The 135,317-nt window shown below is 57.3% G+C and overlaps 10 protein-coding genes and 1 long non-coding RNA gene across 22 annotated transcripts in view; 7 read left to right on the top strand and 4 right to left on the bottom strand.

Moving 5' to 3' along the window:
* SLC48A1 (solute carrier family 48 member 1) overlaps nucleotides 1-6,677 on the top strand; it is a 7,219-nt gene extending 542 nt beyond the window's left edge. Inside the window, exons 2-3 of the mRNA XM_058861270.1 lie at nucleotides 4,302-4,469; nucleotides 5,779-6,677. Coding sequence (XP_058717253.1) covers nucleotides 4,302-4,469; nucleotides 5,779-5,915 — 305 coding nt within the window. The 3' untranslated portion in view covers nucleotides 5,916-6,677. The remainder of the gene's footprint in view (nucleotides 1-4,301; nucleotides 4,470-5,778) is intronic.
* LOC131590888 (uncharacterized) lies at nucleotides 6,060-11,371 on the bottom strand. Of its 2 annotated transcripts, XM_058861269.1 has the most exons (3): nucleotides 11,328-11,371; nucleotides 10,653-10,779; nucleotides 6,060-10,621 (listed from the first exon to the last, which is right to left on the bottom strand). In XM_058861269.1, exon 3 carries the CDS (start codon nucleotides 8,716-8,718, stop codon nucleotides 7,378-7,380), a length of 1,341 nt encoding a protein of 446 aa, XP_058717252.1. In that variant the 5' UTR covers nucleotides 8,719-10,621; nucleotides 10,653-10,779; nucleotides 11,328-11,371; the 3' UTR covers nucleotides 6,060-7,377. The 2 variants fall into 2 exon arrangements, with proteins under 2 accessions (XP_058717252.1, XP_058717251.1); XM_058861268.1 differs by lacking the exon at nucleotides 11,328-11,371 and having other exon boundaries at nucleotides 10,653-10,844.
* A 2,462-nt stretch (nucleotides 11,372-13,833) lies between these two features.
* Nucleotides 13,834-20,178, top strand: LOC131590935 (twist-related protein 2-like). The gene is made up of 2 exons (XM_058861352.1): nucleotides 13,834-15,084; nucleotides 19,035-20,178. Exon 1 carries the CDS (start codon nucleotides 14,606-14,608, stop codon nucleotides 15,077-15,079), a length of 474 nt encoding a protein of 157 aa, XP_058717335.1. The 5' UTR covers nucleotides 13,834-14,605; the 3' UTR covers nucleotides 15,080-15,084; nucleotides 19,035-20,178.
* Nucleotides 20,179-21,840: 1,662 nt separating this feature from the next.
* HDAC7 (histone deacetylase 7) lies at nucleotides 21,841-89,370 on the bottom strand. Of its 3 annotated transcripts, none has more exons than XM_058861341.1 (25): nucleotides 89,194-89,370; nucleotides 40,479-40,669; nucleotides 39,134-39,224; nucleotides 38,106-38,217; nucleotides 37,902-38,017; nucleotides 37,172-37,294; nucleotides 35,290-35,399; nucleotides 34,453-34,569; nucleotides 33,470-33,668; nucleotides 33,186-33,394; nucleotides 32,280-32,489; nucleotides 31,434-31,638; nucleotides 30,915-31,048; nucleotides 29,609-29,729; nucleotides 29,461-29,510; nucleotides 27,761-27,868; nucleotides 26,484-26,539; nucleotides 26,260-26,347; nucleotides 25,914-26,033; nucleotides 25,072-25,169; nucleotides 24,163-24,281; nucleotides 23,894-24,027; nucleotides 23,105-23,189; nucleotides 22,190-22,328; nucleotides 21,841-21,978 (listed from the first exon to the last, which is right to left on the bottom strand). In XM_058861341.1, exons 1-25 carry the CDS (start codon nucleotides 89,210-89,212, stop codon nucleotides 21,933-21,935), a joined length of 3,000 nt encoding a protein of 999 aa, XP_058717324.1. In that variant the 5' UTR covers nucleotides 89,213-89,370; the 3' UTR covers nucleotides 21,841-21,932. The 3 variants fall into 3 exon arrangements, with proteins under 3 accessions (XP_058717324.1, XP_058717327.1, XP_058717323.1); XM_058861344.1 differs by lacking the exon at nucleotides 89,194-89,370 and adding an exon at nucleotides 71,972-72,097; XM_058861340.1 differs by lacking the exon at nucleotides 89,194-89,370 and adding an exon at nucleotides 64,381-64,776.
* Nucleotides 35,679-37,155, top strand: LOC131590937 (uncharacterized). Of its 2 annotated transcripts, none has more exons than XR_009280220.1 (3): nucleotides 35,679-36,259; nucleotides 36,520-36,987; nucleotides 37,110-37,155. It is a non-coding gene; the product is annotated as an uncharacterized LOC131590937 (long non-coding RNA). The 2 variants fall into 2 exon arrangements; XR_009280221.1 differs by lacking the exon at nucleotides 37,110-37,155 and having other exon boundaries at nucleotides 36,520-36,585; nucleotides 36,697-37,067.
* Nucleotides 42,165-43,510, top strand: LOC131590933 (uncharacterized). Of its 4 annotated transcripts, none has more exons than XM_058861346.1 (3): nucleotides 42,165-42,749; nucleotides 42,889-43,113; nucleotides 43,172-43,510. In XM_058861346.1, exons 1-3 carry the CDS (start codon nucleotides 42,165-42,167, stop codon nucleotides 43,508-43,510), a joined length of 1,149 nt encoding a protein of 382 aa, XP_058717329.1. The 4 variants fall into 4 exon arrangements, with proteins under 4 accessions (XP_058717329.1, XP_058717331.1, XP_058717328.1 ...); XM_058861348.1 differs by having other exon boundaries at nucleotides 42,165-42,868; nucleotides 42,928-43,113; nucleotides 43,172-43,287; XM_058861345.1 differs by having other exon boundaries at nucleotides 42,165-42,868; nucleotides 42,928-43,510.
* LOC131590934 (DBF4-type zinc finger-containing protein 2 homolog) lies at nucleotides 59,369-60,669 on the top strand. Of its 3 annotated transcripts, XM_058861349.1 has the most exons (3): nucleotides 59,369-59,490; nucleotides 59,525-59,666; nucleotides 59,773-60,669. In XM_058861349.1, the coding sequence occupies exons 1-3, from the start codon at nucleotides 59,369-59,371 to the stop codon at nucleotides 60,667-60,669; spliced, it is 1,161 nt and encodes a 386-aa protein (XP_058717332.1). The 3 variants fall into 3 exon arrangements, with proteins under 3 accessions (XP_058717332.1, XP_058717333.1, XP_058717334.1); XM_058861350.1 differs by having other exon boundaries at nucleotides 59,525-60,380; XM_058861351.1 differs by having other exon boundaries at nucleotides 59,369-59,666; nucleotides 59,773-60,380.
* Nucleotides 89,371-89,664: 294 nt separating the features above from the next.
* LOC131590951 (uncharacterized) lies at nucleotides 89,665-94,854 on the bottom strand. Of its 2 annotated transcripts, XM_058861375.1 has the most exons (3): nucleotides 94,608-94,854; nucleotides 92,796-92,934; nucleotides 89,665-91,230 (listed from the first exon to the last, which is right to left on the bottom strand). In XM_058861375.1, the coding sequence occupies exon 3, from the start codon at nucleotides 91,114-91,116 to the stop codon at nucleotides 90,193-90,195; it is 924 nt and encodes a 307-aa protein (XP_058717358.1). In that variant the 5' UTR covers nucleotides 91,117-91,230; nucleotides 92,796-92,934; nucleotides 94,608-94,854; the 3' UTR covers nucleotides 89,665-90,192. The 2 variants fall into 2 exon arrangements, with proteins under 2 accessions (XP_058717358.1, XP_058717359.1); XM_058861376.1 differs by lacking the exon at nucleotides 94,608-94,854 and having other exon boundaries at nucleotides 92,796-93,527.
* Nucleotides 94,855-104,189: 9,335 nt separating this feature from the next.
* Nucleotides 104,190-107,175, top strand: LOC131590948 (interferon-induced protein with tetratricopeptide repeats 1-like). 2 transcript variants are annotated; one of them, XM_058861372.1, is made up of 2 exons: nucleotides 104,190-104,343; nucleotides 105,195-107,175. In XM_058861372.1, the coding sequence occupies exons 1-2, from the start codon at nucleotides 104,273-104,275 to the stop codon at nucleotides 106,561-106,563; spliced, it is 1,440 nt and encodes a 479-aa protein (XP_058717355.1). In that variant the 5' UTR covers nucleotides 104,190-104,272; the 3' UTR covers nucleotides 106,564-107,175. The 2 variants fall into 2 exon arrangements, with proteins under 2 accessions (XP_058717355.1, XP_058717354.1); XM_058861371.1 differs by having other exon boundaries at nucleotides 104,220-104,343; nucleotides 105,192-107,175.
* Nucleotides 107,176-108,141: 966 nt separating this feature from the next.
* RACGAP1 (Rac GTPase activating protein 1) lies at nucleotides 108,142-116,759 on the bottom strand. The gene is made up of 17 exons (XM_058861367.1): nucleotides 116,615-116,759; nucleotides 115,396-115,484; nucleotides 114,659-114,861; nucleotides 114,203-114,339; nucleotides 113,933-114,002; nucleotides 113,668-113,721; nucleotides 112,850-112,927; nucleotides 112,614-112,731; nucleotides 112,324-112,454; nucleotides 111,737-111,901; nucleotides 110,909-111,004; nucleotides 110,514-110,712; nucleotides 110,155-110,260; nucleotides 109,766-109,898; nucleotides 109,545-109,680; nucleotides 109,215-109,323; nucleotides 108,142-108,856 (listed from the first exon to the last, which is right to left on the bottom strand). The coding sequence occupies exons 2-17, from the start codon at nucleotides 115,478-115,480 to the stop codon at nucleotides 108,781-108,783; spliced, it is 1,896 nt and encodes a 631-aa protein (XP_058717350.1). The 5' UTR covers nucleotides 115,481-115,484; nucleotides 116,615-116,759; the 3' UTR covers nucleotides 108,142-108,780.
* Nucleotides 116,760-123,093: 6,334 nt separating this feature from the next.
* Nucleotides 123,094-135,317, top strand: part of ASIC1 (acid sensing ion channel subunit 1) — a 24,919-nt gene continuing 12,695 nt past the window's right edge. The window contains exons 1-4 of the mRNA XM_058861369.1: nucleotides 123,094-123,231; nucleotides 130,588-130,723; nucleotides 131,139-131,533; nucleotides 132,408-132,603. Coding sequence (XP_058717352.1) covers nucleotides 131,169-131,533; nucleotides 132,408-132,603 — 561 coding nt within the window. The 5' untranslated portion in view covers nucleotides 123,094-123,231; nucleotides 130,588-130,723; nucleotides 131,139-131,168. The remainder of the gene's footprint in view (nucleotides 123,232-130,587; nucleotides 130,724-131,138; nucleotides 131,534-132,407; nucleotides 132,604-135,317) is intronic.

Here is a 135,317-nt window from a genome sequence, read left to right as displayed (position 1 = left end):
ATCGGGGTGAGGAGGAGATCGGGGTGAGGAGGAGATCGGAGGGGATTGGGGTGAGGAGGGGATCGGGGCCGGGGTCGTGAGGGCTGAGGGGGATCGGGATGAGGAGGAGATCGGGGTGAGGGCTGAGGGGGATCGGGGTGAGGAGGAGATCGGGGTGAGGGCTGAGGGGGATCGGAGGGGATCGGGGTGAGGAGGAGATCGGGGTGAGGAGGGGATCGGAGGGGATCGGGGATCGGAGGAGATCGGGGTGAGGAGGAGATCGGGGCCGGGGGCGTGAAGGGCTGAGGGGGATCGGGGTGAGGAGGAGATCGGGGTGAGGAGGGGATCGGGGCCGGGGTCGTGAGGGCTGAGGGGGATCGGGGATCGGAGGGGATCGGGGATCGGAGGGGATCGGAGGGGATCAGGGTGAGGAGGGGATCGGGGTGAGGAGGAGATCGGGGTGAGGAGGGGATCGGAGGGGATCGGGGTGAGGAGGGGATCGGGGCCGGGGCGTGAGGGGGCTGAGCCTGAGGGGGGGAATCAGGGCAGCGATGGGGGCGAGGAGCCCCTTCCTCAACCCTGAGGGGGCTGTGAGGGGAGATCGAGGAGCCCTGAGGGGACTTTGAGGGCTGAGGGGGGATCGAGGAGCCCTGAGGGGACTTTAAGGGGGAATGAAGAGCCCTGAGGGGGCTTTGAGGGGGAATGAAGAGCCCTGAGGGGTCTTTGATGTCTGAGGGGGGATCGAGGAGCCCTGAGGGGGCTGTGAGGAGAGATAGAGGAGCCCCCTCCTCACTCTGAGGGGGTTGTGAGGGGTGAGAGGTGAATGAGGAGCCCCCTCCTCACTCTGAGGGGGCTGTGAGGGGTGAGAGGGGATCAAGGAGCCCTGAGGGGGCTTTGAGGGGGATCGAGAAGCCCCCTCCTCACTCTGAGGGGGATCAAGGAGCCCTGAGGGGGCTTTGAGGGGGATCGAGAAGCCCCTTCCTCACTCTGAGGGGTGAGAGTTGAATGAGGAGCCCCCTCCTCACTCTGAGGGGGTTGTGAGGGGTGAGAGGTGAATGAGGAGCCCCCTCCTCACTCTGAGGGGGCTGTGAGGGGTGAGGGGGATCAAGGAGCCCTGAGGGGGCTTTGAGGGGGATCGAGAAGCCCCTTCCTCACTCTGAGGGGGATCAAGGAGCCCTGAGGGGGCTTTGAGGGGGATCAAGAAGCCCCTTCCTCACTCTGAGGGGGATCAAGGAGCCCTGAGGGGGCTTTGAGAGGGATCAAGAAGCCCCTTCCTCACTCTGAGGGGGTTGTGAGGGGGGATCGAGGAGCCCCTGCTCCATGGCTGAGGGGGTTGTGAGTGTGAGGGGGGATCGAGGAGCCCCCTCCTCACTCTGAGGGGGATCAAGGAGCCCCCTCCTCACTCTGAGTGGGATCGAGGAGCTCCTTCCTCACTCTGAGTGGGATCGAGGAGCCCCCTCCTCACTCTGAGGGGGTTGTGAGGGTGAGGGGGGATCGAGGAGCCCCCTCCTCACTCTGAGTGGGATCGAGGAGCCCCCTCCTCACTCTGAGTGGGATCGAGGAGCCCCCTCCTCACTCTGAGGGATTTGTGAGCCTTGAGAAGGGAGGGAGGGCAATGGTGGGGCCGAGGAGCCCCTTCCCCAGGGCTGAGGGGAGGTTTGGGGGGAGAGGCAAAGTTTGGCAAACACAGAAATGGCAAAATTCCGGTTGGCAAAGCTCCTGCTCCTGTTGGAGTGGGGATTTCATCTCCTTCCAGCTGATGCTGCAGCTGGAGTGGATAAAAGGGGATTGTTTAGCTGGAAAAGAACTGGAGGCTTTGTAAACACACAATAAAAAAAAAATGTCTTGGAGTTGGTCACCATTTCCTGGGACTTTGCAGGGAGTTTTTAATGTTACTTTTAATTTTTACCCTCATTTTCTTTGCCATCACCACCCGTTTGGAGCTGGATTCGGGATGCTCCTTGCAGGAATGCTGGAGTCAGGGGACTCCTGGCAGTTTTTGTGTTTGTTTGGGTTTTTTTTTTTGCCCTCTGCTGCAGATTTGTTGTTTTTCCCCGGGATCTCCATGTGGGACAAATGGCCCTGCCGTGAGCTGAGCTCATTCCCAACAAAACTCTGTTTTCCCTGGGATTGAAGGATCCCTCCAGGAGGAGCATGAGGCTGACAAAACCTTGTGTTTGTCCCAGATTTTGTTTGGATGTTTGCAGGGAGGGAAAGTTTGTATCCAAATATTATCCAAATATTTGGGTCTGAAGAGGGGAGGGAATCGATCCCCAGGTTCCAGCCTTGCTTTGAACTTCTGGGATTTATTTCAACTCATTCCAAGGGAGGTTTTTGTTTTACCCAGGAATTGATCTTGTTTTTGTTTGGGTCAGGGTTTGGGATCAGGGTTTGGATGGGGTTTGGGATCAGGATTTGGATTGGGATTGGATCATGGTTTGGACAGAGTTTGGATCAGAATTGGATCAGGGTTTGGATTGGGATTGGATCAGGATTTGGATGGGGTTTGGGTCAGGGTTTGGGATCAGGATTTGGATGGGGTTTGGGTCAGAATTGGGTCAGGGTTTGGATTGGGATTGGATCAGGATTTGGATGGGGTTTGGGTCAGGGTTTAGGATCAGGATTTGGATGGGGTTTGGGATCAGGGTTTGGATGGGGTTTGGGTCAGGGTTTGGGATCAGGATTTGGATGGGGTTTGGGTCAGGGTTTGGGATCAGGATTTGGATGGGGTTTGGGTCAGGGTTTGGGATCAGGGTTTGGACTGGGATTGGATCAGGGCTTGGCTCAGGGTCAGGGGAACTCGAGGCACCCAAGTGCTGCTCTCCCCACGCAGAGCTCGGGGCAGCAGCAGCGATTTTGGGCTGGGAACACCAAACCTTGACTCAGCACTCAGGGCAGTTCTGCTGAGTCACTGGGGAGCAGCTTTTTGCTGACTCCAAACCCCAAGTTCCCCATTTCTGTCAGAAATGTGGGTTGGAAGCGCTGGAGCCCAGGCCAGCAGGAAGTGAGGGAGGTGGATTTTGGAGAAGTTGAGGGCTCAGCTCTGTCACCAGACCCTGAGACAGCATTTGGGGTGCGATGACTCCGCAGTTGTGACCACGGGATCTTCCCAAATCCCCGTCCCCAAATCCCTCCCACCAGCCTGGGGACCCCCAGCACGGGGGGATTGGACATGGAGTGTCCATGGGGGACCCAGGGTGGGAATCCAACCTGTCCTGAGCAGGGAATGTGGGCAGGGGGGGCAGCAGGTCCTGGCAGCCATGGGGATGGGTTGGGCAGGAGGGGCTGAGGGGTGTTCTGATGTCCCTGCTGTCACCTGGACAGGTGTCCTGCTGTTCCCAGGTGTTCCAGGGGGGTTGAGCTGTGTTTTACCTGTCTGTGGGTGCTGTTCTGATGTCCCTGCTGTCACCTGGACAGGTCCCCTGCTGTTCCCAGGTGTTTTGGGAGGGTTGAGCTGTGCTTTACTCTCCTTGGGTGCTGTTCTGATGTCCCTGCTGTCACCTGGACAGGTGTCCTGCTGTTCCCAGGTGTTCCCAGGTGTTCCCAGGTGTTCCCAGGTGTTCCCAGGTGTTCCCAGGTGTTCCAGGGGGGTTGAGCTGTGTTTTACCTGTCCTTGGGTGCTGTTCTGACATCCCTGCTGTCACCTGGACAGGTGTGCTGCTGTTCCCAGGTGTTTTGGGAGGGTTGAGCTGTGTTTTACCTGTCCGTGGGTGCTGTTCTGACATCCCTGCTGTCACCTGGGCAGGTGTCCTGCTGTTCCCAGGTGTTCCAGGGGGGTTGAGCTGTGTTTTACCTGTCCTTGGGTGCTGTTCTGACATCCCTGCTGTCACCTGGGCAGGTCCCCTGCTGTTCCCAGGTGTTCCAGGGGGGTTGAGCTGTGTTTTACCTGTCCTTGGGTGCTGTTCTGACATCCCTGCTGTCACCTGGGCAGGTCCCCTGCTGTTCCCAGGTGTTTTGGGAGGGTTGAGCTGTGTTTTACCTGTCCGTGGGTGCTGTTCTGACATCCCTGCTGTCACCTGGACAGGTGTCCTGGTGTTCCCAGGTGTTCCCAGGTGTTCCAGGGGGGTTGAGCTGTGTTTTACCTGTCCTTGGGTGCTGTTCTGATGTCCCTGCTGTCACCTGGACAGGTGTCCTGCTGTTCCCAGGTGTTCCCAGGTGTTTTGGGAGGGTTGAGCTGTGTTTTACCTGTCCGTGGGTGCTGTTCTGACATCCCTGCTGTCACCTGGACAGGTCCCCTGCTGTTCCCAGGTGTTTTGGGAGGGTTGAGCTGTGCTTTACTCTCCTTGGGTGCTGTTCTGATGTCCCTGCTGTCACCTGGACAGGTGTGCTGGCGCTCTGGGCCCTAATCACGCATGTGATGTACCTGCAGGATTACTGGAGGACCTGGTTAAAAGGGCTGAGGTTCTTCCTCTCCGTCGGGATCCTCTTCTCCGCCCTCTCCGGGCTGGGCTTCTGCGCCTTCCTGGCCCTGGCCATCACCCAGCACCAGTGTGAGTACTGGGAGGGACTGGGAGTGCCGGGGGGAGCTTGGGGACAGAGCAGGGCTGGGGGTGCCACCTCCTCTTCTGGTGACAGCCTGAGGGGATGTCACCTCATTTCCCTGCCCTGCTGTGGCATCAAAAAAAAAACCCTGGAATTGCCTCATTTCCATGACAAAGCCCCCAAAAAACCCTGGGAATTTCCTCATTTCCATGACAATGGTCGCATCCATCCCTCCTGGAGCAGCTCCAAGCCCAAACCTCGGCCCTGACTCAGCATTCCCGGCTCCAAACCCCTGAACATTCCCTAAGGAAGGGCTCCAAATCCCTCCCGCGATTTCCTTGGCCCCACACCAAAGGGAGAACGTCTGGGGGTTGTTTTTTTGGAGGTTTTTTGTTGGCTGAGAAGCCCCACGGGGTTGTCCTGGTGGTGGTGGAGAAGCTGTTGTGGGGTCACAACCCCAAAAACACCCCTTGGCTCAGCCTAAAGAAACTCCCCGTGGAGTTTTCCTGGTGCAAAGGGATGAAAAACCACGTGGGAAATCCTGGAAAATACAGATATGAAAGGAAAATCAAATATTTGCCACCCCCTCCTTTCTTGGAAACGGGAGGAAAAACTGGGGAGAAAATTGGGGTTTTTTTTAGGGGAAGTCCTAATTTGGGGCAAGGTAGAACCCCTGCACAAGGCAATGATTTTAGAGATGTGGAATGACTGGAATTTACCAGGAAAATGTTGTTTTGTGCATTCCTCAAAGGAGTTATCTTCATTTTTGGCGACCCCCAGGCAGCTCAAGCTGGGATTGTTTTCCCCCACCAGGTTCTGGAAGTGTCCCTCAAATTTGGTGACAAAGCAAATGTCACCAGATGTTGACAGTGAATGTGACACCACCGAGGTGCCCTCAAAAAGCAGAGCCAGCCCCCTGGGAAGGGGCAGTTTTGGGATAAATAAAGAGGAAATTGGCAGATTTCTCCCAAAAGAGGCTGTTCCTGGCATTCCCTGAGCCCCACCTGCACAGGGGATCAGTAAATATTAATAAATATTAAATATTGATCCCAGCAGGAAAGGAAAGCACCTCTAGAAGGAGGAATTGTGTTTTTTCCTCTTTTTCCCTGGGATGTGAAGTTCTGGAAGAGGATGGAGAGAGGGGTGAGGAACAGGGATGATTTCCTTGAGCCACATCCAGCAATTCCCACAAATCCCTGAGCGACTTTGGGCAAACCACCCCATCCCAGTGGGAGCACAGCCTCCCTCAGGGGTCGTGCAGAGCTCCCAAGGGCTGGAATTCCCACCAAATCCCTGTTTTTTTTATTTCCCTGGCAGCCCTGACTGACCCCAAGAGTTATTACCTGTCGTGTGTGTGGAGCTTCATGGCGCTGAAGTGGGCGCTGCTGCTGAGCCTCTACTCGCACCGGTACCGCGCCGAGTTCGCCGACATCAGCATCCTCAGCGACTTCTGAGCTTGCTGGGAAAGGTGTGGGGCAGGGAGGAGAGGCCTGGGCACGGAGCAGGAGCTGCCTGGCTGTCTGTCTGTCCTCAGAGAGGGTTTTTCCTGCTGGATTTTCCTCGCCCCGTCGCTCTGGGGAGAAGGGAGGGGGTGGCGGTCGCCGTTTTTGTCGCTGTGCTGCTCCACGTGTCGCCCTCTCTGCTCCTTTGTCCCCTGGGATGAGCCTCCCAGGAGCTCCCAGCCAGGTCTCTCCAGGGATTTGGGGTTTATCTGGGAGCGGAGGAGCACAGCTCATCCCAAAGCTCCCGGGGTTGGGAATGCTGCTCCCCCGGGCTGGTTTTTAAAAGGATTGGGATCCCGTGTTTAACCATAAATGCCGTATTTAACGCTTTGAAGTTGCAGCAGCGGGTGTGTGGGGAAAAGGTGTGTGGGGGAAAGGGATTCAGAGCCAAAGCCTGACCTGCCTGAACCTCAGGGAGAGGAAAAAATTGGGGAAAAAAAATGTTTTTGTGGAAGCAGGAGGAGAGGGGAGGGGATGGGGGTGGCTCAGGTGACCCCAGGGATTGAGGAGCACCTTTGGGGTGAGGCTGTGACCTGCTGGAGTCCCTAAACCTGGAATTCCCACCGCACATCCCAGCTTTTTTAAAGGATCCTGTGTGTAAATATTCCCTCTGTTTTTACGTGGATTCGCCCTGGTTTGCAGCTGGGGGGTGCCGGGGTGGGTGCCACCCTCGCTGTCACCCTGTGCCACCACAAATACAGCCCTCCCTCACCAGCCTGGCTGCTCTGCAATTCCCTGGGGAGCTTTTGGGGTGAGTGGGATCGTTTAACTCCTCCCTTCCTCATCCACCGGGAGTCTGAGGTGGCTTTTCCCCCCTCACAAATCCCTTGGGATTCGGGGATTTCAGCCCAAAGGGATTTCTGGGGAAGTGGTGGTTTTTTCCCTGGAAGCAAGCGAGGGGCAGAGGGGCTTCAGGGGGGCTTTGGAGTCAGCCCTGAGCGAAATTCCCATTCCCAGCCCCATCCCAATCCCTGACCGTGGGGTGGGGACACTTTGGGGACACTTTGGGGACACTTTGGGGACACTTTGGGGACAGCGCCGGCTGCAGGGCCAGCAGGAGCCACCAGAGGGCGGCGCTGGCACAGCCCGGGCTGGGGGGGGGACGCGAGCGGGACCCCAAAGCCACCTGGAACACCCCAAAACCGGGGACATCCCCCAAAACAGGGACATCCCCCAAAACAGGGATCACCGAGGAACTCAGCGTGGCCCTACAGGGACGAGCCGAGTCCCTACAAAGCCCTGGGGTGAGGTCTCGCTCCAAGGGAAAGATCCCAGCTGGAATTCCTGGTGGGAACAGGACAGGACAGAGGTCCTGGTGGCTCCAAAGACTTCCCAGGACACTCCAATCCATCCCCTCACCCTGACCCCCCACATCTCCCACAAAGTCCCAGCCACCCTGTCCTAATTTCTGGCTTCACCAGCTTTTCCCAGCCCCGTTTTTCATGGAATCACCCGTTTTTCCCTTCGCAGCATTCCTTACTCCCTGCTGCTGGGCAGCCTGGGGAATCTTCAGGAACTGGGGAGCCTCTGCTGGGTTTTGGGGGTTATTTAGGCTCCTGGAGGGCCCCCGTGGCTCTGGGACCCACTGAGGGGGGGTCTCAGCACTTCCTGAGGGTCCAGCAGTGGCCCCATCCCACTTTTCCTGCCCTTGGAGGGATTCAAAGCACACGAAGGAAAACCACAGATTTTTCACATTTTCCCAATCTGCTCTCAAGATGTGGCGAGGGCGGAAGCGGCGCCTCAAAGGCTCCGGATGAGCCTGGTGGGGCTGGGGACCCCTCCAGGTGGCTTTGGGTGGGGGGAAGGAGGTGCTGGGGACACTGTCCTCGTGTGCAGGGACACAAATCCTGGCTGGATGTCCCTTACAGGGACACAGATCCCGGCTGGATGTCCCCAACAGGGACACAGATCCTGGCTGGATGTCCCCAACAGGGACACAGATCTTGGCTGGATGTCCCCAGTAGGGACACAGATCCCAGCTGGATGTCCCCAACAGGGACACAGATCCTGGCTGGATGTCCCCAACAGGGACACAGATCTTGGCTGGATGTCCCCAGTAGGGACACAGATCCTGGCTGGATGTCCCCAACAGGGACACAGATCCTGGCTGGATGTCCCCAACAGGGACACAGATCGCGGCTGGATGTCCCCAACAGGGACACAAATCCTGGCTGGATGTCCCCAACAGGGACACAGATCCTGGCTGGATGTCCCCAACAGGGACACAGATCCCAGCTGGATGTCCCCAACAGGGACACAGATCCTGGCTGGATGTCCCCAACAGGGACACAAATCCTGGCTGGATGTCCCCAACAGGGACACAGATCCTGGCTGGATGTCCCCAACAGGGACACAGATCCCAGCTGGATGTCCCCAACAGGGACACAGATCCTGGCTGGATGTCCCCAACAGGGACACAGATCCTGGCTGGATGTCCCCAACAGGGACACAGATCCTGGCTGGATGTCCCCAACAGGGACACAGATCCCAGCTGGATGTCCCCAGCAGGGACACAGATCCCAGCTGGATGTCCCCAACAGGGACACAGATCCCAGCTGGATGTCCCCAACAGGGACACAGATCCCAGCTGGATGTCCCCAACAGGGACAGAGATCCTGGCTGGATGTCCCCAACAGGGACACAGATCCTGGCTGGATGTCCCCAACAGGGACACAGATCCTGGCTGGATGTCCCTTACAGGGACACAAATCCTGGCTGGATGTCCCCAACAGGGACACAGATCCCAGTTCCCCATGGAATTCTTCTCCTGGGAATGGGGTCTAGGGAAGTGCCACAGCCAGGAACAAGGAGTGTGTCCCTTCCAGGACACGGGGATGTCACCACACGTGGTGTCCCTGCTCCCTGGACACGCTGCTGGCTCAGCCTGGATTTTCCCTTTGTTCCCTGGCTGGGAAAAACCAGAAAATTCCCCAAATCCCACCTCACTCTCGGCGTCCTGAGGGTCTGGAAGGGAGGGAGAGGGGTGAGGAAGAGTCCTCGAGGAAGAGCTTGGGGTGGCCTGGCTCCCAGGGGCCGTGTCCAGCTGGGAGGGCGCCGGACACACGGACACGAGCCCAGTCCTGCTGCCATTCCCGAGGGAATCCTCGTGCTCCAGCCAGGCTTTGGGTGAGAATCAGCTCTGGGATTTAAAGATCTCCAAAGGAGCAGTTCTGGTGTCGGGATGAACTCACCGGAGCTGGGGGAGCTGGGACGGAGCCAGGGGCTGGGAGAGGGGGGAGAACATCACACACAGAACTGGGAATGGTTATTTTTAGGACAATTCTCAGCTTGGAGAGCAACCAAGGGAATAAAACATTTCAATATGGGCCCAGTGCTTAACGAGGAGGCTGAAAATCCCCAGGCTGGGATATCTGGGAAGAGCCTTCGGGATGGGGTTTGTGGAGAGCCCGAAGGGGCCAAGCACAGCTCGGCTGAGGGGTCACTGGGGGGTCCCCACCCTTCCTCTGCTCCTTCCCACCAAATTCCCATTGCTTCCCTTCCTCCTCAGCTGGGAATGGGAGAGAAGGACGTGGGGAAGGGGCTGGAAAGGCTGGAATAACAACCAGGGGGAAGGAGCAGCCCCCCACCCTCCTCCTGCCTGTCCCTCGTGGTGCCTCTGCCTCACTTTTGAGTGGTTTTTACCCCTTTTTTAGGCCAATAAATCCCGACCAAATTCATCCCCTCCAGCCCTCGGGAGATCCCAAATTCCACGAGACCCCCGTGGTCCTGGAAAAACCCTTTTATTCCTGGTGCTGGAGGAGATGAGGAGCTGGAGGATTCCCCTTCCCTGATGGAGAGGGATCAACCCTTTGGAAAACCGGGAGAGGAGGAGCCCCGGGCTGCTCTTGGCTCCATCCCTTCCTCCTCCACCTTTTCATAAACCCCAAAAATCCCAACTCCACATTCTGCAGCCCCAAAAATCCTCGGGAGCTTTGAGCCGATTCCTGACCCACATAAAACCCAACAATTGGAGAGAAACCCAACCCCCCCCCGCCCGCTCCGTGGAGATCAAACGCCTTTTAATCGGAATAGAATTTCCTGGGACAAAATGAGGAAAATGTGTCGCTCGCATCCGCCCGGCAGCCGCTCCCCCGCCCCGGGCTCATCCTCAAGGAGCTTTTCCTTCCCCATCCCACTGCTCCTCATCCTCATCCTCATCCCCTCCCAGCCCACGGAGCATCCTCGGGGAGCGCGGAGCCCCGGGAATCTGCTCTGTGTCCCTCTGGAAAGGCGGCTCAGGAAATGCAGCTCCTCAGCTCCGGGAACTCGTTCCAGCCGCCGAGGGAGAATTTTCCTTTCATCTCCGGCCAGGAGTTGAGCCGGGCCTTTCGTCTCTCCCCAGGCGCGGCTTTGAAGGCTCCGGGGGTGTCCCAGATGTGCTGTGGGGCTGGGGGTGGCTCTGTGAGAGCGGGGTCCTTCCCTGGGGGGCAGCTGAGGGGCTCCTGACAGGGACCCCCACCCTGGGTGAGGGGCTGGGGACACCCAGGTTTGGGGACACTCAGGTTTGGGGACACCCAGGTTTGGGTACACCCCGGTCTGGGGACACCCAGGTTTGGGGACACCCCGGTCTGGGGACACACAGGTTTGGGGACACTCAGGTTTGGGGACACCCGGGTTTGGGGACACCCAGGTTTGGGGACACCCAGCCTTTGGGGACACTCAGGTTTGGGGACACCCCGGTCTGGGAACACACAGGTTTGGGGACACCCAGGTTTGGGGACACCCAGAGGTCAGGGACACCCTGGTTTGGGGACACCCAGGCCTTGGGGACACTCATGGGTGGTGGCTCTGGGAACCCCCAGGAACCCCCAGGAACCTCCAGGGACCCCCAGGGACCCCCAGGAACCCCCAGGAACCCCCAGAGACCTCCAGGGACCCCCAGGAACCTCCAGGAACCCTCAGAAACCCCCAGAGACCCCCAGGAACCCCCAGGAACCTCCAGGAACCCCCAGGAACCCCAGAAACCCCCAGGAACGCCCAGGAACCCCCAGAAACCCCCAGAGACCTCCAGGAACCCCCAGGGACCCCCAGGAACCCCCAGGGACCCCCAGGGACCCCCAGGAACCCCCAGGAACCCCAGGAACCTCCAGGAACCCCCAGGAACCTCCAGGAACCCTCAGAAACCTCCAGGAACCCCCAGGAACCCCCAGAGACCTCCAGGAACCCTCAGAGACCTCCAGGGACCCCCAGAAACCCCCAGAGACCTTCAGGGACCCCCAGGAACCCCCAGGGACCCCCAGGAACCCTCAGAAACCCCCAGGGACCCCCAGGGACCCCCAGGGACCTCCAGGAACCCCCAGGAACCCCCAGGAACCCCCAGGAACCTCCAGGAACCCCCAGGAACCCCCAGGAACCTCCAGGAACACCCAGAAACCCCCAGGGACCCCCAGGGACCCCCAGGAACCAACAGAGACCTCCAGGGACCCCCAGGGACCCCCAGAAACCCGCAGGGACCCCAGGAACCCCCAGGAACCCCCAGGGACCCTCAGAAACTCCCAGGAACCCCCAGAAACCCTCTAGAGACCTCCAGGAACCCCAGGAACCTCCAGAGACTTCCAGGGACCCCCAGGGACCCCCAGGAACCTCCAGGAACCCCAGGGACCCCCAGGGACCCTCAGAAACCCCCAGGAACCTCCAGGAACACCCAGAGACCTCCAGGGACCCCCAGGAACCCCAGAAACCCCCAGGAACCCCCAGGAACCCCCAGGAACCTCCAGGAACCCTCAGAAACCCCCAGGAACCTCCAGGAACCCCAGGAACCCCCAGAAACCCCCAGGGACCCCCAGGAACCCCAGGAACCCCCAGGGACCCCCAGAAACCCCCAGGGACCCCCAGGAACCCAGGAACCCCCAGGAACCTCCAGGAACCCTCAGAAACCCCCAGGAACCTCCAGGAACCCCCAGGACCCCCAGAAACCCCCAGACCTCAGCGGGCAGCGCATTTTCGCCTCCATCTCCGCGTTCTGACAGATCCCAGCGCGTTTCCAGGAGCGTGAGGTCACCGGGCGGGGGGATAAAGGATCTCATGGCCATCCATCAGCCCAGCATCAAAGCATCCCGCGGCTTTCCCCTTCCCAGCCCGATCCCCCAGCCCCAAATTCCCCGCGGTTGCCGCGGAAACTCACGCGGCGCGGATGCTCCGCGATTTTTTGGGCTCCCCGCAGCTGTTTCCACTCGAGGCCGCTGTAACTGGAAAAACCTGCGGGTCCCAAGGCGCTTCCCGGCCTCCAGGGCCAGCGGTTATCCCGGTTCCTTTTCATGTTCCTCATTATCAGCGTTATCCTCATTTTTTAATGATTTTTTTTGTTTTGTGGGGTTTTTTTCCTCTCACTCGCGATGAAACGGGGATTATTTTTGTCCTCCGGAACAAAGAAAAGGAGTTGGGGGGTGAAAAATAAATCTCAAAACAAAGCAGAATGAAACAAAACCCTCTGAGGGCACCAAAATCCTCCCAGCAGTGCCAAGGCCACCCCTGACCATGTCCCCAAGTGCCACCTCCACTTTTAAATCCCCCCAGGGATGGGGACTCCACCCTTTCCCAGGAGGAATTTTCCCAATATCCAATTTAAACCTTTGGTGGCAGCGCTCGAGGATTGTCCCCTGGGAGGAGATTCCCCCAAAATCCCCCCAAAATCCTCCTGGGGGGTGATGGAGGTGAGGGGACGTGTCCAGAGGAGCCAAAAATTGCTGGGAATCGGGAATTCAAATCTCCCATCCGCTGAGTTCTCCCTCAGTCGAGTGAGCCGGGCTTGGCTGAGTTGTTTATTTTCTTCAAGACTTGAAATTTTCCCCGATGTGTCAAAAGCAGCACCAGAAAAACAAAACCCCCAGCGGAGCTGGAGGAGTTATTGAAACCACTTTGGTGCCTCGTGACCTTTCCATGAGAAGTTTGGATGAACATCCTCCCGAAAAAAACACTCACTGAAAGAACAAATTGAAATATTTGAGGGAAAAAAACCACAAACCCTCCAAATGTAGGGGAAAAAGAAAAAAAAAAATAAATCCCCTTGGGGTGTGGGGCTGCTCCTTCCTGCACTTCAAAGCTCATTGTGTTCCTCCCTTTGCTCCGGGATCCCAAACCCTTCTCCTGGCGAAATTCAATTCAATTTTATTTTCTTTTAAAAGGAAAACAATAAAAAAAAAATAAAAGAAAATATTTAATTAAGGAATAAAGGCCAGGCACAGCCCGAGCTGGAGCTGGTGGCAGCTCCCCAGCTCTCGGCAGCGCTGCTGGAGCCGAGGGATCCGGATCCGACCCCGATCCCGTCCTCATGGGGGATTCTCAGCCCCAGAGAGAACAGAGCTCCGGCTCTTCCCCTTCCTCATCCTCTTCCTTTTCCGATTCCTTTTCCGATTCCTTTTCCCCTTCCCCGTCCACCCAGGAGCTGCTGGATTCGCTTGGCAGGAATTGGGTGATGGGTGAGGGTGATGGGGGCGTTGTGGGATGCCGGGAACGGAGGCAGGGATGGACGGACAGACGGACGGATGGATCCATGGATCCATGGAGGGATGGATGGATCCATGGAGAGATGAATCCATGGATTGGATGGGTGGATCCATGGATGGATGGATGGATGATGGATGGATGGATGGATGATGGATGGATGATGGATGGATGGATGATGGATGGATGATGGATGGATGGATGGATGGATGGATGGATGGATGATGGATGGATGATGGATGGATGATGGATGGATGGATGGATGGATGGATGGATGGATGATGGATGGATGATGGATGATGGATGGATGATGGATGGATGGATGGATGATGGATGGATGGATGGATGATGGATGGATGATGGATGATGGATGGATGATGGATGGATGGATGATGGATGGATCCATGGATGGATGGATCCATGGATGGATGGATGGATGAATCCATGGATGGGTAGATGGATGGACAGACAGCCTGGCAGATGGATGATGGATCCATGGATGATGGATCCATGGATGGATGGACAGATGATGGATGGATGGACAGACGGCCTGGCAGATGGACAAATGGACTCAAGCTCATTTGGACTGAAGCCTTTCCTCAAGAGCCCTATGAATACCCATCTCCCTTTGGTTGCTTCTCCCACTGGATTTTGGGAGTTCCTGACTCAACCATTGCCACCCCTGGAGCTCCAAATCCCCACCCGGGTCCCTCCCAGCCGAGCATCTCCTCAAACACGCCTGGAGATTTCTTCACGGGGGTCAACCACCTTGAAGAATAATTTTTTAAAAAGCCCCAGAACCCCCCCAAAACCAACCCCGAGCTCCACGGCCGGGGCTCCCTTGGCACCGGCAACGTCCCCCGACATGCGGGCGGCAGCCGGAGCATCTGTGCCGGAGGGCTCGGGGTGGCGGTGGGGAGGGAGAGAGAGGAAATCTGGAACCCATAAGCTCCAGAGCCTCTGGCGTTCCCCTGCATTGGTCTGCGCCTGGTCCGCCCCCGCCCCGCTCGCCCTATCAGCAGGAGCCGTTCCCGAAGTCATCCCGGCGCCCTCCTCTCCTGGCCCAAAGGAAAAAGCCAAAGGAGCTCCTTGGAGAGCTCCGCGGGGCTTGGGGCGCCCGGGCAGCCCCGAGGGCGAATGCTCCGGGCCGCCCTTCGGGAGCCACCGGCGGCTCCTCCGCTACCCGGCCGGCCGAGGAGATGAAGGAGGAAAACCTCTCCCCGGAGTCCCCCGAGGGCAGCGCGGCCACCAGCGAGGACGAAGCCGAGAGGCTGCCCAGGAAAAGCGGCCGCAAGCGCGGGCAGGGCCCCGGAGGAGCCCCCTCGCCGCAGGGCAAGCGCAGCCGGCGCAGCCCGGCCCCGCAGCCCCCCGAGGATGCCCAAGCCCAGCGAGTGATCGCCAACGTGCGGGAGCGCCAGCGCACCCAGTCCCTCAACGACGCCTTCGCCGAGCTGCGCAAAATCATCCCCACGCTGCCCTCGGACAAGCTGAGCAAGATCCAGACGCTGAAGTTGGCCGCTCGCTACATCGATTTCCTGTGCCAGGTGCTGCAGAGCGACGAGCTGGACCACAAGGTCGCCACCAGCTGCAACTTCCTGGCCCACGAGAGGCTCAGCTACGCCTTCTCCGTGTGGAGGATGGAGGGAGCCTGGTCCATGTCGGCGTCTCACTGAGCTGGGTACGTGTGGCTGTGTCATCTCCTTCGTGTCACCTCCCTGTCACCTCCCTGTCACCTCCTCCCTGTCGCCTCCTCCGTGTCACCTCCCTGTCACCTCCCTGTCACCTCCCTGCCACCGCCGTGTCCCGGCTCCATCCCGCCCCTCCTGGCCCTCCAGGGATCAAGGATTTCTCATCCCTGCGGGAGGAGGTGGCGGTTCCCGAGCTGTCCTGGAGCTGACTCGGCAGGGGCGGGGAGGGTTTAAAAGGGGTTTGTAAAAATCTGGTTTATTCCCAGAAATCTGGTTTATTCCCAGAAATCTGATTTATTCCCAGAAATCTGATTTATTCACAGAAATCTGATTTATTCCCAGAAATCTGATTTATTCACAGAAATCTGATTTATTCCCAGAAATCTGATTTATTCCCAGAAATCTGATTTATTCCCAGAAATCTGGTTTATTCCCAAAAATCTGGTTTATTCCCCAAAATCTGATTTATTCCCAGAAATCTGGTTTATTCCCAGAAATCTGGTTTATTCCTAAAAATCTGATTTATTCCCCAAAATCTGATTTATTCCCCAAAATCTGGTTTATTCCCAGAAATCTGGTTTATTCCCAAAAATCTGATTTATTCCCAAAGCCCTGGCCTTGCTGGAGCTGCCGAGGTGTCAAACCCGCCCTGTCCGGGGGTGGCCTCGTGTCCTCCAGCGCTGTTCCTCTCCCAGAGCTCTGCAGCACCGTGGGATCCGTGATCCCGAGGGATCCACGGGAATCCTGCGCTGCGTGGGGAAATCTGAAGGGCTCAGCTCCATCCAGCAGCACCCGAGCGTCCCTCGGGATGCCGAGAGGGGAATAATCTGATTTTCAGAGCTTTAGGGCCGGGAGGAATCGGGAATGGGAGGAGTGGGGTTGACGAGGCGCTGGCACTTCCCGCAGAGCAGGAGCAGAAGGTTCCAGAGGACGTTCCCAAGCCAGGAACTCCCCTCAAGGGAACTCGGCTCCCGAGAGGCCCCAGGGCTCCTCCTGGCTCTCCTCGGACACCGAACATCCCCAAATTCGAGGTCGTGGAGGTGCCAGGGAACATCTCCCAGGGGATTTCGATTAAGGATGGGCCGCTTTACAACTCCCTTTCCCAGCCAGATCCCTCCCAACCAGCAGGAAATCTGACACCTCGCTAAATTCGTGTGGAAATATCAATTCTGGGGGCAGACCCTGTTGTTTCAGACATTAAATCCTGTCCTCGCCGGGAGCTGCCCTTCCTTGGGTGACACCGGGGTCACCTCCCCTCGGGGCCGGCCAGAGGAGGAGCGAGTGGCTCCTTGTCCCCACTTTGGGATGCTCAAAATCCTCCAGGATCAGTCGGGATGTTGAACCCCCCCGTGCCCCCCCGGGACCCCTCACCCTCTTCTGGGCACCCCCTTTAGGGTTTGACCGTTTGGGGTTGGATTCTCCAGTTTTGGGGCTGTTGTGGGGGCGCTCCCCAAAGACAGGCGCGGCTTCATCCCGAATTTTGCAAAGCCTGACTAAAATCCCTTTTCCCTGGGGAGGTGGGGGAGGCTGAGCCCCCTCCCCAGCACCCCCAGACCCATTTTTGCTCCATTTGTGGAACCCGACTGCCAGGGCTGTTTATTTAATCCGAGTTCTTGGCAGGAGCTGCTCTCCCGTGATAAACGGAGGGATTAAAACCCCTCCAGTCGCTTTGGAGAGCTCCCGTGAGCGCAGCGGGATCATCATTCCCCTTAAAACCGATCCCGATCCAACTGGGGAGGGAATCACCCACCCCAGGTCACCCTGCAGCGTTTTTGGGTCCCGGAGAACAATCCCAGCAGGGCAGGGATGGAGAGGGACGGGGAAATCTCCCGGAAAAAACCCAAAATCAGGGAAGAGCCTCCAGGGAAGCCGTGCCGGGCTGGGGAAAGCTCCTTCTCCCTCCCAGGAGGGAACGAACCCGGCGCTCGCAACGGGGCTGGGATTTCCTAATGGAAAGCAGCCCCTGGATAGTGGAACTCGGCCGATTAAATATCAAAGGGGGCTGGAATAGCTGGATGTGCCCTTGTTAACCAGGACACATCAGCCGGGGAAAGAGGGATGGAGCCCTCAGGCAACAGAAATCACGTTTGAAGTCCCCCCCAGCTTTTCTCGGCTGAGTCTTGAGTGCATTAAAATGGTTTCTTTCCCTGCTGGAGGAGAAAATGAGGCTGGAAACTGGAAGTGCCGGGGGGAGAGGCTGAGCGCCGATGTTCCTCGCCCTTCATTTGTCTCCCTGGATTTATCGCCTCTCCTGGATTTATCGCCTCTCTCGCGTTGCCCTCTCTTAATTGTCTCTCCTGAAAGACCTTGGATAAATCTTCCCTTTGGGGACTGTTGCTCTCGCCTGGAATCGGCTTTGTCTGGCGGCTGCTTCATTTGCTTTTATTTATAAACACCTCTCGCTGCTCCGGGGCACTGGGGGAGCTCGGGAACAGCTCCCATCCCTATTCCCTGTTCCCTATTTATTTCCCTGCTCGGGAAATCCATCTCAAGCTGCTTTAAAATCTCCCAGATCCTTCTGCAGGCCGGCAGGAAAGCAGGGATCCGTTCCCACCCCAAATCAATCCCTTCAAAGTGGATCCAGCCCCTGGTGAAACCGCCCAGGGTGGTTCGGGACCCCCGGTTTGGGGTTGGGGTCTCGGGAGAGGCGAGGAGCTGCCGAAATCCCGGGAAATCTGTTTCTCCCTGATTGGGATTTTCTCCTGGAACTGAGTAGGTTTGGAGGCCAGAGGGTTCCCCAAAATCTGCTGCTGTTTTCGCTCGGGAAGGAGGGGGAGATGTTGGAGGAGCCGCCCCGGTGAGGGATGTGGGAGATTCCCTGAAATCCCGGGATGCTCGCAGGGAATTGTCACAGGCGCCACCAGAGCCGCTGGATTCATTTTTCCAGCAAAAAAACCCCACATTTTCATTAAAAACGGGAAAAAAAACCCACCCAGGGGGACCGAGCTGCTCCCCATGGCAGGATCCCCGCACTGCTCGGGATTAATTAAAATTAATCCGGACATAAAATCACGGATCCGGCCCTCGGGAATGTGGAAATATCTCCGGGTTTATGGCCCCTGCAAGGAAGCGGAGCTCGCTGGAGCTGCCTCGGCCTCGGGAATTCCTCTGGAGCCGCTTTTTCATCCCGGGAGCTGCGGGGGAACGCCCGGCATTGATTCCCGGGGTGGACAAAGGCGAGGAAGCCGAAGGGCGAGGAGGGGCTTGGGGAGCTCCGGGAGCTTCTCCATCCCAAATCCCGCAGGGTCCGGAGGCTCCCGCAGCCCTGGAATCGCCCGGTGAGGGATTTTTGGGATCAGACCTCGCTGGGATCAGGGAGCTGATCCATTTTTCCAAGGGATGGGTTGAGATGATCCCGCCTGGCCGTGACTCCGGAATTTTGGCCGCCTGTTGTCCTTGAGCCCCTGGATGTGCCCGTTCCCCATCCCAAGGGCTCAGCCAGGGACACAGAAGCTTTTGGGGGATTTTAATCTCCCGTTCTCCATTCCCTGGCGTTACCTCAGCCCTTCCCGGGGCTGAATTCCTGGAGGATTTGATTTATCCCTCCCCAGGCTCCTCTCCAGAGAGGGAAAGGTCTCGGTGAGGAGGAAACAAAGCGGGAGGGGACGGAATAAACCTGGAATAAGCCCTGAGGGTGCCGGGATCCCGCGGGGATCCATCCCCTCGTGCCCCAGGAACCGGAGCCGTTCCCATTCCCTGCTCCATCCACCCTCCCTGGCTCCGGGAGCGCTCCCAGGGGGCTCTCCCAGATCAGTTCTGTGTGAAAAAATGGGATTTCGGTGCTTTTCATTCCCGGGCTCAGCCGTGGGGACGTTTCCCGGCACATCCCTCGCGGCTCTGGGGAAATTTGGGAACGCGAAGCTGCGGAGGGAGCGGCTCTTCCAGGATTTGCCGGATTTCGGGAAGCCGAGCCCAAGCTGACCCCGCTGTGTCCCCCCAGGTCTCCGCCTCGATGGAAGCAGCTCCAACACCCAAAACCCCACAGGAACCACCCTGGAGAGAAGAGGGAACGATCCCCAAACCCCCGGCAGCCCCGGGGATCCCAAAAACTTTAGGGATGAGCCCGAGGGAGCCGCAGCAGGAGCTGCTTTGAGTCTCTTCGGATGCTGCCGGAGGAACTCGGGGCTGGGATTTGTTGTGGGCTCGCAGGTAAGGAACGATCCCAGATTCCTGGAGCCTCCTGGAGCGGGCAGGACAATTCCTCTGGAATGAGGGGAAGGGGAAGGAGCCCCCCCTGCGCTTTTATCCCGCTCCGAAGGCTCTGCCGGGACCTTCCCACGGATTCCCATGGATGAACACACGGGGGGGATTTGGGGGCTGCTGACCCCCACGGATTTCCCTCAAAAACTCCCTGCTGGAACCACCCGAATCCTTGGAATTTATCAGCAATCCAGGCTGGAGACAGAGCTGGCGGGAATGGGGGAATTTTGGGGCTGTTTTGGGAACTCTGGGGGGGTTTGGGCTCTTTTTGGGGGCACTGAAAGGACGATGGGGGTGCCCAAAACCACCCCAATAAAGCCCAGGGGGAATTTTCCAAGCTTCAATCCTCGTGTTTCCTACGGAAGCTGCCGGCTCCCCTCGGCTGGGCCGCTTTTATTGCAATCAGGCAAAACAAAATCAGAGTTTTTTGCCTGTTATGGCACAAAAAAAGGGGGCAAAATCCTTTCCAGGGAGGCCTGAACCCCCAAATATTCCACGGGAGAGGAGTTCAGTTGTGATCAGATTTGGGGAACACCGGAGAATCCACGGAGGAGCCACAGGAAAGCCCAGAGCGACCTTTTCTACCCAATTCCCAATTTTTTCAGGCAGTGGGAGTGGATTCCCTGCTCCGGGGAGTGGATTGCAGCCTTCAAAAAAAAAAAATCTGGGGATGCTTAAAAAAAAAAATTCAAAACTCCCTTAAAAACGGGGCTGTGATTCCTTTGTTCCACACAGGAAGGATTTTACAGCTGAGAAACAAAATCGGCTTCAGAAGTTTAAAATCTTCATTCAAAAAATAATAAATTGTGCTTGAAAAATAAAGGGGAAAAACCTGAGGAGTGAGACTCCGGCTTCCAACCAATCTTTTTTTTTTTAAAAAAGGTGAAATATATTTAAAAAAAAAATATTTTCAAGTATTTTGGTGCATCTTGTTTTATGAAAAAAAAAAAAACCAACAAAACCTGTATTTTTAAATGAGAAAAAAACACCTTAAAATGAGAAAAAAGCCTTAAAATGAACAAAATGTCATCCTAATGATCCTCCTGATCCCCTTTTTTGGGAGGAAAAGCCCCCAAAAAATCCGCGAATGGCAAATTCCTGGTAAAATCCAGCAGGATGGATCCATCCCTCCCTGGGACCCCCACCCTGGGCCACACGAAGGGTTTTGATTCCTCCAGAGGCTTTTTGGGTTTTTTTTGCTCTTTAAATTTCTCCTTTCTTTTTGTTTCCATTTTGGGATTTTTTTTTTTTTTTTTGGGATTTTTTTTTTTTACAAAATCTCCTCCCGCAGCCGGAGCCGCCCCCACCCCCCCAGCTCAGCCAGGGCTGTGTCCCCTCTGTCCCCAAACCCCCTCCCCAGCTCAGAGCCCGATCCTCGTGTGGAAAACCCTCGGGAAAAGCTCTGGGGAACGGGAAAAGGCAAATCCGGATGGATTTTGGAGCCCTCGGAGGCTCAGGGGAGGGACCGGGGGGGCTTTGGGCATCCCCGGGCCGGGGAGGGGGCTCAGGGGGCGCGGCCGGAGCGGATCGGTCCCGGAATTCCAGCGGGAATTGCCCCGGGAAGAGGAGCCGGGGTCACATCAGCGCCCGCAGGGTCCGTAGTGCAAATCAGAGCCGGGGGCAGCGCTCGGTGCTCGGGGGGAGCCCCGGGGCACGGCCCGAGCTCCGGCCTCGCCGGGAATGCTCCGAATCCTCCTCGGGATGCTCCAAATCTTCCTCGGGATGCTCCAAACCCTCCTCGGGATGCTCCGAGCTTTCCTTGGGATGCTCCAAACCTTCCTTGGGGTGCTTCAAACCTTCCTCGGGATGCTCCGAGCTTTCCTCGGGATGCTCCAAACCCTCCTCGGGATGCTCCAAACCTTCCTCGGGATGCTCCCAAACTTCCTCGGGACGCTCCGAGCTTTCTTTGGGATGCTTTGAGCTTTCCTCAGGGTGCTCCGAACCTTCCTCGGGATGCTCCAAACCTTCCTTGGGGCTGCTCCGAGCTTTCCTTGGGACACTCTGAACCCTCCTCGGGCTGCTCCGAGCTTTCCCCGGGCTGCTCCGAGCTTTCCTTGGGATGCTCCGAGCTTTCCCCGGGCTGCTCCGAGCTTTCCTTGGGCTGCTCCGAGCTTTCCCCGGGCTGCTCCGAGCTTTCCTTGGGATGCTCCGAGCTTTCCCCGGGCTGCTCCGAGCTTTCCCCGGGCTGCTCCGAGCTTTCCCCGGGATGCTCCGAGCTTTCCCCGGGCTGTTCCGAGCTTTCCCTGGGATGCTCCGAGCCCCGCCGTGCCCAGCGAGCTCCCGGCCCCGTCCCTGCCGCTCCGTCCCTGTGTCCCAGCCGGGCGAGGGGAGCCAGGGAACCCTTGGAGAGCTCGTGGAGGTCCCGTCCCCGCCGAGCGAACCCCGGGATTCTCCTCCCCGGCACGGGGGAGGCTCTGGGAGCCGCCCCCGGGGTGCTCCGAGCGTCCATCCCAATGTCCGGCCCTTCCCGGGATCGGGGGGTCTGTCCCGCAGCGCTGGGGGGGCTTCACCCCCTTCACCAGGGGTCCCGAAATCGGGGAGGGGGTGGGGGGGAGGCTGCGGGCTCGGTCCCGTCCCTCTGGGTGCGGGAATGTCCCTTCCAGGAGTCCAGGGGGACAAACGGGAGCCGGGGGGGCTGTCACTGGTTCATGGGCTCCTCCTGCTCCATCGGCTCCTCCTGCGCCCTGCGGGGGGAACGCGACACTGAGGAGATCGCGGTGACAGTGACAGTGACAGGAGGGAGGGGACAGCAGCGGACACCCCCCAGGCAGGAGGATTTGCTCCGGTTTCCACTCGGGAAGAGCCCAGCACGGAGCCCCCGCTGGTCCCAGAAGCTCACCCGGGGTCTGGGGACACGGCCCTGCCCCGCTGCCACCCCCACCCCGGGAATGTCACCTCTTCTCCACCATCACGGCCACCGAGAGCGACGCCAGGGCCGTGACCGTCTCCACCTCATCGGCCTCGTGGTGCTGAGCCTCGAGGAAGGAGCAGCTCAGCTTGGAGGCGAAGCGCTGCACGGCCACCCAGTATTTACCTGCGGGAGGGGACAGAGGGGCTGCGGGACACCGGGACGGGGTGGCCCGGGGTGGGGGTGACCCAGGACAAGGGTGACTCAGGACAGGAGTGACCCAGGACAGAGGTGACTCAGGACAGGAGTGACCCAGGACAGAGGTGACCCAGGATGGGGAGAGCCTGGGACAGAGGTGACCCAGGACAGAGGTGACCCAGGACAGGGGTGACCCAGGACAGGGGTGACCCAGGACAGGGGTGATCCAGGACAGGGCTGACCCAGGACAGGGGTGGCTCAGGACAGGGAGAGCCTGGGACAGAGGTGACCCAGGACAGGGGTGACCCAGGATGGGGAGAGCCTGGGACAGAGGTGACCCAGGACAGGGGTGATCCAGGACAGGGGTGGCTCAGGACAGGGAGAGCCTGGGACAGGGGTGGCCCAGGACAGAGGTGACCCAGGACAGAGGTGGCTCAGGACAGAGGTGGCTCAGGACAGAGGTGGCCCAGGACAGAGGTAACACAGGACGGGGGTGACCCAGGACAGGGGTGACCCAGGACAGGGGTGACCCAGGATGGGGGTGACCCAGGATGGGGGTGACCCAGGACAGAGGTGGCCCAGGACAGAGGTGGCTCAGGACAGAGGTGGCCCAGGTTTCTGGACTCCCTTGCAGTAAATGCACACTTGAGGCACCCCCTCCTGTGAGGAAGAGGAGGAGGAGGAGGATGATGGGGACCCCCCGGGATCTTTGTTGCCCGGTGAGGACCTTCCAGGTGCCCCAGGCCCCGTTCCCAGTCACTCACTCTGCACCTGGATCACGGCTTCCAGCGAGCGCACAGCGTTGGCGTTGGGCTTCTGCCTCACGCTCTCCTCCGGGAGCGGCTCCGGCTGCGGGGGACACGGGGGGGACACGGGGGGTGGCACCAGGGGACATGGGGGGGACACAGGGGGGTGGCACCAGGGAACACAGGGGGGTCACAGGGGCGTGGTGGCACCAGGGGACACTGGGGGTCACAGGGGACCATGTCTGGGCTGGATTGGTGGCATTGGGGGTCACTGGGGGTCACAGGGGGTCACTGGGGGACACTGGGGGGGGGTCACTGGGGGTCACAGGGGGGGTCACAGGGGGCCATGCCCAAGCTGGGGTGGTGGCACTGGGGGTCACAGGGGGTCACTGGGGGACACTGGGGGGGTCACTGGAGGCCGTGCCCAGGCTGGGGTGGTGGCACTGGGGGTCACAGGGGGTCACTGGGGGTCACAGGGGGACACTGGGGTGGTGGCACTGGGGGGTCACAGGGGGTCACAGGGGGTCACTGGGGGACACTGGGGTGGTGGCACTGGGGGTCACAGGGGGTCACTGGGGGACACTGGGGTGGTGGCACTGGGGGTCACAGGGGGTCACTGGGGGACACTGGGGTGGTGGCACTGGGGGTCACAGGGGGTCACTGGGGGACACTGGGGTGGTGGCACTGGGGGTCACAGGGGGACACTGGGGGACACTGGGGTGGTGGCACTGGGGGTCACTGGGGGACACTGGGGGACACTGGGGTGGTGGCACTGGGGGTCAGTGCCAGCCCAGGCCTGGCTCTCACCTCGTGGCCCAGCAGGGCGGACACGCAGGCCTCGGACGCGTCACAAATGGCCGTGAGGTCGTGGCCCCCCTCCAGCGCCAGCACCACGGCCCCCCCGGCCAGGCTCATCAGCTGCTTGGTCATGTAGCCAAAACCTGCGGGACAACGCCAGGAACGTCACCTCCCCCTGCCCAAACCCAACCCCAAAACCTCCAGGGGCTCCCCCAGGAGTGGCCACCCCTCCCTGGGGGTCCCCAAGGTGGGGACCCCTCCCCTGGCCACCTCCTTACACTTGGCAGAGACTTTGTAGCCACCCAGGGGGGGTGGGTGGCCCTCGGCCGCGTCGAAGCCGGCTGAGACCAGCACCACATCGGGGCTGAACTCCTGGGCAATCGGCATCACCACGGTCCTGGGGGAAAACGGGGTGGGGAGAGGGGTGAGCCCCAAAATGGGGAAAAGGGGGTGGGGAGAGGGGTGAGCCCCAAAATGGGGAAAACGGGGTGGGGAGAGGGGTGAGCCCCAAAATGGGGAGAAGGGGGTGGGGAGAGGGGTCACCCCCAAAATGGGGAAAAGGGGGTGGGGAGAGGGGTCACCCCCAAAATGGGGAAAAGGGGGTGAGGAGAGGGGTGAGCCCCAAAATGGGGAAAAGGGGGTGAGGAGAGGGGTGAGCCCCAAATGGGGAAAAGGGGGTGAGGAGAGGGGTCACCCCCAGGTGGGGAAAAGGGGGTGGGGAGAGGGGTCACCCCCAAACAGGGAAAACGGGGTGGGGAGAGGGGTGAGCCCCAAAATGGGGAAAACGGGGTGGGGAGAGGGGTCACCCCCAAAATGGGGAAAAGGGGGTGGGGAGAGGGGTCACCCCCAAAATGGGGAAAAGGAGGTGAGGAGAGGGGTCACCCCCCAGGTGGGGGAAAACGGGGTGGGGAGAGGGGTGAGCCCCAAAACGGGGAAATTGGGGTGGGGAGAGGGGTCACCCCCTCATGGGGAAAAGGGGGTGGGGACAGGGGTCACCCCCAAAATGGGGAAAATGGGGTGGGGAGAGGGGTCACCCCCTCATGGGGAAAACGGGGTGAGGAGAGGGGTGAGCCCCAGGTGGGGAAAAGGGGGTGAGGAGAGGGGTCACCCCCTCATGGGGAAAAGGGGGTGAGGACAGGGGTCACCCCCCAGAGCACAGGACAGGGGCAGGGACGTGGGGACGGTACCTGAAGGCTGCCAGGTACTCAGGGTCCCCCATGGGGGGGTCGAGCCCCCCAGCCCAGGCCACGTTGACGTTGAAGCCTTCGCCGGGGCCAGCGCCCACCTGGGAGGGAGCAAGGACGGGGTGAGGCCGGGATGGGTCCCCAGGGATGTCAGGAAGGGTCCCCAGGGATGTCAGGAAGGGTCCCCAGGGATGTCAGGAAGGGTCCCCAGGGATGTCGGGATGGGTCCCCAGGGATGTCAGGAAGGGTCCCCAGGGATGTCAGGAAGGGCCGGGCTCCAGCACTGCCAGGACTGGGGGAGGCAGGTGGGGGTCCCAGCCCCCTGTCCTGGGCCACAGGAGGGTGTTTGGGGGTCCCAGTCCCCTGTCCTGGGCCATGGGAAGGTGTTTGGGGGTCCCAGTCCCCTGTCCTGGGCCATGGGAAGGTGTTTGGGGGTCCCAGTCCCCTGTCCTGGGCCATGGGAAGGTGTTTGGGGGTCCCAGCCCCTGTCCTGGGCCACAGGAGGGTCTATGGGGGTCCCAGCCCCTGTCCTGGGCCATGGGAAGGTGTTTGGGGGTCCCAGCTCCTTCTCCTGTGCCATGGGAAGGTGTTTGGGGGTCCCAATCCCCTCTCCTGGGCCATGGGAGGATCTTTGGGGGTCCCAATCCCCTCTCCTGCGCCACAGGAGAAGCAGTTTGGGGGTCCTGCCCCCCCTGCCCGGTGCCACAGCGGGGTCAGGAGCGGTGGAATTTTCCTGCCGGGAATCCTGCTGGGATCCGCAGGGTGAGGGGTGGGAAAGGAGCCCCCCAGGGCACCGCCCCTGCCCAGCCCCGCCCTGTCCCGCTGTCCCCTTTGTCCCCTCTCACCTCATCAGCGGCTCCGCTGCCCGGGAAGAAATTCCCGTCGTCGTGGCGGTGCAGGGAGATGTAGAGAACCTCGGGGTCCCGGTAGAAAATCTGCTGGGTCCCGTTGCCGTGGTGAACATCCTGCGGGGAGGGAATTGGGAGAGGATTTTGGCAGCTGTGGGGTGACCCCAGAACCTCAGGGAGCCCCCAAAGCAGCCGGGTCTGGGTCCCCCAGCCCAGGAGCTGCTCCCACTCCTCCATCCTGACAGCACCAGGGGGTTCCAGCCACGATCCTGCAGGAGCTGGAGCAGGAATCGCCCCTGGGGATGTTCTGGGGATGTTCTGGGGATGTTCTGGGGGGACTCACCCAGTCCACGATGAGGATCTTGCTGAGCTTCCCCTTCTGCTGCAGCTGCCGGGCCGCGATGGCCACGGAGTTAAAGAAGCAGAATCCCCTGGAAAAGGGGTGGGAGTCACCTCTGGGGCCTTTCCTGGTGGAATCACCCCCGGGGGGCTCCCAGGGGATTGATCTGGGGGTGCTTCGGAGCCACGGAGCTGCTCCTGGAGCTGCTTTTTGGGGAGGGGGCTTACATGGCTGTGGAAGGGTCCGCGTGGTGTCCGGGCGGCCGCACCACGGCAAAACCGTTCTGGGGACAGAGCAGAGTCCAGGGGTCAGAGCTGCCACCCCCAGGGTCACACACACCCCCCCATGGCCCCAGAGTCACAGCCTGGGACCCCCAGAAATGGGGTGACATCACCCTGGGACCCCAGAAATGGGGTGACATCACCCTGGGACCCCAGAAATGGGGTGACATCACCCTGGGACCCCCAGAAATGGGGTGACATCACCCTGGGACCCCCAGAAATGGGGTGACATCACCCTGGGACCCCCAGAAATGGGGTGACATCACCCTGGGACCCCCAGAAATCGGGTGACATCACCCTGTGACCCCCAGCCATGGGGAGACATCACTCTGGGACCCCCAGCAATGGGGTGACACCGCCTTTGGACTCCCAGAAATGGGGAGACACCACCCTGGGACCCCCAGAAGTGGGGTGAAACCACCCTGGGACCCCCAGAAATGGGGTGACACCACCCTGGGACCCCCAGAAATGGGGTGACATCACCCTGGGACCCCCAGAAATGGGGTGACACAACCCTGGGACCCCCAGAAATGGGGAGACACCACCCTGGGACTCCCAGAAATGGGGTGACACCACCCTGGGACCCCCAGAAATGGGGTGACACCACCTTGGGACCCCCAGAAATGGGGTGAAACCACCCTGTGACCCCCAGAAATGGGGTGACACCACCCTGGGACCCCCAGAAATGGGGTGACATCACCCTGGGACCCCCAGCAATAGGGAGACACCACACTGGGACTCCCAGAAATGGGGGGACATCACCCTGGGACCCCCAGAAATGGGGGGACACAGCCCTGGGACCCCAGAAATGGGGTGACATCACCCTGGGACCCCCAGCAATAGGGAGACACCACACTGGGAGCCCCAGAAATGGGGTGACATCACCCTGGGACCCCCAGAAATGGGGTGACACCACACTGGGAGCCCCAGAAATGGGGTGACATCACCCTGGGACCTCCAGCTGTGGGGGGACACAGCCCTGGGAACCCCAGAAATGAGGTGACATCACTCTGGGACCCCCAGCCATGGGGTGACACAACCCTGGGACCCTCAGCCGTGGGGGGACACCACCCTGGGACCCCCAGAAATGGGGTGACACCACCCTGGGACCCCCAGAAATGGGGTGACACCACCCTGGGACCCCCAGAAATGGGGTGACATCACCCTGGGACCCCCAGAAATGGGGTGACACCACCCTGGGCCCCCCCAAGGCCACCAGCTACCTTCAGCTCCCTGGTGGCCACCTTGAAGGCCAGCTCGGTGACACTGCCAGCGGCCCAGCGGGCAGCGTTGGACGAGTGCAGCTCGTTCCAGATGGTGTCACTGTCCACCTGGAGAGGGGACATCGGTCAGGGGGTCCCACAGCAGGGGACATCTCGGTGACAGCAGCCACGTGGTGTCCTGTGCCACCCCACATCCTCCTCCTGCCCAGCTCCCCCTCTCTTTTACCTTCTTTATCTTATTTTTAGTGTTTAACCAAACATCTTGGTTTGATCAGCACCGCCTCAAGAGCCGGGGAAACTCAAAAAGTCTCTTCTGATCGGGGCCAGGTGTGAGCTCCCCGAGCCCAGAGGGGAACAGAGCAGGGAAAGGAGGCAGAGCAGGGAAAGCAGAGCTGGTGCCCAGCACGGGGGGCAAGGAGAGGAGCAGAACCAGAAGAGGCAGCAGGAAGGCACCGAGGGAGCCCCTTCCTGAAAGAGAGACAGGACAGGGACAGGGAGAGGGAGAGGAGGAGAGGAGGAAGGCAGTGAATGCAGAGAAACCAGGAGGGAAAGCTGGGGATGGAGAGGACTGGAGAGAAGGGACGAGCTGATGTCCCCGTGTCACTGCTGCCCTCCCTCCTGGTGCCCCTGGGAACGCCTCGGGGGGCTCTGGATCGAGGATCCCCTTCCAGGGAGGGGTGTTCAGACCTTCCCAAGGACCAGGAGCTGCTCTGGTCCAACACTGACATCAAACAGCCCCAGCTGGGCAGCCCAGGGGCTTCGGGAGCTGCCCTGAGGGGCCAAAAAGGAGCAGCCCAAAATCCAGGACAGGGATGGAGCAGTGACCCCAAATCCCGGGACAGGGATGGAGCAGTGACCCCAAATCCCGGGACAGGGATGGAGCAGTGACCTCAAAATCCCGGGACAGGAATGGAGCAGTGACCCCAAATCCCAGCACAGGGATGGAGCAGTGACCCCACACCCCCAAATCCAGAACAAGGATGGAGCAGTGACCCCAAATCCCGGGACAGGGATGGAGCAGTGACCCCAAATCCCAGCACAGGGATGGAGCAGTGACCCCACTCCCCAAAATCCAGGACAGGGAAGGAGCAGTGACCCCAAATCCAGGACAGGGATGGAGCAGTGACCCCAAAATCCCGGGACAGGGATGGAGCAGTGACCCCAAATCCCGGGACAGGGATGGAGCAGTGACCCCATTCCCCAAAATCCAGGACAGGGATGGAGCAGTGACCCCAAATCCAGGACAGGGATGGAGCAGTGACCCCAAATCCAGGACAGGGATGGAGCAGTGACCCCACACCCCCAAATCCAGAACAAGGATGGAGCAGTGACCCCAAATCCCAGCACAGGGATGGAGCAGTGACCCCAAATCCAGGACAGGGATGGAGCAGTGACCCCACACCCCCAAATCCCAGCACAGGGATGGAGCAGTGACCCCAAATCCCGGGACAGGGATGGAGCAGTGACCCCAAATCCAGGACAGGGATGGAGCAGTGACCCCACACCCCCAAATCCCAGCACAGGGATGGAGCAGTGACCCCAAATCCCGGGACAGGGATGGAGCAGTGACCCACACCCCCAAATCCAGGACAGGGATGGAGCAGTAACCCCAAATCCAGGACAGGGATGGAGCAGTGACCCCAAATCCAGGACAGGGATGGAGAAGTGACCCCACACCCCCAAATCCCGGGAGCACTCACCCCCACCCCTCCACAGGGCAGCATCACAAACGTCCTCTGGGACAAGATCCCTGCGGAGAGAGGGGACAGGGAGGAGCTCAGGGCTGGGAGAACAGGACTGGGGAGGGGAGCAGCTCCAGGGGAGCTGCTGGAGCCCCCCAGGACCCACCTGCCAGCTTCCCATTGTCCAGTTTGAGGCGGTTGAGGGGGTTGGTGCCGTAGAGGAGGACGTGGCGCTCGCTGTGGACGCACTGCAGCTCCTCCAGGGTGGCCTTGCGGCCCCGCAGGCACTGGGGGGACACGGCTGTGACCGGGGGGGACACGCAGGGGACCCCCCCGTGGTGTCCCCAGCTCAGGATCCGCCGGGTTGGGAATTTGAGCGGCCCCAAGGCAGGGTTTTAGCAGGCGGGACCTGAGCTGGAGGAACTGCAGGGTTTGGAGGGATCAGCCCCTCCCTGTGCCCAGCTGGGTTCCAGCAGAGCCCGAATGCCCGGGGGGATGGACAGAGCTGGATGGGCCGACCCAGAAAATGGGGATGAACACCGGGAGGAGGGGTGGAGGCAGCAGGGATGGGTGAGGGTGGGATCAGGAGGGACAGAATGGGATCAGGAGGGGTGGAATGGGATCAGGAGGGGTGGAATGGGATCAGGAGGGGTGGAATGGGATCAGGAGAGATGGGGTTGGATCAGGAGGGATGGAATGGGATGCAGAGGGATGGAATGGGATGCAGAGGGATGGAATGGGATGCAGAGGGATGGAATGGGATGCAGAGGGATGGAATGGGATCAGGAGGAGGGATGGGGTGGGATCAGGAGGGGTGGAATGGGATCAGGAGGGATGGGGTGGGATCAGGAGGGATGGAATGGGATCAGGAGGGATGGAATGGGATCAGGAGGGATGGAATGGGATCAGGAGGGATGGAATGGGATCAGGATGGACAGAATGGGATCAGGAGGGATGGGATGGGATCAGTAGGGATGGAATGGGATGCAGAGGGATGGAATGGGATCAGGAGGGACAGAATGGGATGCAGAGGGATGGAATGGGATCAGGATGGATGGAATGGGATGCAGGGGGATGGAATGGGATCAGGAGGGACAAAATGGGATGCAGAGGGATGGAATGGGATCAGGAGGGACAGAATTGGATGCAGAGGGATGGAATGGGATGCAGAGGGATGGAATGGGATGCAGAGGGATGGAATGGGATCAGGAGGGATGGAATGGGATCAGGAGGGATGGAATGGGATCAGGAGGGATGGAATGGGATCAGGAGGGATGGAATGGGATCAGGAGGGATGGAATGGGATCAGGAGGGATGGAATGGGATCAGGAGGGATGGAATGGGATGCAGGATGGACAGAATGGGATGCAGAGGGATGGAATGGGATGCAGAGGGATGGGATGGGATGCAGAGGGATGGAATGGGATGCAGGATGGATGGAATGGGATGCAGAGGGACAGAGCTGGGCTCACCTCACAGCGGCTGCGCAGGCCCCGCTCCTGCAGCCGGGACCAGATGCTCTGGATCCTCCCGGCGTGCTCGGGGTGGTTGCTGTTGTCTCCACAGGAGCATTGGTGCTTCAGCATCACCGAGTCGTAAACCAGCCCTGCCAGGCACCGCCAGAGCTGCTCCCTCAGCTCCTCTGGGGGCTCCAAGACCCCAAACATTGACCCAAATCCCCCTCAAACCGCAGGAGGTTCTGCCCAAACCGTGGAGATTCTGCCCCAAACCGGGGACATTCTACCCCAAATCCCCAGGGCCTCTCTTCCAAACCTGCTGGAAGCCCATCCTGCCTTCCATTCCCAGCAGAGGTGGCCCAGGAATGATCCAGGTGAGCAAACCCCACCTGGAAAAGCCACCTGAGAGAAGGAGAAGGGGCTCCCCCAGCTCTCTCCCGGCGCTCCCAAAGATCCGGGGATGGCCAGGACGGACGTGGAGCTGCCCCAGGACATCCCCACGTCCCCTCCCGTCCCAGGCAGGTGTGGCTGTACCTGTGGTGAAGTGTGGCTGGGGCTCCTGCACGGGCAGGGCCAGAGCTTTGGTGTCCTGGGCAGGGAGGGACGCGCTGGCCGTGGCCGGGGACGATTGGGCCCTGGACAGGGGTCGGTGGCCGGGGGGCACCACGGGGGGGTCGGCCAAGGGCTGGCGCTTGAGGAGCTGCTGCTGCACCCGCTGGAACGAGTCCCACAGCAGGGCCTGGGGACACGGGACAGCGTCAGGGGCTGGGCCAGCGGCCCCAGCTCGGGGGACAGGGGACACAGCCCTGATCGGTGTGGCCAGAGCTGGATCCAGAGGCTGCTCCGGGCTCGGAAACGGGACAGGCAGGACAGGACAGGGGGACACGGCAGGACAGGACATGGGGACACGGCAGGACAGGGAGACACAGCAGGACAGGGGGACACGGCAGGACAGGACAGGGGGACAAAGCAGGACAGGACAGGGGGACACGGCAGGACAAGACAGGGGGACACAGCAGGACAGGACAGGGGGACAAGGCAGGACACGGCAGGACAGGACAGGGGGACAGGGGGACAAGGCAGGACAGGACAGGGGGACAGGGGGACAAGGCAGGACAGGACAGGGGGACACGGCAGGACAGGACAGACAGGAGTGTCCCAGCATCTGCTGCTCCCTGCCGGCTCAGCCCCGCAGTGACAGCAGCGATGCGACAGAGCCGGCAATTTGGGGACAAAGCCCGGCAATTCGGGGACAAAGCCCGGCAATTCGGGGACAAAGCCCGGCTGTGCTGACACCAGGGGTGGCCGCAGCTCTGTCCCTGTCCCTGCCAGCTCCAGACGCTGTCCCCGTGTCCCCAACTCTGCCCTTCCCTCCCGTACCTGCTGCAGGACCAGCTCCTCCTGGGGCTGCCCCATCTTCTGCGTCCTCTCGGGCTCCTTCCCGCTGCTGCCGGGCCGGGGGGGCTCCAGCCGTGCCCTGCCGGGGTCCCCGCCCTCGGCCGCGGCCTCCGGGAGCGTCCCCTCGGCCTCCATGTCCTCGGAGGACGGGATCTGCCGCAGCCGGGGCTTCTCGCTGGACTTGGCCATGCGCTGCAGCCAAGGGGACAGTGCCAGGGGGAGGTGACACGGGGGGCGAGGAGGGGACGGGACATCTCGGGAGGGAGCGGGGAAGCTGAGCCGTGACCACTGCGGGTCTGCTGTCACCGCGGCTGGGTCACCCGGGAGCCGCGAGGTCACCCCCCGGTGCCACGGTCACCCCCCGGTGCCACCCCCATGGCCCGGGCGGGGTCTCACCTTGCCCAGGTGCCACCCCCATGGCCCGGGCAGGGTCTCACCTTGCCCAGGTGTCACCCCCATTGCTCGGGCGGGGTCTCACCTTGCCCAGGTGCCACCCCCATGGCCCGGGCAGGGTCTCACCTTGCCCAGGTGTCACCCCCATTGCCCGGACCGGGTCTCACCTTGCCCAGGTGTCACCCCCATTGCTCGGGCGGGGTCTCACCTTGCCCAGGTGCCACCCCCTTTACCCGGGCCGGGTCTCACCTTGCCCAGGTGCCACCCCCTTTACCCGGGCAGGGTCTCACCTTGCCCAGGTGCCACCCCCATTGCTCGGGCGGGGTCTCACCTTGCCCAGGTGCCACCCCCATGGCCCGGGCCGGGTCTCACCTTGCCCCGGTGCCACCCCCTTTACCCGGGCAGGGTCTCACCTTGCCCAGGTGCCACCCCCATGGCCCGGACCGGGTCTCACCTTGCCCAGGTGCCACCCCCATGGCCCGGGCCGGGTCTCACCTTGCCCAGGTGCGTTTGCTGCTTGAGCCTCTCGAGGAAATGCGCGTGGTGCTGCTGGAACAGCAGGTGCTGCTGCACGGCCTTGGGGCTGGGTGGCAGCGGCTCCGAGCGGGTCCTGCCCAGCGGTTTGTGGTGGCCGGGCAGGGACAGGCGCTCGGCCGGGATCAGCGAGGGGGCGAAGGAGAAGGGGACGGTCCCCAAGCCCGGCACTGGGAAGGAGAGCAGCGACAGGTGAGGGGTGGCAGAGGTGACATCGTCCCCAGGTCCCCGAGCCCGACACTCACCGGCCACCAGCGGAGCGTGGCTGACCGAGGGCTCGAGGATGATGACGGGCTGCAGCCGGGGGGACAGGGGGCCACCGGGCTCGTGCTGCTCCAGGCTGGCCGGGATGAAGACGGGCGAGTGCGTGCCCGGGAGCACCGGCCCGTTGAGCACCGGCACGCGGTGAGCCAGGCTGGGCAGCGCCCGGCGCTCGGCATCGCCCTGCGGGGACAGGGACGGCGTCGGGCACGGCCAGGAGGCACCGGGAGGGGAACGGGATTGTCGGAACCGGGCGGCACCGGGAGGGGAACGGGACCGTCCGAACCGGGAGGCACCGGGAGGGGAACGGGATCATCCGAACCGGGCGGCACCGGGAGGGGAACGGGATCATCCGAACCGGGCGGCACCGGGAGGGGAACGGGATCACCCGAACCGGGAGGCACCGGGAGGGGAAAGGGATCACCCGAACCGGGAGGCACCGGGAGGGGAACGGGATCACCCGAACCGGGAGGCACCGGGAGGGGAACGGGATCATCCGAACCGGGCGGCACCGGGATCATCCGAACCGGGCGGCACCGGGAGGGGAACGGGATCGTCCGAACCGGGAGGGGAGCGGGACAGTCCGAATCGGGAGGGGAACGGGATCACCCGAACCGGGTGGCACCGGGAGGGGAACGGGATTGTCCGAACCGGGTGGCACCGGGAGGGGAACGGGATCGTCCGAACCGGGAGGGGAGCGGGACCGTCCGAACCGGGTGGCACCGGGAGGGGAACGGGATCGTCCGAACCGGGAGGGGAGCGGGACCGTCCGAACCGGGTGGCACCGGGAGGGGAACGGGATCACCCGAACCGGGCGGCACCGGGAGCGGAGCGGGACCGTCCGAACCGGGAGGCACCGGGAACCCCGAACCCAAAGGAAAGCCCCGAACCCAAAGGAAAGCCCCGAACCCAAAGGAAAGCCCCGAACCCAAAGGAAGCCCCACGGGGGTAGAACCCGGGCACGTACCCTGGCACCGGCGGTGGCCGGCAGCCCCAGGGTGATGGCCGGCAGGGAGGCCGCGCTCTGCAGGGCAAACTGGGCCAGTGAACTCTCCTGCATCAGCAGCCGCTGCGCCAGGGGTGTCTGCAGCGAACAGGAGCCATCAGCGCCCTGCTCCCCCCGCCAGGGACAGCGGGGACAGCCCTGGGGACACCCATGGGGCAGGACAGCAATGGCAGAGACGGGAAATGCACCCTGAAGGAGGGTGGGTGTCGGAGGAGTGCTGGGTTGGGAAGAGCATCCCTGAGCAGAGAATCCCAGGGACATCCAGGGACATCCCAGGGCATGCAAGGACATCCCAGAGCATCCCAGGGGCATCCAGTGGCATCCCAGGGCATCCAGGGACATCTCAGGGGCATCCAGGGACATCCTGGGGCATCCCGGGACATCCCAGAGCATCCAGGGGCATCCAGGGGCATCCAGAGACATCCCAGAGCATCCCAGGGGCATCCAGGGGCATCCTGGGGCATCCAGGGGCATCCAGGGACATCCAGGGACATCCTGGGGCATCCCGGGACATCCCAGGGGCATCCAGGGACATCCAGGGACATCCAGGGACATCCAGAGACATCCCAGAGCATCCCAGGGGGATCCAGTGGCATCCAGGGACATCCCAGAGCATCCAGGGGCATCCCAGGGGCATCCAGTGGCATCCAGGGGCATCCAGGGACATCCAGGGGCATCCAGGGACATCCCAGCTTGCAGGGAGAGCAGGGAAGGGCATCTCCAAGCAGGGGATTTGGAGCTGGGGTCGTGTCCCTCCCCCTGAGCCCAGAGGGACCCCCAGAGCCCCCCAGGTGTCACCTCATGGGCCGCTCCCGGGGCCGCGGGCAGCGCTGGGTGCTCGGCGGGCAGGCTGTCGTTGGGAGAGCTGCAGCCGGACACGGGGGTGCTGCTGCTGCTGGGGGACGAGTCTGGGAGGGGACAGACACGGCCTGAGGGCACGGCCACCCTGCCCAGGCCACCCTGACCCCCTGCCCAGCCCACCCTGACCCCCTGCCCAGCCCACCCTGACCCCCTGCCCTGCCCAGCCCCTCCCTGCCCCCTGCCCAGCCCACCCTGACCCCCTGCCCAGCCCACCCTGACCCCCTGCCCAGCCCCTCCCTGCCACCCTGCCCTGCCCAGCCCACCCTGACCCCCTGCCCAGCCCACCCTGACCCCCTGCCCAGCCCCTCCCTGCCCCCCAAGCGCTGCCCCCCACCCGTCTGGGGCCGAATCCACGCTGGGAACCCCGAGCAGCCCCCCCAGGTCCATCCTTGGCCCCAAAATCAGCAGGAGGAGCTGCCCCAACACCTGGTGGGTCACCCAGCCCACAGCAGCACCTCCAGGAGGACACAGGAGCCCCGGGGAACACCGGGAGGTGACACAGGGACCCCGGGCACACAGAGGTGACACAGGGACCCCGGGCACACAGAGGTGACACAGGAACCCCGGGCACAGCAGGAGGTGACACAGGGACCTCAGGCACACAGAGGTGACACAGGAACCCCGGGCACAGCAGGAGGTGACACAGGGACCCCGGGAGCAGCAGGAGGTGACACAGGGACCCCGGGCACAGCAGGAGGTGACACAGGGACCCCGGGCACACCACACAGAGGTGACACAGGAACCCCGGGCACACAGAGGTGACACAGGAACCCAGGGCACAGAAGGAGGTGACACAGGAACCCCGGGCACAGCACACAGAGGTGACACAGGGACCCCGGGCACAGAGGTGACACAGGGACCCCGGGCACAGCAGGAGGTGACACAGGAACCCCGGGCACAGCAGGAGGTGACACAGGGACCCCGGGCACACGGAGGTGACACAGGGACCCCGGGCACACAGAGGTGACACAGGGACCCCGGGCACAGCAGGAGGTGACACAGGGACCCCGGGCACACAGAGGTGACACAGGGACCCCGGGCACACGGGGGTGACACAGGAACCCCGGGCACAGCACACAGAGGTGACACAGGAACCCCGGAGCAGCAGGAGGTGACACAGGAACCCCGGGCACACAGAGGTGACACAGGGACCCCGGGCACACAGAGGTGACACAGGGACCCCGGGCACAGCACACAGAGGTGACACAGGGACCCCAGGCACAGCACACAGAGGTGACACAGGAGCCCGGGGAACAGAGGTGACACAGGGACCCCGGGCGCACAGAGGTGACACAGGAACCCCGGGCACACAGAGGTGACACAGGAACCCCGGAGCAGCAGGAGGTGACACAGGGACCCCGGGCACACAGAGGTGACACAGGGACCCCGGGCACACAGAGGTGACACAGGAACCCCGGGCACAGCAGGAGGTGACACAGGGACCCGGGAGCAGCAGGAGGTGACACAGGGACCCCGGGCACACAGAGGTGACACAGGAACCCCGGGCACAGCAGGAGGTGACACAGGGACCCCGGGAGCAGCAGGAGGTGACACAGGGACCCCGGGAGCAGCAGGAGGTGACACAGGGACCCCGGGCACACAGAGGTGACACAGGAACCCCGGGCACAGCAGGAGGTGACACAGGGACCCCGGGAGCAGCAGGAGGTGACACAGGGACCCCGGGCACAGCACACAGAGGTGACACAGGGACCCCGGGCACACGGAGGTGACACAGGAACCCCAGGGCACAGCAGGAGGTGACACAGGGACCCCGGGCACAGCACACAGAGGTGACACAGGGACCCCGGTCCCTCCTCACCGATGGCCTCGGGCGGGCGCCTCTTCAGCGAGGGGGGAGCGCTCTCCTTGCGGGTCAGGGGGTTCTTGCGCCGGTCCAGGCACTTCCTGGGCTTGCACCGAACCTTCAGGTTGGGCTCGGACGCTGCCGGGGACAGGGGTGAGCCCTGGAGCCACCTGAACGGGCTCCGTGGGGCCAGGGACAGTCCCGAGGTCTTGGGGGACACCAGGACAGTCCCGAGGTCTTGGGGGACACGGGGACAGTCCCGAGGTCTTGGGGGACATGGGGACATTCCCAACATCTTGAGGGACATGGGGACATTCCTGACATCTTGGGGGACATTCCCAATGTTTTGAGGGACACGGGGACATTCCTGACATCTTGAGGAACATGAGGACACTCCTGACATCTTGAAGGACACGGGGACATTCCCAGTGTTTTGAGGGACATGGGGACATTCCTGACATCTTGGGGGACATTCCCAATCTCGAGTGACACAAGGACATTCCCAGTGTTTTGAAGGACATGAGGACATTCCCAGTGTTTTGAGGGACATGGGGACATTCCCGACCTCTTGAGGGACACGGGGACATTCCCAGTCTCTTGAGGACACGGGGACACTCCTGACATCTTGAAGGACACAGGGGCATTCCCAATGTTTCGAGGGACACGAGGATATTCCCAATGTTTTGAGGGACACAGGGACATTCCCAATGTTTTGAGGGACACGAGGACATTCCCGAGCCCTCACCGGTTTTCCGCAGCGGGAAATGCTCGGGGGGATCGAGTGAAGCGCTGCCCACGGGGGACAGGAAGGTGCTGAGCATGGCAGGGGAGGGACCCTCGGGCTCCAGAGGCTCCAGAGACCTGCGGGGAGAATCCAGAGCTCCTTCCCAGCTGCCCGGCAGGGGCAGGGGCAGGTCCTGCCCGGGGCCAGGAGGTTCCAGGGCTTTACCTGTAGGGCAGGGCAGCAGCGGGGGCGTTGCTGGTCCTCTCCAGAGCCGCCTGCTGCTTCTTCAGGATGACCTCGGCCAACTTCTGCTTCACCACCGTGCTGGCCACGGCACCTGCGTGGTGACCACGGTGACCCCACGGGGCTCGGAGCCGCTCCCAAGGGTCCCTGAGGCCGCAATCGCCACCCCAAAGGCTCCAGGAGTGACCCCGGGACCCCCGGGAGGCAGAGCCGGGTCTGTCCCCATCCCATTCCCGATCTGTCCCAGCAGGAACGCCCCGCGCTTACAGCTCCGGCATTCGGCACCTCCCAGCGCCAGCCAATTAAGAAATTAATATTTAATTAGGTGCGATGTGGAGCCCAGCGCGTCCCAAAATTGGGAGCGAGCCCCCGGCAGCTCCTCCAGAGGGCGCCGGGACACCGCGGCTGGGAGGGGGCTGCAAACCCAGCCCGGGGGTCCCAGGGGGGTCGGGAGGGGGCTGCAAACCCAGCCCGGGGGTCCCAGAGGGGGTCTGTCACCTCAGTGAGGTCCATAACCCAGCCCGGGGGTCCCAGGGGGGTCGGGAGGGGGCTGCAAACCCAGCCCGGGGGTCCCACGGGGGTCGGGAGGGGGCTGCAAACCCAGCCCGAGGGTCCCAGGGGGGTCTGGTGGGTGGGTGGGGGCTGAAAACTCAACCCGGGGGTCTGTAACCCATCCTGGGGGTCCCAGGGGGGTCGGGTGGGTGCGTGGGGGCTGCAAACCCATCCTGGGGGTCTGTAACCCATCCTGGGGGTCCCAGCGGGGTCTGGTGGGTGGTTGGGGGCTGCAAACCCATCCTGGGGGTCTGTAACCCATCCCGGGGGTCCCAGAGGGATCTGTCACCTCACTGGGGTCCATAACCCATCCCGGGGGTCCCAGCAGGGTCTGCAGCCCAGCTCTGCTGATGCTCCCCCACCCCTTTCCCCCACGGGAAGGCAGAGCTCGGTCTGGGGAAGGGAAGAGCCCCCCGAAATCCCCTCTGGTCCCCCCCCTGGGCACAGGGAGCTCTTACTCCTCTTGCTCTTGTCCTTGTTGAGGATCTGCCGCAGCTCCTGCTCCTGCTGGCCCGGCTCAGCCTCGCGGTGCGGGGACTCCATGGCCACCTGTGGGACAAGGACGTGGGCACGGGACCCCCCAGACCCACCCCAGCCACCCCCAGACCCACCCCAGACACTCCCAGACACCCCCAGACCCACCCCAGACACCCCCAGACACCCCCAGACACCCCCAGACCCACCCCAGACACCCCCAGACACCCCCAGACCCACCCGAGACACCCCCAGACCCACCCCAGACACCCCCAGACACTCCCAGCCACCCCCAGACCCACCCCAGCCACCCTCAGACCCACCCCAGACACCCCCAGACACCCCCAGACCCACCCTAGGCCCACCCCAGCCACCCCCAGCCACCCCCAGACCCACCCCGGCCCCACCCGAGCCACCCCCGGCCACCCCCAGCCCCACCCCGGGGGACAGAGCACGCTGGGGACAGTCGCTGGTGTCACCCTGGCTGGCAGAAATGTGTGAGGTTGTTCCATCACAGCCAACCGGAGGCGTTTTGGTCATTTTTGCTCATTGTAAAACCCCAAACCTGTCTGTTCCCACCCGCTCAGGGTGCTCGGACACATCCGAATTGCGAAATAAAAATCTTTGTTGAGTGCAATGAGCGGGAGAAAATAAACAAAAATCTGGGATACTGGGAAATCCCAGCTGATTTGGAATTGATTCATGCCCTGAGCGGTGCTGGGGACAATCTCGGTGGGTCACAACTCCCTGGGCACCTCCTCCCTCTGAAGCCATCCCCCGCTAAATCCCGCCGCTTTCTTGTGACAATCAAATCCGGCAGCGAATTCCTGCTCGGGGCAGGAAACTGGAGCTTCCCAAAACACAAAAAAAAACCCTCCCAGAAAAAGCCAAACGGCTCCGGCCGTGCCCCCGGGGCAGAGCAGCAGCGGTGGCCGAGGAGGGGCAGCTCCGGGCCCGCAGGGATCCCCGCTCCGCACACGGAGGAGGAGGAGGAGGGACGGAATGGGATCAGGAGGGACATCCTGGCCTTGGCAGGAGCGGGATTTGGCCTGGAATTCAGACAAAGCCTCCCCAAGCTCCCTCCCTGCGTCACAGAGGTCCCTGGGAACCCCTCCAGATGTTCCAGCTCAGGGAAAAGCAGGAATTCACCTGGGAATGTCATTTTGGCGTTGGCATTTCCAACCTTTTTTTCCCTCTGAATCCCTGCCTAGAGATGGGAACTCAAATCCAGCCCTGACTGAGGGCAAAATTCACCTTCCCGAGTGCCCGAGCCTGCCCCAAACCGTGCCAAAAGTGGGGTGTGGGGGTCCCCCCTGCCCCGTGCCCTACTCGGACGTGCTGCTGGGCGAGCTGCTCCACTTGCTGCTGGTGCAGGCTGGCCAGGAAGAGCTGGTGCTGCAGCTGCTGCTGCTTCAGGGCCAGCAGAGCCGTGTCCTGGGGCTTCACCACGCGCTGCCCGATCCTCAGGTCCATGGGGACGGCCTGGGGCACCCGCGGGGAGGTGCAGGGGGTCACGGCAGCTGTGGGGACACGAAGGGACACGGTTGAGGCATGGGAAGGGATCTGGTGACACGGCAAGGAGATGTCCCTGACACCGAGAGGGGTTTGCCACGGAATTTCTGCCTGCAGAGGGTCCCCCATGGGCTGGGAAAGGAGATTCCTGTGAATCGCAGTCCTCTGGAGAGGCTCCGGGGGGCTGCAGGTGCCTCTCTCTGACACCAGGGTGGAGAAAAGTTCTGGAGTGAAAATGTTCCCTGCACAAGCTCCCCGAGGGGTTGTCTCAGGGGTTTCCCTGAGGCTGTCCCTTCCCGGGAAAAAAGGGATGGGAAGGGCTTGGGAAGGGGAAAAAGGGGTGGGAAAGGCTTGGGAGGGGAGGGGGAAAGGGATGGGAAAGGCTAGAGGGGGGCAAAAAGGGGTGGGAAAGTCTTAGGGGGGCAAAAAGGGGTGGGAAGGGCTTGAGGGGGGAGGAAAAGGGATGGGAAGGGCTTGAGGGGGGAGGAAAAGGGATGAGAAAGGCTTGGGAGGGGAGGGGGAAAGGGATGGGAAAGGCTTGAGGGGGGCAAAAAGGGGTGGGAAAGTCTTAGGGGGGCAAAAGGGGGTGGGAAGGGCTTGAGGGGGGAGGAAAAGGGATGGGAAGGGCTTGGGAGGAGGGGGAAAGGGGTGGGAAAGGCTTGGGAGGAGGGGGAAAGGGATGGGAAGGGCTTAGGGGGGGCAAAAAGGGATGGGAAGGGCTTGGGAGGGAAGGGAAAGGGATGGGAAGGGTTTGGAAGGAGGGGGAATGGGATGGGAAGGGTTTAGGGAGGGCAAAAAGGGATGGGAAGGGCTTGGGAGAGGAGGGGGAATGGGATGGGAAGGGTTTAGGGGGGGGAGGGAAAGGGATGGGAAGGGTTTGGGAGGGGAGGGAAAGGGATGGGAAGGGTTTGGGAGGAGGGGAATGGGATGGGAAGGGTTTGGGAGAGGAGGGGGAATGGGATGGGAAGGGCTTGGGGCAGCCCAGGTGAAGCAGGGGCTGCTCCAGACACCCCCGGGAGGGGTTTGGGGCCGCAGCCGGAGGCGCAGAGCCCGGAGGGAAGCACTGGCGGGGTCTCTGGGAATCTCTCCCTCCATCATTTGTTTCAGTCTCTCTAAAAACAAACTGCGAGGCGGCGGAAGCGGAGCAGGGAGGGATCGGGGGGTGCTGGGGGAGAGCGAGGCCGGGCAGCGGCCAGAAAAACAAATCCTCAGCACCGGAGCCAGGAAAAAGCCCTGGAGCATCCCCAGGGCCAAGAGGAGCCAGGGAAGAAGAGGCTGCGTGGTCCCAGCTCCTGCCACGGCCCCCAGCTCTGCCCACCCCGCTCTGGGGGTGTCGGGGAGGATTTCCAGAGAGGATTTCCAGAGAGGATTTCCAGAGAGGATTTCCAGAGAGGATTTCCAGAGAGGATTTCCAGAGAGGATTTCCAGAGAGGATTTCCAGGATGAGAAAAGGCACCCCAGGAGAGGAGCCTGGCCTGGGGTGACACTGGTGTCCCAGCCCCGATGCTCCTGGCCAGGCTGAGGCCACCAAACTCAGGGCGCTTTTCCAGAGCTTGGAAACACAAAACATCCCACGGCCACCAAACTCAGGGCGCTTTTCCAGAGCTTGGAAACACAAAACATCCCACGGCCGGTGCCAGGGCGGTGCGGGACGAGGTGGCACCGGGAGAGAAAGCCGGGCTCGGGGCAGGAGCCACTGGCACCACACCGGGACCCTCGGGGATGCTCCACGAGCCTCAGCTCCAGACCCCCCTCCCAAAGCCCCTCCTGCCCCCGGGAGCTGTTTGTGACCTCCCTCTGCAGCTTGGATTCATTTGGGGTTTGCTGCCGGGCCCTGGGCCAGGAGTTTCAGTGAACAACCCCCTCCTGCCTGATCCAGGGGCTGGCAGCCAAGCCAGAGGCTCCTCCCTTTCCCCCCACCCCAAAAAAGCCAAAAGTAAAACCCCAGCACGGGGGGCGTTGTCCCTGTCCCTGTCCCTGTCCCTGTCCCCAACCCAGCCCAGGTCCTGCTGGTGCCCAGTGGACCCTCAGAAGCCACCAGGACACGTGGCTGGGACTGGGATCACCAGTTTGGGACTGGGATCACCAGTTTGGGACTGGGATCACCAGCCTGGGACTGGGATGCAGAATCTGGGACTGGGATCAGAGTTTGGGATCAGGATAAAGAATCTGGGGCTGGGATTACCAGTTTGGGACTGGGATCACCAGTTTGGGACTGGGATGAGAGTTTGGGACTGGGATGCAGAATATGGGACTGGGATCACAGTTTGGGACTGGGATCACAGTTTGGGATCAGGATGCAGAACTGGGATCAGGATGCAGAATATGGGACTGGGTTCACAGTTTGGGACTGGGTTCACAGTTTGGGATCAGGATGCAGAACCTGGGACCGGGATGCAGAATCTGGGACTGGGATGAGAGTTTGGGATCAGGATGCAGAATCTGGGACTGGGTTCACAGTTTGGGATCAGGATGCAGAACCTGGGACTGGGTTCACAGTTTGGGATCAGGATGCAGAACCTGGGACTGGGATCAGAGTTTGGTACCAGGAGAGCCGTGGGCCAGTAGCCCACGGCACACTCCATCCCTGGGCCAGCAGCCCCAGATCCAGCCCGTGGATCCTCCATGGGAAGGGGAGTTTGTGCCACGGAGTTTCCCTGCAGTGCCCTGGGAAAGCTGGGCCGGGGATGAATGAGGGCTCTGTGCTGCAGCCCCAGCACGAGTTACCAGCATTTTCCAGGCTACCGGCATGGAACGGAGCAGGGAACGCGGCCGGGAGCTGGGACAGACACGGAGGGACAGCCCAGGGCAGGGTGGGGAGCCCCGCTTGGCACCTCCCAGACTCCTGAGGAGTTTTGGGACAGGTGACAGCGAATTCCCCAGGCTGGGGGTGGCAGTGCTGGGCTGGTGTCACTCGGGACACGCAGCTCCCAGCCAGGATCCCGGAAAAGAAGAAAAAAAACCAAAACCCCAGCACAGAAATCTTTGCTTTGGCATTTCCTGATTGTTTTTAAAGAGGCAAATCAGCCGTCAGCAGAGCTGGGCTTATATAAGAGGGAAACAAAGCGGGAGGCAAACAAAGCAGGGCAGGAAGATTATTGAGGAGCAAACCAGTGGCATCCCAGCTCTGCTGTTCTGAGCATCCCTGCCTCTATCCCTGCTTGTTTCCCTGCCTATATCCCTGTTTTTCTTTGCCTTTATTCCTGTTTTTCCCTGCTTGTTTCCCTGTCTATCCCTGACTATATCCCTGCTTGTTTCCCTGCTTGTTTCCCTGCTTGTTTCCCTGCCTATATCCCTGTTTTTCCTTGCCTGTATCCCTGCTTGTATTCCTGTTTTTCCCTGCTTGTTTCCCTATCTATATCCCTGTTTTTCTTTGCCTGTATTCCTGTTTTTCTCTGCTTGTTTCCCTGTCTATATCCCTGTTTTTCTTTGCCTGTATCCCTGCTTGTTTCCCTGTCTATATTCCTGGTTTTCCCTGATTGTTTCTCTGTCTATCCCTGCCTGTATCCCTGTCCTCATCCCTGTCTATATCCCTGTTTTTCCCTGCCTGTATCCCTGTTTTTCCTTGCTTGTATCCCTGCCTGTATCCCTGTTTTTCCCTGCTGTTTCCCTATCTATCCCTGTCTGTATCCTTGTTTTTCCCTGTCTATATTCCTGTTTTTCCTTTCCTGTATCCCTGCCTGCATCCCTCTTTTTCCCTGCCTGTATCCCTGTTTTTCCCTGCTTGCATTCCTGTTTCTCCCTGTCTATATCCCTGTTTTTCCCTGCCTGTATCCCTGTTTTTCCCTGCCTGCATCCCTCTTTTTCCCTGCCTGTATCCCTGTTTTTCCCTGCCTGCATCCCTGTCCTCATCCCTGTCCTCATCCCCGCGGTGGAGCAGCACTTCAATCCAGATTGGGGTTTTTTTTTCCCCCCATCTCTTTTATAAAATCGTTTCCCATCTTGGGCTGATGGGCTGCGAAAGGTTCAGAGTTCAGGCGGGTTGAAGAATGCGGCTGATTAAAAACATTCCTCCCTAAAAAAAAAAAAGGGAAAAGTTCTTCTCCAGGGAGCGGGAATGAGCTGGAGGGAGCTCGCTCAAATTAAAAACACTTAAATTAGAAACCACACCAAAAGGACGACGTTGAAAGAACGCGGAGATCACAAAGGGAGAACTGGAGAAATAGGAAATCCCGGAGCTGGGGGACCTCGTTTAACCCCGCCGGGCCCCGGGGAGCTTTAATCGGGGACCAAACGCTGCTCCACAGAAGGATGAGAGAAAAATCCCCAAAGCCACCCAGCCCCAGCTTTTGGGGGACACTGGGGACCCCCAGAGGTGCCCACGCATCCCTTTGTCCCTGACCTCCTTCTGCTCGTGTGTCCCCGAGGGGTCTCCTGGCGGGATCCCACAAAATCCAAATATTTGGGGTATTTTGGTCCTTCCTTTCCTTAGAACAAAGCTCTGGAGGTGGGAGCTCCGGGGGTGGGAATCCGGGAATGGGAATCCGGGGATGGGAATCCGGGGATGGGAACTCCGGGGATGGGAATTCCGGGGATGGGAATTCTGGGGATGGGAACTCCGGGGATGCAGGGATGGGAGCTCCGGGGGTGGGAATCCAGGGATGGGAATTCCGGGGATGGGAGCTCCGGGGATGGGAATTCTGGGGATGGGAATCCGGGGATGGGAATTCTGGGGATGGGAATCCGGGGATGGGAACTCCGGGAATGGGAACTCCGGGAATGGGAACTCCGGGAATGGGAACTCCGGGAATGGGAACTCCAGGGAAAGCAGCTCCAGGGATGGGAACTCCAGGGATGGGAATTCCAGGGATGGGAATTCCGGGGATGGGAATTCCGGGGATGGGAATTCCGGGGATGGGAATTCCGGGGATGGGAATTCCGGGGATGGGAATTCCAGGGAAAGCAGCTCCAGGGATGGGAACTCTGGGGATGGGAGCTCCAGGGATGGGAATTTTGGGGATGGGAACTCTGGGGATGGGAACTCTGGGGATGGGAACTCTGGGGATGGGAATTCCGGGGATGGGAATTCCAGGGATGGGAATTCCGGGGATGGGAATTCCGGGAATGGGAACTTCGGGAATGGGAACTCTGGGAATGGGAATTCCAGGGAAAGCAGCTCCAGGGAAAGCAGCTCCAGGGAAAGCCCTGCAGAGCCTCAGCTGTCCCCACATGGAGAGAGCGCCGGCCACGTCCCGCAGGAGCCGTAAGAGAGCAGCTGATGCTCAGGGAAGATGTAATATTTGTAATGTTTGTCATGTTTGGAGCAGCCGGGTGCCAAGTTCTGATAACTCTTTCTGGAGCTCTGGGAGTTTCAGGGGCTTTATGCCTCAGCCAGATGTGGGTGGATCCCTCCCCTCCCCACCAGACACCAAATTCCTGCTCCAAAACGAGACAGGGCTGATGCTGCTCCAAGAAAAGCCCCCCTGAGAGTTTTTCCGCCAGGGTAAACCCAAATTTTTCTGCTCTGATTCTTGCAAACTTCCTTCTGCAGAAAGTTTCCAGAAAAATAAAATAAAAATTTTGAGACAGACGATGATTAAAGTTTGGCAAAGTCACCGGAGCAGCACAAAACCCTTCCCACAACCAAAGGCACGAACCGGGATTCAGCCACACACCCGAACACGCCGTGCACCTGTGAGCACAGCAGCTATTGACGCATTCCAAGCACAAAAAATGGGAATATTCCCTGTTGGAGCCTGGGAACGAGCTCCACATCAGGCCTGGGGAGGCAGAGCAGGGCGAGATGCTTCCCCTGATTGCTCTCCCTGCTTATTTGCAGCTCGTGACCTTTGAGTCAGACATTTCATAGCCCTGCCTGGAATTTTCTCCCCACAAATGCGCACATTTCGTTTATAAACTCGTGGCTCTGGGACCCAACAACCTTCAGGGCCAGCCCAGAGTCCAGGGACAGGGAGGAAACACCTTTTGGATGTGCTGCTGGTTTGAACACTCCCTGTCCCAGTGAGAATCCCGGTTCTTAGGGGACCACGCTGCTCCCACGGAGAGGACGGGGCAGGATTCCATCTCCAACAGGCACAGGGAACTCCTCAGGGCTAAATCAGACACTCCTGGAGGTGACCCAGGTCTGTGTTTCAAGGCAGCTTTTCCACACGCTCTCAGATCCGTGTTTAAATCAGATTTTTAAATTTTAGATGGAATTTTGCCTCCGGGTGGATCCCAAGGTAACCCCACATCCACTGAGCTACCCCAAAGCCCCAAACCTTAACACAAACTTCACCTCAGGCACTGCCCAAAGCACCGAACAACTTCTTTCCTGCTCCTTCCTGCTCCCAGAGGAGCTCCCTGGATGCTGCTCCTCTCCCAGGGATGAGCTTTGAAATCCTCCGGAGCATCCCAGCCCTGAACGCGCCGAGGCAAAACCCCGCAGCAAAAAAAACCTTCGGCCCTAAATTTGGAGCTCTCAGGGACACCCAGGTATTAAAACCACAAGAAATTCCGGGCAGGGGCAGGAGGGAGCTGCATCCCGGGTCCCAAAAGATGCGGTTTGAGCGTGGGCAGCAGCAGCAGGGATGAGGAAGGGATCAGAGGTGAAAGGAATGATGAGTTTGTCTTTACAAACAAGCTGTGGGTCAGCTCATAAGGTGCAGCTCTCAGTGAGAGACAACAGAAACAATGGGATGGATTCCAGTAGAAGATCAAAGAGGCACTGAAAGAACACCATGAATTGCATAAAAATTAAGAATTAAGAAGGGATTATGCATTGGGGGTGGGGGGAAAGGTACCCCAGGTATCAGGAATTCCGGGAAGTCTGTACCTGTCAAGTACCTCAGCCTGTGGGGAAAGAGAGAAGGGACAAGTGGACAGGAATTAGGATAAAAAGGAGGCTGCGCCCTCCAAAAATTTGAGAGACCCCAGGGGAATGCCCCATGGCCTCTCCCTTTATTCGAATAAAGAAAAAAAGGACTCCTCTGTCTCCTTTTTGGACATAAACCTCTGGTGTTTGTGGATTAATTTTCCTGATGGAGGGTTCATCTCCTGCAGCCGCAGCCGGGCTTTGGGAGCTGGGGACCGGCGAGTGGCTCCATCCCCACCACAGCCCTGGAAGGTTCTGGCAATCATTTCCTGCAGCCTCCCACCTCCGTGGGTCACCCGGGCCGAAAAGCGGCGGGAGAGGAGGAGGAGGAGGAGGAGGAGGAGGAGGGAGAGGTATCCCCAGGAAACCTCGCAACAACCGCGGCTTCCTGAGGAACACCGGGAAAGCCGCGACCGCAGGGCTCTGCTGAAGGGCAGCCAAGCCTCGCCCTCCTCAGAGCGCTGCAGGCAGCCTCAAATCACAGAAACCCGCAAGATTTGGGGAAAATTTTTCCTTTCCCGAATGAGAAATGTCCCCCTGAGCCGCAGGATCCCTCCCCTCACCTGCTCCCCCAGCCCGGCAGGGATGTGCCGGCTCCTCCCGGCTTTGGGGAGCCCCGAATATCGCCCAGTCCCTGCAGAGAGACAAATCTGCCCCTCCTGATGCTCCTGCAGGGATTTTAAAATCCAGGAAAATTTAAAAATCCAATGCTGCTGCTCCCCGGCACCGCCCGGCTCCTCTCCTTGAGGGGCTGCTGGGTGAAAAAAGCTCGGACGGCGCCCGGAGCAGGCAGGGATGGATCGGGACACAAGGCAGGCAAATCCCGCGGCTCTGGCAGAGCTGGAACCCCCCCTGTGCCCTTCAGCATCCTCATCTTCCTCTCCGGGCTCCCTGCAAGGGGCACCAGCCCGGCCCAAAGCTCGGCATCACCCTCGGGCCAGCTGGGATCGCTTTTGGCTCCCTGTTCTCCCTCAGGACGGGTCCAGCCGAGCCCCGGCGGCTCCGGGAAGCGCTCCCGGGAAGCCGTGGATGCTCCTCGGGGCTCCGCTGACATCAGCACGGGAGGATGCGGCCAAGGGAAGCAGGAGGAGAGAGATCAAACGATTGCAGAACTTCTCTCCTCGGTTACCCAAGCGCAGGAGAACGCTCCCAACCGGTTTTTGGACGGAGAGCTCGGCGGATCCTCCCCGGGGCATCCCCCGGGAGCTGCTCCGGTACCCGGCTGGAGCCCGGAGCCCGGATTTATTCTTTTAATTGCTGCGTGCAAGAGCCCAGCTTGAGTCACAACCCCCCGGGGAAGGCTCAGCGCTGCCCGAAGCGGCTTCGTGCTTGATCTGGAAGCGCTGAGACAAAAAAATAAAAAGCTGGAATCACTCAATACCCACTGCCGGCAAGTGGCTGCTCAAGACGATCTGCCCGTTAATTCGAGCGTCCCTGAGAGCCGCGGGGAAGGAAATCCCTCTGGCAAACCCTGCTCGAGGTCCAGGGATGGGTTGGAGAGCAGAAAAGAAAATTTAAGGAAAAAAACCCCGAGGCCCAGGATGAGCAGAAGGAGCTGGGAGAAGCACGGGCAGCTCCACGGGCACAGAGGGAAAGAGGCACAAACTCAATTCCCTGTGAAGTTCACCCCAAAACTGCCCCGTGCCGACCCTCGGGTGCCTGAGGAGCCACCCAGGAGCTCCCCAGGGCAGACCTGGGGCCCAGGGTGAGAGTTATTTCTGTCACAGAGAGGAAGCCGCAGCAATTTCAGTTTCCTGCACAAACACATTTCGGGTGTCCTTCCCCACCGGCCCGGCTGCCTCCCCTCCCTGGCTGCTCGGGAAGGAGCTGGGAGAGCTCAGGGTTGGCACCAGCGAAGCTGGGAAAGGTGCAGGTGTCAAAGCCTCGATGAAGAGGAGGATGAAACCCGCCTGGAGCCGAGGAGCCGCACCTTGGGGACAGCTGGGACAAACCTGGCTCGGTGGGGAGATGCTGGGGAGATCCCCACGCTGCTGGAGCCAGGGAATTCCAGCCGGGATGGAGAAGCTGGGGAGATCCCCACGCTGCTGGAGCCAGGGAATTCCAGCCGGGATGGAGAAGCTGGGGAGATCCCCACGCTGCTGGAGCCAGGGAATTCCAGCCGGGATGGAGAAGCTGGGGAGATCCCCACGCTGCTGGAGCCAGGGAATTCCAGCCGGGATGGAGAAGCTACAGGGAAGGCAGCAGGGAGGATTTGTGGTGTGAAGAAATGGCAGGAGCACCCCGAGTCTGGGAGAAGCCGAGGAGGAAGCCGAGGCTCCGGCAGGGACGGAGGGTGCAGCTGGGTGTGTGAGAGCTCCACACGCGTGGAACAACGCTGCCCTGGGGGTTTAACCCAGAAACAGGAGCTGCTGCTGCTGCTGAGCCGCTCAGAAATGGGGGAAAAGGAAAAAGAATCAGCAGAGAAACTCCTGGAGAGCTCAGCGCAGCAGGAATAACCTGGACACCGCGGAATCGGTGCTGATGGTGGGGATTGAGCCCTCAGAACCTCCCAGGATCAGAGCTGGTGTCAGCCCAGCAGAGCCCCTGACACATCCAGGCCCTCAGAGCTCATTTGGCACCCAAAAAACCGGGCACACACCCGGAGCCAGCCCACGGACCCCGCTCTGGATGGGGGAGATGCTCCAGGTGCCCCTCACACAAACCTGTCTGTCCCAGGTTCCTGTGCCTGCAGGGACCCTCCCCACCCTCCTGGGACACTCACCCAGGGGTGGCATCGTGTCCCTGAGCTCCTCGGGGTCCCCGTGCCCACCGAGGCCGTGGGAAGAGCAGCCCCGGAGCTCCGGGAGCTCCCAGATCCCCGATCCCAGGCGTGGCCGCCACCACACCCTTGAAGTTCTCACGGGCAAATGGGAGCCTTGGCAAAGCCCTCGCTGGCAGCCAGCCTCATCAGGCTCATTAAGTGCAATTAAACCAGAGCGGGCATCCCTCCCGCCCCCGCCCCTCTGGGGGATATTTTGCTTTTAGACAAAATAAACAAGGAGGTTTTGCGTGGGCTCGGGCAGGTGCTGGCAGCGGGCAGCAGCAGGTGGAAACGCTGAGGTCTCCCGGGGGTGAATCAGCATCCAGCCACAATTCCAGCCCTGCTCCTGCTCCCATTCCACCCTCCTCGGCCTGCAGGAGAGCACCAGACCCTCTCCCCTTTGCAAACAGGAACGTGGAATGGGATAAACTGGAAGGAAGCTGCCCAATCCTGCCGCTCTCACTGGGATTTTAAAAATGTGGGGAAAAGCTTCCACCCCAAGCTGAAGTGGAATTTTACGGCAGCAGCTCCTCCAGCATCAGCTCAAAGCTGGTTACAGAACCTCTGCTCAAAGCTGGGAGAAGGGAGAGCACGGCAGAACTGCCCAATCCTCTCCTCCTTCCACACCAAACCTCCTCCCATGGGGACCCCAGGCAGGGCCAAGCCCCCCACAAGAGCAGGACACACCTCGGGGAAGGTTTAAAGCACAGGAGGTCACCCCAAACCCCAGGGGCTGTCACCAGGCCACAGAGATCATCCAGGATTTTCCCTGATGGCCACCAAGCCGCTGCTCCATCGCCCTGGCACTGCTGGAAACCTCCTGTCAGAAATCTGGGAAATCTCGGCGATCCTGGAAGGTTTGAAGGGACCGGCCCTGACCCTGGGATTTGTCAGAAAGCTCCAGAGAGGGGTAGGAAGGGAATCCTGGGGGTGTGATGGGGATCACACACTGCTGGAGGAGGATAAAACAGCTCCACTCCATCCCCATCCACTCCAGGATGAAGGAAAAAAACCCAAAAGGGATCCTTAAAGCTTTTTCTGTTCCCCCATGGGAAAAGCAGCTGGAGCTGCGCCAGGGCAGAGCCGGTGCCAGCGCATGCGAGAGCTGGGCTTGGACTGTCACGGCTGTCCCAGGATGATCCCGGCTCAGCGGGGATCCAGACCAGTCAGGGGTGGGCATTTCCCAGTCTGACTCCCAGGGAAAACTGGGAGAAGTCAGATTGGGAAAGCTCTGCCACTCACAGCAACCCCCGGAGATGCGTCAGGACGGGAGAGGTGCGGCCGCGCCCCCACCGAGAGCTTTGCTTCAGATATTTGGGGTTTGCTGCTGCTAAAGGGATTTAGCCAGAACAAATTAAGATCATTTCCCTGTCTTAATTAATTCTGCTTTCACTTCCTGGCACGTGGGAGCTCGGCCTCCTCCTCCTCCTCCACAGCAGCAGTGAGGAGCCTCAACTCTGCCCAGCCACAGCAGCAGGAGCTGTGTGAAAACACAGGAGGGACTTTGCAGCGTTCCTTTGTCACCACCCCAGCCCTGTCCACACTAAAAACATCCCCAAAAGCCAGAGGCCACTTTTGTGGCCGTATTTCTGCATCACACAGCGAGGGGAGACCTTCCCCTTCCCTCCTCGCCGCGCACACGTCCAGGGGAGCTTCAAGGAGCAGCGATTTCACCTCTTGCACAACAAATCCCCTCCTCTCACTGCCCTCCCCGAATCCCTTTGAGGCAAAAAGGAAGAAGGCTGGAGACATCCTTCCTCTGCCTCGGACAATGCGATGGAAATAGCCCGGGAGGAGCAGGAGCCGCACACGGTCCCGGCTTCCGCCCATTGTCCGGCCATTGTCCGGCCTGGGCTGCTTCACCCCACCAGGGCAGAGCCAGAAGCACCTCTTGGCCCCAAAGGAGCGGCCCCAAACCCAAATCTGCTGCCCCATCCCGGGCCCAGGCTCCACCTTCACCCATCAGCTCAGGCCAGGTTCCATCCGAAATCCGCCGGCTGCTGTGGGCACACCGCGGTCACCGCTTGGCCTGGGCAAGCAGGGACTTCAGAAAGACCACGAAATCCACCCCAAAATCCAGCACAAAATCCACCACGAAATTCAGCACAAAATCCACCACAAAATCCACCCCAAAATCCAGCACAAAATCCAGCACAAAATCCACCACAAAATTCACCACAAAATCCAGCACAAAATCCACCCCAAAATCCACCACAAAATCCACCACAAAATCCAGCACAAAATCCAGCACGAAATCCAGCACAAAACCCAGCACAAAATCCACCTCAAAATCCACCACAAAATCCACCCCAAAATCCACCACAAAATCCACCACAAAATCCAGCACAAAATCCACCACAAAATCCACCTCAAAATCCACCACAAAATCCAGCACAAAATCCACCACAAAATCCACCCCAAAATCCACCACAAAATCCACCACAAAATCCAGCACAAAATCCACCCCAAAATCCACCACAAAATCCACCACAAAATTCAGCACAAAATCCAGCACAAAATCCACCTCAAAATCCAGCAGAAAATCCAGCACAAAATCCACCACAAAATCCACCAGGAAGGACTGGCAGGATTTTCCACCGCAGAGAAAAGCCCAGAACACCCAGAGGGCAGAAGATGCTTCCTCAGGACCCAACCCTGAGGGTGAAACGAAGCCCCCAGGGAGAGGGTTCCACCCTAAATCCCGATTTTCTCCTCCAGATGGGAGGTGCAGGAGTTCAGCTGCTCCAGCTCACGTCAGCAGCTGGAAAACCCTGCGAGGACCCACGCAAGCCGAGGCCGCTGCTGACGGCAGCCGAGCAGGGCAGGGTGGCAGGAGCAGAACCAAAGCCACGAATCAGCCCCCAAATTTGGGGTTGCCGCTCAAGTCGCTGCCGGTTTTGGTATTCACCTCCCATTTCTCAGGGTTTTGGGAGGGCAAGTTATTGCTTGCAGCCCTTCTGCACCATCTAGGTGGTGACAGAAGCTGTTTTGCTTTAAAAACACCCCAAAACCATACATATTTTAAAAGTCTGAGATGTTTTTAGGGCTGGGATTTCAGGAGTGGCAACACCTGGATGAGCAGCACGGAGCCGGCAACGCGCCGGAGCCGCACTTTGGGAGGGAGGGAAACGGGAGGAAGAGGAGGATGGATGATGTCGCTTGTCCCTGCTCCTGTCACCAGCCCCAGAGCCCCCTCTGGGGCAGGGGAACCATCCCAGCACATCCTGACCCCTCTTTACCACCCAAAAATTGGGGCCAGGCCCTGTCCGAGCTGCTGGCGGCTCCCGGGGCCGGGGCTGCTCCGCTCCCAGAACATTCCCAAGTGCATTTCTGCCCTGCCGAGGGGTTAAAAATAGAAACCATCAGTATTATTGTCCTGCAAGCAAAAATAGAAAGATCACATCCTCCCTGCTGGAAAGCCAAGGCAGCAGGGACCTCTCTGAACGCAGGCACAAGGGAGAGCTCTATTTCGGGAGCGGGGAACTTGGGAAGTTAGAATCCTGAAAATTGTGATGTTGACGCACTGCAGCATTAAACATCCATGGAAAACTGGCCTTCCCCCTCCTCTCCTGGCTTCCCTGGGGTTCTGTTCAGGTTTTCAGGCTCGAGGAGGGTGCTCAGGCTTGCACGACACTCCCAGCGAGGAACGCGCTGCCCCAGCGCTGCCCTCGCAGATGGGAACGGCCCCGATCCAGTCTGGGAGTGGTCTTGTCACCACCGTCCCCACTTCACATTTCCCAGCTCCCAAGGAAGCAGGAAAACCCCATCCCTGCTCTGATTCCCAAAGCTCCGAGCAGCTGGCACATTCCTGCTCCAAAGCAGCTCCCAGGGTTCCCCCTAAAGGGAAGAGTCAGCGCTGATCCCGGAGCAGGAGATGCCCTGAGCCTCCTTGACCCATTCCCTGCTCCCATCCTCTTTCCCTGCTCCCATCCCCTTTCCCTGTTCCCATCCCCTTTCCCTGCTCCCATCCCCTTTCCCTGCTCCCATCCCCTTTCCTTTCTCCCATCCCAATCCCCTATTCCCATTCCCTTTCCCTGCTCCCATCCCCTTTCCATGTTCCCATCCCCTTTCTCTGCTCCCATCCTCATCCCCCGTTCCCATCCCCTTTCTCTATTCCCATCCCCTTTCCCTGTTCCCATCCCCTTTCCCTGTTCCCATCCCCATTCCCTGTTCCCATCCCCATCCCCCGTTCCCATCCCCTTTCCCTGTTCCCATCCCCTTTCCCTGTTCCCATCCCCTTTCCCTGTTCCCATCCCCTTTCCCTGCTCCCATCCCCTTTCCCTGCTCCCATCCCCTTTCCCTGCTCCCATCCCCTTTCTCTGCTCCCATCCTCATCCCCTGTTCCCATCCCCTTTCCCTGTTCCCATTCCCTTTCCTTTCTCCCATCCCAATCCCCCGTTCCCATCCCCTTTCCCTGCTCCCATCTCCTTTCCCTGCTCCCATCCCCTTTCCCTGCTCCCATCCCCTTTCCCTGCTGGCTCCAGAGGGAGGGGGAGCCTCAGCCTGAACCTCGTTTTTGGAAAGGGAAGATTCCTACACGAGCCCGGCCTTTCCCTGAGTGTTTGTGCTCAACGCACGGGGCCGCTCCCACCCGGCTCCAGATCCAACCTTTTTCCTCAGCAAATCCCCCGGGAGAGGAGAGGAATGCGGCAGGGTCACATCCAGCTGCTCCCGGGAATCCTGGCTCTTGCAAAGGAGGGGAAAATCCACGGGCGAGGCGATTTCTGTCCCTGGGGATGGCTCTGAAGCACCGGGACCCCGGACCCCAAACCGAGCCGAGCCCCAGCACCCCAGGGACCCTGGACCCCAAACCGAGCAGAGCCACAGCACCCCAGGGACCCTGGACCCCAAACCGAGCCGAGCCACAGCACCCCAACGACCGTGGATCCCAAACCAAACCGAGCCCCAGCACCCCAAGGACCCCTCCCAAACCAAACCGAGCCCCAGCACCCCAAGGACCCCTCCCAAACCAAACCGAGCCCCAGCACCCCAGGGACCCCGGACCCCAAATCAAACCGAGCCCCAGCACTGACCCCACAGCACCCCAAGGACCCCTCCCAAACCAAACCTGCTCCTTCCAGCCCCGGGCTGGAGCAGCCTGGGAGGAGCTGGGGTGGAGAGGTCACTCCATCATCCCCAACATCTCCCCCTGTCCCCGCTGAGGCCGTCAATCCCCCCAGGATGGAGGGAACGCACAGATCATTCCTCACTGCACCCCTCCCCTCCTCCCCAAAACAAAACCACCCAGAAACAGAAGGGAACTGGTCAGGAAAATCCCGGCAGTAACTCCACAACAATTCCAGGCAGTCCCATTCCCTGGAGGAGGCTGCTCTGGGCTCTCCCCCCTCCAGCAGAGCCCCTCGGTGATCCCGGGCCAGGTGCCCTGGGCCAGCCCCCGGGGCCATTCCCTCATTTCATTCCGTGCACATCCCAGCTGGCATTTCCACCCCCAGCCAGTGCCAGATTTCTCTCTGCTGAGCCAATGCACTTGGAAATACATGACGACTTCAGCAGATTAATTGGAAACACAGCCTGGGTGTTGCAATCCCAGGAATGACTCCAATTTCAGGAACAAATGTTTTCATAGAATCACAGAATCAGAGAATGTTCTGAGCGGGAAGGGACCCACAAGGATCATCCAGTGCAAGCCCTGGCCCTGCACTGACAGCCCAACAATCCCACCCTGAGCATCCCTGGCAGCACCGTCCAAATGCCCCTCGAGAATCTTCACCATTTCTCCATCCCAAAACTGGGACAGACTCCACTCACACCTGGGATTATTCTCCTAATGTGGTGTGTTCCAATTAAAAGCCTTCTCAAGAAGATTTAAGACACACCACGGAAGAGGCAAGAGGAATTTCAGTTTGCTCTGTAAATCTCCTCGTAAAACCTCGCTGGTTTTCAGCATCCCAGAGCTCCTCTCAGCCCCTCCACCAAACCAGACCCAAACTCTTCCCCCAAGATCCTGAAAACCCAGCAGGGCTGGGAGAGGGATGATGATGGAGGAGGCTTCCCTGGATGGAAATCATTCCTGTGCTCCCACATTTCCCACTCCTAGCAGCAAAACCTCTCCCCTTGCAGGGCTTTCAGCATCTGTCGGCCCTTTCTCCGCTCATCCCCGTCTGCTGCCAACCTCTGCAGCCTCTGCAACCCTTCACAGGTTGAACCTGATGGTCCTGGAGGTCTTTTTTTGACCTTAACAATTCTCCCCTTGCTGCCAGAACTGAAAAGCCCTTTGGTGGTGTCCAGAGCTGTGCAGAGGTGATGAGGGAAGGGGAAAAGCTCTTCTGTGCACCCCCAGAGCCTGGCAGGGAGCTCTGCTTTGGCATCCCACTGCCAGGGCTCCCAAATCCCAACAAAATCCATGTGGGATGTGGAAGGGACCTGTGGCTGCTGCTGGAGGGAAAACGGGGCTGGCTCAGCTCCGAGAGCACCCAGGGGTTGGTGACACTAAAGAGGGGGGTCTGGGGGGGCTCTGGGGGGCTCTGAGGGGCTCTGGAGGGGCTCTGGGGGGTCTGGGGGGCTCTGAGGGGCTCTGGAGGGGCTCTGGGGGGGCTCTGAGGGGCTCTGGAGGGGCTCTGGCTGTTTCTTCACACCCCTGTGGCTGCTGCTGGAGGGAAAACGAGGAGCTGGGAGCTGGCTCGGCTCTGAGAGCACCCAGGGGTTGGTGACACCAAAGAGGGGGGTCTGGGGGAGCTCTGGGGGGCTCTGAGGGGCTCTGGAGGGGCTCTGAGAGGCTCTGGGGGGTTCTGGGAGGGCTCTGGGGGGTCTGGGGGAGCTCTAGAGGGGCTCTGGGGGGGCTCTGGCTGTTTCTTCACACCCCTGTGGCTGCTGTGGAGGGAAAACGGGGAGCTGGGAGCTGGCTCGGCTCTGAGAGCACCCAGGGGTTGGTGACACTAAAGAGGGGGGTCTGGAGGGGCTCTGGGGGGCTCTGAGGGGCTCTGGAGGGGCTCTGAGGGGCTCTGGGGGGCTCTGGGGGGTCTGGGGGGGCTCTGAGAGGGGCTCTGGCTGTTTCTTCACACCCCTGTGGCTGCTGCTGGAGGGAAAACGAGGAGCTGGGAGCTGGCTCGGCTCCGAGAGCACCCAGGGGTTGGTGACACCAAAGAGGGGGCTCTGGAGGGGCTCTGGGGGGCTCTGGGGGGTCTGGGGGGGCTCTAGAGGGGCTCTGGGGGGGCTCTGGCTGTTTCTTCACACCCCTGTGGCTGCTGCAGACCCAGTGCCTGGGTGAATTCCTGTTTTGGCAGAGGTGGAGGGGTGTGGAGCGAGGAGCAGGCGAGCGCAGCCCCTGCCTCGCAGGCCCCCGTGGAGGCCACGATTCCAGAGAGATAAAACACATCTGAATCTTCCCAATCTTCCCAGAGAAATCAGCTCCCACAGGCCTGGCTCCCGGAGCTCCTCTCCCAGCTGTTTGGCCGCCCCTCTCAGCCCAGCCCTGCCAGAGCTGGAGCCCGAGCCAGGAGCAGCAGAGGCTGCACAAACCCTCCCCAGAGCCTCCCCTGCCCCACTCCAGGCTTAAATCCATCGACCCAGCCCCAAACCCAATTCCCTTCTCAGCCTTTCTTTCCTGCACGAAATCCACAATTCCCAGCCAGACCTTTGGGGTGTGATTCCTCCTCCCTGCCATGAAGTCAACCTAAGTCAGAGCGTTCCTGCCATGAATTTGGATATTCTGACAAAATAAAAACCACCAGGTTTTGCCATGAGACGTCGCTTTTGGGAGTTTTGCTCATCTGGAGAACTTTCTTTGGGGTGTGCCCATCCCCATGACCGGGAGATCCACGGGTTGATGCTGAGCACATCCAAAAAATGCCCAGCATGGGGATGGGAACCTCTGCTCTGTGCGGGGCTGTCGGGGTCAGGTCAGCAGCAAAGCTCCGGCCAAACCTCATCTCTCATTCCCAGGGTCAGGAATGTGCAAGAGCTGCTGTGAGGGAATGACCACAGAAGCCACGTGGACGGAGGGAACGCGGCGGGGTTTTGCAAGGATCTTCTTCCAGCCTCCCCCTGCAAGGCAGGAGATGCAGGAGGAGCAGGGAGGACAAATGGCTTCGTGCAGATCCAGCCCACGCCCCAGCTCCAAGCAGCCTGAGCCTACAAATCCTTCTGCAAGTTTCTCTGTCCCACCTCCAGATGTGCCAGCACCCCGTCCTACACCCTGCACCCCTCCCAGGCACGCCCTGCACCCTCTCAGCTCCCCTGGCACCGCGTCCCAGACACGTCCCTGCGGGGCTGGGCTGCTTCTCCCCCCAGCCCAGCCCCATCCCTCCTCATCCTCAGCAGCAGAGCTGATCCAGCTGGGACAGAACCTCCACCCAGGCACGGTTGCCGTGACTAAACCAGCCAGACACCCCGAGGATCCAGCCCTGAGCGAGGTCCCACCGAGGCAGGGACAACACAAACCCTCCCAGTTCCCTGCTCCTGACGGGGCTTTCAAGGCTTCGTCATCGGCACCGATGCAGATCCACACCTCAGAGCACAAACAAGGAGGCGGCCAAGGAACCCTCAGGAACTGCAAAGGAGACTCGTGGAGCCCTGGCCAGGCCCGGAGCCGACTGCAGATGTTTCTCCAGGGGCTCCCCGTGCTGGGATTTGACACGAGCGCCGCTCAGATGTGGCGTCACCGCGATCGTTCACGCAGGAGGGACGAGGCCAACGCACAAACCACAGCTCAACCCCTGCCTCCGACACGTCCTGCTCTGCTCCAGCCCCCAAAAGAGCCGGGGCCTCGAGTGTCCTCTGCCCAGCCAGCCTGGGCTTCACCCTCACATCTCCTTTTTGCAGATTTGAGCCTTTTTCGGTCGCTGCCCTTTCCGAAGTGGGGAGCACAGTGCTGACACTGCACTAAGAGCATCAAAGAGTCACGAGTCCTTACTCCCACCTGAACTCCCATTTCCTTACTCCCACCTGAACTCCCATTTCCTTACTCCCACCTGAACTCCCATTTCCTTACTCCCACCTGAACTCCCATTTCCTTACTCCCACCTGACGCTTTTGGGCACCACCCCAAGCGCAGACTCAGCAGAGGTTCAGTTCTGCTGTGGTTCTGGAGGGCTCCAGCACTGCCTGGGCAGGAGCAGCATCACCTCTCTCCTGACAGAACGGCTCCTGGAATGCTCTCCTCGGAGCAGGAGGATGCTCCAGGCACTGGAGAGCTGCACTCCCTCCCTGAGCAGGTGCTCTGTGTCCCTACAGGAGCTCCATGTCCCCACAGGAGTCCCATGTCCCTACAGGAGCTCTGTGTCCCTACAGGAGCTGTGTCCCTCCAGGAGCTCCATGTCCCTACAGAAGCTGTGTCCCTACAGGAGCTGTGTCCCCACAGGAGCTGTGTCCCCACAGGAGCTCCATGTCCCTCCAGGAGCTCCATGTCCCCACAGGAGCTGTGTCCCCACAGGAGCTGTGTCCCTCCAGGAGCTGTGTCCCTACAAAAGCTGTGTCCCCACAGGAGCTCCATGTCCCTACAGGAACTCTGTGTCCCCACAGGAGCTCCATGTCCCCACAGGAGCTGTGTCCCCACAGGCGCTGTGTCCCCACAGGAGCTGTGTCCCTACAGGAGCTCCATGTCCCCACAGGAGCTGTGTCCCCACAGGAGCTCCATGTCCCCACAGGAGCTCTGTGTCCCTACAGGAGCTGTGTCCCTACAGGAGCTCTGTGTCCCTACAGGAGCTCCATGTCCCTCCAGGAGCTCCATGTCCCTCCAGGAGCTCCATGTCCCTCCAGGAGCTCTGTGTCCCTACAGGAGCTCCATGTCCCCACAGGAGCTCCATGTCCCCACAGGAGCTCCGTGTCCCTCCAGGAGCTATGTCCCTCCAGGAGCTCCATGTCCCCACAGGAGCTCCATGTCCCTCCAGGAGCTCCATGTCCCTCCAGGAGCTGTGTCCCTCCAGGAGCTCCATGTCCCCACAGGAGCTCCATATCCCCACAGGAGCTCCGTGTCCCTCCAGGTGCCCAGCTGGGACATTTTCCAGGCTGGCAGTTTGTCCCCAGGCCGTGTCAGCTCACCACCTTCTCTCCAGGGAGGGAGGGCTGCGTGGCTCCTGCACCCATGGAGTTTTCTCGAGGGACCTGCGCCTTCCTCCGAGGGCAGAGCTCACCTCACCGTGCTGCCCTGTTCACAGGGGACAGGTCACTCAGCTCTGCCATCTAACGTGGCCAGAGCCTCCAGAGAAACCTCCCAGCCCATCCATGCCCCCGAGCAGGTCCCTGCTGCAGGCCCAGGCCACCACCGCTCCTGGGAAGGGAATGAGCTGCTCCCACAGCACCAGAGCATCTGCACATCTCCACCGTGCCAGGGTCCAGCTCTCCCAGACCCCCACGTTCCCAACCACTCAGTGCCCTCCCAGAAGGAGCCGTGCCCGTGGCACAGGGGGATTGAGCCCCCAGCCCCCTCTCAGCACCTCGGGACATTTCCTTTTCTCACAACATCAGGACACTGAGTCAGGGCCAGGCTCCCCCAGCCTGTCCCCACCATCCCAGGGCAGCTCCTCCTGCCCAAACCAGCTCCAGCTCCCCCTGGGCTCAGGTCTGGACCTGCCCAGATGAGGGCACGGGGAAACTCCTGGTCTGGCAGAGCTCCCGGGAGAGCAGAGCTCGTGTGCTCACGGCCTCCAGCCCTCGACGCCCGCGAGCTCAGCTCTGTGGGAAACCTCGGCTTTGGAAAGGCTGCGTGATGCAACTCGGGAGACTTTTGTCATCCCTGGCTGTTTCCAAAGGGATGAGGTGGAGGAACCAGGCTGGTTTGGGATCTGACCCTCCATGCTTTGAGCCCACCTCCCTTCCTCTCCCTCCCCCACGGCCCTGTGCTCACACGGTTCCTGCAATTCCTGGCCCGAGGCTTCGAGGCTTCCGCCACCATCTGGGATCCATTTAGGGGAGCTGATGTTTTTCACAGGGCTGTAATCTAAACTTTGGGATTGAGTTTACATCTCGCATACCAGCGTCTCACCGCCGGGCCTGGCTACGCACCGGGGGCTGCCGGCTGCCAGCCCTGTGCCGGCGGCTCCGGATACCTGGGAGCGGTGCAGGGATCCCAGATCAGGGATCCTGGATCCACAAACCACCTCTGGATCCAGGCAGGAGCTGCCCCTGCCAGTGGGAACCAGCTCAGCTTCCCCAGGGGAGGCTGAGATGGGAGACAAAGCCCGGCACCGGCGTTATCCATCTCCAGCAGCAGGAAATTCCCCAGCCCTGGAGATGCGAGCACAGCAGGGAGAAGCAATTTGGGAGCAGGGATGTGGAGCAGCAGCTCCAGCCCTGCTTGTTCTCCAAGCCCAGGGTGACAGCCCCACCCCTGAGCCAGCTCTCGGGTGACAACCAGCACCCCCAAACCCCCCTCCAGCCCCCCACTCATCCTCCCAGCCTTCCTCCACCCTCCTCGCCGGCTGCAAGGTGGGCAGAGCCGCAGGCAGCGTCCAGAGGCAGCCAAGGTGGCTCGATCCCAGCAATCCACGAGGCTCAGCCAAACCCCAAAAATAATGTTTTCATACTTTGACTTTTCAGGCAGGATTTAGTCATTTGTGGACACGAGGCCTTGGCTGCCTCTGCTCACCTACCCCAGCCCGCGGCTGTTTACGGCGGCAGAGCCTTGGAAGGAGAGGGAAGATTTGTGGTTTAATCCAGGTGAATTATTATTTCTGCTTGCTTTATAGAGCCTGCAGCTGGTGGGGAAGAAGGGATTCAGCATCCCTGCACAGCCAGGGATGGACCCACCACAGGAGATGAGGCATCACAACACGGCCCAGCCCCACAGCTCCACAAGCGCTGCCTGGACAAACCCAGCAGGACTTTTTGCCCCGTCCACCTAATGGATAATTAAAAAATGAGTTAAGGGCAGAGAAGCCAAGCCCTGGCTGGGCACAGTCGTGGTAAAAAGGCAGAGCTCAGTGGCTGAGCTGCTCTGGGAAAAGCAGGTTCCACCCCAGCCTGGTGGGGCTGTGCAGGGCCTGTTTGCTCAGCTCAGCACGGGGCACTCGGAGCTGCCAGGGAGAAGAGGAGGGGTGATGATGGAACCCTCCAGGAACCCTCCACAATCCAACAGGAGCTCTGATCAACTCCTCAGCTTGGTGTCAGATCCAAACTTCCCAGGCACGAGCCCAAGGCTTTATCTGCCATCCCTCCTACACTTGTTAGTGAACCAACTTATCTGCAAATTCTGCCTCTTAAACCAGCAAAAACTCTCAAACCACAGCTCCTGAGTGTCCCACAGCCTGGGGGATGCCAGGAGCTCATCCCCACACACCCTGTCTGCCTCCAAAGCTCATCCACCATGAGGATCCCATCACCATATGGACCCCACCACAATGAGGATCTCACCACAGCCAGGATCCCAGCAGGATGTGGATCCCAGCAGGATGTGGATCCCAGCAGGATGTGGATCCCAGCAGGATGTGGATCCCACCAGGATGTGGATCCCATCAGGATGTGGATCCCATCAGGATGTGGATCCCACCATGACCAGGATCTCACCAGGATGTGGATCCCACCATGACCAGGATCCCACCACGATGTGGACCCCACCATGACCAGGATCCCACCACGATGAGGATCCCACCAGGATGTGGATCCCACCACGATGAGGATCCCACCATGACCAGGATCCCACCATGACCAGGATCCCACCACGATGAGGATCCCACCACCACGAGCATCCCACCAGGATGTGGCTCCCACCACGACACTTCTGCATTCTCACCCAGCCACCAAACCACCCCAAGCCCCCGTGAGGCTGAAGCAGGACGGAGAAGGAGCCATTCCAGAGCGGAGCTTCGTAACCAAGCGTGGAACAGAGCTCAGAGACACAGGACAGATCCACTGGGGGATCAGCAGCACAAACCCATCGAGGCTGGCTGCTGGCAGGAGGAGCTCTCCGAGGAGCTCTCCGAGGAGCCTCAGTGCCCTGCAGGCAGAAGTTGCACAGCTGTCCCGACTGGGAACGACAGATAAAGCTCAAATGATTCATTCAGAGCAAACCTTTATTTGCTCTCCCTTACCCAGAGCAGCCAGCAGCTGCTAATGCTGAACTGGGCCGGCTCCCAAGCGCAGACAAAGGCCTGCAAAAATGGGTTTAAGGAGGAACTGACTGTTCAAAAAAGCAATCCTAGAAGAGGGAGTTAGAAAGAGGGAGTGCAAGCGCGGCGCAGGAGGAAGAGGAAGCCAGAGAGCACCTAAAAATAAATTTTAAAAAAAGCAGCGAGGCACAGGACAAAGGCCTCGCGCGCACGTGACCGTTCCCCGCAGCGTAGGCAGGATGCGAGCTCAGAACACAACACTCCCTCCCCAGCAACCCCACGTACAGAGCCCCAACCACCTCCCAGCTCAGCCAAAGCCACCAGCAGCACCTTTCCCACCCAGGATGGGCTTTTTCCCCCGTGCCAGAAATCCCCCTGTGCCATAAATCCCCCAGGTGTAGGATGCTGGCTGTGCCCTAAGCTGGGCATGACCCACTGTGGGGTGGAAATACGCCTAACCCAGCAAGGCTGGAGTCAGAATAGCTTGAAAATGTTAAAGGAATTGCAAAGAAGTCTGGGAAATTATGTTCCTCCCAAGAAGAACCCTCAAAAATAGCCAAAGTCCTGTGGAAGCACCACCCAGGGGTTCTCCTGCATCCCCCCCGGGCAATGCCGTCACCAGATCTGAGCAGAGCTGGTGGGTACCCTGTGAGTTTGGTCTGAAACAGTCGGAAAATGCAGCTGACAAAGGAGCCTGTCCTGTGTCTGCTGCTGGGACTGGCGCTGTCACTGCCTTCCTGGGGCTGTGAGGCTGCAGAAGAACCCGAGCTGGGACCCTCCTGCAGGACATCAACCCTCAGCCCTGATGGTGGCTGTGCCCAACAACCCTCGGTGTCCTGAACGTGCCCTGGTGGTGGCCATCCCCATCAACCCTTGGTGTCCTGAGCCTGCCCTGATGGTGGCCATCCCCATCAACCCTCAGCCCCACTGGTGGCCATCCCCATCAACCCCCAGTGTCCCGAGCCCACCGGACCCCGATGTGAGCCCCACCCCAGGCCCAGGAGCAGACCCAGCTCTCCCTCTCCCCGCACATCCTGAAGGATGTTCCCTGTTCCTTTCCCACAGCCCAGCCAGGGCTCAGAGCCGTGTGGGGAAGGAACAAATCCCCAGCGATGGATTTGATGGATCCCCAGCACTTACAGGACGGGCTGAACATCACCAGCGTGGTGGAGATCTCCAACCCCGGAGCAGCGCCCTGAGAACATCCAGCGAGTTCCGCTCCCGGAAAGCCGCGGCTCCGCATCCCACGTTCACTTCTGCTTCATCCCTGCTGCCCACCCGACCCTGGGCGCAGCAGGGAGAGCATCTGAGCCGTGCTGAGCTGGGTCAGACACAACCAAAGCCACGGAGAAGCCTCTCAGAATTGACTCATCCCGTCCCGGAGCGGCTCCGGCAGCGTTTATTTCATCCCCGCACAGGCAGGATCTGTCAGAGCCCGCGGCTGTGAGGCTGCAGAGCCGGGCTGTGCCCACAGCGTCCCCTCAGAGCCACCCTGGGCTGGCAGCAGGAGCCTTGCATGGCACTCGCTGCTGGTCCTCACGCCGCGGTCCCTGAGCTCATGACTGAGAAACGCCGGCGAGCCAAGAATAGAGACCTTGAAGTGAAACCTCCCGGGATTGGCAGCTATTTCGGGCGCGCTCAGCCGCCGGGGCTGCGTGACATAAGAGGATATAAAAGAGGAAACTCTGCACAACAACTCTCACCTCAGTGAAAGACACCCGGGCTGCAGCAGGTAGGGCTGCTGTGAGCGCTTTTGGGGTGAAGGCGATGCTGGGACAGCCCCCGAGGTCACCCCCGTCCTCCTCGTCCCAAAGCACGGCGTGTCTGCAGCACCGGGACCCCAAAAAGTGCCCCGAGCATCCCCAGGGCTGAGCCCACCGGGAAGTGCAGAGTTGCAGCCCGGCGTGGCCACGGCTTCTCCGTGCTGGGATGTGGCCAAACCCCAGCACAAAGCACCTCCAGTGCTGCCCACGTCGAGCTGAGCCTGCTGCCACAGGTTCAGCCTGCCCAGGCACCTCCGTGGAGCAGGAATTGCAGAGATCCCGCCGTGGCCAAAGGAGCCTCAAAGGGAGCCGACAGAACCCAGGCAAGCAGAGCACCCCCAAAGCCCAAATCCCAAATCCCAAATTCCAAATCCCAAATCCCAAATCCCAAATCCCAAATCCCAAATTCCAAAGCCCAAAGCCCAAATCCCAAAGCCCAAATCCCAAATCCCAAATCCCAAATTCCAAAGCCCAAATCTCAGATCCCAAAGCCCAAATCTCAAAGTCCAAAGCCCAAATCCCAAATTCCAAAGCCCAAAGCCCAAAGCCCAAAGTCCAAAGCCCAAATCCCAAATTCCAAAGCCCAAATCCCAAATCCCAAAGCCCAAATCCCAAATCCCAAATCCCAAATCCCAAAGTCCAAAGCCCAGCTCAGCCCCTCACAGCTCCCAGCTCAGCTCATCCCTGGAAGGAAGGGCTGGGATTGCACCCAGATGTGGGGAGGAAAGTTCTGGTCCTGGTTAACAACCAGCATCAAGATGAACGCAGGGAAATTTGAAGGGAGATTCATTTGACTCAAACCCTTGGATACCGGGAAAACAAACGCTCGAGCTGCACTTTCTGGAGCTCCAACTCAGCACCTGAAACCGGTCCCTGCCAGTTCACAGCGTGTCCATCCCGCATTTGAATACTCGTGATGCCAGCGTGCTCTGCCAGCTCACCCACATCCCAGAAATGTGCTTTCTCCTGGGATTTTGGTCAGGAATAAGTCACCACCCGGGACTGACAGAGTCTACAGTGCTAATTAGGAAGAAGTTCCTCCCTGTGAGGGTGGGGAAGCTGTGGCTGGATCCCTGGAAGTGTCCACGGCCAGGCTGGGACAGGGGAAGATGTCCCTGCTCACAGCAGGGGTGGGACTGGATGAACTTTAAGGCACCTCCCAACCCAAAACATCCCATGATTCTATGAAATAACTGAATTCCCCAAACAGCTTCATTTGTTCTAAAAACACCCCATAAATCAAAACTTACGCAGGGCACGAGGGGCACCTCTGATTCCATCCCTCATCCAGACAGCGAGGGCCAGTTAAGGCCTCCCAGTTAAACCCGGCTTCCAAAGGCTGAATAACCATCACAAGGCACAGATCTGCTTAACGTGCACTTCAATTATCCCAGCGTGTGGCCCACACAAAGCCAGCTGTGCTAGGGGCTGTCCCTCGGCCTGGGGACCCTCCCTGGGACGCTGCCACCTCCTCTCTGCGTCCAGAGCGAGGGCTTGGTGAGGTCTTGGAAGAAGGAAAAGGCCGAGGCAGGGATGATGCTGAGCTCAGCAGAGGCTCCTGCAGCCAGGGGCTCTGTGGTACCTCCACTCTGGGACAGCGAGGAGCCAATTCCAGGCCCCCCACAGCAGGACAGAGAGAGATCAGAGTTTCCAAGGGTGACACACAGGCGACAAAAAGGACACGGCAAAACCTGGGAGCGAGCAAGTGGGAGAAGGAGGGAGCAGAGACAGCTCTGCTGTGAATATTCCCACCCTGCAGCTGCTCCCAGCAGCCTCCCCAGAACTGCAGAAGGCAGCTGGATGGAGCAGAGAGGCCGAGGCAGGAGCAGAAGAGACAATTTTCACCTGGAAGTTGCACCCCCAGGCTATGAATGAAAGTTATCGTCGGTGCATCGAGCCCCGGGCAAAGCTGCGGAATTTACATCAGCCTTGAAGTTTAGGAAAGCACAAAGGAAGAAAGAAATTGAGAGAGCAATCCTGGCTTTGTCTGCAGCATTGCGAGGAAGTTCTCCACATTTTCTGTGCTGCCCAAGGCTCCCCTTACGCAACAGCAGCTTATGAAAAAGCAGCCTCAGCATCAACAGCTTTCCCCTCCCTCGTGTAAGAGATCCTCCCTCTGTGAGAGATCCTCTCTCCATGGGAGATCCTCCTTCCACGGGAGATCCTCCTTCCATGGGAGATCCTCCCTCTGTGAGAGATCCTCCTTCCATGGGAGATCCTCTCTCCATGAGTGATCCTCCTTCCATGGGAGATCCTCTCTCCATGAGTGATCCTCCTTCCATGAGAAATCCTCCTTCCACAAGAGATCCTTCTTCCACGAGAGATCCTTTCTCCATGAGTGATCCTCCCTCTGTGAGAGATCTTCCTTCCATGGGAGATCCTCCTCCCATGAGATCCTCCCTCCATGAGAGATCCTCTCTCCATGAGTGATCCTCCTTCCATGGGAGATCCTCCCTCTGTGAGAGATCCTCCTTCCATGGGAGATCCTCTCTCCATGAGAAATCCTCCTTCCATGAGAGATCCTCCTTCCACGAGAGATCCTCCTTCCACAAAGAGATCCTCCCTCCATGAGAGATCCTCTCTCCATGAGTGATCCTCCCTCCGTGAGAGATCCTCCTTCCACGGGAGATCCTCCTTCCACAAAGAGATCCTCCCTCCATGAGAGATCCTCTCTCCATGAGTGATCCTCTCTCTGTGAGAGATCCTCCTTCCATGGGAGATCCTCCGTCCCTGAAGGCTCAAGGAGATCTCCAGAGAAGCGACCCCAGCACCACATCCCAGCTCCTTCCTGCAGCATCAGGGATTTGCTCCTCCCGGGAGAACTGCCCAGCTCCCACCTCCCTGGAGCTGAATCCGAGGCACTTCCAGGACTGCAGGATGCTCCAGAGGCTCCTTGGATGTGCTGCTTTCCTTCAGAGCAGCAGATGACCCGAGTGAAACAGAGGAGAAACGCTGGGAGGACGCTCCAGGTGTCCTCACACCCCACACACATAAAAATTCTCTCCAAGAGGAGAAACGAGGCTCTCGTTTGAGCCACCCTCAGTTCCCAGCTCTTCCCCCAGCTCCTGCACCTCTGTCCTCCCTACCTTGGGTCCCACCTTCCCAGCACGGAGCCGTGAGCGTGCCCAGCTCAGCAGGGTTTGTTTTGCACTGCTGTGAGCCGTGTTTTGATCCAGCTCTGCAATCCCAAAGCTGTGCAAGAGCCAATTCTCCCGCTGGCACCGTTCCTGCTCCTGGATACCAACAGCTCACGGGACAAAGCCCGATGGATCTGGGGGTGGGGGGTGGTTTGTCACCGTGCTGAGGGGCAGGAAAACCCCACAAACCCCACAAACACCATCCTAATTCTTCCTCCAGCACACCGTACACCACACCTGGCCTTGAGACTGAAGTTTTGGGTTGAGGAGAGACAAACCCAAAGGTGGGGTGGATGTGTGCAGGTACCAGACGTGACAGACGGCCACTGCCTCACTCCAACCCCTCCGTGGGGACCCTGAGGATGTCCCCTCCCTGCTGGAGGCCTCTGGGGGTGCCAGCGTGGCGCTGACTCAGGGCTCTTTCCTCAGCATCCTCGGATATTGCCCAAGAGGCGCCGTGGTGACAGCGACGTGTGGCACCCCCAGCTCTGCCACCTCACGGGCTCTGAGCCACCTCCAGCCCCGCTCCAGCTCCAGGATGAGTCTGGGAAATCTCCAACCTCACCCCAACGGGCTCTTGGGCTCTGTTTGCTATTTCTAGTGTGACAACGGACTGGGACGGTGCCACCCCGGCGCTGCCCAAACTCAAACGCAAGCGGCCGAATCCCGGCGCATTCATTCAGAGTTAGCAACTGCTGCTATATCGGGAAGACAGCTTCAAGGGAGGACAGAGCTCTCCAAGACAGAGAAAGAAAACAAATCCCTCTCCTGCAGTCTGCTCTCCTCAATTTCCTTGGCTCGGCTTAACAAAACCCGGGTTTTTGTGCTAAAAAGTGAATATTTACCAGCACTGCACGTCCCTGAACTCTGGTCACCCCCTGGGAAGCTTCATGACTCCATCACATCAAACAGCAAAATGTGCCAACTCAGACCTTCCCTGAGTGACGGAATTGTCCCGAATAATTGTCCCTGGCCCGGCCCTGCCCTCCGGGAAAGGCACCTGGAGCAGAGCAGCCGCTGCTGGTGGGATGACCAGAAACAAACCCCGTGTGTGAAGGCACCAAGAAAGGCAGGAAAAGATCCCGGCCGCTGGCGAGGCCTCGGGGCTGCTCCCAGCAGGGCTTTCCGAGGTATTTTATTTTTAGGGCACTCGGAGCCGCAGACAGGAGCGGCCGTGCCAGGCGGGGTCACCGGGAGCTGCCCCAGCCCGACCCCAACCCCGCTGAGGATGGGCAGGACACGCTGCCCTGCCCCTGGGTCCCCTCCCCGCCTGGCAGGGACACGAGGGACAGCAGAGGAGCTGGGAACGGGGAGCCGGCAGAGCCTGGACGGGATGGATGCATTCCTGCCCTCGGGGAGCATAGCAAGGGAATGAGACACAGACAGCGGCGAGCTCCAGCTCCAGCACTGACTCACCTCCCTCCTGTGCTGTCCCACAGAGCAGCGGCGGGGCCGGATGGAGATCAAAAGGTAATAAATCAGATCAGAACAACTCAGGTTTGATGTTTGAACCAGAGATGGAAGAGATTCGCCACCTCCCCCGCCCCAGTCGGGCAGCGGGGCAGAAGGAGCTGCCTCGTTTCGGAGCTTTGCCAACACACTTGTTTGTTTTTTCCCCTCCTCAAGGTCCCAGCTGTTAAATCCATGATTGCAGGATTTCCCAGACTCACTGAAAAAGCACGTATGCCATTGTATCCCACTGCTGGAACAGGAAAAAGCCTGAAAATCTGAGCCACAGACTCCGAACACACAAGGTCTCCTTACAACTGACGTTTTCAAACCTCATTTTTCTTTCAACAGTTTCTAAATGGTTCAGAGTTTTGCCTTTCAGCTTCCCCAGAATTGTTCCTATCCCAGTGTCCCACGGTGGGGGAACTTTTTTTGGCATCCAATGTCCCAGAGCCATTGATGTGGCCACTGACATCCCCAGAGCCTCCGAGGGCTTTGAGCCACCGAGCCCTGATGGAAGCTGGGTCTTGACTCCGATCCTGGGCCAGCCAAATGTGAACACAGAAACCAGGATCAGTCCCTCGTGCTCTGGCCACCCGAATTCCCCATCTCTCAACGCAATTCCAGGCCCACAGTGGCAGGAGGACGCGGAGTTTCTCTCTTTGCTGCTCCCCAGAGAACACGGTGTCGCACTGAAACGCCCCTGCCAGCTCAGAGCCGCCCAGGACAGCAGCCAGCACCCAGCCAAAGCCTCTCCCTGCCCCGGGGAGGTTCCCAATGAAGCCATTTAATAACTGCAGGAAAAGACACGCTCCCATGTGCCCGTCCACGCTCAGCTCCATCCCTGCTACGCTGCTGCAGGATGAGGCTCAGCCTTGGGCCAGCCCTGACACCGGGACCTGTCCCTTCCCAAAGGACACATCCAAGGGTTTGGGACCCTGCTCGGGACCCACCCGCTCCCTGCTGAGCTTCCAGCCCCACTGCGGGAGCCTCTGCTGCCATTTTCACACTCCCACTTCCTGCTCGCATCAGGCAGAGAGTGGGAAGTGCTGAAATCCTCCGACCCTCGCTGCGAACCAGGAAGAGCCTGAGATCTCCTGAGAAAGGCTGAGATTTCAGGCTGGAACCCTCTGCGAACATCTGGTCAGAGGCAGCGCATCCGGACCCTCTCCCCATCCTCCCGGAGCTCCGTCTGCTGGAACAAACCCGGGGCAGGACCGCTCGCAGCTCATCCTGTCGGGAAAACGCTACCGCAGAACCCAAACCCTCCGGACACTCGCTGCCCTCCCTCTCCCGTCACTGACACCTCGTTTGTCCTGCCCGAGCCGGGTCCAGCACATCCCACCCCTCCTCTGCAGGAGTCTCCCGACATCCCAGTACTCAGCAAAGCCCCCAGACCACAGATAACAATTTTAGCATGGAAAGAAAGGGTGGGAAGCTGCTTTCCGGGATTGCCAGCACAGGGCAAACCTGGGATGGGGCACAGATCTGTGGGCTGCACTGGCCCGTGGCTCTGGCAGACGGATCCGGGCTATTTGGGGCATCCACAGCTCTTTTCCCAGTGCACATCCTTTTCCCACAAAGTATTTGGAAAGAGAGAGAGAGAGAGAAAGAGGCGCCCTTGCAGCAAATGCAGCAAATGCAGCAAACGCAGCGGTGCTGCTGCTCCTCTGCCCTCACAGCCCCGCTCGCACCGGCCCTTCCGAAGGGAAATGCAACAGGATTAGCACAAAAACATTCCAGCAAACCACAGGCTCGGCTTTGCCACATCTGAACGCTCTCGAAAGCAGCCACAGATCCGCGGGCCTGGCTGGACGCGGCGAGCTGGGGATTCCTGAGCCTGAGCTCTGTCCCCCAGCTCTGGCAGCTTGTGCAGCTGAGCCCCGCAGCCACACGCACCCATCCCACGGGACACGGGCTCCTCCGGGATGGATCAGCAGCTCCGGGATCCGCCGCCATCCCCCGATGCTCCTCCGCTCCCGGGGGTGACAGCCCTGCCAGCAGCTGTCCCCTCGATATGGGGTCACCGACACCCCAGCGAGCCCCGGCTGGAGATGCAGAGCCCAGGCAGGCACTGCCGGGATCCGACAGCCCCGGGATGGGCGCTCCCCGTGGAACCCAGCCCGCTCCCGGCTGCGGAGCTCCCGGGGCCGCACGGAGCGCCCGTTCCCTGCCAGCCCCGGGGCTGCGGGAGCAGGGGGCGACAGAGCTGGGGAGGGGCCAGCAGAGCCCCTCGGAGCGGGGGCTGCTCCCTCCTGCGAGAAACGGAGAGGGGACAAGGACCCCACAACCCCCGGGGGTGACAGCCCCGCGGCTGCCCCCCGGCCGCGGTGGAGCAGCGGCCGCCGCGGTGTCCGCTCGTCCCGGGGTCCCGGTGCCTACCTCGGGCTGGCGGCGGCACCGAGGCGATGCCGGAGCGTCCTTGGGCGGGGGCGGCCCCGGCCGGGCCGCGCGGGGACTCCGCGGGCTTCGGCTCCACCTGCGCGGCCGCTCCGGAACCGGGCGGGCCCGGGCGGGCGGAGCGGGGCGGCCCCAGCGGGAGCTGCGGGCGGTGCCGCTCCGCCCCCGGGACGGGACGAGCCGGGACCGGACGGGCCGGGGGCGGGCGGCGCGTTCCGGGTCAGAGCTCCGCCACACGAGGGACCGGCAGCGGCGACGTCCCCGGGAATCGAGCGCTGGTGGCTGGATGCTAAACTTGACCCTGAGCCCGTCCGTCCCGGCTGCTGGCGGAGCCGCCAAAGTGCTGGGAAAGGGGCGGCAGAACGGCAGAACATGGGGAGAGCTCCGTGCACGGAGCTGGAACCGAGCGCTTCCAGCTGGCACCTGCCCGTTCCCGGTGTCTCGCTCCCTGCCCGGGCTCTCCCTCGGCCGGGGGGACCGGGACGAGGCGGTTCCACCGCACCGGGGCGGAACGGGGATGAGCCGGGGGCAGGAGAGCCGGAATATCCCTCGGGATGAGCTGGGCAGGGAACACAACAACGGGAATATCCCGAGGGATGAGCTGGGCACAGAACAACGGGAATATTGCGAGGGATAAACTGGACACAGAACAGCGGGAATATCCCAAGAGATGAGCTGGGCAGGGAACAGAACAGCGGGAATATCCCGAGGGATAAACCGGGCACAGGACAGCGGGAATATCCCACGGGATGAGCAGAGCAGGGAACAGAATAACGGGAATATCCCTCGGGATGAGCTGGCCACAGAACAGAACAGAACAGAACAAAACAGAACAGAACAGCGGGAATATCCCGAGGGATAAACTGGGCACAGAACAGCGGGAATATCCCGAGGGATAAACTGGGCACAGAACAGCGGGAATATCCCGAGGGATAAACTGGGAACAGGACAGCGGGAATATCCCGAGGGATAAACTGGGCACAGAACAGCGGGAATATCCAGAGGGATAAACTGGGAACAGAACAACGGGAATATCCCGCGGGATGAGCAGAGCAGGGAACAGAACACCAGGAACATCCCCCCGCAGTGACTGGGGGAACAGAACAGCAGAAAGAAAGAAACGGAACCGAGTTCAGAGGGAAGGAGGGAGGAGCCTCAGGGGCTTCAAATCCTGTCCAAAAGCACAGCGAGACCCCGAGGTTCCCCCGCTGGCAGCGGGGAGCAGGCGGCTGCTTGGCCGCAGCTCCTCGGAGAGGGAACAGCTGCTTTTCCAGGAAATCCAAAGCGCGGGGGGAATTCTCCAAGCACCGAATTACACTTCTCTTTTCCAAGGAAGAAATCTCTTCAGACTCAGAGCAGATCGCTGCCGGCTCCCGGGGTGAGGAGCTCTGCTCAGCTGCAGCCCCGCGGTCTCTGGGCTCAGCGGGTGGAGTTTCAGCATCGGAACACGGCTGGGCAGGGATGTGCTTTTGCTGAGTTATTTTGTTCGTTTTTATGACACCAAAACAGCTCTGGGAAGTTACACAGCGAGCCCGGGGGCCGGCCCATTGTAACCCCGCTTGCAGAGCGGTTATTTTTGAAGCTGGGAGGTTTCACAGTGCATCTCACCCACCTCCAGGGCTTTCTCTTTCCCTTTAATTTATCCCCGTTCTCTCCAAGATCAGCCTTTCCTTCCCTTTCATTTTCAAAGCCGTTTGGAATTAATTTCATTTCCACTGTGGATCCACAATGAAACCTCACAACCATCACAAACATCACCTGACATTTCAGCCCAGAGCAGCGACTGCGGCTTTTTTAATAATTCAGAATTACCGGGGTTACACTTAATGCCTCTCCGATTTGGAAAATAAACCAGAAGCCTCAGCTCTGGTCCCTTCAGAGCCCCAGCAACACCCAAATTGCCCTGACACGGTTTTAGTGACTAACAGCTCATTCTGAGAACAGTCAATGACTTCACAACTGAGTCCCAGCGGGCCCCGCATGAGCCCACTCCTGGGCTAATTATAAATAATAAATAATATTATTTATTATCAATAATAAATAGTAAATAATAAATAATATTATTTATTATAAATAATAATCAGTAAATAATGCATAATAAATAGTAAATAGTAAATAATAAATAATATTATTTATTATAAATAATAATTAGTAAATAATACATAATAAATAGTAATTAATAAATAATGAAATAATAGATAATAGAATAAATAATATTATTTATTATTAATTATGTATTATTTAACATATACTTTAATATTTTAATTATTATTTAATATATTCATTTATTATTTAATATTATAAATATATATAAATAATAATATAGGGTATTATAATATATAATATATAATATATAATATATAATATATAATATATAATATACAATATACAATATACAATATACAATATATTATATATTATGTATTATATATTATATATTATATATTATATATTATATATTATATATTATATATTATATTATATAATAGCATTATTAATGATATATAATATAATTAATTATATATAATTAATTATATTATGCTATTATATAATTCTTGTATAATATCATATATATAACGTTATATTATATTATACAATAATTATATAATAGCATAATATAATTAATTATATATATATATATAATAAATAATGATAAAAACCTGGTGGTTTTTATTGCCTGGGCAAGGCTGCAGAGCCGCCACTCAGCATTAAAACTTCTTGACTTTCATTCAGTGGAAGTCAAATTATTTCTATTTCAATGCAAATGTGGGAGCGTGCAGACACTCTGCATACAGGAACCTGAATAATAAATGAGTTTTCTCCTTGTCTGGCCCCTCCTCTGCCTCCTCCGTGGGGACTTGGAGACCTTCAGCACCCTCAGAGAAGCCAAGTGGCTCCAGCAGCCGCGGCATTTCCCCAGCAGCCCCATCCTCTGCTCAACATGTGCTCAGGCAGCCCAAAAGTTTGTTTTAAATAGACACTCCTTGAATAAAACCTACAAAAATACCCCCATGTCCTGCTGCCGGGCGTGAAACCACAGCACGGCAAAGAGGAACCGTCAACTTCAAACCAAAAAAATGGGTGAAAAATAAAAATAAACACACTTCTGCCTTCCTCAGCCTCCTGCTGCCAGCGTTGCGCAAAGAGAGCGGAGATGGGAGAGGAAGGGGCGATTCCAGGGGTGGGGGGCTCGTCCTGGGCCTGGAGCCCCCCCAGGGTCTCTCAAGGTCTGGAGCCCTCAAGGGTCTCTCAAGGTCTGGAGGTCCCTGGGGGTCTCTCAAGGTCTGGAGCCCCCCGGGGTCTTTCAGGGTCCAAAGCCCCCCAGGGTCTCTCAAGGTCTGGAGCTCCCTGAGGGTCTCTCAGGGTCTGGAATCCCCCAGGGTCTCTCAGGGTCTGGAATCCCCCAGGGTCTCTCAAGGTCTGGAGCTCTCCAGGGTCTCTCAAGGTCTGGAGCCCCCCAGGGTCTCTCAAGGTCTGGAGCTCTCCAGGGTCTCTCAAGGTCTGGAGCCCCCCAGGGTCTCTCAAGGTCTGGAGCTCTCCAGGGTCTCTCAAGGTTTGGAGCCCCCCAGGGTCTCTCAAGATCTGGAGCTCCCCGGGGTCTCTCAAGATCTGGAGCCCCCCAGGGTGTCTCAAGGTTTGGAGCCCCCCAGGGTGTCTCAAGATCTGGAGCTCCCCGGGGTCTCTCAAGATCTGGAGCCCCCCAGGGTGTCTCAAGGTTTGGAGCCCCCCAGGGTCTCTCAAGGTCTGGAGCTCCCCAGGTTCTCTCAGGATCTGAAGCCCCCAAGGGTCTCTCAAGGTCTGGAGCTCCCTGGGGTCTCTCAAGGTCTGGAGCCCCCCGAGGGTCTCTCAAGGTCTGGAGCCCCCCAGGGTCTCTCAGGATCTGGAGCTCCCTGGGGTCTCTCAGGATCTGGAGCTCCCTGGGGTCTCTCAAAGTCTGGAGCCCCCCAGGGTCTTTCAAGATCTGGAGGTCCCTGGGGTCTCTCAAGGTCTGGAGCCCCCCGAGGGTCTCTCAAGTTCCAGAGCCCCCCAGGGTCTCTCAAGATCTGGAGCCCCCCAGGGTCTCTCAAGATCTGGAGCTCCCTGGGGTCTCTCAAGATCTGGAGCTCCCCGGGGTCTTTCAGGTTCCAAAGCCCCCCGGGGTCTCTCAAGGTCTGGAGCTCCCTGGGGTCTCTCGAGGTTTGGAGCCCCCCAGAGTCTCTCAAGGTCTGGAGCCCCCCAGGGTCTCTCAAGGTCTGGAATCCCCCAGGGTCTCTCAAGATTTGGAGCCCCCCAGGGTCTCTCACGGTCTGGAGCCCCCCAGGGTCTCTCAAGGTCTGGAGCCCCCCAGGGTCTCTCAGGATCTGAAGCCCCCCAGGGCCCCTCCAAGCCCGAAGCCCCCCGGGCACCTTCCCCCTCAGCGCTCACGGAGCTTCGGTTCCGTCCCCAGAGGAGAGAAAAACATTTGCTTTAAAAACAGGAAAATGTGATTGTCAAACCACAACAATGGGCTGGGAAGGGGCCGCGGAGGCTCCGAATTTCGCTCCAAAACACCCAACGAGTGACTCAAAGTTTCTGCCCCGCGCCCTCTCCCGTCCCCAGCCGGGACTCAGTAGCCTTTAATAGGCCTTTAATAAAGATTTCCCTGATAGTGGGGCATGAAATCCACCCCTGGACATCCTGGATGAGGTTTTCAGGTACAGAAAAACCCGGTGGGTTCCTCTCTGCACCCTCAGCCAAGCACAGCCCGACTTGGAGAGGCTTTTCCCAAGGACAGGGAGTGACAGGACACGGGGAATGACTTCACAGTGTCAGGAAGGAGATTCAGATGGGTTTTTAGGGAGGAATTCCTCCCTGTGAGGGTCCTGAGGGCCTGGAACAGGGTGCTCAGAGAAGCTGGGGCTGCCCCTGGATCCTTGGAAGTGTCCAAAGCCAGGCTGGACTGAGCTTTTACTGGGTTTTTATAGATTTCTGCCTTTCTAATATAACTTAAAAGCAGCTCCCACATGGCAAAGCCAGGGAAGTCCATCACACCTGCACATGGAGCACTCCCTCCTCCTCCTCACCTTTTTCTTTAGAGAAGCTCAGACCAAACAGTTTCACTGAAACCGATCGTAGAAGCTTTGCCAATGTTACTGGGAATTGTTTCTTTCCCTTCATTTAAAGCCCAGAGGGTTTGTAGCCAGAGAAGGGAAGGGGATGAGGTGCTCCAAACAGAGCTGTGCTGCCACATCAGCCCTCCAGAAGTCACATCCAGAGGTCTGCAGGTCACGGGATTCAGCTCCAAGGGTCCTGACAACAGTGCCAAACCCTCCAGTTCATGTCCTGCTTCCCAAGCCAGGCTCCCCCCAGCCTGAGCTCAGCTTTCTGGACAGTCCAGAGAAGCAAAACCCAGTTGGGTTTAGCTGGAAATTCCCAGGAGGGGGTGTGGGAGTGTTTCAGCACTTTCAGCGCTTTTGAGATAGGACAAAACAAATTCTTCCATCACAGCATCCCTCCCTCCCCAAGCCGTGGTGCTGTGAGCTGCACTTCTCTGTCCTGATGCGATTTCCCATGCACAGAAACAGAGCCAGGAAGCACCAGGGGTGGCAAGAGAAGGGAAAAAATCTGGAACACTGCCTTGGGATGAAGGAAGAAGAGATGCCCCCCATGTCCCAGCTCCAGTGGGTGTCCCGGGCGAGGGGAGCTGGGTGAGGAGATTGTCACAGGCTGTGTGGTGAGAATCTGGAGGTGACAATGTCACCTGCACTGTCACCCATTCCTTTCCTGGCTGGTGTCACCCAGAGCTCCAGAGCAGCCCCTCAGTGTCCATCAGAGCATCTCACAGCTGCCTGAAACACCTGAGGCTGGACCTGAGGCTGGACCTGAGGCACCTGAAGATCCCTCAGGAACAACACGGCTCAGACGGACACAGACGGGTCCATGGCAGGGGTGGAACTGGGTGATCTTCGAGGTTCCTTCCAACCAAAACCCTCCTGTGCTGAAGGTCCCTGAACCCCTGCGTGCTCTGGGTCCCCAAACACCACCCCAGCAACCCACCAGAGCCTCCTCTTCTCCAAACCCTTCTCTCCCCTCCACCTCCACATCTCCTCGACCTCCAGCTCAGGCCTGGAGATGCCCAAACGCCCTGGCAGAGATGGAGAGCAGGAGGACAGAGATGCTCAGCAGAGAGCAGAGCATAAAGAAACCCCCCAGGGAGATCTGAACACAGAGATGGGTTGGGGAGCCTGGAGAAGATTCCCCAGGGGCATCAGAACACAGAAGATGAATTGGGGAGCCTGGAGAAGATTCCCCAGGGATATCTGAACACAGAGATGGGTTGGACGAGGGGAGCCTGGAGAAGATTCCCCAGAGACACCAGAACACAGAGATGGGTTGGGGAGCCTGGAGAAGATTCCCCAGCGACATTTGAACACAGAGGATGGATTGGACGAGAAGAACCTGGAGAAGACTCCCCAGAGATATCTGAACACAGAGGATGGGTTGGGGAGCCTGGAGAAGATTCCCCAGGGATATCTGAACACAGAGGATGGGTTGGATGAGAGGAGCCTGGAGAAGATTCCCCAGAGACATCTGAACATAGAGATGGGTTGGAGAGCCTGAAGAAGATTCCCCAGAGATATCTGAACACAGAGATGGGTTGGGGAGCCTGAAGAAGATTCCCCAGAGATATCTGAACACAGAGATGGGTTGGATGAAAAGAACCTGGAGAAGACTCCCCAGGGACATCTGAACACAGAGGATGGATTGGATGAGAGGAGCCTGGAGAAGATTCCCCAGAGACACCAGAACACAGAGGATGGGTTGGACGAGGGGAGCCTGGAGAAGATTCCCCAGAGATATCTGAACACAGAGGATGGGTTGGATGAAAAGAACCTGGAGAAGATTCCCCAGAGATATCTGAACATAGAGATGGGTTGGGGAGCCTGGAGAAGATTCCCCAGGAACATCTGAACATAGAGATGGGTTGGGGAGCCTGGAGAAGATTCCCCAGGGGCATCAGAACACAGAAGATGGGTTGGGGAGCCTGGAGAAGATTCCCCAGAGATATCTGAACATAGAGATGGGTTGGGGAGCCTGGAGAAGATTCCCCAGAGATATCTGAACACAGAGGATGGGTTGGGGAGCCTGGAGAAGACTCCCCAGAGATACCTGAACACAGAGGATGGGTTGGACGAGGGGAGCCTGGAGAAGATTCCCCAGCGACATTTGAACACAGAGGATGGATTGGATGAGGGGAGCCTGGAGAAGACTCCCCAGAGACATCAGAACACAGAGGATGGGTTGGACGAGAGGAGCCTGGAGAAGACTCCCCAGAGATATCTGAACACAGAGGATGGGCTGGACGAGGGGAGCTGGACAGGACAGGTCGGTGCCGGTACCTTTCTTGTCGCCGCTCATCGGTCCGGTCAGAGACCCCCGAGGCTCCCGTCGCTGTCCCACAGCACGTGAGGGTCCCCAGGCAGGCAGAGGAACTCTCTGCTGTGCTCTGTGCCGTGCGTGGTGAGCAGCCCAAGCCCAGCTCTCGAGTTTTTCTCCTCGGCACAGTTTCCATGCCTGGTTTCAGAATGACAGGCCCTGCTGCCGGCTGCCCTCGCTCGCTGCACCGGCGGCTTTATCTCGCATCCTTTCATTTTACTCTCACACCCAGCTGGGGACTGACTGGTTTCAAAATAAAATGAAGCTGCCAGAAGCTCCTGGGGCTCTACCAGCCTTTTGCAAATGCTTGGAGCTGCCACAGAAAAAATGGGCTGTGTCCATGAAAGCTCCTGCTGGCACAATTGGCCACCCAGGGATTCCTGGACAATGAATTTCCCCAGGAGCAGATGCAGAAGATGCCCAGTTTAACATCTGGGTGGTGCAGGGAGGCTAAAATTGGAGCAGCCTTGGAGCCACCCACGCTCACCCAGGAAGGGAAAAATCCCTCAATCCCAGAAGTTCAGCTCAGATTTCCCCCAGCCTCCACCCGGGCCAGGAATGGCTCCGATTCCTGAGACACGGAAGGAGAAAGGGGTCACTGATGAGTGGAAAAGGTTTCCTCAAGGGGAGGCTGGAAAAGAGCAGGAATTGTCCCAACTCTCCTTGCTGGAGGAGGAGAACCTGGGCTGCTCCTTCTGCTGGCAGGACCCCGTGGCTCAGATGATGGGGCTGTGTCTGTCCCCCACCACGCCGCTGGAAATTGGTTTTCTCCCTGTAATTGCCCTTCTGTTCACAAACACTAATGTGTGCTTTTAGTCCAAATCACTTTTACTTTAGGTTAAAGGCAAATGAGGGCAGAGCCCAAGTGAAGCTGCCACGGGGCACAAGGCTCGTCTGTCTCCCCTGCCGTGAAATGAATCGACTCCCACTCAGGGACAGCTCTTCCCAAGGAAGGACCTGCACTGGAAGTGGTCCCAGGGCCATTAAATCCAGGTCTGATCTCTACACGAGCTGAGACGGTGCCAAATTGTCCCCAGCATCCCATTCCTGGAGCATTCCCCACTGTTGTGTTTATTGCTGGAGAGCAAAAGCCACCGGCTGCGACCTGGCACATGAAATTAGAGGCACAACCAGCGATGGAGCCGCTCTTATTCTGGGGATAAAACAAGGAAAAGTGCTCAGTCCTCACATGAAGGAGGATCCAAATCCAGCCCTGCCTCTGAGAGAACTCAGGGATTCACTCTCACAGTGACACAACCCGAGCTGCACCATCGTCCTTCATTTTCCATCTCCAGGTGTGTGAGAAGAGGATGAAAGAGACTGTCCCCAACAGAAAAAAATGGTTTTAAGAAACGAAGGGTCAAATTATCTTCTTGTGCAACACCACTGCAACCTAGAAAATCTAAAGCTGCAGGACATAAATCAACCACCAACTGCCTGGGGTTAAAGAGAAACTTCCTCTGGTAAGAACCTATTGCATAAGAGCCTTAACGGGAGCTGCTGCCTCCCGAAATCTCTGTTAGGAAGGGGTCACTGGGCTGCAGGGCTGGATCTGCAGGATCCTTTCTGTGCCCTCTTGCTCTGATCCAGATTTTGTCCCTTATTCCAGCCCACGAGCCCTGGGGAGAGGCAGCAGGGCCCAGCTCTGGGCTGGGATGATGGCAAAGCTCGGCTCAGGCTGAGCTCGGTCCCTTTCTGAGCCCTGCACCAAGGACCAAACTGAACCAGTTTAAAAGTTTAAATTTGATATTTGAAAGAATTTCCTCCATCTGAGAGTGGCACAGCCCTGGCAGAGGGTGCCCAGAGAAGCTGAGGCTGCTCCTGGATCCCTGGAAGTGTCCAAGGCCAGGCTGGACGGGGCTTGGAGCAACCTGGGACAGGAAGAACCCAGCACATCCCAGGCTGAGCTTGAAGGTTCCTCCCAACCCAAACCTTTCTGTGGTTCTGTGATTCTCTGATTTCCCTTCCCCTTCCCCTGCTCCAGCTCAAGTCCTGCAAAATTTCAGCCTCTAAACTCTCCAGCCTCGTGCTGGCCATGACCACACGTGTCCACCTGGCCACTGGCCACCAGCTCCAGGTCCAGAGCTGCCCAGCAAAGCCCCCGGCCCTGAGCAGCTGCTCCTTCCTCCCTTCCCAGCCACCCCCAGCCCTTCAACGAGCTCAACTCATTCCCATCCACCACTTCAGGCTGAAACTCGGATTATTCACATTTTAACCCTTCCCTTACTTCCTCCCTCCCATAAATACGACAGAAACCAAGAGAAATCACAGCGAGGGGCAGCCACCAGCACGGGGAGCACCAAATTGTGCCAAAAAAGGCCCCGGGAGGGGTTATGGAGAGCTGGAATTGGGGTGCTGTGCCGCGGGGTCCGAGCTGCCGCGATGTTTGTTTGGTGACTGTTCTGCCACGGTTATTTTTAGCCGGTGACGCCCGGGGTATTTCGCTTCAGGACGTCCGGTCTGAGCCTCTTTCTGGGAATCCCACGTTCTCTAATTGTAAACAGCCCCATTCAGTCGCTCTGGAGAGCGAGAGGCCCCGGCTTGTGTCAGGTGTGAGTCAAACAGGAAACTGCTGCTGCTGCTGCTGGGCAGGACAGAGGGGTTCAGTGTGAAAAAGTGCCCTGGATGGAGCAGCAGCACCGGCCCCAAGGCCCTGCTCGAGGATCTGACCCAGCCAGGATGCTCAGGACGCTGCTCAGGAGGTGCTGCCCACGCCAGGGTTTGGGCTTGCAGCTCCTCCTCGGCCGGGTCACCCAGCGGTGCCTGTGCCAACCCCTCTGAGAGACAAAGTTTGGCTGATTCTGAGGTTTTCTGCTGCTTCTGAATGTGCTGATGCTGTGGGAAAAGGGTTCTGGAGCATCAGAAAGCTCCAGCCCAGGTTGGACAGGGTTTGGAGCAGCCTGGGATGGTGGAAAGTGTCCCTGCCCATGGAAGGAGGGTGAGATTTAAGGTCCCTTCTAACCCAAACCATTCCGTGGTTCTGTAGCTGGGACAGGAGGGATTAACAGCAGAAAGCAACGCTCCCAAAAGAGGCTGAAGGAAGGTCTGGTAGGAACCTGAGCTCCATGGAGCATCCACAGGGGCTGAGACCTCCAGGACACCCCAGCACATGGCAGAAGCTCCCTGGAGGGAGCAGCAACCCCGGCACCAGCGCAGGGGGAAGGTGCACGTTGTGCCCATCTCTTATCTGACTCATTTCAGTGTCTCTGGGGAAACCCTGGCACTGATAAACAGCTCCTGCTCCCTGCCTCCGCCTTCACCAACCGAAATCTGGAGTCTATTTTTACCCCAAAGCACCCACTGCAAGGGGGGGAGGCTGCAGAGGGGCGAGGGGTGGGTTGGCACCGCGGGGACGGGAGGGTGGCACTGCCAGCCCCGCTTTGGAGCCCGAGCTGGCTCCTGGTGCCTCTCACCGGGCTGATCTGGCTGTGGCACTGCCAAAGTGGGACCAGAACGAGCCCTGCAGGTGCTCAGTGCCCCACATGGGCTGTGCAAAACCAAACTGCTCCAACTTTTCATTTCCCAGCACATCCCCCAAAGCTGACCCTGTCCCATCCCTGCCACGGGATGTGAGGCCTTTGGTTCCATCACTTCTGGGCCAGCTTTTTCCAGCTTTAGGAAAATCTCTGTGGCCAGGACTCCCAAATATCTTTGGATTTCTCTGAGTGGTCCCTCCAAAGGCAGTGTGAGCCCCAGCTCGGGTGTGAGCAGAGTTTGATTCTCCTGCTGGCCCTTGGGGAACATTTCCTCCCATTTTCTGCCTCTGCTCCTCACACGGATTCTCTGCCTCTCCCCAAAATGCTTCAGGTCATAAAAACACAGGATGAGTGGGGTTGGGAGGGAGCTGAAAGCTCCCATTTCACCCCCTGCCATGGGCAGGGACATCTTCCCCCATCCCAGGTGGCTCCAAGCCTGGTCCAGCCTGGCCTTGGACACTTCCAGGGATGGAGCAGCCACTGCTGCACTGGGCACCCTGTGCCAGAGCCTTCCCACCCTCCCAGGGAGGAATTTTAAGGAGGTTTCCTCTCCTCGGGGTGTTCCAGCCCACAGCACAAAGCTCAGGGACAGAAATAGCTCAGGAGACACAAATCAAGCTGGAGAAGCAGGTCCCCGTTCCCCCAGCAGGGAGTCCCAGCCCAGGCAGGGGTGAGCAGGGGGGTTCTGCCGCTGCCGGGTTCCTGCTCCGGCTGTTTCTGCTCCGTTTGCAGAGATGTGCTATAAAACCTTCATTTCCTGACACACATGGGATCAGGCCAAGGGGTCGTGTTTTGGACAACCTGGCTTTTCCATGGCAACCGGCGGTGATGTCAGCGCCGTGCAATGATCCGGAGGGGCCTGGGGAATGGAGAGTGCTCCAGGAATGGGGCAGGAGAGGGGGCTGAGGTGGTGGGGGACACGCACAGGGCTGGGGCTGCATGAGAGCAGCCCAAGCAAAGTTTTCCTTGGATGGCTCCGAGCACAAATAGTGACCCAACTGCTGTGGGGCTGGAGCAGCTGCAGCTGAGAGCGTCCTCCCTTCTCCCTCCTCCTGCAGCTCCCAGCCCTCCCTCTGTGCATCCCCAGCCCCTGCAGCCAAAAGGCCCCAGCTCTTGCCCAGCTCTGCCTAAACCCTCTGACCCTCTCCACCCCATGCAGGGGCATTTGCAGGATTTGGGGGCTGTGAGCAGCTCTGCTGCCCCTTTCCCGGCTTTTCCCCTCCCTGCTTTGTTCCTGCAGCCGCTGCTTCTTCCCATCACAACCCCCCTCCCCACAGGGGAGCCCCTTTACAGCAGCCAGATAATTAAAACCTCGGGCAGAGAAGTTCTTTCTGCTCATGGCCACATCTGCTGCCCCGGGGCTCCCACGGCTCTCGTGCCTCAGTGTCTGTCTGTCTGTCTGTCTGTCCGTCTGTCCAGGCTTCCTGTGGCTGGAGCCATCTGATACTGCAGCGCTTCACCTCTGGGCACGGTGCTGAGTGAGAGCCTGTCTGGGTTTGCTGCTGGAGGATAAACACGCGGAGTAACAACATCCCTGTGTGCTGGGAGCTGCCAAGGAGCCGCGGCTCTGCCTGTTCAGGGTTCGAGGGGAGAACCTGAGCGTCTCCTTTCCACCCCAGAAACGCCTGCACAGAGAGACCTCGGCTCGAGCCCCATCCCTGACTCCTCTCTGGTGTTTTGTGGGACTGACCTGGGCAGATGCAGAGCTTAAAACCACCTCTCACTGTCCCAGGCTGCTCCAAGCCCTGTCCAACCTGACCTGGAACACTCCCAGGGATCCAGGGCCAGCCACGTCCTGTGCCAGGGCAGCCTAGGCCAGGGCCTTACCACCCCTCACAGGGAGGAATTCCTTCCCAAAATCCCCTCTGACCCTGCCCTCTGGCAGTTTAAAGCCATTGCCCCTTGTCCTGCCACTCCAGGTCTCTCTCCATCCTTCCTGCAGCTCCTTCAGGCACTGGAAGGCCACAGTCAGGTCACCCCAAACTTTCTCTTCTCCAGGATGAACAACCCCAATTCTGCCTCAAGGTCAAGGCACAAGGAAGGGCACCAGGAGGTGAAGTTGGCAGGGGTGACCCAGATGTGGTTTAGCTCCTCGTCCTGCCCTGAGTGACATCAGGCAAAAGTGGGTTCTGGTGACCTGGGACAGACCTTCCCCAAAAAAACCCAACAAAAAAATCTTCACTTCAAGGTGAACCAAGCAACTTCTCAACAGAACCAGAGGATCTGAGGCTAAACAGACCCATTTTCATCAAACAGCATCCCCAATCTGCTGAGTGCTGACTCCAGGCTCTCCACGTCCTCCCCACAGGGACCCAACAGCACCAGCGCCGCTCACAGGGGAAGGGGAAAAAAAAAAATACAAAAGGAGAGAAAAAAAAAAAACCCAAAACAACACCATGTAAAACCTTCCAAAAATGTTGCACGGAAAGTGGCCACTCAGCAGAGCGAGGTTTCCTGCGCAGTGAGAGTTGGCCGGGGACAGAACAGGAAATCACTGCTTCCTGCCTGCAGAGGAAGCGCCTATCGCATGCCCGTGATCAAAAACAAACAGCACTTCAATTAAACAAACAAAGGACCGAAAACTTCAGCAGCTCCAGCCTGGGTCGGCTCCAGCCGCAGGGAAATGGGTCCAAAAATAAGAGGTTTGTAACCTTGAAGAGGTTCTTCACCTCCTTCCCCTCGCTGCACGCGGGCGTGGGAGGGACGGGGCAGCTCCGGGCTGTGAGGGCACTCCAGGGATGGGGAAGAGGGTTCTGCTCTTGGGTTTGGGGAAGGAGCATGTCTGTCTGTCCATCCATCCATCCATGGATCCATCCATCCATGGATTCATCCCTCCATGGATTCATCCCTCCATGGATCCATCCATCCATCCATCCATCCATCATCCATCATCCATCCATCATCCATCCATCCATCCATCCATCCATCCATCCATCATCCATCCATCCATGGATCCATCCATCCATCCATCCATCATCCATCCATCCATCATCCATCCATCCATCCATCCCTCCATCCATCCCTCCATCTCTCCATCCCTCCATCATCCATCCAATCCCATCCATCCCAGGGTCCCCAAGCCGAGCCCCAAATCTCCAGCATTGCTCATTCCCCACGTTCCCGATGCTCTGAGCTTTTCCAAAGCCAGGCTGGCTGGGAAAACTGCCCTCCCAGCATGGAAGTGAGCACAGAAAGGCAGAAATGGAAAAGCCAAGGCTGTCCTGGGACTGTGTTTGTGTCTCTCCACCCCCCAAGCAGCACCTGGTGACCCCCGAGGCTCCATCTCCTCCTGCTCCACCCTCAATCCAGAGGTGCAAGGGCAGCCCCTCAAATCCCACCGGGCTCCATCTCCTCCTGCTCCACCCTCAATCCAGAGGTGCAAGGGCAGCCCCTCAAATCCCACCAGGCTCCATCTCCTCCTGCTCCACCCTCAATCCAGAGGTGCAAGGGCAGCCCCTCAAATCCCACCAGGCTCCATCTCCTCCTGCTCCACCCTCAATCCAGAGGTGCAAGGGCAGCCCCTCAAATCCCACCGGGCTCTGCTGCAGGTTTGTACCAGGATGGGTTTTTCAGGCACAGGGAATTCTTCTCCTGTGAGTCCTGCATTTAAAAGATGCCAAAACAACAGCAAAGCAGCTCCAGAACGAGGGAATTCCAGAGTCACTGAGAGCCCTGCGATGTCCTGGACAGCCAATTCCAAGGATGGGGGAATGTGTGTGGCCACCAGGGTCTTTCTGTGTGGCCACCACACAAAACTTCATTATTTAGCATTTTGCTGGTGATCTGAGACCCATCAGGTGCAGCCACCACTAAAGGCTGAGCTCAGACACGATTTTTGTCGCCTCACCCGCCTGGTTTGCTCAGGCAATAAATAACTTTACCTGTTTCCTGGCTCTAGGGCTGCTGGCTGCTTTTATTTGCTTTGAAAGTAAACTTCCTGATGAATTAGCCAAGCCTAATTAGTGTTTATTTCAAGTGCATCTTCCTGACGATGCAAACACAAAGTGTGGCTGTGTCTGTGCAGGACACACCGAGGGGCAGATGGAGATAAAGTCATGGAATGATTTAGGTTGGGAAAGGCCCCCAGGACCATCAGGTCCAGCTGTTGATGCCACATCTGGGCAGCCACCTCCTATCACCTCAACCCCAACGTGCCACCAGCTCCAGGTGGACATTTCCAAGCACTTTTGTCCCCATTTCCCACCCACATGTGACAACCCCAAGCTCAGCTTCACCACGGGAACGTGGCTGGAAAGCCAGGACAAGGAATGACAAAATCCCTGTGAATCCTTCAAGACTCCAAGAAGCTCCCCCTGAACGTTCCCAGGGATGGGGAGCCCGGCAGGGAACAGCCCCCGAGGTTTCCAGGCATGGTTTGAACCCAGAGCTGCTGTGCAGGAGGAACAACCTCTGAACACTCATCTGAGGCTCCCCAAACCATGTCTGGTCCTTCTTCTGCAGCACCTCAGCCCTGGCCTGGCGCATCCAAGCGTGGCTGTTCCTCCCCTGGCTGGAAAATCCATGCAACATCCCTGGAAAGTTGATTGCTAATATGGAAATGCTGGCCCATTTCCTCATTGTGCCAGTGCCAGGAGCAGGGATGAGCTCCTGGAGGCTGCCAGGAGGGGACCAGGGCACTGAGGTGGGGGAACTTTCAGTGCTGGGGAAGTTCTCGTTGCCTCCTGAAAAGCTCCTTTAAATCTGAAGGTTTCATCTATGTTTCTATTATCACAAGTCAGCTCCTGCTGGAGAAATTCCCATCCCAGCAGGGGCACAACAGCTCTGGAGGGTTCCTCCAGCCATGGGCCTGAGCCCTGCTCGGTGTCAAAGCTGGACAAGCTCATTTCACCCACCTCATTCTGCTGCTTTACAGCCCAATTTTATCCACGTCCTTCAGCTCAGCCCGTGGGATTTAAGGTCACCTTAAATCCAACACCACCTTTTCCATTGTCAGGGAAACCAGAGAGCTGCCCAAAACTGCTGGATTTAGTAGAGATCAAGGACAAATGATACAAACAAACACAGCTGCACTGGGACAGAGGGAACTGGTCCCAGTTAGACCAGAAATGGGATTTTATGGAGGGGAAAAAACTCAAAACTCCATCAAACCTACTCTGAGTTATCCCACGACAGACTGCACAGGCTCTCTAAGGACTTTGCACAAACCACGAGCTCTGCAGGTCCCCTAAAGAGCTTCCAGTCGTGTTTTGAGCAGTTCTGTGCTGCAGAACACAGGAGAATTCTTACATTTGTTCCACAAGAACATGCTGTGCTCCAGCAGCTACCTGAACCGCCACAGAGCCCCAGACGGTCTTAGTGAAGCCCTAACGAGCAATAAAAATGTTCTTTTATGCCTTGTTTGATCATTCCCTGTTTACGAGGCCCAGGATCCTGTGAATCATGTTTTATCCCAGCCAGCAGACACTGGAGACGCCCGGGATGAAGAGGAGAAACTCAAAGAGGGAGGGGGGCACCAGATAACAACATCTGGGCTGTGTTTGGCCGCATGAAATTCACTCTTCAGCCCGGGGCTCATCCCACTCGGGCTGTGTGATCCACCACAGGTCCCCACGTCAACCAGTTCCAGTCTCCTGGGAGGGTAAAGGGAGGGATCCCGTCCTGGGAGATGCAAATCCAGCAGCAGCTTCGTGGCTTGTCCCAAATCCCCTTCATTAACGCGCTCCTGCCGAGCTGTCCCGGATTTCGCCTCCCGCTTTTTGCGGGTGAGACGATCCAAGAGGATCCCCGGGGTAAAGCCAGAGCCCAGACAACTCTCACACGGCTCAGGCTGCTCCCCCGCCCTCCTTCTGCACCCCGAGCACCCCCACGAGGCTTCTCCCGGTCCGAGCCTTCCCAAATTCCGCTTCAGCATCCCCCGGAGCGCGCAGCCCCCAAGGGAAGAGCTCTTCCTCCCGCAGCCCAGCGCAGTCACGCCTGATTGCATCATGTTTGTTTTTCTTTGCCTTTCAGGTCAGGATTCCTCCCACCTTGCCCAGAGCCAGGTTTTGGCCGCTCTCACACGGCGGGGAGCCTGCGGTGACCCAAATCCAGGGACGCTGCTGGGTGGCGAAGCCTTCTCCAGCACGGCTTGGCTAGAGCAGCATCCAGGGGGGGACAGAGTCCGGCGGGGACAGCGGGGACACTTCCCCGGGAGCTGCTGGATGGGTTTGAGGGGATTTTACACTCGCAGCATCCCCTCCTGAGCTACCTGATCCCCTCCTGAGCTACCTGATCCCTTCCTGAGCTACCTGATCCCTTCCTGAGCTGCCTGATCCCTCCTGAGCTGCCCGATCCCTGCGGAGCCGGGGATGCGGGGAGCGGCTGCTTACTCACCCTGGCTTTGTCCTTGCATCCAGAGGAATTAAAGCCCTTGGAGAGGAGGTCTCATTGTTCAAGCTGTGCTTAAGGAAGGCAGCTGCTTTCTTTATATCTCAAGATTCACTAAAGTTCAGGAAGAGGGAGAGAGAGAGAGAGAGAGAAAGAGAGGGGACGGCGAAGGGGAGGGACTGAGCGCAGGGCCCAGAGGCCGTATAGAATGACAATGGAAGGAAATGCTTTATCAAACCTAGAAAGCCAACCCTGCCCTGGGAACACAGAGGGAGAAAAAAAAAAAAAAAAAGAAAAAAAAAAAGGCAAAACTTGCAGAAGAAAAGCGAGTTCGGCTGCCCCGAGTCCCTCCCTTAGAGCGGAGCCCTCCCCCCCAGCCCCTCACTCCCAAACACAATGAGAACCCCGGTGGAAATCCTCAGGACTTTTTTTTTCATTAAACAGAGAGAAGTTTCAGTTCTTTTTTAGTTAAAAAAAAAAAAAAAATAATAAATCCGACAACCAAACCCTTCCCGGGAATGGGAATGTGACGCTCTTCCCCCTCCCCCGGCTCCAGCCGTCCAAGTTTCTATGAGTCAAACGTTTGCAATGTGTTACCGAAATGTTACCAAGCTGGAATGCAGCATCCAGAGGGTTCAGCTCATAAAACTTTTGTTTGTTGGCCGGGAGAAAGTGTCACCGGCACAGAATTGGGTTTTTTCCTCTCCTTCCCTTTTGTTTTTTCCCAGCTCGCAGAGGGTTAAGTGCTTGTGCAGAGCTGACACCCGATGACGGTGGCATTAACCCAGCGCTCCCGGTCCCAGCGGGAAGGGAAATTGCGCTGTTTAGAGAGGAACGAAGGGAAAAGGGGCAGTCTGAGAGAGCAGGTGGGAAATAAATCCGTACACACACAAAATTCCCGAATGGTTTGGGTTGAAAGGGGCCTTGAAGCTGATCTTGTTCCACCCCTGCCATGGGCATGGACACCTTAAATCAGCCTTAAATCAACATTAAATCATCATTAAATCAGGTAACTCCAAGCCCCATCCCAGGGCACAGCCAGGGACAGAGCTCAGCTCCTGAAGCACTTCCCAGACACGAGCTTTGGGATTTTGGGGTGAGAAAAGTGTTTTTGGGGTCAGAAAAGTGTTCTTTCCTCCTCTGACAGTCCTGAGATGGGAACTTCCCCCCAAGACAGCGACATCCTGGGCCCAACTTCATCCAGCAGTGCCTGCTCTGGATCTGCAGGAATGCTGAGGGATGGGGACACAGCTTCATCTTCTGGATCTGCAGGAATGCTGAGGGATGGGGACACAGCTTCATCTTCTGGATCTGCAGGAATGCTGAGGGATGGGGACACAGCTTCATCTTCTGGATCTGCCAGGAGCTCAGCTCAGCAGCTCTGGGCTCTGCTCCCACTGTGCTGGGAGCACAACCTGGAAGAGCTCCTGAGGATGAGGAGTGCAAGAAGGAAAGCAGGAGAGTGAGGACTGTCCTGCAAGCCTGAGTCTTGGCAGGAGGTGGCTCCTTCCACCTGGAATTCCACCTCCAAAACCTTTCCGAGGGCGTTGCCTTCACCTTGCTGAAGGACCTTGAGGGTTCAGCTCCAGGAGGAGACAGTGATGCTCTTCCTGCCTCACCCCCACCCCATCCAACAGCAGCAGGTGGCCTCATGTGGGACTGGCTTCGGGTTTTGCCTCTGTTGGAGGGAAGGGAAATGTCCAGCAGGCAGGAGGATCCTCCCGGGAGGATCCTCCACCTCTTCCGCTGAGGCTGCCCTGCTTTGTGCAGAGAGCACAGAAACTCTCCCAGGAGAGGAGCTGGGCTCCCTGCCCTGCTCCTGCCTTGGAGAATCACACTCAACCTGTCCTGGAGATTCCCAGCCCGAGCATTAATTATCCTTTCATGCTGATGGGAGAAATGGCAGTGGAAAGGAAGGATCGTGGTCATCCTTCTCCCACCTCTAAAAGCCCGGAGACACCAGCCCTGCAGAGGTCCAACAGGTGAAAAAACTTCTTCATGGCATTTTTATGGCACTGTTATCAGATAAAAGAACCTGATACTCTGAGACAGGAGGAAGAAAAACAAACAAACAAAAAGGTAAAATAAAGATCAGAGGGAAAGATGTGAGGGGAAAGGCAATGATGTGCTGAGGAGGGAGCTTGGCCAGCAGCCAGGCAGGACTGAGTGCCCAGGACGGGGTCACTCCTGATCCTGTAATGAGCCACAAACTTTTGCCTACTTGGATCTTTGCATCGTTTGCATGTGAGGTGTAAGGACAGGCAGGAACTGCCAAAAGGAGCTGCTCAAAGGCCAGGAGCAGATAAGAGTTTAACAAAGAGATGTTTCCAGACCTAAGGAAGTGATCCTGGCTAATTGAGATGACTGACCAAGGTCTCCCAGGAGGAAAAAAGAGGGTGAAAGATGAAAAATCTTTGTGTTTCAAAGGTGAAGAGAGCAGGAAAGCTCAGCTGGGAAGGTGGGAGGTGTCTCTGCCCGTGGCAGGGGGTGGGACTGGGTGGATCTTCAGGTCCCTTCCAAACCCTTCTGTGATGAGCAGGGTCCTGTTCATATGCTGGAAAACCCAGGCTGCTCTTTCTGTCACCAACCAGGCCAGAGCCAGCCCCAGATGGTGTTTAGGGCATAAAAAGGCAGAAGGATTTTTGGAAAACCTTTGGGTAACACTTTGAGCTTTGCTGAAAACCCCAATTCCCTCCTCCAGAACCTCCTCCCTTCCAGTCCAAGCACAAGGACCGAGCTGTGCTGCTGGGTCCCAGGGCTCTGAACCCACCCAGACCCTTCCCACCTGCCCTGACGTGGTGCCAAGAGCTCCCAGCAGCCACAATCCTGCTCCCACATCCCCTGAGATCCCCTCCCTGCCCCAGGAGAAGGGAAGTGCCAGAAGCAAAGACACAAAGCAGAGCAGCCGTGGCTGAGAGGCTGCAGGAGCAGCAGATGCCCGAGGCAGGGAAGGGGAGCTGCCTGCAGCCACATCTCTCCATAGAAGGCAGGGAAGGAGCAGGTTTGTTTCTGCAGGAGGAGAAGAGTTATGGCTGCGAAAAACGGAGGCTAAAAATACCCCGAGGAGCTGGGAGGTCACTGGGGAGAGAGCACGGCACAGGTGGGGACATGGATGGGACAAAGGTGGCAGTGCCACACATGTGGCACCCTCAGAGCCACTGCAGGGGAGGCTCAGAGCACACAAGGGGCAGAATTGGGGTGAGCAGAGCCCTGCCTTGTGCCCGTGTTTGAGGCTCTGAATGCAGCAGCCTGGCTCAGCCTCTTGGTTGGGAATTTGGACACGATTTGAGCCCCAGAAATGCCCTGCAGGTGCTTCAGCTACAGAGTGAATCCTACAGCAAAATTGGGATTGTGCAGGGAATGGAGAAATTGACCCCCAGGGGGACTCTCAGGGTGTCCCTGAGCTCGGGCTCAGCTGTCCCCAGTCTCTGTGTGTGTGACAAACACCAGGAGCGATTTGGATGTGAAATGTTTGTGCCCCTCGCACCTCTGAGCTCAGAGATCTTCCCAGTGGGATGCACTTGTTAACTGGGAGCAATCCCAACACAGATTCCTGCTGGGATGTTCCTGCTCAGCCCTGGAGGGGAGCACAGCCAGGTTAAACTCACCTGTTCCCCCAGCTCTGAGCTTCTAAGGATGGAGAAGGCATCACCAACACCCAGCATCGCTCCACATCACGCCAGCACCGCCCTGGAGACCTCACCCACCGGCAAATCTGCTTGAACCATTTCCCATCTCGAGTTTCAGCTGGAGAAAAGGCATTTAAAAATCATTTCTCCTCTTTTGAAGGGGCTGGTCCCTGCGGACGACTCTGCAGCGAGGGCGTGAGGAGGATCTCGCCTGGCCTGGGTCCCAGTAAATCACAGTTCAGAGACAGCTCAACTCCATTTTCTGATTATTAACCCCAGCCCTGCTCATTTGTTTGGCTTGTCTGAGGCTATATATAGTGATGGGTGCAGGCATGGCCAGGGGGGAATTGTGTGCAGCTGTTCAACACAGCCCCCCACCTTCCCAAAAAATCATTTAGGGGGAAAAAAAAAATAAATAAAAAGCTAACAAAACAGGAAGAGTATGGCTGGGAAATGAGAAGCAGCTGTGAAGAGGAGGGAGGAGGTGTCATACAGGGAGGATTGACTTCAAACCTTGCAGGAAATGTATGAGAAATTTCCCGGCCACTTTTGTAATCCATCATCTCCCCCCACATCGTGGCTCTTGGCTCCTGCCACGCCTGTGAGTGCCAGGGCCAGGAGCATCTCAGGCTGGACTCAGCAGGAACATCCACAAAAGGGGCTCTTTGCTCTGGCATTGCCATCAACAAGGTCCTGCTGTGCCTCTGTGACAGACCCAAATCACCACAGATGGATGAAATGGCAGCAGCAGGCAGGTGCTGAACCAAGGGAGCTCCAGGGCTGCTTCTGGGAGTTTCAATAAGGGAAAGATTCAAACACTGGTGGTGAAACACTCTGAACATTTTCATGTTCTAAAGGAAGACGGGACCAGGATGGAAAAATAGAGCTGGAGAAACACGGAGGTGCCTTGCTGAGATCAGTGCCCCCTTCCTGCCCCCTCCAGCCACAGATCCTGGCACAGAGCAGCAGGAGAGGCTCCTCTTCCTCATCGTGGCTCATTTTGGAGCTGTCACAGAGGGGTAAACCAGGCAAGGTGATGGGCAAGGAGTGGCCTTGTCCCTGTCTGTGTCAGGGACACCGAACGAGATGAGCTTGGAGTCCCCCAACCCAAACCATTCTGGGATTCTGTGATTTATTCCCCATTCCTGGAGCAGCTCAGAGCTGGGAGGGGAGCTGAGGGAGGGAGTGTGACTTCCTCTGAAGCCCTGGTACCCGGCACAGTGGCACTGGCAGGGGCTGGCCCCAGCTCTTGGCTCTCCACCAGTTCTCCTGGTGGCTTTAACGGCAGCACCGACACCTGAGCCGCTGCTGGGGCAGGTGCTGCAGCAGTTTAACGTCTGATCTGGGGGCAAACCCGGGCAGGGAGGCAGTGCCAGTGCCCAGCTCATGCCCTGCTTTGGGCAGGGATGTCAGCCAGCCAGGAAAACCCCAGAGCTGACCTGGAAACCATTGACAGGTGGGATCTGTGCTCGCTACCCCAGAGCCTGCACCCTTTGCTCGCAGCTTCCTGTTTGCCCGCTGGCTTTGGGGTGAGAAGGGCTGGGTTTGTTTTGGTGCAGCACAGGCTGCTCCCAGCGAGGCACAGCGACTTGGCTTCCCCAGGGCTGTGGTTTTGGCAGCTGCTGGCCCCGGGCTGTGCCGCAGTCAGGTGCTCAGAACCGCACGGTGCCAGCGGGAGCGGAGAGGAGCCGACATCAAGGGGCTCACCTGCAAAGGAAGGGGCTCCCAACTGAAGAACTTGTGGCCACCCAGCCCAGCCCTCCCTGCCAGCACCAAACTCGGGTTCTGCACCTGCTGAAGATCCAGAGGCTCCTCCCAGGTCCTCGTTTGTTTCTCAGCCAAACACGAGCAGAGGTCTGGGATGGGAATGGGAGAGCAGATTCCTGCTGAAGGTGTCTCAGGCTCACCAGGATTTTCACCCTTCCAGGGTGACAGGATCTGTCAGTCTCCACCTGTGGGTCCTGGGGAAAGAGTGCTGAAGTCACAGAATCCCAGAATCCCTGAGGCTGGAAAAGCTCTGCAGGATCATGGAGTCCAACCTGTGCCCAAATCCTCACCTTGTCACCCAGCCCAGAGCACCGAGTGCCACGTCCCATCCTTCCTTGGATCCAGGGATGGGCACTCCAAACCTCCCTGGGCAGCCCCTTCTAAAGCCTGACCACCTTTTCCATGGAGAAATTCATCCTCAGAGTGCAGGCAGAGCTCAGCAAGGCTGTGCCTCCTGCCCTCCTGGGGGGTCTCTAAGCCCAAAGATTTTCCTAAAGAGAGAGGAGAGCTGGGACAGCCCTTGAGAAACTCTGGCTCTGTGCAAACACATTTGAAACCCAGAACTTCTTTTCCATCCCAAGTTTGCAGCAGCCTGTGGGGATTTATGGCCTTGTTTTGCTGCTCCATCTCAATCCCACGTGCAGGCAGGAGAGGGAGAATGTGGGGAGAGAATCTGATTCACTGTGCAAATCCCCACTTGGGAGAAGGAGTTTGATTTACCAAGGCCAGAGGTAGTAAAGAGCTTGGACAGGAATTTGCATTAAACCTTTGACACACAAGACATTTCCCTTTCAGCCAAGACAAACAAAGGAAGGAAGTGTCTGGGACTTTTAAAGCGACCTAGTGGAGACAGGTAAGGGCAGATAAGGGCTGAAGGAAGAGTGGGCTGGGTGAGGGAAATATCCAGTTTTACAGATTTGTTGGAATCCTGAGTGCTCTGCAAATCAGGCTGAGGGGAGGCAAAGCCACACAGGGAAGGGCCCTTTGCAATGGGAGAAAGAGGCTGAACATCCCCAAAGTGCTGAAGCACGGCTTTTCTGTTCTTTTCCAGAAATTCTGAGAGTTCTCTGTGCCTGAGGCTGGGTTTTGAGGCTCATCAGCTCACCAGCAGAGCCTCCTGTCAGAGCCAGACCCATCCCCACCATTTATCAGCATCATCCTCCAAGGACAACCAGAATCTGTGTCGAAGGCAGGAGTTTGTAATGGGAAAAAAGGAGCTGGAGCTGTTCCTGTGAAAGGGAGAACAGCACTGTGTGATGGAGAGATTCAAACAAGCCCACAGGATAAAAAAGCTCCTCCTTGATGCTGCTCTCTGTCCCCACACCCCTTGGAGGGGGAACACGAGGGATTCTCCTGTTCCCAGGGCAGGGAAAGGGAGCAGCAGGGTCCCTCCTTAGGGCAGCAGTCAGGAGCAGACCTGGCTCCCCCTCTGCCTGTGGCATCTCTGCAAGGAATGATTTTCCTGGTGCAACATCCCTGATCCCTCATCCCTGTACAACAGGATTGCCACAACCTCGTCTCAGAGGACAGATTTAAAATGCCAGGATTAACCTTTGCCTGCACAGGGTTAATTTCCCTCTCAGGGTTTCAGTTTCTCCCTGGAGTCATCTGTTGGGTGACTCCACAGGTCCCCTGCCTAAATCCCTCCGGGAACATTTTGCTCTTTGACCTCAAATCTTTCCCTTCTCCACTAAATTGCTCCAGTTTCTCTTTAACCCTTTTTTCCTCACTCAAGGCACAGCACAGCAAGATTCAGCCACAGCATGAGGAGGCCCCGTGGGATCCTCAGAAGGGATGGAGATGGAACTCTGGATGAAACTCCAGGCCAGAAGGAACAGGGAGGTCCTCAGTGCTGTCCCACAGAGTCACTGACCCCTCTCCTTGGCCTTATCTCGAGGGGTGTTTTTCATTCTGAGTCATTAAACAAACACAGGGACTGCTCTCCCTGGCCAGGACCAAGGCTTGGATGAGGTTCCTCCACACGCCGAGTGTGAGGCCATAAAACAAAGCTGCTGCTGCTTTCTGGGTTATTTATAAAGCAAACTGGACAAATAAACCTTTCCTAGCCAGAACCATCAAGGTTCTGAATCCACAGCTCTCCTTTCCTACGGGGACCTCGCTTGTGGCTCATCCCCGGCCGAGCTCGGGGGCTCCCAGGGGATGAGCTGGGAATGAGGAGCTGCTCCCAGCGAGGAAGAGGCAGCTGAAGGTTCCCTGCAAGGGCTGAGCACTCTGCACCCTCCTTCCATCTGTGAAAAGCCATCTGTGAGACAATCGGATCCTTGCAAATCCCAGGGAATCGGCTGGAGCACCATCTGGAGGCAGATCCTGGAAGGTGTGGACACCTTTCCCGGGATGAGGACACGGGTGTCCCTCTGTCACCTCTGCTGGGGTGACACACCCAGCACCCACCACCCTCCAGGATGAGGAACTCCCATCCCACCAGGAACCACCAGGACACGCCAGCAGCTGGGATTCATCACATCCCTGTCCTCTTCTGTCTCTCTTGGACCAAGTCTCCTCCTGGATATTCTGCCCAGCTGGCAGCTGCTCTGGCAGGTGGCCCCAAAATGAGGATTTTCCACACTCAGTCTCTGTCCTGTGTCCCTGGACCCTTGGACCACATTTATTTTCCTCCAATCTGTGCATTTACAAGCCTGGTGTAACTCTTTGCCTGCGTTTCTCTGCCCTCCATTAGTTCCTGTTGCTTGAGCACAGATGGATCTGCCTGAAATTAGGGAATACTTCTCCAGAAATCCTCGGTTTGTTACTGCTGGCCTTGATTTGTTATCAATTTTTCTAAGATTTTCTCCGAAGGATCAGTCTGGTTAAAAGTATCTTGTGCTGGGTTTGACCACAACTTTCTTATCCCGCTCCATCTTTCCGATAACGCCCGTGCAGCGCCGGGTGCCGTTTCCCTCTGCTCTCTGGAAGTGGAAATTATTGGATTTTTTTGAATTCTGCTGATGCTGAGAAGAGCTGTGATTTCCAAGAAGCAATGCTGTGCCTGCCCTGACACGTTTCACATCTCAGCACTGGGAGAGCCACGCTCTGCAGCCTTCAGTGGAGAGCCTGGATTTGTTTGGGTTTTTTTTTTTTTTGCAGGGATTTGCTTTCTGTAACCTGATCATTCATGTTGTTCACAAAGACAACTCGATTTTTCACTGTGATCCACTTTTTCCATGGCTGATCGAGGTTCCCTGCACAATGAGCTGACTCTGATGCTGATTCCTGAGGAATTTACACCAAACAGGGGCTTAGAAAACATTTACCTGGCTGCAGCTTTGGGCTGCCCACCCTGAGCAGCTCAGGGAATGTGTTTAAAGCTGCTGCACCTCTGGGTGTTGTTTTTCCTCTTCATGTCCCACATCCACAGCATTCAACACTTCCTTCCCCTTCAGCCTCTTGAGGCTTTTCTCAAAGCTGCAACCCCAGGGGCTGCTTGAGCAGAGAACCAGGATCTGCTTATCTGGAGCTCGAAGGAAATTCTGCTTGGCTGCTGTGCTCCGGATGAAACGATGGAATGATGAAACTCCCGCAGGGCAGAGCCTCGGAGCTGCTCCCCAGGAACTGGGGAAAACTGGGAAAACAATCAGGGGCTCTCCTTTCACAGGGTCACAGCCAGCCCCAGGCCATGGGACTCATCCAGAGCAAGATTTTGGGATTTTGGTGCTCCAGAGAGAAGCAGTTGAAGGAGCTGATAAACATTTACATGGGGAGAAACATCTCAGGGCCGAAACATCAAATAAAACCCCATGAAATGAAATACGATCACAAGGGCTGGATGAAGCCATTAGAAAGTCTGGGCAGGTTTAAGAGCTCACTTGTGTGGAAAAGGGGGGAGTTTGGTATTTTCAAGTGTTTCTACATCACTCATGGCATTCCCCAGGGCCTGGAGCCTGCTAAAAATAAACCACTCAGGAAAGGCTCTGACAGCCTCCTCAGAGCTTCAGGTGCTCTGAGCTGGAAAAGAGGAGAAAAAGCCACAAGGAAAGAATGGAGGAGGCTGTTGGACGTGCCTGGGTGAGAAATGGACACCTCCAGATCCCCTTGACAGAGGAGGGAGCAGGGAGCTGTCATCTCACAGGGGGGAAATTATATCTTAGAGAAAACAACTCACCTCTGTCCCTTCATTTCCTGCAAGCTGATGGAGGAACACTCAGAATTAGGGAGAGAGAGAGAGTTTGTTTTCTCTTTCTGGAAGACACTGCTTGCTTTTATTCTCCCCTTTCTTTGTGCTTGTGTTTAGATAAAAAGTTAGGACACAAAGGCTTTGCTGGTTTGGTGCCAAGCAAAGAAAACAAACCTCAACCTTCCAGGCCGAGAGGTTCCGTGGGTTGTTAAAGCCAGTCCTGCTTGCACAGGAAATCACATCATGTAATCTCTTGTTTGGGACTTTGGCAAAGGATAAAATCCTTCTCAGAAAGGGAGAGCTGCCATTTCAGAGAGCAAAGGCCCAAGAGAAACACAGCACTTGAGGGAGCAGGGATTTTTCAGGATGTGTCTGCAGAAATAGCCAGGCTGGGAGAGCAATTCTTTATTTCATGGCAATTAAAATGATCTTCCTCTCCAAGCTATCTACAGAAGCCTCCATCAACAGAGGTGAGAAGGAAACATTCTCCTGCCCAATCCAGGACCTGTTTCACCACTCCTGATCCAATCCTTTAACCTCTCAAAACCACACTTCACTTCCACCCTTCTGTTCTGCAAAGAAACCATGGAAAATTGTCCTCTGTGCAGGGCTAGACGCAGTCTTGGATACGCTCTGGAGTGATTTTATGCAGTGTTTCTTTCTCTTTCTCATGGGCCATGTGGAACAGTATCAAAAGCCATAAAACTTTATGTATTTACAGCCTCTTCTGGGAGCACAGCGCTCAGAACATCACTGCAGATGTAAATTAGCTCAATTATCTTTGCTTGGGATGCTTGGATCTTGCCCAATTACCGTTGCAGTTTCTCATTCTCTTTGGTGCTGACAAACAACACGTTTAAGTCCTTGTTCCACTCTTTTCCCAGATGCTCACACCACATAATTCTCTCTGATCTTCAGCCTCTGTTTTAAGAGAAACCTTTGGCATTTTTCCTCGACCATTTTCCACCCTCTGTAGGTTAAAGTTCCCTTCTTGGCCTTCTGGCACCTGCTGAGTGAATTTAATCTTACCCAAATCACCTGAAAGTGATTTTAGAGATTAATTTTAGTGCATCTCTACACTGTTTTTTCCTTACTACACTGAGATTTCTCTCCTCTGTCAATTATAATCCTCGTCTGATCCGTCACCCTTTGAAGTTTTGACACATTTCAGCCTTCTTGGCATTACCTTCCATCAGCTTCTTGTCTGGAGAACGACTGAGAGCCACAGATTCCTTCCACAGACAGAAACTCCTCCGTTAATTGCCAGTGAGAACTGCTGCAATCTTATCAAAATCTGAACACTGCAATTTTTCATTCCTTTTATGCCCAGATAGCAGAGCCACGTGCCTTTGGAGCAGCTGCTGGAATCAGAGGATCTGATTGATCTTGTAACTTTTATTAGTTAACAACACTAAAAATCCAGTGGATTCTCTCATACCTGGTCACCTCCTCATGGATTCATTTCTGGAGGAAACAAAAGCCACTCTCTCCTGGAAAACCACTGCAAAACGAACCCAAACAAAATGCTGACACCCTCAGGAGGTGTCTGAGTTCAGGGACAGGTGCTGCTCCAAGTGGAGCTGTAGGAGCCAATTCCAGCCTTTCACACCTGAATTGTTCAGGTTGGAAAAGTCCTCTGAGACCATCCTGTGCCTGATCCCCACCCTGTCACCCACAGCAGAGCACTGAGTGCCACATCCAGTCCTTCCCTGGACATCCCCAGGAGCCCAGCCCCTTCCAATGCCTGTCCTCCCTTTCCACAGAGAAATTCTTCCTGAATTTTCAGCGATTTTCTTTGAATTTTCCTTTTTCAATTCCCTGAACTTTCACTGCCTGCGCTGCTCGCTCTCAGCTTGGGTGAACCCTACAGCCCCTCCCAGGGTGGGAGCTGGGAAAAAAGGAGGAATTAAGAATTCCCAACACCCCAAAAAGCTCTCCCAGCACTCAGAACCAGGCTGCTGCAGCTCTCCCTGCCCCAGATGAGCCCCTGGTGCTCTGGAGCTTCCCAGGCTGGCTGAGCAGCAAACACTCCGGGCTTATCGCTCTATCAGAGCAGTTGGAAGACAGTTGGGTGTCTCTGGGGTGCTGATAGCAGGAAAGGCTTTGCTCTGGGAGATAAGCTGCCCTCCCTGAGCATTCAGTTGGTATCTCAGGGTCTTCCAGGCCCTGTGGACACACCCTGGGGACGTGGGCATGGTGAGGAGCTGGGGACAGTTAACTGAAGCCTCGCTATCTTCTCCCTCTGCTCCCTGGAATCGTTCCTCTCGTGCTGATCGAGCCTCTGCAGTGACCTCAGTGCCTCACCCAGCTGTAAACAGGCAAAGCCTGGTGTTTTTGGAGATGGAATAATTCAGGAAAGGTGTTTTGGGAAGGTATCTCAGCCCAGGGTTGTGAAATGCACACCAGCTCCGTTTGCTGCTTGAGCAGCTGCCCAGATCTCCCTGCAGGTTTCGGGAGAGAAAAGCCTCACATGAGTGCTCCTGTCTGGTTTGGGGGGATCTGGAGTGTCTGGAGTGCAGCTCTTCCCTGCCAGCTCCATCCAGAGCTCCCTGTGTCACCCCCAGCAGCAGATCCAGGCTCTGGTGGCTCCCCAAACTCAGGTGTGAGCGAGGCAGAAGGTCCAGGCCACTTTTATCTGGAGGAATCAGCAGATGCAAGAGCCACGATGGGAGTGAGGAAGAAGCAGGGCGTGCACAGAGGCTGCACATCCAAAGGGTTTGCAAACAAGGAGGGTAAATATTGTGGTGAGACAATACTGGCCTCGGTTTCTGTCTATATTACATAAAAAAATATTTCCTTTTTCGTTTTAAACGCTGCCCAGTCCTCCCCCCTTGGGCTCAGCTGAGCTGTGAGGAGGATGAACACCCTCTCCAAGGTCCTGCTCTGCTTCCCCTCCTTGTTGTGACCCATGGCAAACCACCACCTTCCCAAATATCGATGTTTTCATCCAAATAAAGGGGAGGGGGTTGGAATATTGTTAAAAAATAACCCAGCTGCGAGGCAGAAATGTGAAAGTGGTGTAAAAGCATCGCTCTTTTTGCCAGGCTGGGGAGAGAACAGTGCAGCAGAGTTATCTGTGGGAAGCCTCTGCCATCTGCTGGCACCAGGGAACAGACAGCAGGGGAAAATTCACAACCCTTTTTGAGGAGAAACATCACCTGTTTTGGTCTCATCAAAAACACTGAGGTCATAGAAAGGTTTATGATTTAAAAAATCACCCAGTTCCATCAGAGCAGGATCCTCCAGGCCATTTCCAACCTGGCCTTGGACATTTCCAGGGATCCAGGGACAGCCACGGCTTCTCTGGGTGACCTGTGCCAGACCCTCAGCACCTTGATAGCAAAGGATTCTCTCCTCAAGCTTCCAAGCCAGGCTTTTCTTGTACAAATTAAATTAAATTAAATTAAATACCTCTGTGCAAGTACCAATATGAGGTCTTAAAGTCTTTCTTTCCCTGGAGAGGTTCATAAACCCAACCTGCAGAGCTGTGAACACACCCAAGGGCAGTGCCAGGAGCTGAAAAAGTGAAATAGAAACTGTGAGAAACTGAAAACACCTTTTTATCTGTCCTCTTACTCACAGGAGCCTCACCTGTACCTGAACACCAGTAAGGAATTTATAGACAATTAGCAGAGAAAGAATTCAGATGTTCAGCCAGGACTCAAACTTTGTCAGGGAAATTTTGTGGCCACACCTCGAAGTATTTTTAGTTCTGGCCTCAGCTACTCAGATAAAGCTTCTTGAAGCTTCCCAGCGCTGCAGGCACTGTTTGAAGAACATTTCCAGGTTCTGTCTGTTTTGCTGCTCACTCTGGTGGTTCAGAGCCCTTTCCTTGTGGCCCAGACCCAACTGAAGGAACTTTATAACAAACAGGTGGTTTTTTGGGCAAATAAACCAGGATTTCCTTTCAATCAGCTCAGAATTTGATCAGTGTTATTTGATGCAACAGAATGTTTTGAAGCCAAGGACTGTTTTCAAACCACCAGCAAAAATATTTGGGTTTTTTTTTTTTTTCCTCTGCATCTTATTGCAGCTCTTTTGCTTTTCCTTCCCAACATTTATCTTTCACAACACCGAGCCTTGCCTGTACTTCCTGTTTGGCTGCTGCTTGGTAGTTTTCTCATTTGCTGTTATTTTTGACTTCCATCCAAGCTTTGTATGATATTAATAGCTGTTGCACAGAACTGTAATCATCCTCAAACCAGCCCTAATATTAGCAGATGTAGCCAAGAACTGTTGTCAAGGCCTGAGGGATTTAAGCAGTGAATTTTCTCCTCCATCCTGCCAATTTTGCCCCAGCCCAGGCAGCCAAAACATCTGCCCAGCACCCAACTCACACAGCCCCATCCTGGCCACCTCAGGCAAGGGAGAAGCAGCTTGGTCGAGCCCAAACGCACAGAGAAAGAAACTGAAAGAAGATGCTGATGTGAGAATTCAAGAATTAGATGTTATTGGTTGACTAATTAATGCTTCAGTCTAATCAAGATAGAGCAATCACTCATTGTTCATCCAGCAGTGCTAACGCTAATAGCCAAATTACTCATTTTCTTTTAAAGGTTGTCAGCAATAGAAAAAAATAAACACAGAGGATAAAAGCATCTACCCTGCTCCTCCAGCAGTAAATTCTCCTCCTCCCTTTGCGCTGCTGCAGTGACTCATCAGCATCCTGAGGGGGAAATAGTGATAGGTTTTTTCTTCTTTGCTGGGAGGAATATGATTTTAAGGCTGGTGGTTTCTTCCTTCTCAGTTTAGAGTTTACTTGAGGCTACTTTATTTTAATATATTTTTTACTGTTCTCTCTACTGGAATCTTTCTTCCCAGGGCTGCAATCTCTCATCATACCCAGACATACCACGTGTACTGCATTTTACCTTTATTTTTTCTGTCGTTTCCACTGCTTTCTGTCACCTGCCAAAGCCTCAGTGATGGATTCCTGGTGAGATGATGACACCTCTGGGGCCACCCCGAGCTCAGCATCCCCAGCTCAGCATCCCCAGCTCAGCATCCCCAGCTCTGTCAGCATTTCCTGCTCCTTAAGGAAGGATTTGGGATTCACCCCAGGGTGAATCCAGGCTGTCCCTCACACCAAACTGTGCAAACACAGTTGCCATCCCCTTTTTGCTGTGCCAGGCAGACGAGACAAACCCCAACAAAGCCACCAGGGCAGATCCAGATGAGTCCTGGGGACAAAGTCCTGCAGCCTTTGGCTCCTCACTGATCAAGGTGATGCAGCATTTCCATTCTGATGGATCCTCCATCACCTTACACCAGGTGTAACATCCAGAAAGTTTTAACACCAAAATCCTTTCCAGCAGGGAGAAGTCTCCAGGAGGGAATTCAGACCCCGCTGCTCTGACCACAGGGTTCCCTTCCTTGTCTATCCAATGTCATTTTATGAAGATGGACAGCAAGAAGACACTTTCTTTTTCTGGTTTAAGCTCTTTCAGTTTCATTTCATCCTAGATAAGTGGTTTCATCTGACTCCACCCAGGAGAGAGCTCTCCTATTTAAGGCCCAGTCTGTCTTTGAGGTTACAGACTGTCCTGGCCAGGGTCTGATGCCACATGAAAGAGGTGCAGCCAAGCCATTGTCCCTCGACAGTGACGTGATATCCACAGCAAAAATGAGGTGAGTGCACAGCATCCCTCCTTGTCACAGCTCCCACAGTGACAGGGTGTGAGGGGACAAGGCTCAGCTCATCCTGCCTCAGAATCCCACCATGGTTAAGGCTGGACAGGGCCTCTGAAATTTGTCTTGTCCTCTGACTTCAGACAGCTTTGGAGTCTCTCTGAGGGTGGAGACTGCACAACCTGTCCAGGAAAGCTGTGCAAAGCCTCTCTTCTTCTCATGGTTAAGTTTCCTGATGTCCAGATGGAGCTTTCTAGGCTTGGTTGTGCCCTTCTTGCCCACTGGGCACCACTAAAAAAGCCTTGCACTTCTTTCCACCCTGCCTTCAGTTATTTCCACAGCTCTAAAATCCTCCTGAGCCTTCTCTTCTCTATTCTGAACAGTCTCAGCACTCTCAGCCTTTCCTCATGGAAGAGACACTCCAGTCTAACACCTTCCTTACCTTGCTGCGCTCTTTTTTGAGCCATTTCTTCATCCTTCAGCTGAAGGCACAGCCCCTACCAATAGAAGGTGAAGAAGCTTTCAGTGTCTGGGTGGGGCTGGCTCTGCTCTCCCTTTCTGCAGCCCATCCCAGAGCCTTTAGATAAGAGAGCAGCCCTGGCTCCAGGCACTGGTGACTGCACTCCTGCCCTGCTGCTCTCCAATGGGAGGAAAATTGGAAAATCACTGAAAAATGGGCTGATTGGAACAACAATCTGGAGGTTCTTTAGTAGCCCAAGTACAAGGGATGTGTTGAGCAACTGGAGAGAGTCTCTTCCTCCACCTCCCTTCCTCTTTTCCCCCCAGTCAGTGTGGGCAGCCCAGGGTCCCACCCTTCCATCACACAATTCACCATTTCCTCTTTGCAGCAGGGAGCAGCTGAAGGAGAAGCTGGAGGCTCTCCAGTGTCACTTCACCTGGGAGCTGGACGTTGACTCTCTCAGTCCTCAGCACGTCCTGCAGAAGGTGGATGTGGAGATCAAGCACACAGCTCACCAGAACCAGGTGGCTCTCCTGGGGCTCCAGGCATTCCTGCAGCAGCTGGACAACCAGAGCACGGCAGCTCTGCAAAGCCTCCGAGCTGCTGAGGAGTGCAACAACCAGGAGGAGCAGCCAGCGTCTACTGTCGGTTCTTTGGTCATCTATGGGAATTCTGCTTGGATTCATTTCCTCCAGGGCTCCTATCAGGAGGCTGAAACCTGCCTGCAACGAGCTCAGCAGCTCTGTCCAACCCCCTGGGACGTGAGGCTGATCCCGCACATCCAGGCACACAAAGGTTGGTCTCTCCTGGTTATCAGAGCCCGCAACGGGCAGCGGGCAAGAGAGTGCTTCGAGGTGGCCTTGATGCTCGAACCAGAGAACAGATCTTTCCGTACTGGGCTTGGAATGGCTCTTTATTCCTCCTGGAATTTCTCCTGGCAACCTGATATGGCAAGCAAAGCCATAGCCCCGTTGGAAGCAATTGTCAACGAGCAGCCAAATAACTACAGAGCCAAAATATATTTGGCCAGGGTACTTGGACAAGGAGATAGGGAAAAATCAATTAGCTTGGCTGAAGAATGTGCAGAGGGAAGCTCTGACCCCGAGGTCCTCAGACTGTCAGTTTTTCTCAGGATGACACAGTCGATAGAGCGAGCGCTGGAGATCGCCCAGCGAGCCGTGCAGCAGGATTCAGGTTACCACCTCCTCTACCAGGCCTTGGCCCAGTGCTACAAACAACAGTGGCTTAAAGCAAACCAGGAGGACAAGAATAATATACTGGATGAAGCCATCAGACACCTCCAGCAAATTGTGGAGGCGCATCCAAACCGTGACCTCACAATTCTCAGGCTGCAGCTGGCAGAGCTCATTGGTGCGAGGGATCCAGCACGGGAAGAAGAGATCTACAAGGAGCTGCAGGAGAAAATCAACACCCTGAGCCTCAGGTACCGCCAAGCCTTGAATCGCGCCTGGGGAAAGTTCTTCCTCTACCGGGGGAGATCACTGGGAAAGGCAAGAGCCAAGTTCATGGCTGCTTACAGCATTCCTGTGCAGACAGAGCAGAGGAAGGACTGTGGGCGCAGGCTGAGGAGGATGGCTCAGATCTACCAGCGCAACGGTGACCCCGACGCTGCCGACGACATCCACCGCTTCCTCCAAGAGGCCGACCGGCACCTGTACGGGGACCCTGCTGCGCTCAGTTTGGATGATGAGGATGATCCCATCCCAGAGAGAGCAGAGAATGACTTTTCCCAAGGCTAGAAGGGCAAAAGGAACTGGCTCTGCACAGCAGTGCCATCCCTCACACGGTGATTCTGCTGGCTCCTCATGATTGCTCAGCCATCAAATCCAGGCCCACCCGCGGGTAACCGAGTGCCCAAACCTCAGCCACGCTGCTGTGTCCTGCTTCTCCCCCAGGGAATGAAAACAAGAGTGAAGAATTTGGCTTACAGGGTCTGAGCACAATCTTCAGCAGGTGTGGACCCTCCCTTGGAACCGCCACTGATCAGAACTGAACGCTGATTAGGGCAATGTGAGAAATCAACTCGTTAATTAGAAGAATTCCACCATTAGCAACAAACCAGGAGGTGGATTCCTCCACAAGATCAGTGAGGAGCCACGATGAGAGCGAAGTCCTTCAGGACAGGACACAGACAGCCCCTGCTCTGTCCAAATGCATTTAACTCTGCTGATTAAGGATCCCACAGAGGTGATTTTATCTACACTAATCCTCAGAAGCACACGCACGCCTGCCCCTGCCTGGATGTAAACCAGGAGTTTTCTTGTACTGGTTCCCACCAGGAATGACATTTTCATCCCTGTTTCTGGAGCCAAACTGTGGCTTTTAATATTCTTTGATCAATAAATATTTCTCTGTGTGATTTATCCTTGCTGGTGTCTTCTTGCAGCCTGAAGCATCCAGAGCATGGAATGCCAAAGATCTGCCCTCTCCTCACTGTTCTCACTCTCCATCCCCCATCCCAGCCCTTCCCACTTGGAATTTGTGCCCTTACCTGAAGGCACAGGTGGGCATCACCCATCCCAACCACCCCAAGCACTGCCAGGGTCATCTTTGTGCCCAGCAGTACCTGAGTGGGGGTGGCCTCCTCAGGTGTCCCTCAGCAGGTGCCACCAACAGTGACCACGTTCCTGCTCCAGTGAGGAACAGGCAAGGATCAAGTCTGGGAGATGCTCCAGGAAAGGACCAAGTGTGCCCAAAACCAGAATTTGGGTAAGGAGAACACACCTTAGTGCCCCTGTCGTGCACACCTGGTGTGTTTGAGAACCCAGGACCAGAAACACCTCCTTGCTCAGGGGCCCCAGCACCAGTGTACAAACACTTCACCCCACCAGACCTCACAATCAAGGGGAAAGAGAAACAGCCCAGGCCACCACACCCACCCTGGGCTATTTCACCTCCCAGCACCAGAGCTGGGACCAAACCTGTCATCCTCCTTCATCCTCTGGACCCAGGAGCCACAGCCCAGGGCAGCAAAGTTGGCTGGGATCAGTCCTTGGGGCAGGAGCTCCTCAGAGAGCAGCCCCTCAGCCTCCAGCGAGGCCACACATGCCTGGCTGAAAATACACAGCACAAGTTAAAACCATGAGCCAGAGCACACAAAACTGTGGGTTGTGTAAAACATCAGCATTTACTTCACTGCACAGTCAGGACAGTTTTCCAGAGCTCAATAAAAACAGCCACTTGATAAAATCCTGTGTGTTCCACAGGTGTCTCCACACAGGGCAAGGTCCCAGATCCTGGGAAAGCAGAACTTCCACCCCCACTGCACCACCCTCCCTCCCCTCACCAGCATGAGCAGCACTAACTCCTTTGGGCTCCCCAGGAATCCCTTTGGCTTTGCATCTACACCCTCCTCTACAGAATTCACCCCTGCAAACACATATATATAAATACAGAATATATATAGTAGCAGGAAATGTTCCTTTGGAGAAGCCACAGTTCCTCGGGCAGTTCATTACAGAGAGGTTTTTGCCACCAGCCCAATCCAACACTGCCATCCTCAGGATTGCAGCTGCACCACCAGCCAGGTGGGACACACTGTGCTGATCCAGGAAAACCTGGATTCTGACAAAGTTCAGGCACTGCTGTGTCAACAACATCCTATGGAGTCCTAAAAACCCCAACAAACTGACCCTCATTTTGTGCCTCCTCTACTTCACACAGGGAAAAAAACAGATGTTAGTTAAAATGCCAGTTCTCTAGAGTTTCTTTAATGATTAACACTGAACAAATCCTGCTCGTTACTGTTTTCACCAATATTCACTACATTCAGCACAGCATTAGATAATAAAAATAAATTGCACTATAAAATCCCATTAAAAGTCTCAGTTAAGCTGAAAGATAAAAGGCAAAACATCATTTAATATAAGCTGCCAGGGGCCACAGAGACAACCTGTGCTTCTTCCACATGTGAGCATCGCTGTGCAAATGCCGGGACAAGACCAACTCCCAGGTCTTCACTTCAGCATAGGAGAGGCAAAGAAGTTCCCCTGATGCCCAAACTGGGGTGTTGACTTGCTTTTGCTCCCAAATCTAATTCCAGAGAAACACAGAAGAACATCAGTATGGATTCTGATTCCATACTGATATCCTGTAGGTATAACATAGACCAAACATAACAAGGTATCATCCTCCTGCTGGACACAGAAGTTTAAGACTCTCCCTCTTGCAGGGAGCACCCAAATTTCACCCACCTCCCAAAATAAGTTCCTCTCTTGACCATAGGAGGATGTTTGTTACCCATCAGGCAGCTGCTGCTCCCACAGCACAGATTAAGGGAGGGTTTAGTGAGCAGTAAATGCTGACTGCCCCCAAATATCTGCTCTCCTAGAGCACCCAAACCATCTGCAGGCGTTCCAAACATGGCATGAGAGCACCCATGGGCACTTACTTGGGGGTGGTCTTGCTGAAGGTGGAGCGGACCCTCTGGGACAGGGAGCTGGATGAGGGTGTCTTGGAGAGCTGCTGCTCTGGGGTGGTGAGAGGTCCCAGAATGCTCACTGCCAAAAGAGAGCAGCACAGTGTGGAGACAGCTCAAGTTTTTTCTTTGCCATGCAGGGAACATCAGGCATTCCCTGGCATCTGTCAAAAGCACTAGACAAATCTGGCATTTCCTGGCAGACTTTGCTTTTCCCTCTCCCTCTGTGAAGCTCTGAGAGCCTCCCAGGCTGCTGGGATTGAGGGTTGCTGTTTTTAGGAAGGGAGGAAAAGGCAGGATTACCTTGAATCTCAGGTGTCCGTGGAGTGGAGTAGGCGTTGGTGTTCTCAATCACGTGTGCTGGGTCAATGTTCTCCTGCTCCACCATCATCATCTGGCTCCAGTAGTCCATGGGCAGCAGCAGGAGTCGCTCCACGACCTACAGACACCCCTGTGAGTCACTGCTCACAGAATCATGGAATGGGTTGGGTTGGAAGAGAGAAAATCACCAAGGTTTGTCCTACCTTGGGCTGACGCTTCGTGTCCTGCAGGAGGGTCATGGGGTCAGGATCTGGGACCGCGTGGGCAACTATGGTGGGGCCAAAGACTTTGGCCAAATTGGAGATGTCCATTTTGGTGTCTGGGCTCTGAGCCACCCTGCAAGATAAGAAATTCAAAAAGAATGTAGCTTCACCCCTTCACTTGTGACACAAGTCCCCTGTCCCACACACACTTGGCCTCTGAGGGAGCAGAGGTTTGTTCCAGAATTTGTTCGTGCTCACAAGCAGTAACCAGACCCAATCAGAAAAAACACCAGTGGGGTAACCTTCCCCTTTCAGATCACAGAATGGTTTGGGTTGGGAGGAACCTTCAAAATCACCTGGTTCCAACCCCACTGTCCCTCAGAACGTACCTCTGCAGGTGGACCATGAGGAAAGCCAAGGTGTCCCTATTGGCCTGAGGCAGTTCTCCAATTGCTTGATACATAGCAGCAATGCTGTTGTCCTCATCCAAGATTTCTAGCAGGAAAAAATAACATTTAGACCTAAGAAAGCACTCCCAGAAGATGCAATATGCCACTCACAGCCACAGCTACCCTGAAAAATAAGCCAGAAACAGCTCATGCTGTGCTAATAATCTTGTATCCTGCCCAACTACAATTCAGGCACGAGGACTCCACAGAGCACCAAGGCCTGCTGGCTCACTTGACAGCAAAACCACAAGCACTGAGCCTCAGGAAAGAGCTGGAGATGTCACACAGCAATTCCTCACCTGCAGCTTCCATGAAAGTCTTGTTTAACCGGAAAGTGAGAAGAGGCTCTTTCAGGCTGCGCAGGAAGTCCTTGAGAAGGCCGCAGATGGCGTGGATATCGTCCACTTTACTGAGCAAAGGAATGTTCTTTCCTCTAAGAAACTTCTCTTTCAGTTCCCTCACAGTCTTCTCACAGCCAGAAACGCGGTAAATGCCTGTCTGATGGCACAAAGCTTGGCTCAGAGGAGGAGGTCAACTGATTTTCTTCCATCCCCACCTTCTCTCCACATCTCAGTCACCCACTGAGCAGCACAATCCATACCATAAATACAGGATATTTGGGTTAAAAATTTGTGCTTCCCTACCAGCACAACCCATTTCATTAGCACTGTTTCACACTTCATTTTCCTCTTACCTCATGCAGCCCTCGTTGCTCAATCTCATTAACACAGTGCACGATGATGGAAGGGATCATTGGAGGAGTAGAAGGGACAAAATCCATCAAGGTGCCCTAAAAGGCAGAAGGAAAAGTAAAAAAAAAAAGACTGATTCAGTCACCAAGACATGGAAAATACTCTCTCAGGAATTCACAGCAAGATCTATGGTCTGAAAACAAGAATTGTTGCTCTTCTCAGGACTGATGAAGAAACATCACATCCATCAGCACAACGCTGCATCGCCTGCCCAGAGCTGCCACCTTCCCCACTCAACGCCCTCCTACCATCACACCCCTACACCCCCTCCCTGCTTGTGGAATGATGCATTAGAGAGCTCATTTGCATGTTATTATGCAGCTCTGAGCAACAGGAGCTTTTGCTGGGGAAGGCAGCCTTGGAGCTGAGCGAGTCCCCAAGCCAAGGTGTGTCGCTCTATTAAGGAACGGCTGGGAAGAGACGACACAGACTCTCATGGAGTCAGAACAGGAGAATTCCTTAGTTTATTGCTTCAGCTTTGTTTTATAGACTGGTTCGTGGAAAGTACAGAAAGGAAACTCTCATTGGTCATCAAATCACTACATCACCATCACTGGTCAGTGGTGTACAACACCCTCTGACTTTCTCTTGCCAAGAAAACAAGAGACAGACAAACAGCACCTGCAAGGGCTGTTTTCTGTCTTTGAGGATTGTTTTTAAATCCTCCCATGAAATTCCTAGGCTAGCTCTCAGGCCTGCAGTTTTACAGGCACTTTGCTGCCTGCTTCAGAGCTAGCATTCATAAAGGTGGGCCCGGGGCACAGACCCACCTCGCCAATGCGGACAGGAGTGCCCGTCAGCGTGGGGATGCAGGGCAGAGGACAGCGCTCCCGGCACTCCGGGTGAGTGACCACCCTGCAGTCTCTGCACTTCAGAGAGATCTTCCCAAACTTGACTCTCTTTCCACATGGAACACATGATTCTGGCTTGATAACCTGGTGATGCAGAGCACAGAGATAGGAGAGATTAGTGCAGTGTGGTAACTCGGCAGGAATTAAACTGGGTAAGAGTTCCCTGATCCGTGCAGGTATTGACCCGAGACACAGCCATAGAATCATGGAATGGCCTGAACTGGAGGAGACCCACAGAGATCATCAGTCCAGCTCCTGCATAGGCACCCCAACAATCCTGCCCTGTGCATCCCTTGGAGCATTGTCCAAATCTTCCTGGAGCTCTGGCAGCCTTGGGGCTGTGCCTGTTCCCCGGGGAGCCTGGGCAGTGCACGACCGCCCCTCTGGGAGAACCTTTTCCCAATATCCAACCTAAACCTCCCTCAACACAGCTGTTAGCCTCTTATCACACACATTTCAAGATGCAAGGAGATGCTTCTCCAAGCTCCTCCTGCCTGTAGACCCACCGTCTTTGAAACAAAGTCGTGCAGCCTCACTCCCCCGTTGTGCTGCGGGGTGCTGGAGCCATCGGTGTCTGATTTGGACTCCAGCTGCTTACTGCCTATGCTGGACTCGCTGTTCCAGGGCTGCAAAGGACCTGGAAGATACAAGAGGACAAGGCTGACTGGCTGGAATCACCCTCTGCCCCCAAAAGCACGGCTATCATAAACCAGAAGCAGCTCCCAGGTCCTGGAATAACAAACATTTCAGGATAAGCCAGGTAGTTGTGTCAGGACAGGATGGAGATTGCACCTACCGCTCTTCCTCCGGCTCCTCCGAGGGTAAGGCACAGTCTGGATGGTAGAAATGGCTTCAATTGGGCCACCATCATTGGGGACCATCACAGTGGTCTTTGCTACTATGGATTCATTGGCCTGGAACAACAAATACACCAGTGACAGGAGAGCTGACAGAACACAGGAGTGCCAGTGGCCCTGGAAACAGGCAGGAACCGTGGCCATGCACACACAAACCCAGCTGTGACCACCATACCTGGTCTGCTGTGTTGCTAATGGATCTGGATTTCTTCTGAGGAGCTGGGGGGCCTTCAGCAAACTTCCTGGAAGAGCGCTGAAAAGAGAGCACATTCTTGTTTAGGAGCAGGAATGCTCTTCACTTGGCATGACACTGGTTCAGCGTGACTAGGACTGAACGCTTTGTGCATCTGTGGTGTGTGCAGAAAAGTCCTCCAGAGGTACCTCTGCTTCGTGGCAACCTTGGAGGTGCCAGGAAGAACTAGAAAACCTCTTTCAGATAATTTCCTAGCCAGCTTTATAATTCAGTTCAGAAAAAGAAAGCTAGCCTAAGAAAAGAGGACAAAAAAGGGGACAAAAAAGCCCCAACAAACCCACAAACTACACACACAAAAAACAGCAGCTAAGCAAATCCCAGACTCTTCCCAGCTCCTCTAGGTGATGGTTTCAGGCTCTTTCCCACCTGTATCTTCTGCAGATTAAAGCAGAACAAGCACCAGCTCCTTTACAGGATAAAAAAATGTTAACTTTCCCCCTATGTCACCATTTTCCCCTAATCTGGGAGCTGTTAATAATCTCCAAGTGTTTTCTAGTAAACCCCAGACTGGAACACCACAAGATATACAGAAACTCCACTTATTTTCAGTAGACAAACAATGGCATCAGACCTAAATTTCAATCTAAACCCTCACAGCAGCAGCAGCACATCCATGCAAGGTCTGACTGTGCTCAGTGGCTCAGAGGTCACTACAGGTGGCTGTGAGGTGACAGATGGTGGCATTGTGGCAGCCAGGGGGAACAGAGGAAACTGTGTGACAAGGAACAATTGAACAATACCCGCTTCTCTCTCCTCTTCAGCCTGACAGCTTTCACCACCGAGGAATTCCAGTCCTGGGGGAAATACATTGGTTAATGGTAAATACCACACAGCCCCTGGCCAGGGCTTTCATCAAATTTTAACCAACAGCACACCCGGGAAATGCAAATCAGCTCAGCCAGGTTAATATCCCAGTGATCTAAACACAAAGGGTCTCTGGAGATCAACCCCCTCCCCTCGGGGCTTTACAGGGGAGGAGAACTTCAGAACGTGGAGTTACATTACCAGTGAGTCATCGGTCTTGTCAAAGCTGATGTCTGACAGAATTGAGCCAGATTCATCTATTGTAGACAGCCTAAAAAACAAAAATTAGAAGCAGCTTGTATCAGTTTGGCTTTCAGTCAGTCACGGTTCCAGAACAATCTCACTGACTCAGAAGAGCCGTATTTTAAAGTGGAACAAAAAGGAAAACTGTTGACATGGGTGCGGAATGTGTCACAGAGGCCGACAGCTGGATTGATGCCTGACACCTCAAATAAAAAGCTGTTTCCTTACCTTTTGTTGCCTGCATTTCCCAGAGAAGTCTGTGGCCTGTTCAGGAAGGCGAGGACAGACTTCTGCTCCTCGCTGAGCTGGATGCTGCCCGAGGCATCACACATGAGCAGCTCCCGAATCAGCTGGATTTGCCGCTCCTGTGAGCACAGATAACATCAGCAGCTGGACACACTGGGCTTAATTACTGCAAGACCCCAAGTGTTTGAGATACCAGAGATAAGCTCTCAGAACTTGTGTCAGTGGGCTGCTAATGGTTGTAGGCAGGTAATGGCAGCTCAGACAGGTAATGGCAGCTCAGTCTCCCTTCCCAGATCCAAGCAGGAGGCTGCTCCGAGGAGCTGAACCAATTCCTTGTTTTTTTTCCCTTTTCTTCCCATGAGTGCCACTGATCAATGCAGTTTAATCACCTTGTCTCCACCCTCCCAACAGCTGATGGGTAACACAGGAATTACTCACCAGCTTCTCACAGTCCATCTCGGCTTTTTGCCGCCGTTTGATCTCCACATCCACCTGATTTCGGGCGTGTTTCAGCTTCACGTCCAGGGCACTGCGCTCAGCTTCAGTCTTCATGAGGAGATCTTTGTACCTGCCGAGCTCGTGCTCTGTTTTCTGCCATTCCCTCCGGTACTCCTCAAAGTTCTTCGCTAACTGGATAAACTCTGGGGAGAGAACACATGAGGCTTTTTAGCTGGGCAAGCAGAGGAGCAGCTGACAGCAGGGATCTGTTCACACAGAATCCCAGGATTCCTGAGGCTGGAAAAGATCTCTAAGAGCACCGAGTCAAATCTATGCCAAATCCCCACCTTGTCACCCAGCCCAGAGCTCTGAGTGCCACATCCAGTCATTCCTTGGACACTTCCAGGGATGGGGATCCCAAACCTCCCTGGGCAGCCCTCTCCAATCCCTGACTGCCCTTTCCATGAAGAAATTCTTCCTCCTGATACCCAGCCTGCTCCCAGCTGAGGTGTGGAGAACCCAGCCACACGAGATCCATTTTTCAGACCAAGCCCTTCCTGTCAGCACCAGCCAGAAGAGCTGGAACATGAGACATTGCACAAGCAGCACAGTTTGCTACAAGCAGAACGTGGCCCTGCATAGAAATTCAGCTGGGACTCGATGTTTCTCCATAAAGGAAAAACCCAGATTGGGCTGGTTTTAGCATCTTCAGCAGATTCTTGAGGAACAAAACTCACGGCATTCGTTTCCTTCGCTCAGAAGCTCGGCCTGGCGCGTGAGCTGCTCGTACAGACCCCGCAGGTTCACCATGGCAATCTCCATCCTCCTGCCAAAAAAACACAGCTAATGACAGCCCAGCCCTTCCCTCCCACCACCGAGCAGAAACCAGCCCAAAGAGGAGAGAACCAGCCTCAGAGTTACTGGTTGTAATGCTTTCAGGCGTGTTCGAGAAGCTGCACGAACAAAACTCATGTTTTATGGAGATCTATGCATCTGCTTTTTTTCCATTGGGAATGAAAATCCACAGCTCTCCACAGTTTATGGATAAGAGAGCCTTGGAGAGAGGCAGATCTGCCCACCTTAGTGCCCAGCACAGCACTGAGGGTCAGAACCCAAGGCAAGATGAGGGATCCCAAGTCCTTCCCAGCAGAAAGGATACAGAACACAGCCCATGCCCTGTCTACAAATATCTTGGTACTATATAGGCCACTAAAAACCTGCAAGTTTTCAGCACTTTGTAAGATAAAAATAGGAGCAACATTCCGGGGAATTTTAATACAGTTTTAAATTTAGCTGCATTTTAAGTTACAGCTCCTCCTGCAAATAGCTGTTAAAATTCAACCAGTCAGCACATTTCTCTCAAACAGCAGCAACAACGGCATAAACAGAGGCAGCGAAGGGGAAAGTCTCCAGCTCAGCAAGACAGAAATGACTTCACTAATGCGAGAGGTGGCTGGGGCAGGCAGGGCAGGGAAATGCGCTGGTGCTGGAAGGCTTGGGAGAGGTGCCAGGAGAGAACACAACAAGCACAGAAGGCTTTGAGGTACCTGTTTCACAAGTACAGACTTCACAGGCACACCGATACCTCAGAACTTTCTCAGTTCAGGCGGACTGGGCGGTGTGGAAGAGCTCTGCCCTTGCCCTGCGAACTCACAGCACGGGGCAGGCCCAGCTCGGTGCCTCAATTACCAGCACCAACATCACCATCCCCACGCCCACCGAGACCCCTGAGGAGGGGAGGTGGGCTTCGACCCCCGAGGCTGCGACCCCCGAGGCCGGGAGATGGGTCTCGATCCCCGAGCTGAGCGACCGGAGCTCCGAGAACCGTGAGGAATGGGCCTGGGCGGCTCCGGGATGCGCCGCTCCCCTCAGCCTTCCGGATGCCCCGCACATCCCCTGAGCGCCCGGTTCCTCCCAGCTCGCTCCCAGCCCTTCTCCGCCCGTCCCTGCACTCACCTGGGCCCCTCCAGGCTCCCCTCAGCGGAGCCCCCCCAGGTTCCCCTCAGGGTCCCTCAGCGGAGCCCCCCCAGGTTCCCCTCAGGGTCCCTCACCCGGACCTCAGCGGCGCGCGCAGCCCCAACCGCCCCGCGCTCGGGTTTGAATCCGCTCCTCCAGCCAATCCCCGCTCGGTCCGGCCCCACCCGTGTCTCTCATTGGCTGAGCACAGGGGGATGCTGAAGCCGGCCCGCCGCCATGTTTGCTGAGGATGGGCCCCCCCCGTTCTCCAGGGCCGTTCTTGGGGCGCGGCCGCGCGCGCGCTGAAGCCGCCCCGGGCGCCATCTTTGGTGCTGGCCGCGGGTCCCAGACCGTGTTGCGCAGCAACGGGGACGCCGTGAGGGCCCGGGACCCCCAGGCCTGGGCCTGCTCCTTGTCCAGAGCTCCAGAGGGGCTGAACTGGGAGGAAAATCCCTCCTCAGACCGAGCCCTGGCTCTCATTTCCAGCAAAAACACTGGCACAGGGCTCGTGAGGGCCTGTGAGGGCCCGGGACCCCCAGGCCTGGGCCTGCTCCTTGTCCAGAGCTCCAGAGGGGCTGAACTGGGAGGAAAATCCCTCCTCAGACCGAGCCCTGGCTCTCATTTCCAGCAAAAACACTGGCACAGGGCTCGTGAGGGCCCGGGACCCCCAGGCCTGGGCCTGCTCCTTGTCCAGAGGGGCTGAACTGGGAGGAAAATCCCTCCTCAGACCGAGCCCTGGCTCTCATTTCCAGCAAAAACACTGGCACAGGGCTCGTGAGGGCCTGAGCCCCCCAGGCCTGGGCCTGCTCCTTGTCCAGAGGGGCTGAACTGGGAGGAAAATCCCTCCTCAGACCGAGCCCTGGCTCTCATTTCCAGCAAAAACACTGGCACAGGGCTCGTGAGGGCCCGGGACCCCCAGGCCTGGGCCTGCTCCTTGTCCAGAGCTCCAGAGGGGCTGAACTGGGAGGAAAATCCCTCCTCAGACCGAGCCCTGGCTCTCATTTCCAGCACAAACACTGGCACAGGGCTCGGGAGAGCCCGGGACCCCCAGGCCTGGGCCTGCTCCTTGTCCAGAGGGGCTGAACTGGGAGGAAAATCCCTCCTCAGACCGAGCCCTGGCTCTCATTTCCAGCAAAAACACTGGCACAGGGCTCGGGAGGGCCTGAGCCCCCCGCCGTGGTTCTGCAAAAGGACCCTGCAAGGGGCTGGCAGCAGCCGGCTGAGGGTTGAAATTCATTCATTCGTGTTTAGGAAGTGTTGGCGCTTGAGAAATACCATGCTTTGCCTGATTTTTGTCTTTAAATGTTGATTTGAGTAACAGCCGGCAACTTGTGCCAAAGGCGAAACCCATTTCGAGCCACATACGAGTCTTCCCTGTGCAGGCGTTTAATATGCAAACAGATAAAACCCAAACCCAACAATCACACAAAGGGAATTCGCATAATAATAAAATAACAACGTGCTTTAATCTTTTAAATCTGAAACAAAACAGCGGGTAATTGAAGAATGGATATTAGCAATTAGAAAGCGGAACTAAATGCTTAAAATTGCGCAGTGGAAAAGGGAGTTCATAAAGCAGATTGCTCTCATCATCCAGCTGCTTTGTTGGAACCGCTTTATTTAGGGTATATAGTTTGTTTTAACTTAATAATAATTAATTTGTAATAGATTGTAAAAAGCCTCAAGATCTTTGGAAAAGTAAACGTTACTGTGAAGGAGAGAGCAAAAATTATCTACATTTTATAGGGGAAGCGAGGCCTAGAAGGGACACAACTCATCCTCTGAGCAAATGGCCAAGCAAGAGAAAGGTTCTGACTTGGATAAATGAATTATAGAACAAAAGATCACCCAAAAGGCCAGTTTGCCCCTGTCTGGGATGAAGCTGGAGGTTGAAGGGTACACCTGGCTCTGCAGAGTGTGTTGTGCAGGTACATCCCCCCTTTGAGATGAGGCTCAGCTGTTTTGGTGTCAGCCCGGGGCCTCCTGCAGCTCCTGCCTGTAATTAAATCTTCCAAGATGCTAAGATGTCTCTATTGGCAGATCGTATTTATAGGCAGGCGAGTTGTTTTAGTGTCGTTCTGAAGAGTTAAGGAAGCTTTTGCTCATAAGCAAATTCTGTTCTCTTTCAAATTGTCATCTGCAATCTCATGCCAATAAAAAAGCACATTATTTTAGATGATTGCCCCCGCGGTGCTTGTAGTGAGTTACTGCAGTAGGTGCTGGGCTTGTGTTACACAAATTACATTTCTTCCATATGTGTTCAACCATCGTCCTTCCAAACCCTCCTCTGAATCAGGAGGGCAGCAGGATCTGAGCACCCCAAAAACGCTGCTCAGAACCCCCCCATCCTGTGCTGTGGATCTGGAAAATGAGCATTTGCTCAGCCCCAGGCCCTAAAACCTTTGTGGAGCCTCTTTTCCTCCTCCTCGGTTGATGAATGATGAGAGCAGAGGGGTCAGCAGCACCTTTCATTTGGAGCTTTATTCGCCGGAGAAGAAAGGCAGAAGGGCTGAGGGCCTTTTCAGGAGCTGCTTTATGGCAAAGTAATTATATTCCCTTTTTGTTTGTGTCAGGAAGGGGGGGAGAAGCCTTGAAATGTCTCATCTGGGAAACCGTTAATAGAATTTATGCTAATTTGATGATTCCGGCGATTACTGGCGGAAGCACTTCACATTCTCAGGCAGCAGAAATTCTCCTCCAGCTCCTCCCGCAGCCTCACTGGGTTGGTCTTCAGCCCATTCTCCACCTCCAGCCACTGCAGAGCCTTCACTGCAGACCCCAGGGACCCCAGGATGTCACCCCAAGATGTGACCGGGCTCGGTGCCCATGGTGACCCCATTCCTCGATCTTTTGGGGCAGGATGGAAGGAAAACCTGTCCTGGTGCCTCAGTGTGTGAGCAAAGAGCAAAGCCAAACCTCTCCCTGCCAGCCTCATCCTCTGGTGAAGCTTTGCAAACACCGACTGCTCTGCCCAGCTCCCGTAATTAACTCTGCAATTGCAAACCCATTTGTGCAGCTTTGTGCTCAGGGGAAACCTTTATTAAGTTCCTTTTAATCCAAAACCAGTTAGAGCATGATGGTCTTCATAAACAGACATTCAAAAAAGAAAAATAAAAAGGAAAAAAGGAAAAAAAAAAAGAAAAAAAAAAGGCAGGGGGAGGGAAGTGGAATTAGAAATTTTAAGGCAGCAACCTTTCTCCAGGGAAAAAAAAGGGAGAAAAAATAAATCTGAGATGCATTTCCTTGATGCATTCATACAGCAGGGGTGTTAAAAAGGAGTTGTTCTGTAGCAAGAGGGAAAAAACCATCGTGCTGAGCAGCGAGGGCAGCCGAGGTTTAGCCAGAGGAAGATGGACCTTTTAGGGAATTAATTTCTGATTTCTCCTGGCTGGCCGGAGGCAGAGGCCGGCAGATGGCATCAGGCTCATGGGCTGGGTGAGAGCTGCTGGGCAAAATGTGGCCAGAGCATCACCCACGGGGGCTGGGAGGAGGAGGATGAGGAGCCCATGGGGTCTGTGAGGAGGGGCCAGAAGGGCCCTGGTTTTGCCATTAGTCCAACAATAAACCAGGTTCATGTGTGATGTCCTGCCAAGAGAAGCCGGGGTGTTTCCTACATCAGCTTCGGGGTGAAGATCACTCGGATGGGAGGAGCTGAAGTTGCCGTGCTCCTCGAAGTGAAACAGTGAATTAACGTCAGCAAAGCCACGGCCTTATCCTGAACTCCTTAAAAAACAAAGGGAGTCTCTATTGCCTTCATCTGGCTTTTAATGAATGACCTCTTGTCGCCGGGAGCTGCGTGCGGTGACAAAGGACCTTTGTGGGCCGATATTTATGATTTCATTTAAGCCAGGGAGTAAGCTAAGGCAGAGGGCTGGAAAATAAGAGCTGAGCTGATGGTTCTGTCTTTAAACTCAAGGGATCTTTATCTAGTTTTTGTGTTAATACAGTTGTCATCTCTTAAATATTTGAGCGACTCACAGCCGTGAACGCTCCCACCCCAAAGGGATGCAGGAAAATGACTCCGGCTCTCCCAAACCCACACCCTCCTCTGGACCTGGGGAGAGAAGAAGGGTTTGCATTTTCCTGGAGCCCCCCAAACCACACATGAAGCCTGCTGTGAGTGCCCACGACCTGCTCACGGGGGGCCCCAGGCTCCACCGCCCCTCCCCACACCAGCCACTTGCCAACACTGATAAATTTTTTGCCTTTTCCTTCGGCAGGCCTTGGTGGAGGATTAAACAGCTGGGAGTCGGGAGTGAGAGCGTGTCCCCTCTCCTTTGCCATGCAAACAGAGAAAATTAATCTCCCAGCTTCCTCTGATATTTGGGCTGAATTACAAGCTGGGAGCGGAGATAAAGCGCGGGCGAAGGGAGGCACAGGTACAGCGGAGCCGGGCTGCTGGCACAGGCCTTTGTCCGTGCAGATAACACTCCCCTCCTGGAGTCATGCATAATTCACCAGCACTGCCTCCCCTGCTCCTGGTCATCCCTCCCTCTGCTCGCTCTGCTCTCCTCCATGAGCAGCTGGAAGCTCTGGGTGTCCAGGCGAGGACACGCTCGTGTGGGAGCCATGGTGTGTGTGGTGACACATCAAACCCCAGTGACAGCCTGCTGGGACAAAGGGGACCTTGTCCCCTCTCCCTGGAGGCTGATGGGGCAGAGGGGTGACACCCCACAGCCTGTGCTGCCGTGGGGCACCCCCTGCAATTCCAGCCAAAGCACGGCAGCACATCCTCTCCTGCCAGGGCCTGGGCTGTGTTTGAAATGCCCATCACATCCCAGCTAACCACGTTATCTCCCTAAATCCCTCCACGTTATACTTGGATAGAGGTTGCATCCTCCGGGATACCAACCCCAGCATTTAACACACACCAACTGCATTTTATTTGGTCGATTATCTGGAGGCTCCTCTGCACCGCTCCTGACAGAACTGTGCCACACAGAGCGGGAAAGCCATGGAGGTTTTCCACAGCCACCAAGAGTTCCTCTCCCAGAACAAAGCAAGAACAACCTCGGTCACTCCCAGCCAAACAGCAAACACACACACACACACACACACACACACACACACCTGCTTAATGATTTTTGCTTTGTAAACGAAAGCGGTGCCATGAGTTTAATAACCACTGCTTGGGAGTAATTGGGGCGATTATTGTATGGCCCAGGGGGAAAATTGCAGCTTGTTATCTCCAGGGAGTAGCATTAGGATCCAGCAGATAATCAGACCGTTATTTGTTGCACTTCAGATGACATTTCTCATGGATTTAGAAACGATAGTGATCAAGCCATGTTGTCAGAGCCACTGCCAAACTGTGGAGTCCAGAGACCTGGAAGCTAAATAACCCCTGAAGCTGCCTGGGACAGCTGGTGTTCCAGCAGGAATAACACACCTGTGTGCCACATCGAGCTCAAAGACATCCAGACCTCAGCAACACTCGTCTCTTCTTTAATTTGATCTTCTCATAACAGAGACAACACTCAGGATGAGGATGCAAAGGGGGGATCAGCTCTAAAGTGCCACCAGCCAGATCTATACTCAGTGATTAGGTTTCTTGAGACCTTCCCTCTTGTTTTTCCCTCTCCACCCCAATCAATGGTCTCTGTCTGTCCCCTTGCTTCCAGCAGCCCTGAAATTTGAGGCTTGGGCAGGAGATGCAGCATCAGGGCTGTTGCCTGCAGGGTCCTGGGATTCTGAGCTGGGGGAGCTGCTCCCAGCACACCCAGATGGGGTGGGTGGGTGAGACACAGCACAGCTCCCACTGACACAGCCCCCACAGCAGCTCACCTTCATCCCACACCGAGCTCAGCCAGCACCTGGCTGAAATGGGGGCTTTTAGCAAGGCTAAAACCCCTGGCACAATCTCTTCTGTAGGTTTCCTGCACAGGAGCATCCCCAAATCCTGCTTTGGGCTCTGCTCCCAGGGCTGGGCTCACAGATGACACGGCAGCACCTCGGCCCCACACGACAGCAGCGATGAGGATCCTGCCAGGCCTGGAGAGCTCCGAGCCAAGGCAGCTCCGCTATTGATCCCCGATCAATGACAGCTCAAGGCCTGGAAATGACAGCGCCTTTCCCCAGCCCGCAGCTCCCAGCCCAGGCTGGAGCCTCACGCAGAGGTTTAGCAATAATCCGAGGCAGGAGAGGGAATGGGAAGAGCCTCTTGCAGCAGGTGTGTTTTTTAACAAATCGGACACATAAGGAGACAAAAGGCACAGAGGAAGGAGATCTGGTGGGACCGGACCTTTATCTCTGGCACGCTGGCCGCCAAATCTTTGTGCAATATTTATCAAGGGTGAGCGGACAGGAGAATTGGCAGTCGATGCATAAGTGAGGAATTAAAGCCACTGCCATCCTTATCTCCCCGGCAGAGAGGCGAGGGGAGGGGTGGGCAGGAGCTGCGAGCCAGCCCAGGGCAATCGACTTTGAAACCATTTGTGGATTTAACGAGTCCAAACTTTATTAGCTCAGCTGATGGGGAGCAGAGCAGAAGCACCAAGAGGGCAAAGCAGCACATCCACATCCTCCAGCTGTCGGTTTCCACTGGGAAGTTCCTTGTGTCACTGATCAGACATTGCACGGCTGGGGGAGAGAGGGCAGAGCTGCCCCAGAGGCTCCCGGTAAGGGGTCTGTGGTCTTCCAAGTTAAAATTCACTTTTAAACGAGGAGTTTAGGAGCGGCCGCGCTTTCTCTCCTGGTTTCTCTCAGCGGTGAGACAAAGGCTGCTCTGCCCTCGGGGTATTCACGTTTCGCACACCCGGAGGGGCAGCTCCTGGGGAGAGCAGACACTGCTCGGCACTTCCAGCCACCCTGGGAATCTGCCCCAGGAGACACAGCCAGGAAAACCACAGGGGAAGGGATGGATACAGCCCCCAGAACCACAGAGCTCCAGGTCAGTCCATCCAGGGCGTTTGTGCAGCTCAGCCCCCGGCCGGGTGCTGCGGATGGCGAGCAAGGGCTGCTCCATTGCCAGCATCCCCTGGGAATCCCCTGTGATCACACAACGCCTGTAATTAACTCCATTATTGGCTTTTCTTTTGCTGAGACTGCACGTTCAAGATGGGCTCCATCTGCTCCTTGCATGGGCCTGACTGCTGAGGGAGGGGACACAGCCCCTCCTTCCAGAGAAATGTGACATTTCTGCCAACAGGGGACAAGGACAAAGCCACACCGGGGAGCAGCAGCAGCCCCTGGACAGTGGCTGTGGGTCCAACTCCCCCAGCCCACACACCAAACTCTGCCAGGCAACCTCCTCCTCCTCCTCCTGGGCATCCACCAGCCCCAGACCCGGCTCCACCGGGGCCAGCAGCTCCGTTAAATTGTTTAAGGGGATTTGCATCTCTCTGTTTAATTTCTCTTCCATGCAAATAAGAGCCCGGGGAGCCAAGTGGGAGATGCTGGACTGCTGTGTGTCGGGAGGAAGACGAGCTGATCTCCTGGAGCATCCAGGGCCATTTTCCCCCCTCCCTGCACCGCACAATCCCTCCCGCGGAAATGGGACACGAGCACCGAGAAGCGTCAACACCAGAGTAATTCCCAGCTACAGCCCTTTCCAGGCAGGCTCCCCCTTTGGCCCTGCTGTGGTTCTCATAAATCCTCCCCAGGTTATTCCAGCCGCTGTCACGGAGCCGTGGCAGCAAATCTGAGCTTAGCTGGGAGCGCTGCACGTGGCGCCCGCGGGTCCCCCTGCACCCATCTGCACCGCCTTTGTCTCCGCAGCCTTGGAGCCTCTCTTCCCCTCCTCTCTGCTGCAAAGAAACGCATTAGTTGCAACATTGCTTTAATTTGTTTGCCAGCTTTCGGAGATGGAGAGGCTCCTGCTCCCATCGGTGCCGTTTGAGGATGCCGGCAGCGTTAACCCTTTGGTTCCCACACCCCCGAGCTGCTGCTGGAGCGGTTTTTGCACACTCGAGACGCCCGAGCTGCCTCCTCCAAGCCGGCTCTGCAGCCGACCTGGCACTTCCCAGATGGAGGGATCCATTTCCCCTTCCAGCTACCCTCAGCATTTCCATAATGAGATGAGTTTTGTTGTGACCACAACCGGTGTCAGAGGGAATAAAAGAAAAAGTGATCCAGATGGGGGCTGTGGCAGTGACAAGGACACGAGGACAAACAGCAGCCAGCAAAGCCAGGGCAGTGTGGGTGCAGAAATGGAGTGGGGCAGCACAGGAGGATGAGCTGGATCCACAGCCAGGGAGGGGCTGGGGGTTCCTGTTGTCCTGTGCCACACTGGGCACATCCCAGGATGTCACCTGAGCACACACACACACACACACACACACACACACACACACACACATCTGTGTGCCATGACCTGCTCCTGGCCTTTGGACACAGCTCTGGGAACACCAGCGTGGCCCAACAGAGCCCAGAAGCTCCAAACCAGCTTCTGGTGGATATCAGAGCGGTGAGAGAGCAAGCAGCCAGGAGGGATGGCTTTGGGCAGCGCTGCAGGACCGCTGGCAACCTCGCAGATCCCTGCTTGACCCAGCATCCTGTGGAATGAGTTTGTTTGGTCTCTGCCCCACATTTCCACGTACAGGTCCCATCCAGCCTGAGCATCCTCAGCCCCAGGGCTCAGCGTGTCCAGGAGATGTTTTCTCTGGGCACTGGGTGAAACAAGTGAGGATGGCAGGACCCACCCAAGGTGGAATTTGTGCGCAGGGGAAGCGTTTCAGGACAGAGGTTGAGCAGGAGCCAGTGGTGTTGCATTGCCTCATGCTAATTGCTCAAGCTAATGAAGCCACACACCCATCTTGGTGATTTTCCACAGGGTTTCCATCCGCCTTCGGTTTTCAAGGTGTTGTCCACAATTCCGGAAAGATGCGTCCGATTGATTGCGAGATTCCGGGATGGAAAAAGAGTAAAAACAACTCTGAAAGGGCTACAAAAAACACACTCAGCCTCAAAGGAGGTGAGGGGCACCCAGATGAAAGGGTGATGAGCAGCAGGAAGAGGAATTCCCAGCTATCCAGCTCCGGGAGTGCAATGTTGGTGCAACACAGGAGCAGCGTTATGGCTCTTCCTGTGGCTGCTGGTGAGGAGGTGTTCCTGCCCTCCCACAGGATTCCATCCCCAGGGAATTTGCTGCCTGGCTCTTGGGGATGGTTCCTGCTGTCAAAACCCCGGGAGAGCCCAAGCCACCTTCCCCATGGCGCCGTGCCTCCACCCTGCACCTCAAGGTGCACGGTTGTTAAGCAGTTCAACCTCTTTTTTCATCCCAAGCACAGTTCTGAAGGTTTAAATAGAAAGATATCAAAATAAAAGATAATTGTTGAGAAAGATGAATAGGGGGAGAAAAAAACCCCATCAGCACGGAGGAACTCTTGTCTAATTTCTCACCCACGCAGAGCACAGCGATATTAGTGCCTTCAACTCTGGTTCGTAAAAGCTTTCATGGCTTTATTACCAACTCCCCGAACAGCTTGTCCTTTTAATAAGCCAAGGCCTCCAGATAGCAGATCTGCCCATGGGAGATCCCATCAGGACGTGGTTAATCCAGGCAGAAATAGCACAAAGCATCATCACACTCACCTGGCTAAGGAAGCCCCTGTCTGAGGCAGGAAAAGGTTAAAACCTAACCCAAAATGCAGGGGGAGAGGGGAGGGAGGGAGAGCTGGACCTCCTCGGTGGCGGGTTAACCGGTGCTGCTGGGTGTCCTCGCCTTCCCCATCAGCCCTGCTCTCCACAGCCGCTGGCATTGGCCATGGAGGCCTTTAATTATCCAAACTGCTGCCCCTCACAAAATTAAATGCTGCTGAGGATGACTCAGTGTTTAATGGACTGGCTGCTCCTCACGCCGGGAGAGCCAAGCGGGTGCAAGCGAGAGCACGGCACAACACGGCATAAATCACCCGGAGACGCCGCTCACGGGGCCCGCTGACCCAGCGGCTCGGAGCGGCCACTGCTGCCTTTAAACACCGCTGTTTTCACTCAGGATAACCCCGGGGGGAACTCCTGGGAGCAGCAGCTCCGGGCATTGCAGCTCAACCCTCTGCCCAGGCTGGCTGTGACCTTTCCCCAGCTACCACCACGTGGATGCTGGGGATGCGCTCGGTTTAGAGATCCCACGGATTCACCGAGCTGACTGTGCTGGGTTCTCTGTCCCCGGGATTCAGATGGTTTCCTTTGGGAAGGTCTCAGCAGTGGTCAGATGTGGTTTGGAAGGCAAACAGGTGCCAGGGGATGTGATACAAAGCTCGTGTCTGCCTTTGCTCACCCGCCTGGGACGGCACCGCGCTCGGGGCCAGCCCAAGCCAGCATGGCAAGAAGCAGCTCTGTTAATAGCCTCGTTAGTCTCACCAAGATGCCGAGGCTTTGGCTTCCAGCAGATAATTAACGATGTGCTCATGAATTAGGAAACCCTGGACCTCTACCAGGATCTCTGTGGAGACAACGGAGCTGCTCTTGGTTCAGAGCTGGAGCAAAGCGCTGCCTCGAGGAGCAGCACAAAGCAGTGGGAATGGCCAGCAGGGACTGGCAGAGGCCGTCTTTGCCCATCTTTCATGGCAAGACCAGTTTTTCCTCCAGGTACCCAACGCCTGGAGCTGGAAAACAGGAAACATTTCTCCATGGAAAATGTTGTCAAACCCAGGCAGTCCTGGGTAGAGGTGGAGGCACCATTCCTGGAGGGATTTAAGACACGGAGATGTCTTAAAGGACATCTTGAGGACGTGGCTCAGCCTTGGCTGTGCTGGGGCAGCAGTCAGAGGATGATCTTGGAAGTCTTTTCCATTTAAAGGATTCTGTGCAGGTGCAAGGGTCCCTAACGCTGGAGCTGCCCCACCAGGGAGAAAGGCGCACATAAGAAGTCCTAATAAGGCCCCACGGTGCCTCATTTGAATACAATTTACTGTCGCTAATGATGCTGATGGTTATTTCCCCAAGCTAGGAAGTGTTTGGCCCCAAAATGGGCTCCTGGAAGCAATTTCAGACAGGCAATCTGTAATGCTGGAGCTGATGGAAGCAATTTGCAACCCATTAGCAGAGATCGGCTGTGAAGATATTTTACACATCACTCAGTCCACGTTTACGGGGGGATGGAACTTTTCCCCCTCTCCTTTGGAATTTTTGTCCTGGATGTCCTGGAGAGGGCTGCCTCTGCAGCTTTGCCACATGCCAAGGGTGACTTCTGAATTAAATCTCTTAAATACACAAATACAGCCCCGGACTGCGGAGCCAGGCACCCCCAGAGCCTCATGCTCCAGGAAGGGTGCCCAGCACCTCCAGCACCCACAGCACTAATTGACCATTATTAATTAATTTGCCTCCTGGACAGCAGAGGATGCAGGTAAAGAAGCGATTTGCAATCCAGGACTGCCTCCGTGGAGGGAGGGATAGCACGGCACGACACCAAAAAAGCGTGGAAAAGCATCACTTATCCATCCTTGCCCTGGGGACGCTCTTCCAAGAAGCAGGACGGGAGCTGGTTTCAGTAATTGGGGTGTGTATGGTGGAGCAGGGACAAGCTCTGCTGGGAAGGTGAGAAAAGAGCCCCAGGCCTTGAGTTATCCCTTGGTCCAAACTCCCGAGGTGTTCCCAGGTTCCTGCCTGTCTGCCAGAGCCTGCGCTGGGAGCCTCAGCTCTGTCGCACCTTCCCTTAATTACTTTTTCCATTCTAATTAGATCTGAGGGCACGCTGAGGGGAGCCCTGGTTACTGAATCCGTGCTCTGAGCACCCATTTTTAACAGGAGGACTCCCTCACAGCCTCACCACCCCTCATTAACCCGCCCCTTTAAACCTTGGTGTCTTGCGGTTGTCACCTGGGGCTGTTACCTCCTCACCCATCCCACAGCCCTCGGCTGGTTCCGCTGTCTCTTCCAGCAGGAATTAACACAAGCCTCACGTGGCTTCCCCAAAAAATAACACGGAAACGCTCCCAGTCCCCACGCTCCACTCGATTCCAAGGATGCAGCTGCGTTCTCTCTGGATGAGGGCCAGCGGTGAGGAAGTTTCCTCTGGCCGTTCTCCTCCTCCCTGGCTCCTGTAGAAAAGGGTCCTTGGGGGTCTCTGGGGCCCCAACAGCTCCACGAGACCCCCCAGGGAACATTCTCCATCCCGGGGATGCAGCAGAGCCTCTTTCCTGGGGTGTCTTGTAGAAATCAAGGGCTCCCAAGAATGTCCAGGCGCTCACCTGCTCCAGCCTGAGAGCTCCTCGCCCCCTGCCCGCTCTGCCGGGGGATTTAACGTCAATAAAACCCCTGAGGAGAGTGACTTCTCATCTGGAAGAAAAGAAGGAGCGGGAGGAGGGAACAACCACTTCCTAAACGTCCTTCTCCCTTATCCCAGCAGCAAATCTTTCTCCGGGCTCCCATCAGGAGCGCTAATGGAGGGACAGCTCTCAGGCTGCCGGCCCGGCAAGGAGCGATGCCGGCTGCAGAACGGAGCGGGAGGGGAAAGGCAGAGCTGGTGCCAACTGGGAATGCTCATGCTGCTCTCCCGGCCTCGTAGCCATGTCCCCAAGCACTGGGGACACAGCAACACACAGGGCAGGGCTGTCCCTGAGCCCAGCAAGGGGGGCTCTGCCTCAGGGGGTGTCCCTGTGCCCCACCTGTGTTGCTCCCGAGCAGCTCCCGCTGTAAATCCCAGGGCTCCTGCTCGGGCAGGGGAGAGGATGCTCCAGGAAAGGACCAAACCAAGCGTGTCCAAGCCGTGGGATTTTGGGAACAGGGTCCGTGCACCTCACCCTGCTGTATCCCTAAATGCCCACGCTCCCGTTTGCCGCGGTTCAGGTGGGGACACGGCGCTGGGAAGGCACCTCTGGGCAGGGACACAGCTTGTGACAACCCTGGGGTCTGGCTGTCCCTTTCCAGCATCACACTTGTAAAGGACATTGAAGCATCCTTTTCCATTTGACTGCAGCCGCCTTACTGGGAGCAGTGGGCGGGCGCCTGCCGCAGCCTCCGCACCCAGAGCCGCTGCCAGGGGGGCTCAGCCGGGGTGACGGGGGCACCCCGCTCCTGCCGGGGGCACTGGGAGATGTGCTGGCACTGGGGGGAGCTGGGCAGAGCTGTGCGACCCCCCCCGCTGTGCCCCGGGGAGGAGCAGAGCCCCCGGTGCCTCCTGCCCCGGGGACAGCGGCACAAGGACGGGGCTGGGAAAGGGGCGGCGTGTCCTGAGCGAGGCCCGGAGCCTCCAGCAGGGTCAGTCCCTGGCATCGTGACAGGCGTGACAGGGACCAGCCGCGGGCAGCAGAGCGGGGCCACACGGGCTGAGCCCGGGGCGGACACTCGAGTGGACACACGCGCTCCCCACGGCCAGAAAAGAGCTGGAAGGCCACCGGTGCCCCCCAAAAAGGAGCAAGGCCGGGGTGTCCCAGCACCCGCCCCGCTGCTGGGACCACCACGGGTGAAGGCTGAAGGGGAGGGAGAGACGGGTCAGGGCTGTGTCGGGGGGCCGGGGGGCTCCGGCGGAGCGAGGAGAGCCGGAGCATCCCTGGAAGGCGCTGGGGGATGGGAGCGGCACACGCACACGCACACACACATTACCCACATGCACACGGCAGCAGCACCAACAGCCCCTGCCAGCGCCTGCAATCGCTGGAGCGCCGCTCCTGCGCCTCTCCCTCCTCCTCCTCCTCCTCCTCCTCCTCCTCCTCCTTCTCCTCCTCCTCGCTGCCCACCGGCCTGCGGCACCCCTCACCGCTCCGCGGCCTCCGGCCCCACCAGCGCTCAGACAATGACTTCATGCGGATTATGCGTCTGAAGAAATCACCAGCTCCCAGATAGCCACAGGGGGAGGTATCCATGTGTTTGGCAGGGAAGCAGCCTCCTGCTCGCCTTCCTTCTCCTCCTCTTATCTCCCCGCACACGGCAGCTGCCTCCTCTCCAGCGATGGTCGCCTGCGGTCCCCCCGCGCGGCGCTGAGCGAGGCCCCGGCGCATCCCCGCTCCCACGCTTGCACCAAGGTACCAACGAGGCTATTTTTATTCCCCCCCCCTTCTTTTCCGGTTCACCCGCCGCTGCCGGTGCCTCAGCACCCTCGGTGCCTGCACATCTCCCGCTCCCGTGTTCCCAGCCGGCGGCGAGAGGCTCATCCCAGCCCCGGCTCCCACGGCGCAGCGGCAGCGACACGAACCCGGCTCCAGCCACGGCCGCCGGCCCTGATTCCAGGTTTGCATCCCCGATTCCTTCATCCGTTTGTCGATGCGCCGGTGCCATTTGTGGGAGGCGGAGGGGGAGCGGGGGCAGGTGGGAGGGGAGGGGGAGATAAGGCGGGGGCGGGGGGGGGGGGGGGGCACAGCACCCCAGTCCTGCCGTGGGATGGGGAGGGCAGGGAGGAGGTGGGAGGGGAGGAAATGCAAGAGGCTGCATCCACATAAATGTATGTATATATGTACATATATATATATATATGCATGTCTGTGTGTATATATATATATATATATATATGTATGTATGTAGGCTCGGGGGCAAGAGCAGGGCACAGCGCAGCATCTGCCCCTCGTGGGCGCATCCCTGCCCGGGGCTGCCGTGGGCTGGGCACCCTCAGCACCCACGAGGCACCCACGGGCTCCCTTCTTGGCAGAGTGGCCACCCCGGCGTGCAGGCACTGACCATGATGGACCTGAAAGTGGACGAGGAGGAGGTGGACAGCGGGCAGCCGGTGAGCATCCAGGCCTTCGCCAGCAGCTCCACCCTGCACGGGCTCTCGCACATCTTCTCGTACGAGCGGCTGTCGCTGAAGCGCGTGGTCTGGGCACTTTGCTTCCTGGGCTCGCTGGCTCTGCTCGCCCTCGTCTGCACCAACCGTATCCAGTACTATTTCCTGTACCCCCACGTCACCAAGCTGGATGAGGTGGCGGCCACCAGGCTCACGTTCCCCGCCGTCACCTTCTGCAACCTCAACGAGTTTCGCTTCAGCCGAGTGACCAAGAATGACCTGTACCACGCCGGAGAGCTCCTGGCCTTGCTCAATAACAGGTGGGTGCCGGTGCCTTGGGTGGCCCCAGGTGACATCTCAGTTAGTCTGGGTGCAGCTGAGAGCCACCAGGTCCTGCTGATGCTCCTGGGAGTGTGACTCCCACACCGGGCTGCCCCAGATGGCTCCAGCACACACAGCTCCCATCCCCAGTGTGCAGCACATGCAACAAGGCCAGGGCCACCCCCCTGCGGTCTTGTGGGGTTGATACAGGCTCCAGTGCCATGTCCTGGGTGCCATCACTCCTGGTTCTGGTGCCATGTCCTGGGTGCCATCACTCCTGGCTCCAGTGCCATGTCCTGGGCACCAACCCACACAGCGAGGCCAGCAGTGCCAGCAGGTGAAGTCACTGAGTGTGACCCACAGCCCAGGATGGTGCCATGCCTCGGGCAAGCCCCTCACCCATGGCTGTGGTGGCTCCAAGCCACTGTCAAGAGCCTGGTGCACTCCCTGCCCACGCCAATGCCAAGGGGCTTCACTGCTGTCCCCACTCCTGCCCCAGGGAGGGGTTTTCAGGCATGACACAGAGCTGAGAGCCAGCACACTCACCCAGCAAGGCCACCACCTCACCAGGACACCACACAGGGCAGGTGGTTGGGTGGCCTCAACCAGGGCTGGTGCTGCTGGACCAGCAGCGGGGCGAGTGGGATGGGTTTGGAATGTGGCAAACACCCAGCTTCTCCTCATCCATCCTTCTGCCATCTCTCGTGTGCCTCTGGGCCACTCTGCGCTGTTGGATGCTCTGGGAATGCCACGTGCAGGGTGGGGCTGTGCTGAGCCCAGGCAGGGGTAGCTCCTGGCAACCCCAAGCAGCCTTTGCCAGCGGGAGCAGCCACCACAGCCAGGCCTGAGCCTCTCCCTGCTCTTTCCCCCAAGATATGAGATCCCAGACATCCAGACAGCCGATGAGAAGCAGCTGGAAATCCTGCAGGACAAGGCCAACTTCCGAAACTTCAAGCCCAAACCTTTCAACATGCTGGAGTTTTATGACCGGGCTGGCCATGACATCCGGGAGATGCTGCTGTCCTGCTTCTTCCGTGGGGAGCAATGCACCCCCGAAGACTTCAAAGTGGTGAGTGACCCGTGGGCCCTGCCCAGTGCCACCTTTCCCCCATGCAAGGAGGGTGTTTGTCCACCTGTAGCTGCTCCTGCCTCCTTCCAGCTCGGAGAGGACCGGCAGCACCGTCACTAAGGGGGTGTTGTTGGGTTTGGGAAGGTCCAGCTTGTCCCCAGGAGCACGTGTGGCTCCGTTCAGCTCCCTGGGCTGCTCCCACGTGGGCACAGCTCCCCGGGATCATTTGGGCTCTGCAAAGCAGGGTTGTGCCAGGCTGGAAGCTGCCATGGTGAGGAGGCTCCAGTGGGAAAGCAGGGAGAGCACGGATGGCCGAATCCCTTGGGAACACGGGTCCCAGCGGCTCCGTGCTGTGCCCTGCCATGGAGGTTGTTCTTGTGCTGGTGGATCCAGCACACAATAAAGCCTTTATCCCTGCGCCTGCCCGGCCCCATCCAGCTGGGAATGGAACAGTGCCGGCTATTCGGGTGCTGCCTAATCAATTCTGCAGCCGCGGTGGCTGTCCCCGAGCAGCTCCTGCCTGGAGCCCGTGGCCCTGCGCTCCTCGGGGTCCCCATCCTCGTCACCAGCCCAGGGCTGTCCCCTTTGTGTCATGGCTGGGTTTACGTGGAGCTGCCGCCCAGGTCCCGGCACGGTTCGGGTGATTTTAATCATCGGCATTAAATTCCCGTCATGGGCTCTTTCCACGAGCAGGTGTCTGTTGTCAGCCATGAGGCGTTTTATTTGTTAAATGGAGGCACTTTGCAGCCCGGAGGGGGCTGGATCCCCTCCAGCAGGGCCAGCTCCAGCCTGAGCCCGGTTCCGATGCCGGCTCTTCCCAGGGCACCGTCGCGTTTTCTGCGCCGAACCATCCTCAGGAACCTTCATCCCAGCTCCCTCCCTTCATCTGTTGGGTTCGAAATCCCTGTGTTCTGCATCCCCTTCAACCGGCAAAAGCCAAACAGACTCGCAGCTGCTCTGTTATTCCTGCCTGGATTATTCCTCGCGAGCAGGTTGGGATGATTTAATGGATTTGATTAGAGGAAGCTGAGGTTCTCTGCTACATCCCTGCTGCTCTTTGGGGTCCCCTGGCAGCCTGGCATGGGGAGATCTCTGTGTGCAGGGGCTGGCATGGTGCTGGGATGGGCTCCTGGCACTCTCAGAGGCTTCTAGGGGATTGTCTCACCAGTAAATCCCTGCTGCCTTGCTGCTCCCTCTCCAGGGGCTGAGCCAGGCTCGCTGCTGCTCTGGGTCTGGGGGCCCTGGCCAGGCTGGGGGGGCTGGGGTCCAGCCCCTGGGCATCACCATCAGCCCACGCTGCCCACAGGGGCTGGGGCCCCTCTGCCCTTTGGGGAGCCCCTTCAGTGTCCAGGGACGCTTTTGCATCCAGGGCTGTCCCTCTTCTCTCACTGATCCAGAGGGGATGGAGACAGATCCAGCCAGGGGGAGTCTGGGGGCTGCGCAGACCCCACAGCCTGGGGCAGCTGGGGACAAGCAGGGGACAAGGTGGGGACAGCCTGGAGATGAGTGGGGCCGGCCGGGGGTCCGTGGGGCCAGGCGGGGGTCCCGGGGCCGGCCGGGGGGCGATGCTGATGGAGTGCCAGGGCCCGACACGCAGCGGTGCCGCCTTATCTGTCCCTGGCAGAAGGGAGGGCTCGGGGCAGCCGCGGAGAATGCAAATGAGGGGCTGCCGGAGCCGAAATACCTGGGCTGACCGGAAAAGAGGAGGAGCCGCCTCCTGCCCGGGTCCTGCTGCCGGGATTGGGGAGCAGAGACACCGCAGAAGGGTCCCCTCGTGCTGGGGACACTGCCCGTGTCCCCCCAAAGCGCCCACCCGGAGCAGCCCAGGGTCAGCTCACAGAAACACCTGCAGCCAGGACAGGGCTCCCCTGGCACAAGGGGCTCGTGCTGGATGCCGTGGAGGATGATCTGAGGATGATCCTGAGCTCTTCCCACCTCCTCTTTCATCCTGTGTCATCGGCAGCCACATTGGGGGTCCTGGCATTGCTCATCCCCCTCCGTGTCCCCCCCAGGGTACAGGGGCACTCTGGTGGAGCTGACCAGGCTCACACTCATCCCATACTGCAGAGTGAACCCTCTGAAAAGACCAGGGGGGACCACTGGCCCACCCCAGCTCTGCCCTGGCTCTCCACAGCCCCTCCAGCACCAGGGCGGTGCTTGGTGTCCACCAAAGCTCCCCTCCTGTCCAGCCCAGGACAGCAACAGGGACGCTCAGGGAGGTGCTGTCACCTCCTCCCCAAAACCCTGGCATGACCTTAAAGCCTGGAGAGGCAAACACAAAGCTGGGGGACACATCTTGACCCCCTGTCACGACACAGCCCCGAGGGACATGGGCTGAGATGTCCCCATCCCCAGGGCTGTGCCCAGAGCCTCGCTCAGGGATGGGACAGGCAGGGCACAGAATTTGCAGGAGGGGGCTCGCCCTGTCTCCCCGTTTCGGGGCCACGCTCCCTGACACCCTCATTAGCAGCACAGATCAATGTTTCACTCTTCCTCCTTCATTATTTATGAGTTGGAGCCCTCCCCCTGCTGCGGGAACGCGCGGCTCCCCCCGGCTCCCTGCTCACACTTCCTCCCTCCCCGTGAGGTTCCCCTGGAGCCTCGCACATCCACAGGGATCCTCAGCCAGCAAGGGAGAGGCCCACGAGTGCTGGCTCTGGGCTCTAAATCCCAGGGAGGAAGGAGAAACGCAGAGGATGAGCTTCCTCTCCACA

The sequence above is a fragment of the Poecile atricapillus genome, chromosome 35 (assembly GCF_030490865.1).
Source record: "Poecile atricapillus isolate bPoeAtr1 chromosome 35, bPoeAtr1.hap1, whole genome shotgun sequence".
Lineage (NCBI taxonomy): Eukaryota > Metazoa > Chordata > Aves > Passeriformes > Paridae > Poecile > Poecile atricapillus.
This window is presented reverse-complemented; position numbering and strand designations above follow the sequence as displayed.

Excerpts from the sequence above, each read along its gene's own strand:
- LOC131590888 (XM_058861269.1), bottom strand. The coding sequence starts at position 8,718 with ATGGGGAACTGGGATCTGTGTCCCTGTTGGGGACATCCAGCCAGGATT.
- LOC131590935 (XM_058861352.1), top strand. The coding sequence starts at position 14,606 with ATGAAGGAGGAAAACCTCTCCCCGGAGTCCCCCGAGGGCAGCGCGGCC.
- LOC131590933 (XM_058861345.1), top strand. The coding sequence starts at position 42,165 with ATGCTCCTGGCCAGGCTGAGGCCACCAAACTCAGGGCGCTTTTCCAGA. Across the intron at positions 42,869-42,927 it reads GTTTGGGACTGGGATCACCA|TTTGGGACTGGGATCACAGT; the intron begins GTTTGGGACTGG and ends CTGGGATCACAG.
- LOC131590934 (XM_058861349.1), top strand. The coding sequence starts at position 59,369 with ATGCTCCAGGCACTGGAGAGCTGCACTCCCTCCCTGAGCAGGTGCTCT. Across the intron at positions 59,491-59,524 it reads TCTGTGTCCCTACAGGAGCT|CTGTGTCCCTACAGGAGCTG; the intron begins GTGTCCCTCCAG and ends TCCCTACAGAAG. Across the intron at positions 59,667-59,772 it reads GCTGTGTCCCTACAAAAGCT|CTGTGTCCCTACAGGAGCTC; the intron begins GTGTCCCCACAG and ends TCCCCACAGGAG.
- HDAC7 (XM_058861340.1), bottom strand. The coding sequence starts at position 64,483 with ATGCGGAGCCGCGGCTTTCCGGGAGCGGAACTCGCTGGATGTTCTCAG. Across the intron at positions 38,218-39,133 it reads CAAGGACAAGAGCAAGAGGA|GTGCCGTGGCCAGCACGGTG; the intron begins GTAAGAGCTCCC and ends GTCACCACGCAG. Across the intron at positions 26,034-26,259 it reads AGATCCTCATCGTGGACTGG|GATGTTCACCACGGCAACGG; the intron begins GTGAGTCCCCCC and ends CCCTCCCCGCAG.
- LOC131590951 (XM_058861375.1), bottom strand. The coding sequence starts at position 91,116 with ATGACCACGATCCTTCCTTTCCACTGCCATTTCTCCCATCAGCATGAA.
- LOC131590948 (XM_058861371.1), top strand. The coding sequence starts at position 104,273 with ATGCCACATGAAAGAGGTGCAGCCAAGCCATTGTCCCTCGACAGTGAC. Across the intron at positions 104,344-105,191 it reads ATATCCACAGCAAAAATGAG|CAGGGAGCAGCTGAAGGAGA; the intron begins GTGAGTGCACAG and ends TCCTCTTTGCAG.
- RACGAP1 (XM_058861367.1), bottom strand. The coding sequence starts at position 115,480 with ATGGAGATTGCCATGGTGAACCTGCGGGGTCTGTACGAGCAGCTCACG. Across the intron at positions 112,732-112,849 it reads TTAGCAACACAGCAGACCAG|GCCAATGAATCCATAGTAGC; the intron begins GTATGGTGGTCA and ends TTGTTGTTCCAG. Across the intron at positions 111,902-112,323 it reads ACGACTTTGTTTCAAAGACG|GTTATCAAGCCAGAATCATG; the intron begins GTGGGTCTACAG and ends CTGCATCACCAG.